The following is a 144,179-nucleotide window of genomic DNA, read 5'->3' on the forward strand; positions in this document are numbered from 1 at the left end:
AATCCTTCTTTTGGTAAATATTTATCTTAAATATATCCACCAGAGCTTGAGACAACAAAACAGTTTGTTCAGCATCTTTTTGGACCTACATCTCGAATTTGACAACAGTGGTTATCAGAGTACTAAGATTTATGATGAAAAAGACGGTTTTAGTTTTAAAATTGTAAATTTTCCTTTCCTGTGCAGCAATACACCTTCATCTGCATATCGTGTTTATTTTTCACAATTGATTCGCTACACTAAAGCAAGAACTCTGATTTCCTTTAACGCCATAAATATCTTTGTTACAGACTCATGGATCAGGGATATAAGAAAATGAGTCTCAAAAGGGTCTCTTACCAAATTTGTTTTCAAATATCTGCCCTTGGTTGAAAAATACTTTGTTCCTTCGAAAACAATGAGTAATGATTGCTTTTTGTAAATTATTCTTTGTATTGTATATGACCACTGATTTATCGATTATGACAATATATCATGGAAATACTATCTAATCACCACCTGCATATTCACATCGCAACGAAAAAGGGAAGTTTTGTGCGCAGTAAAATTTATATTTAACCCACAATGTCGTTTAAAATACCTTTACCGAGTCAGGATTCTTGTGGTACCAGCTATTCCGGTGATGTAATATCTATTTTGTCAGAATTATTTTGGATTTGACTTGATTAAGTGAGCGGATTGGTGTTTGGTAATTTTTTTGTTACCCTTATTTGATTAATTTTCATGCTTTTTTTTTTTTTTAAATAAGAGAATTATCTATAATTTTACCATTTATTTTGATTTTCAGGTTAAAAACGAAGGAATATTGGAACTTTAATTGCCAAGACAATTTATGACGTAACAATTGTACAGTATATGACTCTCATTTTTTTCTTTTTGTGTATGAAAGTCTCTGACACTTCTAAAATGATACTGTAGAACCTCATCTAACTACAAAAATTAAATTTTGACAATTTTTCTCTTTAATGTTGAGGAGTATTTCATTTTTAAAGTACGATTTTACATAGAAAGTTACAGGAAATTTAGGAGTGACCAAACACATTTGGGACGTCTCTGTGTGTTGAATGATAAGAGACTAATCCCAAACATACAGTGCAATACATTCGAACCAGTTCAACCCACTGCAATGTATAGTGATATAATATGTCCTACAACTTCCGACCTTGGACATTACCTTCAACAGATAAGAATCTAAAGCAGACCTGTCAGAATATTTCCTAACATGGTGGTATTAATATTCTTTATTGCTATTTTACATATAGCTGTTGGTGAGTTGATTTTCAATATTTCAGTTTAATAATCAGCTTTATATTCCATGTTGCGAAAGGTCAAAATGAGTTGAACTTTATAAGAGAACACAAATGTCTCGTTGTTCATTATTCCATGTTGATGTTATCATCTGTATTTAAACTTTGATTTTAGTTGTTACACTGTAGATATAAAGAGCTGTTTTAATAGATACTTAGCTCCATCAACAGTTAGGAGAAAATAGCCTGACATGGCGATAACCGTAAAACTTTTGAACTTTGGATTTTGGGCTACATAATTTTCCTTGCTCCAATAGTTCCACCAAGCTCATACAAGAAATTCAGCATAGTGGCAAAAAAAATCGTATATGCTGTAAAATTAATACTCCGTAAGCTTGGGCAGGTGGAATATTACTGCATAGAAATGGATAGTGGAGTGAAGTCAGTCGTAATGTTTGTTGCAGTCTTCATGTAAACATTTCTTCGTTGTTTATTTCGAGATGAAGGTCAACATTAAACGAAGATTAAGTGTGTCTATAGTATCTTTAATTAAAGCTTTTTAATGAATATTAGATAAAGATAATAATCAAACCGATTACTTTTCGGTGAAAGAACATCATCTCTGTAGCAAAATAAAAAGAGTGGGCTAACTTGTCTTCCTTTTGTTGCAGTGAACCCTTGAATTCATGAAGTCGGCTTCTTATGAATGTGCAAACAGATCGGCTATAAAAGTGCGCATTCTGTACCCATCGCTATTTAGAATTTCTTTTAAAAAATTCACCCATCATATTAACCAAATTATTTGTTACAGCGATAATTTCATCATTGGTGTGTGTGTTTTTTTTTATTTGGACTAAGTGTTTTTCAACAAATTATGGCTTTTCAAAAATAAGTTTTTTGATACCTGCGTTTACCAATTTCATCGAATAAACATCGTCAAATGCATGTTTTAATACTATTACATTCAGGAAGAGGTCTAAGATTATGAACACTTTCTGTCGAGTTTTTTTCAAAATCCACATTTTATTATTTCCGAGTATCACACTAACTTTTCAAAATTATTATTGTCAGAATCGAAGTGAACAGCTTAGAAACGAGTTTGTGGGCAGTAAGCTATTGTCATCAACTGAGCCTACTGTAAAAAATCTTTTCTTTTGAAACCGCGTAAAATTGGTGGATTAGTAACAATTTGGTAACCATCCTTGGGATATCTGATTAAAAGCTTGGAACTTAAAACATGGCCGCCATTGTTATTTTTAGACAATCATTTGTAGAGTCACCAATTTGTACACAATTTCCAATCAAAGTGCTGAGGCACTGAGTCAAGAAAGACCTAATAAATATTTAAATAACCAAATTGCAAGATAAAAAAAAACGATAAAAAAAACCTTAGTCATTTTAAAGAGAACCATCTGTTTTAATGAAATGCATATTCAATACTGCTTGTTTTAATGCATTTATGGATCTTCTTTTCTTCTTTTGTTTTTGGTATTTCTGGCTGTGTACGTTGATGTCCTCAAATTTCTTGACATTTTACACCTAAAGCAGCATTTCTTCAAAAATATGATCTCCACTGTGAATCACTGACTATCAATTTTATATGGATTTTCAAAGTAAGAAAAAATCCACACTTTGAAATTTCGGGTTGGAGATGCATGAAGTAGAAATGAATCCTGTGGACTAGGGGAGCTAGGTTGACCAAAGACCTAATCTAAAAGGAGAAATGAGCAAAAAACTTATCGTTGTTTGTGCTCTCCTTGACAGTGATTTGTAATAGATTAAATGAACAAATATGTCAATATTGTTAGTCTTCAAACAGAATTTACTAAAGCTTTCCTTTGTCATTGTTGTCTAGATTAGGCCCTGAGTTGAAAATGTCAAAATATACATTTTTTTTTTACAATAAATAATTACCTTTCTCTAGGAATTTTTCAATTCAAACAAGGATACAAACTCTTGTTATCAAAACTACTATGCAGTTTAAAAATCTTTAAACTAAAAAAATCTTTGGTTGTACCTCATATATTTTAGCAATTTAAAATTCCAATCAAGATGGAAAGTCAAGGATAAAGAGATGTAGTGAATACAGGAAATAATTTGTTTTTCTTTATAATAAATGCACTTTGAATATAAATCCATCTTTCTTTTCTACTTTTCAAAATAAAAAGGTTACTAGTGAACCCATACCCCATGAGTACCACTTTTTATGATGAATCATTATTGCGCTTAAGCAGATTTTTTTATACCTGACTGCCTTCAATAATGTATGTGCATTTCATTCATTTTTTCTGCATGATTGTTTCACCAATATGTATTATATTAAAATACAAGTAACTCATATGTTTTGCCAACAAATAAGTGCTACGAAATCAGACTTCATATTTGTAGTTTTTTATTAAGAGATGTTGACATGTACCAGCACTTGAGAATCATGAACTTTGTTTCATGCCTAAATAGTGTCACAGCACCAAAAATAGTTCATTTTGCTTTTGCTTTCTTCTTGCTACATGTAGTGAAACTTTAAAAGGGATTACCACTGAAAAGAAATCAAGGAAAAGATGATAACAGTACCTTTGATAATTGCAATATGTTACAATATGTAAATGCATGAAAATATACATGTATTTCAGCTACATCATATGAAAGTACAAAAATATCCTTTTGATGAGAAATATTCGTACATGTACATATAATTGTGTGCAAAATCAGGCAAAAATAGAGGTTGGGTGGTTATTATTGTCCCAGGTTTTTACTGGTTTTAAGCCACCTAGTCGGTACTAGTTGATTGAAATTTTGCAAACAGTATTTCTGTAGCATTATAATTTCTGTCCTTCATTATAAAAAGTTAATGCAATAAATATATATTATATTTTAGTGTCCTGAAATGTTATTCTTAAAATATCTCTATCAGCTGTCTTAATTAAGAAAACATAAACACTTCTTTCTCTAAAATAATTCAAATTTATCTTAAATAAAACCTAACAAACTTTATAAAAATGTAGCACAGTGTACTTCATGAGCACATCTTTGCTTCAATAACTGTCAATAACAGGTAACATAAGTAAGAGTAGAATAGGTTACTTTTCACTTGACTGACAGTTGGTCATTGTAAAAACAACATCCCATCATAACCAGGAAGATCATTAAAGTGGTTTGAAGTGGCGAGTTTAGAACAATAAATTAAAGCCATTTCATGTACTAAACAAAACATCTAACTAAAAAAACTGGAAAGTTTACTAATGATATTGCTTCAGGCTTTCTCCCATGTATGGTTTCTAGTTACCTGATGTTTATAATGATGTCTGGACCCCCCATTTCAAAATATCTGGATCCATCCCTGTATGTTGATTTATTTATGAGCAATTAATGTCACACTGTAGAGTAAATAACAAATTTGATACATGTATTATTATATTACAAATATCATAATCTTATGTGTATGAAATCTTCAATTAATACTGTACTGCATATGCCAGTAACCATAGTTAGAGTACATGCACATGTATTTTTGAAGTTTTCAGTATAAATTTCTTGTTCACAGACATACAAATGTAAACTGCAAATTTTGCTAAGACACATGACAACACTTCTACACTAGCAATGTTTACAGTAGACCTATCACCAGTTCTGAAAATTTTAAATCATTGTGTACATTGGAAGTATATGAACAAACTTCTGTATATCTTCACTTACCTAATACATTGTACATGCATGAATGTCCCTGAAAATCAGCTCTTAGGAAAGGTCTATTTTTGGGTGCCTTGATATCCATCCTTCGTGGACATAAAATTTCTAACCCAATTGACTGTGTCCTTCATGTGTCATGAAAATCCTGTATCTAAATTTAAGATCTGGATTCTAAATGTATATCTTGACAATGCACTAAAACGAACCATATTGATAATCAATTATGACGTACATGTATATGGATATAATACACATGTACATTCCATACTGAATATTACATGCCAAAGTCTGTATCACATGCGGTATCAACACAAGACTCCTGTCAACCCACTTAGGGCTATTCGTCGCGGGGTGATATAGGTCGAGGATTGATACCCAATCAGGTACAGATTTTGGCATGTCATGTTCATCAAAACATATATTTTAATTATACTTCAAGTGTGTTCTGTGTAGGGTGTGATATAAGGTGTGCAATATAGGTCTAGGGGTGTGATATAGGGTATACAATGTAGGTCTAGAGATGTGATATAGGGTATGCAATATAGGTCTAGGGGTGTGTATATGATATGCCATATAGGTCTAGGGGTGTGATATATGGTATGCCATATACCCGGTAGGTCTAAGGGTGTGGTATATGGTATGCCATATAGGTCTAGGGGTGCGATATAGTCCAGCGGTGTGATATAGGGTGTGCGATATGCATGTAGGTCTAGGTGTGTGATATACAGTATGCCATATAGGTCTAGGGGTGTGATATACATTTGCTCAATATGCAATATAGGTCTAGAGGTACGCGAAATAGGTCTAGGCTTGTGATTTAGGGTTTGCAATAAAAGTCTAGGGATGCGAAATAGGGTATTTAAATCACAGGCCAGCCACAATGATAATGATTCAAAATTTGAGAATGGGGTCATATCTAATACAATAAAAATGTAATCAAATCGTTTTTAGCGTATTTAGGAAAATTTTCAGCAGTAATGTCATAAGCCGGGACTCTTTATGCTTTAAAAGTTTGCTTGGCTACATATAAATACCTAATTTTTACTAGACATCCCTCTTTTTGATAGATCAAGATCAACTACTGAATGTGTTAAATATGCCACATGGCTTCATTTCATCCCAATCTAATTCAGATTAGATTTTAATTGCTCCCCCTTTTTCCTTTGTCGCATGACTTCATGTGACATAGAAAAAAGGGGGAGCAATTAAGATCTAATTTTAATTACATTGCCTTTCATTCTTACCTTTGAAACAGACATTGTTTATGTTTCTTCTTTCGAAATCATATTAATTTAACAATTCCATGATTCAAATATTTATTTTCTAGTTTAAATACTTCATATTGTTTGCTACATGTACATTTGTATGTTTATTCATGTACAACTACACATTGCTTGCATTTTAAATTCCTGGGATCAAATCAAACACACGTGATATATATAGGAATTATATTTATTTAACAGTACAATGTGTATAAAATATAGAACAACTTGAAAACCCTTAGCATATGTAAAATATTCTTTATCAAAATTGTTCACAAAAATACCTGTAATTTACAAAAACTAAAACACTTTCTCAAACCTTCAGGATCCATCTGGCAGAGGCGGATGCACACATTTTGAAAATGAGGGGTGGCAGCTTGGGTTCCTCAGAAAAAGGGGTACTAGGACATTATTTACCATTTTTGTCTATTTTACACATGAAAATTATAATTTTCCCATAAAAAGGAGGGATGCAAACTCCCCAACCCCCCCCCCCCGCACCCTCACTGTAATCACAAACATTAAAACTAAAGTTACGCAAAAAGACGTACATTGCCGCTCCGAAAATCCGTTATTAGAACCAATATTCGCAATAGGTTTTTACAGTCATGATAGTAGTCTTTATTTAACTCCTTGGTAAGATTGACAAACAATTAACACTTTCAAACCTACAGGACCCACCTTGTAATGGTAGACATTAACAGTATACTAACTACTCAAAGAGTGTACATTGCAGGTAAAAAAAAATCCGTCATTAAAAATTAACGTTTTTGAGTGGTATAATTACTCACTGTGTTATTTAAATACACTTGCAAATAAGTATTTTTATTAGTATTCCAGCACTTTCTAGATACCTAACGAAAGTCTAATAATCAATATGGCGTCAGTACTTTGAAATTAGTCCTGCTCGCTAAGACAAAATTCCGATAGTTTATGATAAGCACATAATCATAGAAATATTGCGATTCAACAAATATTACAAAAGCTTTGATGTCACAATACTTCCATCTCTTACGAAAAATAAAGCATCACATATTGATCGGCGGCGGAGCGATATATTAATGTAAATTTGCAAGGTGGAAAAGGGGGAGGGTAAAAAGAGAACAGACCGCGGAATATTTAGGCACTTCCATGTGACAATGTCCACTTCCGGTTGAATCGCACTTGCCGGCGATCTCCAAGTCAAGTTCAGGCTATAAATGGCCTTCCTTGACAAAATCCAAAAATGGTACTTGAAAATAAATGAAAATAACTGTGACTTTTTTCTATTACTTGATTGGCTCTACAAAAGTCTTTCTTAGTTCGATGGTGTATGACAATTCTTATTGGAGTTATTGCCCTTAAAAAGTCAAAAATGACAAATTTTGTGTTCTTTACTTTATAACTTGAAACCCGTAATAGATAGTCATAAACTTTCAATCGATAAAATGGTCCTTATAGCAAGGTTTACTAAATAAAGTCTTTGAGATTTCAAGTTAAATGACAATTCCTTAATAAGAATTATTGTCCTTGTAAGTTAAAGAAAAAGATACCAGGTGAGCAAATCAGGCTTTATAGATCTTCTAGTTTATTAAAGAATACACATGTAACTTATTTAAAGGGTTTGTCGGAAGGTTAGTGTTACATAGCTATTTTGATATTTTGCCCTCAGAAAAACAGTTTTTTATCAATATTGGCAACAAAACACCCAAGCGTCAGAAATGGGATGATTAAAAAATACGTAAAAATCATAAAACATGGCTAACAGTGAAGGTATGAAACAAAACGATCTGCATATACAATGTAGTGAACCGAATTAAAAGATTATACATAAAAAACTGAAGATAAGGGAAAAATGACGTCATGCAAAAAACTAAAGCTCTAGCAATATGAAAATCCCACAAAAACCGGAAGTAAAATCAGGTACTCCGGAAGGGTAAGCATGTCCTGCTGGAGTGGTATCCGCCATATTGCAAGTGCATGAGGATGCGGCATAAATGGTCAGCCCATGGTAAAACAAAGATAAACGGGAGTTTCCGTGATTTATTTCGTTTCTAATAGGATAATTATGGTACTTTTTGGCATTTTCGTGACTTATTACGGTTACCTTAGAACCGCCATATTTGTCCATATTTGGCTTACACTTTACGCTATGCCTGTTGTAATGGTCGCTTATGAAACTCAGTGGTCTGTTTTATTTACAACGAAGGAAATGGCAAATTAAGTAGATCGATGTTAGATATAGCATTAGTTGTTGCATTATAAGGTCACAGTGTTCACACATGAACATGTACAACGTTTCATTTATTGTCGATTGTTATTGTTTGTTTTCATACATGATGGCGCACGTGGCGAGTGTTACCGTGTACGTGTGTTAGTGATTTTTGGAAATTTGAAAAAAATTATCTTGAACTTGATATCATAAACTCAAGCAATAAATCATGCGATAAAAATAACATGGGGTCAAAAATTTCATGCATTTTAGACCAATAATCTCTTTGTGATTCTTTTAATAAAGTTGCATGGTAATCTAATTAATTATGCACAATGATTTTCATAACTTCAGTAGAAAGTCTGAACCAGAATCATAACGTGGCATTCACGAAAGGATTGGACACGCACGTGCTGTATACAGCTGGAGAAGTAGTCAAATATAATAAAGACATAACAAGCATAAATAGCCAATTTAATGCCGGAAAATTTGTGGCACCTGTGGATGGAATTTATTCTTTCCACTACTACGCTCTCAGTCGAAGTGATTCTGACATTTGGTTGAACTTCTACAAAAATGAGGAATATCTGACGTCTATTTTTGCTTATACCGAAAGCAGCTATGGAGATGCAGGCAATACCATGATCCTGGAACTGAGCGTAGGTGACACAGTGTACGTCAAAGCTCATACAGATTATGACAGCTCATTGTATGGGCAAGTGCGGGAAATTTTTAACACATTTACTGGCGTGTTGATAGTTCCTGGAAAGTCTGGTAAGTCAAATACCAAGTATTTGTTTCCCAAGATTTTTGTTTTTATTTGTAGACGAGTAATTCTCTAAGTACATGTCCATTTCAGACCTGTGGTAATACAACAAAAACATCCCGTGTAACTCTTTATTTCTGGAATGCTACCTATCCCCCCCCCAAAAAAAACAAAAAAAAACAAAAAAAAAAAAAACACTCTTGATACCAGCTTTGAGGTAATAACCAAAGTAAAATGCTTACGTTCTTCTTGAAAGATAAAAAAATGTTTTCTGTATTCACTCTACTTATGCTTCTGGGCTACAATGTGTACCCAGTTTTTTTAAAGCAAAGGCGAAATGGGTACAAGTCAGGATTTTAGTTTTCAATTTCTACACATTTTAGTGATATAAAAATGGATATGATGAAATGAAAATAAATAGAAATGTGCTATTTTTCAATAAAATAAAGGATATAGATTGTTCAAGTATGTTAATTCTTGTTTATATCGCAAGTAATACAAAGCTAATGTTCAATTTAATAATGAATGGTGCAGGATGCCGTTGAAAGGATACCTCCTTTGTTTCATTTTAGTTACATCAAATCCAATAGCATTTACAGCCGGTCTCACGAAAAATATAACAATGCAGGGTGGAACGAATGTCATTTTTGATAAAATTATAACCAACGTTGGAAATGGCTACGATAAGAGATCAGGGAACTTCGTTGCTCCACAGACCGGCACATATTTGGTCCATTACTATTCAATGTCAGAAACGAATAAAGTAAGGTATTTCATTTATTATACAGCTATATTCATTACCAATGACAACCGTCGAGTTACTACATAGGTTATGAAAGGGGTTTTCCGTACAATACAGATAATATTGTACTCGTCCATATTGTACAGACGTCGCCTACAATAAGGACTACATTTGTTTTGAGAATTGTATTTTTAACTTTATCATTGTCTAATAAAAGGGACAGAGTGTCAGCGACGTCCTTGATGCTCTGAAACTTGAATGGCTCTAAATCGGAAGTCACGTATTGCGGAAATGACGTATGCAGTTAGGAAAGGATTGTTTGAACTTTTAAAGCAGACCCACAGAGTTTTTATAGGAGGTGTCCTTTTTTTATTGTCAACAACTGTGTTTTATTGTGTTGTTTTATCAATAGTGTACAAAAACCAACTAAGTTGAGGTACTGTTTTGAGATGTTCCCCGTGTATGAAATGTGAACTCTGTTTGACGTGCTGGTCAATACAAGGTGATTGAGTAATACATACACAGGCAAAATTATTTCATATGATTTTCACACAAATTTCACATGGTTTCCACCTGAACTGAGCAAATAAATTTTGTGTCAGAGTTCACTTGAAATTCGTGTGAATCGAGCCTTCACGTGAAATTCACGTGAGTTGTCCACATGCAATTCATGTTGAGTGAATTTCATGTGATAATCATGTCAATTTCATGTGAAGTTCATGTGAATTTCATGTGAAGCTCAATTAACATGAATTTCATATAAAAATATCTGCCTGTGTATTAGGTGAATATCAATTGTTTGAAACATGTTTATTCAGTCATCCTTTGCAGAATTGATGAAAAAAAACACAATTAGTTTATTTTTTATTTCACATTTCTCATTGGGAGAGGATGCGCTTAGGTTGATACAACTTTTGTCCGGCCCTTTTGCTGTTAAATTATGCAATAAAATATGTTCAAATAAAAACACATAAGAATGTCAACAAAAATTGAAACGTGGACAATATGCATAATTTGCAAACTTCATGATGTATTTCTTAAAAAAAAATACACGTATTTCATCCCAAAATATTTGTTTACTGCTTGGGGAGCTCTCAATACTGGTTTCATGGGGGAATACATCTGAAGTAAAATATATGATTTTTGTGCAGAGATTGAATACCGTCGACCACGAAATAGATAGAAAAATCCAAGTAGACTACGTTCTTTATATACAATATTTTTATCAATCTCATACTGTGAGGACCTGGATACAATGTCAAGGGAGAAGTCTACAATATGTTTACATGAAATATGCAGTTACCTTGTCTGAGTATTTTTGTAACCTAAAATAGTTCACCCCGAATACTATCTTTTCAGATGTTGTGAGTAGAAAGCAAAATATTGAGAAATGCGTGATGTATACAGGCGTTGAGACGTTTTCAGTCAATAATTCGTTTAAATGATATTGACCATTGTATGTGTTAATTTGTATACATTTTGACTTCTCAATTTGTGTATATTTTGAATTGGGAAGAACCTTAACGAAAATAGAAAAGTACATTTTGTGTTCATCTGTTTCAAGGAAATGTTTTTGGACCTCTATTTGAACGATCGATATATAAACTCAGTATATGGACAGGCAAGTAGCTATGTAGATGGTGGAAACAGTGCTATATTGGATTTAAATACCGGAGACAGATTGCGAGTTAAAAGCAGGCCTAACGAGCACAATATCGGCCTTTTCGGTCGGCCAGATGAAATTTATAGTACCTTTTCTGGTATACTGTTGACTTCTCAGGATGCTCTTCCGTCAGGTGATAATTTTTGCTAGCTTATTATGTATACTTATTGCTCAACAGAAATCTTATATTTTTATCATTTAAACAAAATAAACAACGCACTCTTCCATCGACCTGGGTCATGTCACCTTTCATTTGCTTAGGCCCTCAGCTATACTGAAAACTGTTCTCAAATATTCTAATAAAAGAATAACTGTAACATGAGTAACGTTGTATTTAATGCCCAGTAAATTCGGGCCTTTCGGTCGTTGATATCTAAACCTGTGGCACTGGCACATGCGATTAAAACAAGAATTAAAACTTTCTCTAATCAGTGTATCGATTTCAAACTTTTATATGTGCAAAGTTTATGCAAAGGACATGGGTCAAAATTCATTGATAAGTCAGTGCTAAAATATGTCACGAATCGATTATATATTAATAACACACCGATATAAAAAAATGTTATGGGATTGTCCAGTGACAAAATGAGGCTAATCGATTATTGAAACTGAGAAATGACATCATGATAATAACATTTAAGGATGTAGAATCTAGACCTTGGGTAAGGGACTTTTGCTTTTTTTTTCATAAAAAAGTTATGATTACCGACCATTTTGCGCTTATAGACGCTGCGTTTGATTCAAATCACAGAACGTAAAACCAAGAACACTGTAATGGATGCAAAGCTGTTTCTTTGACTCAAATTCCAGACTCAAGGTGTTCAGTTCGGAGCAAAAATGTTATATTAAATGCATTTTTGGCTACTTTTGTTGCTAACTTTTTTTATTGTTCTTCCATTTGATTTTTTCACAATTTTGCATTTTTTGGGAACTTTTTGTTTTTTTTTCTACAGATTTTAATTAAAATTTCGGACATTTGAACAATTTTTGAAATTGACCCTACTTGTGGTCAGAATCCTGATGAAAATGGCCCAGGTCCCAAGTTGAACCATATCTGATATGACATCATATATTAATTTTCATTCCAAATATGTGTACATCAAACTAAATTTTATCATCACTTTTAACATTTTTGTTGCCATTTTGTGTAAATAGCAAACACGAAGCTTAAATTTTGTCCTTTCACTTTGTCGTCATTTTTTTGGTATTTGTCTTTTAAGCCACATTTAAGATAACAGAAAATGAACAGGAAAAAACAATAGTAGATGCATTTTTCACCTATTAAACATGTTCACAATTTCTGTATTGGGGAATACTGCAGAAATTAAAAATATGCAATGTTGGCTTTTACTCTACTATGACGGCTAAAACATCATATGAATATGCTTGACGTATTCGCACATGAACTCCAAACGAACAAATATCAAATAGCAGATAATTATGGTGAAACGCCAAAAAATTGCACCATCGTCTACCCTTTATAAAAATAGTAAATATATCTTACAGAGATGACCAATAGGTCTTCAATCAATGTAAATGCACCTTCAGGCCCAGACAGCTAATGTAATACAATCCATGGTAACATAAAAACGACACATGTATTTTTACCAAAATGCATTATGCTTTCTAATTAAAATTTTGTTTCCTTGTAGGAAACCTTCAAGCGTTTTCAACCGCTTTGACGAGAGACGTTTATAGTCATGGGCCACAAACAACTGTTATTTGGAATAAAGTTTATACCAATCATGGAGGTGGATTCAACTCGAGGACAGGAGTTTTTACCGCAAAAATAGCCGGAGTTTACGTGTTTAGTTATCATGCTCTCGCTGAAAACACAAGGGAGGTTTGGCTCGGACTGTACCATAACTCAAAATATATCAATGCTCTTTACGGGTATGATACTGTAGACTATGCAGGAGGGAGCAACACAGCTGCTCTTATGCTCAGTGTTGGTGACATAGTGTGTGTTAAAATGGAAAACAAAGAATCGGTGATTTATGGAAGAAGTGATGAAACTTATTCGATGTTTTCAGGATATTTGCTATCCTCTTCACAAGGTGGTATGCCAATTATTGGATAAAGGAATAGATACAGAATTGATTTAGATTCTTGATTTAAGTAAATGGTAGTTGTTTTAATATTTTTGGAATTTTTGCATAATAAACCGTGTTATTTGATTGATTGATTGATTGCTGGGGTTGAACACCCGAGCAGCAATATTTCAGCTATATCCAGGCGATGAACATGAAATGGGATGATAAAATGAAAATGAAATGATGACTAAATGAAAAAAAGGATGGGACACAAGGATAATAGGGTCAAAAAATTTTGATTGCCACAAAAAAGGGCAATTTAGTCTCTTGTGGCGGAGCGCAAAGGTTCCTACTCCAATCGAATACCACATCAGGGTTCTTTAACGTGCGAGGAACGTGGCAACTTTCCCAACACGGTGCACCACTATGGTTTGCGGTCAGGCTTTCCGTATTATAGCCTGCCAACCCCAGCATGTAACACGCCAGGGGAACCCCATTCCACCACCTGGGGCACACAACCCAGTTGCTCTGTGGGCAGAGCGCCCAGCCCCCGGCTAGGTTCCTGAGCACTATTTAGTCGCCTTTTACGACAAGCTTAGCGCTGCTGCAGGCCTATTCTTTTGACACCCGTGTTATTTGATTTTTATAATGACAAATTGATAAGTTTAATTAGTAACTTTAGTGTATGTCACTGAAGAATCATGCATTCGGTGAAACATGCATGGTATGAAGTAACCCACTACATTGACAGAGTAATTTGACTTTTTGTCAAAGAAATAAAGAAATGTCCAGTTTTCATTTATATACTTTTCTAACGTTAAAAAACATGGCCGCCGTTACTAAAAATAGAACAGAGGAGTTAGAAGGCAGTTTTTGCAAATAACTTAAAATTTGTTGGGGTTATATTGCTCAGCATCATTAGACTAATTCCGAAATTTTCGAAACGATTCATATACTAATGTAGGAGTTATGGTTCCTGAAACAATTCTTTTTTTTCTTTGAAAATCTTCTTCTCTAAAACCACTTAAGATCATTTAATGGAAATAAAATATATTGTTCTTTAGGGTATTTGTGATCGAAATGACTTGTGATTTTTAATCCCTGAATATATATGGCTGCCTATACTAAAAATGGAACATGCGGGTCGGAAGACAGTTTTTTTTTAAAGTAATTCAAAAAATGTTGCCTTCAGCAAAATGCTGGTTCAGGTCATTAAATAATATCAAAAGCATTTCCTGCATTCGACTATTCAGTTAATTTTAACATCACCGGTCTCGTTGTAAAGTTTTTTTTTCTAATAAGCAAATGGTAAACCAGGTGATCGCGTCAGGCTCTCTTGGGCCTCTAGTTATCCATTTATAATATTTCTATAATATATTTATAAATGTTGATTTTCCAATTGTTCTTATCTAAATTTCTGCCACCGAATTCCATGTTGAGTAAGTCACAGTATTGTGACATTATGTTTGAACTACAAAATTATAAAACATTTTGAAATTTTCTATAAAAAAGAATCTACATGTTAATGTTTATAAGAGTAATCAAGGGAACCAAGATTCTAGTGGAAATCAAAATAATGTAATCCTGGGACATTTTGATAAGGATATGTGCATTCCAGTTAAACATGGGATATCATGTCAAGAGAAGATTTGACAAAAACAAGAAATATAATTCTGGGTCTATTTGTTTTATCTCAATATACAGAAATTAATAATAATAAAAAAAAAATATCAGTCATACAATATCCGTCAAGGTCAAAGGTCATCCTATCTGAATATTACACTCTACCTTAATGTGATTTACTTACATGTGATTTACTTACATGCCAAATATCAGATATCTGACCGAGACAAAGTTTTGTACGGTATTTTGTCAATATTTTTGGGTCAGAGGTCAAGGTCAAAAGGTCATCTACATAAAACATTACTCTCTACCTCATACTAAATGCCTAAGATCAGATATCATAGTAAAAAGACCAAAAAGTAATGGCACAGACAACATTATGTATCATATTAAGCCAAAATGGGTGGTAATTTCGGATCCAGATGAGCGAAAAAGAAAGACAGGTTACACTCCTCGAGACGTTCATGCATCGTTTATCGTGCGTTTACACATCGTTTTGTGTTCATTTAAACGCACGATAAACGCACGATAGAAGCAAGGAGTGTACATATTTTTATTTTTGATATGTTTCAGTGAAGAAGTCTTGCTGCACATCAATGCATACATTTAGATAATATTTCCTTTCTAGTGCTGGCAAAACGGGTCTGAATATAGCCTATTTTCGTATATTTCAAAATGTCAAAAAACGAGAATTTTGGTTGCTATGGTAACCAGATCTAAACCAATCAGCTTGCTTTGTACTTTATTGTAAATTGTGTTCCTTAAGACACCCTTCATTGATATAATTATGTAGTTTAATGAATTTCAACCATTAAATATATAAATTTATATTCAAATTGTGATGTTTTTTGTGATAATTAGGCAATAAATTGGTTGTTGCTAAGGAGTGGTCGTTGCTATGGTAACGATAAAAATATTTTTTTTTCATTTTATTGTTTTTCCAATATATCCGACTGATTTAAAGTCAATTTGGATGGAGTATCTGACATCTATAAATCACCCACTGCATGATTCTTAGGCAGACTGCTTCTTAAATCTCGAAACATGCACAAAATGATTAAACGATATTTTTAGATGCAAAACAAAATCCTGGATCCAAAGGCCTGTGGCATGAAGTATACAAGTCATGTAGAATACATACTTGATTGCAAAGGTATAGAAACACAAATGAGCTCAAACAACTTCATTTTGATGCAGCTCAAACTTAAATCCAAATACTGAGCTCATAGTTCTTCACTAAAACGTAGATGGTATACACTTAAGTTGGTTGGGAATTGTCGAGTCTTGAGAAGAAAGTTACCAGTTTATAGAACGTGAAAAAGCGCACTAGGGTCTCACTAACCACTTCCGGGTCAAATGGCCACCCCCTATGTAGTACCAAAAACACACTGAACCTAGACATATGCATTGTAAGTGCATTATTTGTGTGTATTATGATTAAAAGTAGTCAAAATAAAGCTAAGAATGTGTACTTGAAAATCATATATGTAATTAATTACAAAAGTGTATGAATATTTTGCCTCCATGCTGTCAGTTAGCAGAACAGGTAAAAATGTGGATTTTCAGTATTATTTATTCAAGTAAATTTTGTGAAGAATTTCTACTATCATCGTACCATTAGCATAATGATTTTGGAAGCCTTACTTTCCAAGCTTTGCAACGGTATGCAACTTTAAGATATCATTTGTCCTGGGAATTCACAGTGAGACTTTGAAAATTACTTTTTTAACATGTAAAGTAATGGAAACGTTAGAAGTGGTTATTGAGACCTAGACTTTTCATACAATTTTGGTCACAGCAATTCATAGCATAGCTTTAACACTTCCCTTTGGAATATCATGATTCAATTTTTGCAGACTAGAATTTTACACGCACCATTTACCCCCCCCCCCCTTTTCCACCCAAAAAAAAAAAAAAAAGATTTTGATTAGAGCCCCATTCTCGTAATGTAAATTTATATATGTGAGCAAAACCTTCACATCAATTGATGAAATATTAGGTATTTGGGGTGTGGTTATTTTGGCAATATTTATGAGATGGGACTCTCAATTATATATCATTTGGCTTGATCCTTTAATCTCCGTTTCCGCTATATAGATGATGTATTATCTTTAAACAATCCTAATTTCGGGGATTTGATAAATCGCATCTACCCCAAAGAACTTGAGATAAAGGATACTACAGACACTGTAAAGTCAGCCTCATATCTTGACCTACACTTAGAAATCGATGGTAAAGGAAAACTATTAACCAAACTTTATGACAAACGTGATGACTTTTCATTCAGAATCGTCAACTTTCCTTTCATCTGTGGCAACATCCCTTCAGCACCTGCGTATGGAGTGTTCATATCACAACTCATACTTTACGTCAGAGCTTGCCAAAACTACGCAGATTTTTTGTATCGCACTAGAACGCTAACAAATAGGCTTCTGGAACAGGGTTATGTTGCTACAAGATTGAAGTCATCACTACAGAAGTTTTATGGTCGTCATCATGAACTCGTGGATCGTTATGGTGTATCCATCTGCACAATGAAAATTGATTTGTTCAACGTGTCATACTTTTTCTTTCGTCTACCCCGGACTTGACTTTTTGTGAGCAACTCGGCGCGTGTCTTAAGAAAATCAGAGGACGCTTACCCTACCGGTGCACCATGTCCAAGCTCCCAGTTTTTAGTGGAGTCCGAGTTGCTCATTTGCTTTTGTTACTTTGTATTTATGATTTTAGTTACTTTATGTTCTTTGTTGTGTATGTCTATTTTCCATGTCTGGTCTTTGTCCCTGGATTACATTCTTTTGATTACTGCTAAAACCTTGGTTCCCTTGATTACTCTTATACTGTAGAATTATCTTTTATTATGTTTACTGTTATAATTTAGGTAACCGTGGATTGTAACCTCGAATTTCGAATATGGATTATAATCGACTGTTGATTACACTCCTCCTCTAGAAACAACACCATTACGTCGACTTCGAGAGTTGCGCGATTGTATGCCTGGGCGAAAAATTATCATTTTCTTTCATACAATTTTCTTAAATAAAGAAATTTTTACGTTTTACGGCTAATACAAGTAACCATAGCTACAGCTATAAATACATTGTTCAAATATACGTTGTTACATGTACATGTAAGGCGTATCCAGGTAGGGGTTCATGTGTGTGGGCCCTCCATTTTGTTGCAAATTTTTCATAATTTAGTGCAATAATGTGGAAAAGATGAGCAAATGATAGCAAGGACCACCTTTTTTAGGACGCTTACCCTACCGGTACACCTGGTCCATGCTCCAAGTTTTTGGTGGAGTTGCTCATTGCTTTTGTTACTTTGTATGTATGATTTTAGTTACTTCATGTTCTTTGTTGTGTATGTCTGTTTTCCATGTCCTGTCTTTGTCCCTGGATTGCATTCTTTTGATTACCCCTGTGGCCTTGGTTCCCTTGATTAGTATTTCAAAATCTTAGGATGAGATCCCCTCTCTAAATTCGCCCGAGTCTCTACAATTGGAAGTCATTATCATTGTGAACGTTCTGCTAATGAGTTATTCGTAAGAATGATAACAGCATATACTTGTACATATACCAGTATTAATCGCAACATTAGTGCCTATCTAGAGAGGGCACATGGCAGCTATAACCTAAAATTGTTAACTAAAATTTGTATATTTTGATTTTAAATTATTTGTAACCAATAGCTCGGAATGTGATCGAGGAAGCCATTTTTAAATACTTTATAAATAAATGTATTAAAACTAAATATTTTCATTGCATGCACACTGTATAAACCGGCATATGTTTTGGTATCTTTGAAATCACAGGACAATGTCACATTGTCATATGGATACAAAAAAAAAAATCCCCCTCGGAAATGTTATGTGGCGGGACTAAGTTTAACTATCTACAGATACGCGCTCTTCAATGCGCTAGCCCTGGCACTGATCAAAAAGGTTCCCCGGTCTTGTCCACGACTCGGCTCGATCGGGGAAGTTCCAATATCTTGTCCCTATCATGGCGTGGACACTGAACATCTAAAGGAATTTGAAAATCGGTTTTAGATTAAAAACTAGAGCACATCTAGTAAAAAATGCATCATAAAAACCTTTAAAAGGAGAAGATAGGCTATATCATTTAATTATTAACACATAATCTTTTTTTCACCATGCACGGTTTCCTTTCCAGTGGCCATTAATGTTATAATAATAAATTAAGACTTTTAATAGGGCCAAATGGTGTCTTTTGTTGAATTTTATCCGCGCAGCATTCGCGTATGTATATATTGTCGAAAAACAGGGGTTTCTAAAATTTGCTTTCGATTCACATTTATATCAAGTAAGAAAGATTGATCAAGGGAACCAATTTTCTAGCGGAAATCAAAAGAATAAATTGTAAGGATAAAGACTAGACAGGGAAAACAGACAAATAAAACAATGAACATGAAATGACCAAATTAACACAAAGAAACAAAAAAAGGCGCAATCCGGATTCCACTAAAAATTGGGAGCATGGACCAGGTGCACCTGTAAGGCTTTTCTAGTAGCTCGCCAATTAACAGTCACCAAAAAACATTTGCCCATATTTCAAATACACGCGAGTACAGGTTACAGACCACCAATTCAACCAATGAGCATTTGGAACGTACGCAAAAATAGTCCTACGCAAAAATTACCCCTGTTCCTCATAGTGCTGTGAAAAAAGTTCTCATCTTATTTAAAAAATTTAAACAGTTTCTGAAAGGAAAAACATTTCTGTACATTTTATAGGTGCATTTTGCTTCTTGTGATGTGAAGCCTAATCTCCATAATGATTTTTAAATATACCCCTATCTTGTGAAAACACTGGGATTTCCCATGCTATTTATAGACCCTTCACATCCGGTGACCAGTACTGCACTGCAAGTCTTCTAACCCCACATGCCATTCTGAGGATTGTGAGCTGACATATGTAGAATCATGCTGATATATAGTCCTCTGCAGGTTAAAGTTAAGGTAAAGTCCAGAGAAGCCATTGAATATTGTGAAATCAGAATAGAAGCCTATGGGAAGTGGAATTAGTGGTTTTTAGCCTTAATACATGTATTCATATGAACGAATTTGCGGCAGTATAAATTTACACATACCAGTCTGCAAATAAATTGTATTTATACAAACGGTGGACTTGGCCATTCTCCCCAGGAATCTGACCACTAACTGGCCAATATAAAAACCTATTCAAATAACCAAAATGTTCATTGGAATCTGTCGAAAAACAAAGTGTTACCAAACAAAAAAAATTAAATTAAATAAAAATGCAAATTTGTGAAAAAATTGAACGGCTTAAAGTACAAATGTTAGTCACAAAAATCGTTGAAAATGCATTTTTGACATTATTGCTCTATATTCGACACTCTCAAAGTAGCACCTTTTCGACCATTTATTTAAGCATAAGGTTTTTCGCTGTCTTTGATGAAGAAGAACACATCTTTTGATAGTGTAAAATGGTTGATGATGTGCTTTTGTTAAACTTCGAAAACATTAAACATAAAAATATCTTATAGAGCTTAACATGATAATTGTGCCAGTATCATATAATTTTAATAAGATTTTAGTTTCATTAGTTTGAATAGATGAGACAAGAATGTTCGATCATGATTTTATAGTAGATCATTGTGCATGGTCGGTTTATACAGGTTCAAAATGCAACATTTACTTCAGGAAAGGGGCTTCAAGAGATGCCTAGCTGATTTATTCACGTTATCACACAATATTCAACAAGATTTCTAGAATTGATTTCTTCTTAATTACCACTACCCCATAAAATTAGGAGTGTACAGTTTCGCTGAAACTACAGAACGGACTTTGATGAAACTATCATAATTTGTTTATACATGTTCACATTGTGACCTTTAAATCTTAAGTATGTTCACCCTAAATAGAAGACGGACACCGTGATTGGACATATTGTGGTAATCTTAAAATCTTATATATTGGTTACAGATTTAAACATTGTTCTAATTTTGAAAATTCAATGGCGGATACAGGGGAATGGTGGAGGGGGTTTGCACTCGATCTTTTTATATGAAAATTTGTCATTTCCTTGTGTAATACTGACAAAAATGGCAAATAATGTCCTAGTACCCCCTTTCCCGAGGAACCTTGGCTAACAACCCTCCTTTTCAAAGTGTCTTAATCCGCCCCTGAAATTTTTGTATTTATTTTTCAAGAGCATTAGTTATACATAACGAAAGTTCTAGATTTTATCACTTGTTCGCCATAACTAAAAAGGGGGCATATACATAAAATAATCCCCCCCCCAAAAAAAAAGAAAAAAAAACACGCATAATAGAATCGCAATGGTTTTTATGGTTAAGGTCATTTAAACCCAGTCAAGGTTAAAAAAATAAGGTTTTAAAAGCTTTGGCCATTATTATTGCATCCGGGGAAATTGAACCTTCACTCAGGGGACAATTTGCCATAAATAAATACGTTGTAAAATATACTTGTAAACGAATTATGTCAACATAATAGTTGAGCTTAATTTTCTTGCAAACTGCTAGAAATGAACTAGCCCCTTAAATTTTCATTACAATAACCAATTTTAATACAAATCCGTCAAAATATTGCGTAATCAGACAAAATATGCAGCTGTTGAAACAATGAGGCGAGGCCCTGTGCTATGAATGAAGAAGAATTAGTTCATGTGTAGCATATTTTCATTAGTTAGTTTCCTCCTAGAGGCGTGGCTGACTTGCGCTGTTACGATATTACGTCATTGAGAAATAAAGGGCTGATCGCTGCAAAATTTTACATGCAAATTAAGAAATTGAGTGCGTTTTACAAAAGATCAATTTAAAGTTAAAGTTTGCATTAAATATTTTTAATGTGCCATCATCAGTGCTGCATCAATTTGCATTTCTGCTGTTAGGAGAATTCATCAATCGATCTAAGCCTCGCTTGCCATTAAACCAATGAAATTGCAGAATTTCATAAACGTCATGGGTAATATAATTTAGTCCAATCAAATTACTCGTACTTTCGGGCACGTTCTCATTCACCTTTTATAGAAGTGGCAGAATGAACGCTAACAATGAAAATTTACGATAAAGATTGATATTCGTCAGATAATGGCAATGACCTTTTTCGTCACATTAAAATAAAATAATGTAAAAAAATATTGTTTAAATCGAACTTAAAATCTGGTAATATTTTCGTAATGTCCAGAAATAGGTCATCCTCGTAAACATGGCCCTGTCACCTGCATTCCGAGTGTAAATGCTGCGTACACACTGTTGTTAGCAGAATACTACACAAAATGAACGGACCACGACTACACCACACTTTATGTCGCCTTGTGGGTCTTTGTCGGGATAAATAGACACGAACTAACTGTTATAAAACGACAGGTAATTGTTTCAGTAATCTTGACTAGTATGTTTTTCAATTTGACAAAAATAACTTTGGTAAACGAAGGAAAATAACTGAGGAATTTCTTGTCGACCATTGACGCGAATTGTGAATACCTGAGGAATTTTTCTAGGAAGTCGAGAAATTTGTAAACATAAGCTGTTTCTGCAGATTATAGAATTTAAGCATTCTAATATGGATATTTTTCTTGATGATTTTTACAAATGATTTTATATTTTTGTCGTAAAGTAGCGTGTAGAGATCGAAGTACATTTTGTAAATATTACTTTTGTTGGAGAGGCAGAGAAATGGGTCAGGACTCAGTATGTAACAAAAGAATATTAATAAGGATGATTTCTGTGTAAAGCCTGATATAAGCCATGTTTGATGTAGGCTGCACTAGCTAACAGAATGTCAGTACATGACTGAAATGCTACAGTATGTGTAATATTAAGAACTATAGTTTACAGTTGTATGTGTCCCCCCAAACTCTTTTCTTCAATTGCAATTCTAACCAACATCACCAAACTATTGGAATTGATATTAGGGACATTATGAGTGATGAAATGTTTTATGCTGGTTTCCACCATATTTTTATGCTATTCATTTTAATTGTGGCATACTGAATAGTCCTGTCTGTCTTCACCATGCATGTCCAGTACATACTTCGGTAAGGAAAATGATCTTGTTTTATCCATAGCCCTTCCTTGTAGAAATAAAATGTAACACATGCCCATCAACAACCTGGAGTTCAGACATACAAGGTCTATTGACTTTTATACTGATGTGGTCATACTACTAGGATGTGCAAGATAGGAATTCTGTTAGACAAAATGGAAAAATGTGTGGTTCTATGAATAAAATAGCCCTTAGACAATCATTATAAACAGGAATGAAACTTTAACAGGCTGTAAATTTATGGCTTTCAGTCATCTTGTGGCCACAGCTGCAAGCTAGTGAGCAGCCATTGTTGTTTACTATTATACAAACTGAATCAGGTCCTGAGAAATAACCCAAAAAATTTGGGTTACAGGAAGTGTGTAGTGTTGGTTATTTTTTTTGCAATATGTATTTTTCCGTGTGTACATGTGTCACAGTCATCCCTTGGGCCAGTCCTGATAATGCCAAATGACTTTAAATTTTGATATGGTTGATGTTGAATGTTGTGAATTCACAGGGTTTGAAATTTCTGAGAATTTCAATTTGAATATCAATCCCAAAGAATTTTATTTAACAAGGAAAAGACCAATAATTACTAACAATATGTAAGTATATGCTTATAAGTTAAATGCTTTTGACATATTTTTTTAGTCTCATTCATTGCGTGCCAATATTTTAAAATATTTTCCATATGTTTTTACAGGTATTTGTAAAGGGTGGTTTAATTAGTATGAGCAGAAGAGAGACTAGAGTCAAACGTGGACGCAGCCCTTCTCAGTCAGGATTAAGGTCTGCAAGCACAGGTACATACATACAAATTTCAGTATATTGTAGTAATGCACTAATTATGTTGACAGTCTATGGTATTTTATTGCTTAATGTACAGATTAAGAACATATACATCTGTATTACAGATATGAAGCATTTTTTTTTTCTAGAAGCACATTAAAGTCTTGGACAGTCTTGCCTAATCGAAGGTACACTACTGTCAACACAAATTTAAATTTCTCCACTCTCCACAGTGGAGTCACTATTTCAAAAACTGTCGGTAATTAACTTCTGTCTATTCCAAGATATATTTTATGGTTCTAGTAGTTTAATAACATTTCCGTAAAGAGTAGAAAAAATATTGAAAACTATTGAAATTGGGCAATTTTATCCTGGTTTTTACTTTGGTGGAGTCAAAGTCAAAGTCCACTGTGAAGAGTGGAGAAATTGAAATTTTGGTTGTTAGTAGTGAACATGTAATGTGTCACAACACTGCTAGATCTTCCTATTTATATAATGTATCCATGTTTAATCAAGAGGAAGAATGGAGCAAAAACTTCTCCATGTTTGTACTCACTTCTCCCTTTGATCTTTGACAGGGAGATGTTTTTGCAGTAGAATGTCAATATTGTTTTTTCAAACAGATTTTTTTTTTCTTTTAAAATTGTTGATTTCCAGATTAAGCTCTGAGGATCCTGATTTCTTTTATTATAACCATTCATAAACATGTTGTCAACTTACCTTAATCTTACTCTACTTTTTAATATGTTTCTTTTAAATTTGACATGTAAATATTTTAGTTGCACAGAAAAATATCGAAACAGGTCATGTATTATGGACTATTTAGAATAATGAAGGAGAAACTAATTAAACTGACATAAATAGAATCTGATTTTGAAGTGGGTCTTTCTAGCAGGAAGAGGAAAACGGAGAGTTGGACAGAATCAGAGTGAGACAACACCCAAAACAGATGAAGAAGTAAATGATAAAGCCCCATCTGGAGAAGATAAGGGGACAAACAAAGGCATGTATTGTTTAGTCCCATAATAAGTCAGACCTTTGGAGAAGATAAAGTTAGTGCTGGTCTGAGGTCCAAGACCCTCAATTTCAAAAACTTGTACGCTTTCTGACATCCTTACTCCACAAAAATAAATGTACACTTACATGCAAGGTGTGAAATAAAACTGCTTGAAACAAAAAGCAAAATTATATTTTTAAGGAAGTCTCAGAAATTTGACAAAGTTAAACATGTACTTGCACCAGTACTTAAACAGAAATTTATTAAAATTGTGAAAGTTGTTTTGGCATATAGATTGCTTCAATAAAGGTAATACTTTTCTTATGAGCTCTTTTCTCACTAAACCTATACATATAGAGAACAGGTATAATGTACATTGTGTTATGTGATCTAGTTTGATGTAGATTAGTCTAGTTTTTGTTTGTGCTCTACAGAAACAGTTTAAAAACATTACTTAAAGGAAATCTTTAGAATGATTGATCAGATGGTACATAAAATTACATGTATACTCTCTTTGCAACATAACCACATTTGGTAATTGATCTGCAGTTTGTTACATTCATGTAGGTACAATGTACATTGAACATTTGTATTGAATAATGAGAAAAAAAGAAATTACGTTATGCTTGTTGTTTTCATAGTTCTTTTGGGTCTGTTTCTGTCTGCCTTTACTGTTTTCTACTAAAATCATTGGTCAGTCCCATAAAATAATATAGCCTATGAACAGAAGGTATAAATTTTCGTTGTTCTTTAAAGCTTTATTTCATCATGTTGTATATATTTAGAGTTTGTGATTATAAAAAAAAAATTATGGTTTGCTTTCAGGAAAACCTAGTGAGATTAAAAAGCCAGAACAAAAAGAGGAAAAAGTACCAGACCAAGACAAGGAGGGGGCATTTCAACAGCCTTTCCCCCCTCCCTGTCTTCCACCTCCACCAAGCCCAAAGACAGACCCTCCCCCTAAGTCAGAAACAGCCACAACCAAGTTAGACATGGAAGTTGGAGTAAGAACACCAACCGAAGAAAAGTCCATCGCCATTCCACCGAAAAAACGCAAGAGTAATGATATGGACAGAGAGTCCTTGCTGCCATCCAAACGTCTATTGATAGATTTTAGCGAATGGATAAATCAAAGAGTTTTGGCAAAACGTGATGGGATTTACCAGTCTGGATTGATCAAAGACATAAAAAACAATCGTCACATAGGGGTTTACTTTGATAATGATAGGAATATTCTGTACTATAATGATGTTCCTGATCAAAGAAGTTTCAATGATATTATCAGTGACCATAGTCCCATGGCTATTATGCTTGGAGTTGGGTCCAAAGTTTGCATTCGAACAAGCCCAGAAGAAAATGTGTATCATGAAGGCCAAATTGTGTCAAAGCGTTCACATCAGATAGGCTTCCGTGTGAAAACCAAGGACAATAAATTTGAAGATTGGGTGTCTCGCGCAGTTCTAAGACTTTTACAACCACCTTGGTATGAGGATATGGAAGAGGGTATACCAGAGCAAGAAACACCCCCGCCTCCTCAATTCATATCAACCCCTATATCAGTTCAGGTACCCCATCAGCCTCAGCCTTTACAAATGGCACATCATGCAGAAATTAGTCCGTCCATTGTGCAACGCTTTGAGAGATCACCATCATTACCACAGAGTACTAGTAATGAAAGAGGAGACTCTTCAGAAGATGAAATGAAAAGTGAGGAGTTTTTTGACTCATCAGGATTAAGTACACCTAGATCTGGAAGTGCTACTCCTGGGTCTGGGTCAAGGTCACAGGGAAACAGACAACCTCCAAAGAAGAGAGAATCAGCGAGGAGTCGAAGTGCTCAGTCATGTGAGAGTAGCCGATCGAGTACACCAAGATCACCTTCAACTTCACAGAAATATAAAAAGGGGGATGTTGTCTCTACTCCAAATGGCATACGAAAAAAGTTTAATGGTAAGCAGTGGAGAAGACTGTGTTCTAAAGAAGGATGTACAAAAGAATCTCAAAGGAGGGGCTATTGTTCAAGACATCTTTCTATGAAAGGTCAAAAGGGTAGGGGTTACCCAGGGTCAGGGAAAGGTGATATGAATGATGGACAGATTGACTGGGAAACTCAGTCCAACCGTGATAGTGAATATGATGCATCAGTTACACCTGTCCGTTGTGATGAAGCTGAGGCAGCTAACATGTTGTTATCTCTGGGAAACTCGCGTTCAACGACACCAGCCTTTTCTCCTACTCCTATGCAGAATCCTATGTCCCCAATGGGCAGTGGTCCGTCTCCTTCAACTGGAGGTAGAAACTCTGTATCATTCACTCCTATTTCTCCTCTTCCTAGATCCCATGCACAAGTATATATGAATTCCCCAACGAGAAGTTGGAGCTCGAAATCTGGAAGCTCTTCATCTGAACATGTGTCCCCAATAACTCCAAGATTCCCTGGTGGGGGAATGATACAGCCACATCCATTGGAACATTTGTATCAGAAAAGTGCTAACATTCCAAAACAAGATTCATTACGGAGCGAAGACTCTGGTATTGACATTCACTCTCCTTCTGGTCCTGTTGCTCAGAGGAGTTTACCTTTCAGTGCTTACCCGGCACACTTGCAACAGAGAATGGGAAGTTTGTCAACACTTCAGGCGCAGGAGCTGAGAATTAAGACGACACAGAGCCATTCATTAAGTTCAATGCCATCTCCTAAATCTGTGCAGGAGAGACAGGTTGAGAAATCATATCAGCAATTGCGTACGGTTCCTTTTGGGATGAACAACAATGTTCAAATGGAAAAGTCAATAGCAGCCAATCATCCCCTAGCTTCTGTTGCTGTGACAACAATGGCTACTTTAAAAAGCCTAATAAATGCTAGTCCTATGAGAAGTCAGGCTGCTATTAGTCCAAAGACTGTTTACATGAATAGCCATGGTAACAATGCTGATGGTAAGATGCAACGAGTTTCCATTATTCAGCAGCAGTTACAGCAGGCAACGCCAATATCATCTGGTATGATGATTTCGGCGCCAGTGCAGTCTCTACTTCCTGTAATGCCCGTCACAGAAACTCATCAGAAAGTACAGCAGCTGACTGAGATAACTCAAGGTAGGTTCAAACATTGTATAACATTGCATGGTGCCAAAATGCTTCAGGTTATGGGTCTTATAAATAGAAGTAAAGAAAAATGTTGGGCTTGAATATGTGAAAATCAAAGGTTTCATGCAAAAATTATTTCTCGATTTTTGGAGGGGTGTATGCTTGGCACACATTTTCTTGCATCCAAGCCTTCAGTTACATTTCATGGGATTATTTCTTGAAAAATATTTAAATTGCCAAATGGTTATTCTCAAAATCAATGTAAGTTAAGGATTTTGTTTTAGTGAAATATGTGTACATTGTGTACATGAGTATACATTTATATAGATTTGTATTTATATGTAACTTCATACATGTAAGACATGTTTTACTTCCAATAAGGGAAGGAAAAATTTAACTTTAAAAATAGAAATGTACATGTTCATGTAGATTGTCAGGCAGGACTGATCTTGACCTACATGTACAGTGTAACTCTTGTGACTGGCTGATTTTGATGAAAATGAGAAGAGATCTTCACATGTGTAATTTTATGATATTCAGTTTGATTCTCCATATCTTGAGTATTAGAAAATGGATCTTAAGAAATTCTAACATACATGTAAGGTTCCAAACTACTAAAGGACAGTTGAGACTGGTATTGTAGTCTGTATGAATGGATTTAAGAAACCATGGTTTGATATGGGTAAAAAGGAGTACTGGTACTTTTATAAAATGTGACACATCCGTAATCGACATATTAAATTACAATCCAAATATTTAAATGTAATTGTAATATACATTGTACATTGTACATGTACATTGTACATATTACTGTATGCTGTTTAGGGTTCAGATATGTGACTGAATCATGCTGCAATCTGTAAAAGTAATTTTATTCAACTCTTGGTTACAAAAACTACAGAAAATGAGATTGTACACATTAGTACAGGTACATTTTGTACATTTGTACTCACATTGTAAATAGCACAGCTGTTGATTTCATATTGTAGGTAATGTTTCTGAATTCATTTTTTTCCTTTTCCTAAAATAGTACTGTGTGATCACAATTACAACTTGTATTATACAATTAAAAACTTCAAACTTCCTTATGTCAAAGTTAACTAAAATATTTATACTATGTATTTAAATACATTTTACATTGTACATGTACAGTGTATGCACAGTTTTTACATACATGTACATGTTTGTATTTACATGTATAACTAAATATGTTTCCAAAGACATGTAATCAGGTGTAGAAATTCACCTTAAATTTCAACTAGCCAGACCGACCACTGGACTAAAAAATCTACTGGTCCTACAGATTGATGTTATATATTTACGTATGTACATGTCCATGCAAGGGGCTGAAAACCTGTTCATTTTTTTTAATAAGGCCAAAAAAATAATAAGTCTGTTTCCTGCTACCTCACTTACATGTACATGTACCATTCTTTTTTGTGCCTACCCTAGGTACAATGCATTTTATGGCCATTTTGGCTCGAGCACTGTTTAAATCAAGATTGTTTCTCCATTAAGTCACTGTAAAACATTTTTGAAAAATATAATAATTTTCCTACCTACCCTATTTTTTCTTGTTGGTAGCAGGAAACAGGAGTAATGTATTACTTATTTTGGCCTGAGAAACCTCATTACAAAGATTTTCTGTCCGCCTTTGGATGTAACATGTACATGTACATGTACATTGTGTACTTGTACAATGTACTGTGCGCACTCGTTGCTTGTATATCACTAATCTTTCATCTTTAATCGTGGTCCCTCACTTACATCTATCACCACACTTTTCCAAGGACACTCTCTTCAAAATTACTATAGTTTTTATGATATTCATTGATCTGCCACCCTCGCATTTTGCCAGAATTTGGTCTGGTCCCAAAGGTGGTAATATATGAGGTTGCACTGTACATGTATATACATGTACATGCTAAATAAGGAATCTTGAGAATAAAAATGTACCAATTAAGTTATTGTATTTGTTAATACCCCCTTCCCAAAAAATTGCCTCTCCAGAAACATATTAGCTGTGTAACTGATAGTCAATTTGGCATAGTAATAATTCATATTGCAATGTTTTTTAGTGTTTTTTATTATGATTTACATGTGTATTTACATAAATTGGTTGACTTGTTTTTCTGTTACAAAAATGTTTAAGCAAACATCACTCAAAAATAAGGCATGATAGTGTTTAATTTGCATTTACATTTTGTATATAAACATGTTGAATTAATGCTGCAAATGTACAATGCTACTTGTACATGTACATACATTGTATTTATGTTCATACACATCTTTACACATGTTGCATGTACATGTAAGTACATACTTTTGTACATGTATCATGCATGTACATGTACTCTTAGTCAAATCTGGGATGACAACTTCTAATAATGTTGATACTGTTCATGTTATGTTCTGATCAAACAGAAAATACATGTACATGTATGTTTAGTTTTAGTTAGCTTGTTAAATTGATTGATCACTCAGAAATTGTATAAGGCTATAGACATAGTTTGTAAAGTACAGTTTACAAATGTGTACATTTATGTGTACAAAATGGACTATATACTTTTGTATAAACAATAGTGCATTTGTGCAATACTTGCACAAATTATTCCTGTTTTAGACCACATATTCCTGTGATGTTTTACATAAATTGCTCTATTTATTATTGAATATGTCTTCAGAACATATGTGACCAAATAGATAAAAAATATATAGCTGATCACTTTGACCTACATGTATAATGTACATGTACTACAGGCTAAATTTTACTAGGATTAAATCTGTTGTTCGTACATGAATGTACTTCGTACCCTCGTAAATATTTTTCTGGTTCAGTCGTCACTTCAGAAATTTAAATCTTTTATATTGGGCAAGCTAAAAATCATGCTGGGGTTCAAAGTATTAAAAAGGACACGTTTTTTTAACCTACAAATGTACATACCTCACTAGATAATATTTAATTCATAAAAACGTAATGAACATACTTTTTAGATTTTTTATACCCCAGGGTCTTTATATATGTAACTGCTGATCATTCCTATGGTATGAACATGTACAATGATTGTACACATACACATATTCACATGCCCTTCAAACTTACTGTAATGAGATAAGGTTCTTGGAATACACAGGTCAGGGTGGAAACTACTATTATAGATCCATTTTTTGGATTGAGCTTAACAATCAGATTAGAAAGAGCTCAGGAATTCTCATTTGTTAGATTAAAGGGAGGGATGGAAATCTACATACATGTTGAATTAGACTACATGTAGGTGCAGAAATTTTTAAGTATTGGCAGAGACTGGGTTAGACATATAAGTATTTCATAATTTACCGGTATTCAATATTTATATTGTTCAACAGCAGTATACATGTACATATACATGTACATGTGTATTATTTGGAAGATACATGTAGTTTGGTATTCATGAGGGTAAAATCATATTTCCAATGTTTCCACACATAAAATACCTTTTCCACCTAAATGCCTAGTTGGCATTCTACTAAGCATTCTGGATAAGATTCAGATACAATGTAGGTGTTTAGTTTACACATAGTATTTTACCATTGCCTGACTATTAGTTGAATTGTACTGACAAATTTGAGTAGGTGTCTTAGAAGTATAAACATCAACAACTTCAATAGTTTGGTGTTAAATGCTTTGCTAATAAACTTGACTTAGGCGTATAGTTCAGATATAAAATCTACATGTACTGTACCTCAAGCTACTGACATGCATTCAGCATTTATACATGTGGTTTAAATAAGTTATGACATAATGAAAGGAAGATTTAATCAGACGTACTTGTATGCTGCATGTGTACTCCATACTACCAATGAATGTCATAAAATATGATTGTCCCGATGTTTTATACTTGTATTAATTGACAAGTATTTTGTATGTGGTGGACATTTTGTACATTTACATGTACATGTAATTGTTTTTATTAATGGGTCATCTAGAAAAAAAAATATTTTAAATTCCTGGCACCAACATTTACTGCCTGAAATTCTGTACCTATTTCCCCAAAGCTACAGTATTTATTTAAATGAGGCTTGTGAAAGTATAACCTCACTAATTAAAGTAGAAGCTGTACCAATCAACTTGTCTGACCGGCTGTCTGTCTGTAACACTTTTCTTTAACAGATTTCTCAGCTTCTACATTTTGTATTAAAAAGAAAACTAAAATATTTAGAATTTTGCTTGATAGGTTTAACAGAAATTGTTGAGTGAGGTATTCTTAGGATGTGGTTTGCAGAGTTTTAGACTTTTGTTTGCTAATGATAAAAACAAGTTGAACAGAATGTTAAAATTCAAAGGTATATGTACATGTATGATTTATAAGAGGAGGAAAGCAGTAAAACTTGTAAATTCTTATGACATAATTTAAACACACAAATTCACTTCTACTTAGCGTTAAAGAAGAAATTAATGTAAAAAAGGCATTTGGTATTGAGTGCAAAAATGCCCCAAACTGCAAAGTACACAAACATGTACATAGAGCTTGGGAAATACATTGTTAAGAGATCGTTCTGGCTGAAATTTAGGGCCAACCAAATTTTGGCAAATAAAAGTACTGAAGCATCAGCAGTGGGATGCTTCAAATATGTCATTGTCCAAAAACATAGCCGAAATGTGAACACATGAAACAGTTGATGTACATACACAATGTAGTGGACTGAATAAAAAAAAAATACACATGAAAACTGAAGATAAGGAAAACAAGACATCACACACAGAACTAAAGTACTAGATGTCCAAATTTCTCATTCATTTAGATAAGACAGTGGTAATTATACAACTTGATAAGCTACAAATATATTTATTCGGCTAGTTACATACAAATTGGCCTTTTCCTCATTGGAACCATATATTAGAAAAGTTATTAGTCTAGGATTCCAAATCCCTTTGAAAGGGATCCCTGTACAGAGCAAGAAAGAGTAATCAAGGGAACCAAGGTTATAGCGGTAATCAAAAGAATGTAATCCAGGGACAAAGACCAGACATGGAAAACAGACATACACAACAAAGAACATAAAGTAACTAAAATCATACATACAAAGTAACAAAAGTAAATGAGCAACTCGGACTCCACTAAAAACTGGGAGCATGGACCATGTGCACTGGTACATCCTCTGCTTTTCTAGAAACACACGCCGAGTTGCTCATAAAAAGTCAAGTCCGGGGTAGACACTGACCGGTACATAGTTCAATTTTCTGATTGCTTGTAACCACTAATTTAATATTTAATTCAACTGACTTTTCCCAAATTTGTTTTCCTTTCTGTGTTAACTCGACCACAAAAAGAAGTAAGTTAGTGTAGACATTTAAACTTCTATCTTCCTTTTCATTCAGCAGTACATACATTTTTATGTATTTCATTGAAGTTATATATTTATAAACAGAGAAAAGTGTTTCTAAAAATAGAACTGGAGCAGCTGATGTCAGAACAACTTAAGTTTATATGATACCAGTGAATATTTTATTCTCTGGAAATGGAATTCCCTTTTATCATAATAATAAGTGGACATAAATGGGTTTTTGTAACAAATACATGTATTATCACACTGAATAAAACAGCCAATGGAGTGAGAAGTAAATGTACACATGTACAATTGTACCTACATTGGACATAGAAACTTGTCTAAACCAAACTCTTAATAATCCATAAACCTGTCTAAACCAGACACTTTCAAGTCCCTTTACATCAGTTTGTATTTTAAACCTGGGTTAACCTAACACCTGTCTAAACCAAACCAATTTTCATGTTCAAAAGAAGTTTGTTTTGTTAGGTTTTACTATACAAGTACATTGTATATACATACAGTTGTATGGTACATGTATTCAGCCATTTTAAGTTGTCTTTTCATGAATGGGGGTGGCTTTCTTATCTTGCATTTGTTTTATTTAATATATTAAGTTCAATATGCTCACATAAAATAAAAAAAATAAATTGTGAAAATTGAAAAATATCTGTCTGAATCAAACCCTTGATAACATAAATTGCCTGTCCTAACCAAACCCCTGTGAAAAACAGCTACTGTCCTAACCAAACCCCTGTGAAAAACAGCTACTGTCCTAACCAAACCCCTGTGAAAAACAGCTACTGTCCTAACGAATGACGGAGAAAATAAATACTGTCAAATCTAATCCTGGTGAAACCAAAGCAGAACTGGATAAAGCAACTACATGTACATGTACCTGCCCTTACCAAACCTGAGGAAAAACCAATACCTGTCTTAAATAGACACTGATAAAACAAAGAGGTTGTTAAGCTTGTAATTAATGCACTTATATTCGCCTATTTGAAAATTGTATGTTTTAGAAAAAGATCTTTCTTTCATAATATATCTAAAACCAATAAGACATCAAAAGTTGTATTTTTAAAATTGGAAAACTGAGGTTCAACACTATTTTGTTCACTTGTAGCATTTTTGTTTCAAAAAAGATAAAGCAATCTTGTGTAAAATGTAATTAAATTTTGTTATGGGCCCATGTTGGATCAATAACAGTATTGATTAGTTCTCTTTGATGTTTACAACATAATTCTAATTATAGAACCATTTGTGCTTGTAAGTATTTGGATCAGCATTAAATTTCAGAGAAAAAGTGTTGTTAATGTTGGTAAAAACAAATCACACTCAGTTTAGAAGTACAGATACATGTACATGTACTAATAATAAGTGAGTTCTTTTGTTGTTGGAACAATTGACTTCTTTTGAAGTATCATTTTTGTAATTTTTTTTATATACATAATACTGTACAAGTACATATGCATGCTATAGATAAGCTTGCTTTGAATAGATTTAAAAAAGAAAACTCAGTTGAAATTTTCTCAAGCTCAAGTATTGATTTTTTGTTTTTCAGAGGGCTTTTTAGTAGTGTGTGCAATGTCTATTTCTCTTTCTTGTCACCCTATTGCATATAAAAAAGCTTTAAAAATTGAGTAAATTCGTCCTTGCTTCACAATGGTACAGTGGTATCATAGTGACTGTGAAAATAAACCTTCTCATTGGTCTTAGGATACCATGCTGGCAGTAAGTGCAGGAATTTAGTCCCTACCAGATAAACACAAAACTTTTTAAACTACAGTACACCCGAAGAGTATAGATTCTCAAACTCCCATTTTGGAGTGTCACTTTTTGGAGTGACTCCATGAAGTTACCAAAAGTGCCTTAAAAATCCTGGAGTGAGATTTTGGCATACTTTATCCAAAACTGTCTGGTGAACATAATTACGGTACAATACTCAAGGTATTAAAATACTTGGAGTGACTCCGAAATACTCTCAAAAGGGCAATAAAATACTTCCAGATGGGAGAAATCACTTGAAGGATTGTAGGAGTAGGCTCTGTAAAACTCTGTGAGCAACTGGACACCAAAATAAATGTAGGACAATCTTCCCTTTCTTGGCTGGACATCAGAATAATGTGTCTAAAAACTTGAAAACTGGTAGCCACTGCTTTTATGTCAAGCACATGGCTTATTAAAGATGGACTAGATGACTAAGAGTCAGAATAATTTGTATCATTGGGATGACATGCCTACCTGCAGGTTATTGCTTCTGTGAGCTCTCACAATTGAAAAATGGCTTAATTTGTTGGACTATAATAGAGCAGATTATTGTTGAGATTTTGAAGGAAAAAGGTGTAGGAAAATTTTTTCTGTAATTAATTTTGCTGGATGATTAATGATAGCCTAAGTACTTTAACCCAGAGCATTGAAGACAGACTGCCAAAATTGGCACCCTGATGAAAATTACCTGCTAAATGGTAGTACATGTACAATTGATCAATCACTTTTGTCCTAAAATGCATGAATTATCTGCCATAGGATGTACATTGTAAAACATCACTTTAACAGGTCAGAATAATGTTTGTATTTGAGTTAACTTTACTTCTAGCAAGCTGTTGCTTCTATGAGCTATAAACAGTAAACCAGACATTTGTTTAAGTTCTTCATATCAATTTAAATATATTGTTAAACTTGGTTTCCTGGGTAACCTTGGTAAACTGAAAACCTGTCTAAACAGAACTTCTTTTAAAGTCAAATATGGATTTGGTTTAGACATTTTTCACAATTGTATTATGGGAGAACTTGTTTATGGAATACCAGTTTTCAGGTCTTGAATGGTTTGGTTAAAACCATAAATTCAAATCCCAATGAAATGTAAAATTACTTTTGAAAATTTTCATGATAAAAAAAAAACAAATTGTGAATTCTAAGAGACCATTGAAATTTTGAAAAATGCAGAAACTGATACCTGCGATTGAAAATTATTGTACCTTCACAGTATACATGTATCAAAAATAAAGACTAAGTCCGCATCCAAGCTGGACCCACTCTTTAGATTATTGATTGAAATATTCTCATTCCTTATCAGTATATAAAAGATAAACAGAAATAACACTGCAACCACTTGTAGACATCATATTTGTTCGGTAAGAGTGCATGCATGCTAATGGCTTAAATGAATATTTTCGATTTTTTATTTAAAGGTGGAAATTCGAACAAACCTGTCCCTGTGTTTCCTTGGCATTCACTGGTTCCTTTCCTTACTAACACTGAGCCGAGTAGGGGGAAAACAGCCCCAGTCACAGAACCAGTTCATCAACCTGTAGAAGCCCAGTTGAAGAGAGTGTCGCCTGCACCACAACCCCAACAAGGAGGTCAAGGTGAAGGTCATCATAGTATTTCTGAAACAGGTAGGTCATCTGTGGAGGAAATGCTGTCAGAAGTTGTCAACAATCCATTATGGTGCAATTATTTTTTTCCTGTAGCAAGTATTGTGGTTAGAGAAAACATCTCAAAGAGTTTCCTCTCCAACTTAAATGCTGGACAAAAGAACCCTTAATTGTGAAATTACATGTACATACAGGGGCTGCTTTGACTTCCAAAATTCTGTTGTTAGGAAAAACCCCAGCTGCCAATTTTGTCGCCAATTTTCAGAAATTGGAATCATCAAGGGTGCCAAAAAATTATTATTTTGTTGCTGACTAGCTTCCTTTCGGCTTTGATATACAAACCTAGGCACCTAAAAAATCGCCAATTGGTTATTTTTCTTCCCAGATCAAATTGCAAATTGTAACATTGGCAAAGCCCATCATGATCCCTGTATATATATTTTTGCCAAAAATGAAGCACTTTTTCATGTCAGATCACAATGAATGATTAATAATTAAAAAAAAAATTAGATTATTTTCATAGTAAAATTAAATTCCTGAATAGCCTTTAGTGAAACATGTGTCTAGCTATTGATTTTTAAAAGAGTTTCTATTGGGGGCTTTGGAATCTTTAGGATAATGTGAATATGCTACCTATTAAGATAATTTAGAAGTTAGTGTTAGTCTGGCTTCATTGGGGTGAATGAAATTTGTTAGTTGAAAAATAATATATTATGCCAATGAAGTCATACTGCAGATGAAATTGTAAATTTAAGTAAGTCAAATTTGTCTTTGAAACCGCCTGCAATAACCTGTTTATAAACTATGATTAAAATTTTGGTATAAAGTGCATTTTATTTAGAATCAACCTGCATATAAAAATCACCTGCTGAGAGTGACGGGTATTTGATCTGCTTTGGAATGTCATTTTACATAACTGTTCTTCAAGATATCCTATTATTAGTTTGATTATTTTAGAATTGGCAATAATAAAAATTTTGTCAATTGAAAAATAACATCAATTTTCCATATGCACATGGAAAATTTGTTATTTTTCAGTAGATAAACTTTTTATCATAGCCAATTCTTATAAATTAATTTTAAAACATATTTTTATCTTAAAACATGAGAAAAGTAGCTCAGAATTTAACTGTATAGGGCAGGGGTTGAAAATTTTTTGGGGAAGACCCGACCCCAGGACTTTTTCATCTTTTGTATACTAAGCCCAAACAATGTTGTGTCAAGTCCTAATTGTAAGATATATAAATACAATTTTGTTATCTGATATTGTTATGTATATTTCTATGTTTGCAAGGATGAAGACACAGTGTCTATTGATTCTGTCTCCCGGTCTGATGCCTTGTCATCAGCTTTCTGTTTCTGCGTTTTTTAAACCGTGATATTGTAATTGAGCAACGATATTTTCCTAAAAAGTTTATCAACACAAGTTGATCTCTATCATTCCAGCATGTCAAAAAATGTGTCTGATCAAGTGCAGGTGTAATTCAGACTTGAGAATGACTAATCAATGGATCGATCTAGTGAATACCCATTCTAAAAATAAAGTTATAAGTATTTTTAGGTCAGGGAATAGATCGTGAAACATGGTCCAAATAATGACAACAAAATATTTCAAAAAAGAGTTTTTATTTTTTCAGATTTGCCATGCCAGACAGACTTATTTCATTGAAAAATGGCAAGTCCGAGGTTAAATTTTTTTAGTCCTGGGCGTCAGGCTTTAGGAATTTTCAACCCCTGTAGGGGCCTGTCAATATTTTTTTTATCCATTGAGATATAACAGAATTATTTTAACCGATCAGATTACAGTATTTATCTCAAATTATTTTACATCTGAAGAACAAAACATGCATGACTTTTCTGCAATTTTACACTGGTGCATGCTGACAATTTAGCTCTGGTATTGATGTCAATGCTGAAGTATGCAGAAACATTAGAAAGGCAAGAAAAGAAAAAATGTGAAAATGAAGCTTCTAAAAATCATCAAAATTTCCAGCCTCCATAATTATCCATATTATATAGTGATGATAGTAATTTATAGTTTTTTATAGTAATTTCAATAAAATAAGACCTGTCTAATTAAGACAAAATTTATTTAAAAAAAAACCTGTCTAGACCTGACACTGACTGAAGTCCCTTTACATCAGTTAAAATATATATTTTGAATCTTGGTAAACTGAAAATCTGTCTAAACTGAATAAGATTCTTGTGAAATGTGTCTTATCCTTTTATTCCTGTTAAAACCATAAAATAAATTTTAAAATTCTACAGTCCTAAAAGAGTTCCTTTTGGGCAGATATTTACTGTAGGTAACAGATCCCACCGAATAACGGACTAAATCTTCTAAATTCTACAATGTTGAATATGCTGTTTTTTTTAGGCCCTGTTTTAGATGAAGATGACAATGAAGATTATGATGATGATGTCTTTGATGATAAACCATCAACACAGACTGATGGACAAGCTACAGAGTCACAAGAAAAGCCAAAGAAAGAGGCTAAGGCTGTTGGAAAGAGGAGGTCCCAGTCACTTAGTGCCCTGAAAGATAAAGATGAGCCTAAAAGTCCTAGAAAAGTAAGTGTAGTTGTACAGCGGATGAGTAATATGTCTTTGAAGTTCAGTTACTTAATGACACCTGAAAAACACTCCACACTGTTCATTAGAAAAATGTGATAAGATTCACAAAGATGTTAATAGTACATGTACATAAAAAGTGATCTGTAAAATAAGCAAGTCGGATGACCATATTTTTTAATACTGTATGATAATTTTTTTTCCATCTCTTTCAGACCAAAGACAAAGATCATATCAGGAGACCAATGAATGCCTTTATGATATTCAGTAAACGACATCGACACCTTGTTCATCAACGACATCCAAACCAAGACAACCGCACAGTCAGTAAAATCCTGGGTGAATGGTGGTATGCCCTAGGACCAAAAGAAAAACAGAAATACCATGATCTGGCTTATCAGGCAAGTATTGGAAGTAGTCATACTACTTATTAGTCTGTCAGTCTGTGCATTAGAAAATATAAAATACTGCAGATTGGATCTTAAAAAAAATAGAAGTGCTGGTGCAATTTACTGACAAAAATTGTGCATGATCTTGTAAGCTTCATAAGATGTTCTGTATCTTCTTTACCTCCTTATAGCATGATTTCTTAGCTTTAGCAATTATGTAACCAGTTCCCATTTTGTTGTGGTTTGTTTTAAGTTTAAAGTGTCTGAAAAATGTCTTGTCATTGAATTTTTTAGGTAAAAGAAGCTCATTTTAAGGCTCACCCAGACTGGAAATGGTGCTCCAGAGAAAGGAAGAAATCTAGTACAATAGCAGAGAAACTGAAACAGAGGAGTAGTACCAGTAGAGTGGAGGATGACTATGAAGAAGGTTGGTGGTGCATCTTAAATTAGGAGGAAAATACAGATACTGTGAAAGTACTATCGTTCATGGGTTACGAATCTTCTTGGTTTTCATGGGTAGACTAAAACCATGAAATTTGTTTCCTTACGAAAAGGAAATTTCCATAGACGTGTATACTGAAAGCCTCAAAACCACTAATTTGTGTTTTATCCTTAATCCTCAAAAGTTAGTATCCGCTGATTAAATAACTTTCACAGTTAAATGGGACAGTTTCAGAAGATTCTAATTTTAGCTTTATTTGTGAGGATGAGAGAAACACTTTAAATACTAGCCTAATTTTATTCCATATATCTGTCTACTTTTAAGTCTCGGACAAGGACGATTGATAAGCAGTTCAGAAAAAAATGGTCAGATATACAGCATAAAATTAATTATATAGGAAAAGGGAAGATATGTAGAAAATTCATTATATAAATCTAAATCCTTTTGAATGATTTTTAAAAATTACAATTTTACTGGGTAAAATGATACATCATTTACACTGGTGCACTCAATCACTTCCCATCATTTACAGTGATGATCAGTCAGTACTATTTGAAAAGATTAAAAAAATTTTTTAAAGTGACTCTTTTTTTTCATTTTAGAAGAAACGGTAGAAGGTTTGCCAGACATGGATATTGCTGATGATGAAGATCTCAATAAGGAATTGTCATTGTTTGAGATGAAGAGGGGAAGATCCCAGAGTCTGTCAGCTGTTCCACAAGATGGAGAAACTAGGTCTGCTTTCTTCCCACCTGGGCAGAGTGGTGACGATCGACATAAATTTGCCGAGGTAAATAATAAAGTAAATATGGGGGAAATTTACATGAGAAAATTAAGGCTGCACTATCTAGTTTTCAAGATGGAATAGAGTCCTTGCTATAGATGCTTTTTTTGGCTGTTGTCTGAATAATTACAGTATAGTACTGAAGTTTTCTTGTCTTGAAAGTTTTTGTTACCAAGAATTCATTCTCTTCAGGTATCTTGGTATAGTTTACATATAAAATAATTTTTTTAGACTGTCTAAAACCTTGTGTATACATTCTAAATACTAACTGAAAAGATAAGTGTGTCAAAATCTTATTTCTCAACTGTTGGATTTTCTAACTATATCAATTGGAAAAAAAAACATGATTCAAAATGGCATTTTTAACAGCTTGGCTGAAAAATCTGTTTTCCAAATTGATAGATAGACCTCTAGAATTGAGACTCTTGAGCCTTGACATTGTAAACCCTTTATAAACTACACTGAATATTGCAATATATTTTTAAACTTCACCAGATATTGTAAAATTCCTTTAACTTCATCAAATATTGTTATCCCTTATAACTACACCAAATATTGCAATTTCTTTTAACTTCACCAAATTTAGCACTCTCTTTTAACTTCACCAAATATTGCACTTTCTTTTAACTGCACCAAATTGTTGCAATCTGTTTTAACAACACCAAATGTTGCAGTCTCTTTTAACTTCACCAACATTGCAATCTCTTTTAACTGCACCAAATATAGCACTCTTTTAACTGCACCAAATGTTGCAATCACTTTTAACTGCACCAAATATTGCACTCTCTTTTAACTGCACCAAATGTTGCACTCTCTTTTAACTGCACCAAATGTTGCACTCTCTTTTAACTGCACCAAATGTTGCACTCACTTTTAACTGCACCAAATATTGTAATCTCTTTTATTTCTCAAAATATTGCAACACCTGTTACCTTCAATAATATATTTTAGTAATAACTTTTTGTAAATACTTGAAATAGGAGTTAAAACGGCAATTGTCTCAAACACTTGGTGATCAAGAATATCAATCTGACGAACAGATCCGACATCAGCCAGTGATGCAGCCACAACATTTACCCCGGCCTCGTCCTCGTTACCAGTCTGTTACTAGGCAACCAGATATTGCCGAAGTACCCAATGAACCTAGACCAAGGTACCAGTCTGTGACTAGACAGGAGGTAGAAGGAGCAGTGGTGGATCCACGACCTCGGTTCCAGTCAGTTACGAGACAACAGGAGTCTGAAGAACAAGCAAGTGATGAGGAGCGTATGGTCATTGATGAATCACAGAAAGATGGTAATCATTCTTTTATAGACAGTTTAGAGGTGGATTAAGCATGTTTAAGGGTTAAGTTTAATAAGACAGGACATTGGTGATATTTATTATTAAGGTATTGAAGGTTAAAATGTTTTTTACTTGTCTTGTTCATTCTGTCCATTGATCCATTAGTACTCCTTTGTCTTCTCAAACAATTGAACCGAATTTCATAAAACCTGGTATATAGTAAAGACACAATTTGCAGCTAAACGTCAAATTAAAAGTAATTTATGGTATTTATATGTTTAAATATACTGCAAGTTTATAAATTATTGAGTGCATTAATTTTTGCTATTTTGGAAGTTTAGCCACGAATGTAATTTTTTTATTTGTGACTTTGACAAAAGTCTTGTCTCTGTAATACTAAAAAAATTTGTTCATGTGAGTTGCAGTGCTAGCAAATTTAGGTTAGTGGCATTTTTTTTTGCAATAATAAAAATTGTAGAATATATAAATAGTCTATGTATTGCTTCATGACCATTTAGTTTTAACAGATGTTTTTGGTAATATTGTAAGAAATTATCTTTTTCGTTACAGGAGATGACAATGAAAGTGATAATGAAGCTAGTGACCTAATTTGTAAAGAACATGTCTCAGACAGTGAAACAGATAGCCAAACAGAAGAAGACAATCTCATCGAAAACAAAGCGTTTCCACAGCAACGATTCTCTCCAGTTAAACATATCAATCCAGCAGAAATTACTTACCGTCCCACCCCAATACGTAAAGTTCCAGAATCTCCTAGCAAAACTCAGACAAATATTGTCATTAATACAGATGTTGACACACTCATTCCAAGGCCATCTAGTGTCGGGTCTAGTTTTCAGCCAACAGGAGCAGTATTTCGTGCTAAAAATAAACCCAATCGTAATATGTCTATTGGTTCTGCACATGAGTTGAAGCTACCAAACAATTCAAAAATTCAAATTACACAACATCCAACTGTGAAAGTGGGTCAAATGAAAATCCATAATATCACCATGACAACAAAGCCTAATGAACAAATCTTAATGTCATCCAATACAGAAACAATTCTTGGAGATCAGAATGGGCCTGGAGCTATCATGAGGAAAACTTCTCAGAAAATGAGAGGCAAACCAGCTCCAATTCAACAAAGTGTTGTTCAGGCATCTGGCAATTTAATTGGTGTTCCTGTAACGTCTAGTAACATCCAGGTTGTCAATTCAAATCATACTTATATCACTAATGCTAGTTATGGGATAAATACATTGGCATCAACCTTCACAACTGTTGGAAAGCCAATTACTACCCCTGTTCCTATTGCATCTAAACCTGTGGTTTCTGGAACTATGCTAAAACCAGGAACTGTACCTGGGATAAATATTCAACAGCCTCAGACAATAATACAAGGCTCTCAGAACAACACAATAGTGCTTCAGGCCTCAAATCAGCCTTATGCTATTGTAAACTCTCCTTCACCAAAAACTTCCTCAATACAGACAAGCATTGGTGGAGGGTATATTACTACACTGCGTAATATAGCTCAGCCACAGAATCATCAAGCTCAGCACATAGTGCAGCCACATACACCAACACAGAGTGTGGCTCCACCTACTGTGCTGACGAACCTTGTCCTTAAAACAACTCAGCCTATGTCAGCTCCTCTCAATGTGCAGACTACACAATATCAGCAAGCAAATCTACAGCCAGCTCAGCTACAGTATATCCTACCTTCTGTGAGGGTGGCTCCATCTAGTGGTGGCAAAGTTCAAAACATATTACAGATGGCACTGCCTGGGACACCAGTCCAACAAGGAAATATCCAGTTGACTTTTACAGGGAACCAGTCTCCTCTTCCACAACATTCACCTTCTCCACAGCCTGCACAGGCCGGTAAGTTTCAAATCCCATCTGCTTCTCCTGGAATCCGGTTGGTTGGACAACAAGGCAAAGTTTACCAGACCCAACCAACTACTCTTCTTTCACCAAATCCACAAAATTTGAATTCTCCAATTGTATTGAATACTGTAAACAATAAACAGCAGACAGTCCTTACTCAGTTTCCTGCCCTAAATCAGGGAGTAGCTAATGTTATGGCTACACCTTTGACCTCAGTGGCTCTAGCTCAGCCAGTAGTATCGATTGGTGCTCTACAACAGCAGACACTACACACACAGCCAGGTATACAGACACACATACAGCTACAGACTCAGCCTCAAGGATTCCAGCAACAGAAAATTCTACTGACATCCACATCAAAGTATGTAAAATATTTATGTAGATTTTAATTATACCATGTTTTTGCATTGTCTTTAACTGGGAAAATGGTATTGAGGATATGACTGGTATTTCCTATACTCGGCGTCACATAAATAACGTGCTGTTAAAATTTGAATAAAAATATTTTCTACGACTTTATTGACACCTACAATCGTTTAAATTGTCTTAAATGACTTGCTCATTCGTTTAGCCAAACGCCTTCTCCCTAAACAAGTCGCTTATTAGCTTAAATCATGCGTAACAAATCCTTACGGGAAAATAAGGGAGTATAGTGAGCATAAATTTATTATTTTTTTAAATCTCTGTATCATTAAATTTAAGTTGTAATATGAACCATAACTGCCGATGCAAAATTCGGTTTTGGTATCATTTTAGACCATGTTCAGAATTGTACATATATTAAGATCTTATTTGTCCTATCTATTCAGTGTTCAACCTCCGCAGTTGTATCATGCTGCACCTGTGAAACTCATCATTTAATATTATTTTTCTTATTTTTCAGGTCACATGACAGTGTTCAGTCAATAAATGCTGTAACCATGGTAGCGGGATCACCATCACCTGTCTCAAAGGGCATTGCTTCTCCAGCATATGCTTATGTTGGCTCAATACAGCAAGGTATGTAGAGTTTTCAACTGTAAATTGGGGATGCACAACATATTTTGAATGGGTTGTGTTTGATTTATATCATTAAACATGTTAACATCAGCCCCCAAAACCAGTGTTATTAATAAATTAGAACATTTCATAATTCACTTGTTGAATATGTGTCTTCATTGAATACCAGATTTATTGCTAATCATGCGTGTGTATTGCTTTAACTGAAAACAAAAAAAAATAGTAAAATTAGAAAATTCAGACAAATTTTGATAAAAACCAAATAGTACATGTGTAGAACTCGTTACTATTTTTACAAAAAACAGCCTTTCATGTAATTACAACTTCAGACAAAATATTTTGTTGTTCAGAGCTTGAGCTCTGTATTATCAAATTGAAAAACTACCCTGTAACATCAAATGCATGCCAATTCTTTGATAACTACGTAAAAGCAGTATTTAGTGATATCATTATGAGTAATTAAACTTGGAACTTTTTTGTATTCTGCATTTGAACTTCCAAAATATGACAGTAGGGAATTAAAGAAAGTAATTTGAAATTTTCACAAAATGATAGGCCTGAAACAGGTGTTAGTAAAATTACCCCTTTATTGAAAATAATAGTCTGTACAGAAGTTTATTCTTAAACGAGCTTATTATTGTTACAAAGATCAGATCCAGAAAGTGACTATTAAATACATTGTATAAACAAAAGTTTTTTTCTTTTATTTAATACTAGCAATTAATTCTTTCATACCTTTTGAACAGCTCTTGTGGGAGATTCTCCCCCATTGGCACTCCTGTATGAGATTTTTTATGTGAAAGCAAATTTTTTGTGTAAATATTCAGTTGTGTAGTATCTTTCACAGAAAATATGGTTATTTTAACGGAAAGCGTTCCTCAATCAATGTGGGAGATTCTAAATTTTTAATTGATTTTGTGGGAATTCCCCCCTAATGTTGAAGGGTAAACTGGTATATAATTTTTTGAATGTGGTATATTTATCTCTTTTCAGAGTTAAATTATGCATATCATAATTTTTAGGTTCTCAAGGAGCACTGCAGCAGGTATTAATCCAGCCACAAGGGTCCAGGTCCCCGGCCCCTAGTCCCGGCGTCAGTCAACATAACATTGCTCCTAAGCCTCCTACAGTGGTAACAAGCCCTCAGCAGAATCAGTATCAAGGTAATTAATACTGGCTTTTATCATTGTTATAAGTTTAATCTTATAATAGGAAGGTGCTTAATTACAGCAGCTTGAAATGGAGTGATTCCAATTTCAGTAAAAATCTTGGTAAGCGAATGAATTTTTTAATTAGCCCTACATTACATCAACATGTCCTGTTATTCACCACTGAACACCTGTGTGATCTTTTTGACACTGTCTTTCAAAATTTGAAAAGTGATCAATAATGATGGCCATCCACCAGTGTGTTTCAGTATTGAAAATGGAATCACTTCATTTCAAGCTGCTGTAAATGCCAATAAAGTATTTAAGTAGCTGTCTTTGTAAGAATCATGCAAAATCTGAAAAATGTGATACACCCAAAAAAGGCTACATATTTATATTTTTATCTCCTATGAGCACGGGTTATATGAAAAACCAAATGTTAATTTCTGTTTAAACAGAATATCAAAAATAAAAATATGTAGGCTTTCCAACCATGTATCACATTTTGCATGATTCTTAGCTGGAGTGCTTCTTAAGTTTCATATTAGAATTGAATTATAGGCTACGTTTGTCTTTTGCTGAGTTAGAAGTTATGGTCTTTTGATTTTCTTTTCCAGCATTTAGTCACCTCACGGAGGAAATTTTTTTTTCAGCAGCATGATATGAAACATACCAAATTTGACTTATCAGCCATACATGTGTTTGCCCGCTTTGCTTACCTATCTAGATGACAAACCTATGATAACTGCTTTATAGATAAAATCCCCTATTTAAAACACTCTAGCTGCATTTTAAAAAATGGATGAAATTCTGACAGAACTTACTAAGCATCAAAGTTGTTTCAGAACTAAACATTAACTGCTGCAACAATAATTTTAAGTAGTACTCCAGCTAAGAATCATGCAAAATGTGATTCATGGGTAAAAAGCTTACATATTTTTATTTTTGATATTTTGTTTGAAATGTCATAGTAAACAGAAATAAACATGTGGTTTTTCATATAACCCGTGCTCTTAGAGATAAAAATTATATAGAATGCACTGTAGATTTCAAAATCAAGGGAGATAACTGTGTAGATGGCGCTCAAATATAATAGAATCTACTGTATTTTCAATGTCGATTATCTCCTAAGAGCAGGCAGATTTGAGTGAATAATTACACATTTCATAGTATAGACCCATGGAACAACTTAATTACAAAAATAAAAATATGTAGCCTTTTTTGGGGTGTATCACATTTTTCAGATTTTGCATGTTTCTAACAAAGACAGCTACTTAAATATTAAAAAAAATTCTAAGCTTGCAACCATCATTCCAAATAAAAGGGCTGAAGTTCAAGTAGTATCATTTGTAATAGCCTTTCATACATTGACATCCTTTAAAAGATTTCAGTTGGTACATATTTCTGCCTTAAAAAATACAGAACACTGTCAGTTTTCAAGGTCTAAGGTATCAAAAGTGGTTTCAACAGTTTACTATTGACATGTTCAAGAAGTGAACAGTTATAGACTTTCAAATTATGATTAACAACAACACATTTTCTAAATCTTGATTCTAATGCAACTGTATGAAATAAAAATCTTTAAAAATGATGTCTCTCAAGACTTGTCACATGTTGAATCGATACCCAGAAATTATAGATTAGCCCATAAAATTTGATCTAACTACAAATTTTGCATTAAATTTTGTGTTTCAACCATTCAAGGAAATTTCAAGCCTACCAACATGAACAATCTGACTACAGAAGCGAAGGGGGAGATCGGCTATATCTCTGGTGGTAATCAGAAGTCACACAAGATAAAAGCAGCAATTGCTAACATACCAGTGGCTACAGAAAGTCTCCAAGTTCCGCCAACTACCCCCGGTTCGTAATGTAAAATAAATAATTATTGCAATATTATATATTATTGTGATAAGTTTGATGGACGAAAAAAATGCAGTGTATTAACTTGTATGATTAGATATTAACAAACATGAGTCTTTTTCTCATATAAGAAAAAAAGAAGAGAGAGAACTGGATTTTCACTGCAATATTCAAGAACTTTTATTAGCTCCCTGGCCGAAGGCCATGTGAGCTATTGCCATCACTTGGCATCTGTCGTCGTCGTTATCAATTTTTCAAAACTCTTCTCGTCTAAAACTACTTGACCAATTGGAACCAAACTTGGTATGAATGGTCCTTGGGGTATCCTGCATAGAACTGGTATGGGGATTTTTGATCCGTCGAAAAACATGGCCGCCGTTACTAAATATAGAACATGGGGGATCAGACAATAGTTTTTCGCATATATCTCCAAAACGGTTAGGTTTAGCCAAATTCTGATGTGGTGAAAGTGTTCAGCATGATGAGATCTATCTGCGGTCAAATTTTCATTTTAATCTATGAAGCCATGTTGGAGTTACTGCCCTTTTTCAAAGATTTTTGCTATTTTTAATGTTATTTGTTTCAAAAATCTTCTCCTGTGACACTTCTTGACCAATTGGAACCAAACTTGGTATGAATGTTCCTTGGGTATCATGCGTAGAATAGAAGTGGGTTTTTTTGATCTGTCGAAAAACATGGCCACTGTAACTAAAATAGAACATAAGGGTCAGACAGTAGTTTTTTTTGCATATATCTCCAAAACCGTTAGGTTTAGCAAAATTCTTTCAATAGCTGAAATGATCCTTATTTTTAGGACTACAAAAGTCTTCAGGCATAAAATTGTCAGACACTTTCTTATAAGAAAAGTTATTGCCCTTGACAGGGGAAAATGACAGGTTTTTTAACCAGTTTTCAACCAATGTCTTGAAAACTATGTTAGATTTAGACTTTCATTTACTGAAATGATCCTTATGATAAGTCCTTTCAAGGTTTTCTCGATTCAAAATTGTTGGACAACTTCTTTAATTTATTGCCCTTGAAAGGCAAAAATTCAACCAGGTGAGTGATTCAGGCTTCTGGGAGCCTCTTGTTTTGGAATTTGTGACTGTCAAAAATTAGAAATTTTTCTGCTGTATCAGATAATTTATAATTGAGCTCAAAGTATCAAAATCATCAACAAGATTGCTTACAATAATTGCAAACATGGTGAAATAGACTTGAGTAAAGTAGTTACACAAATAGTTTCGTTAACTATATTTATAGAAATAATGACCCTAATACACCAAAGGTTTGTTTACCACTAGAACTTAATAGATGAATATAATTATTTTCATGCAAGGGGGATAACTCTTCTTGATTGGTATATTTCATTGTACATTTTGGAAAAATGAAGTTTCATTCTTTTTTTCAGTGAACAAAATGAATTCTCAGCTTCAGAGTCCTCGTCTTTCCCCGGTTCAACAATATAATAGGACTCAGCAATATGGATTAACACACAAGCCAAATCGACCTTCACCTTTGGTTTTGACCTCTGAACCTTCCCCAGAGGTCAGCAGTGATACAAGTCCTGAGAAGAAGGATGAACCAGGAAAGAGTGGTGATGCCAAACCACAGAGAGCTTGTAAAGGGAAGAAATATAAAGAGCTGGTGGAACAAGGAGGAATCAAGAAGGAAAGAAAGGTATTCAATTTCTTCTTGAAGTACTCAGGTCAATATCTAGGACATAGTCTTGATATTTAACAAGAATCAGTAATTGCAGAAATCTACAGTCAATTTCACACAAAAAAAGTTATGATAATGCTATTTTTTGTTGTGAGGTCAGTATTTTACGATTACTCCTTTTTTGTGAATTGTTTCCTGATATTAAATGTATGGCTGAATAAATGTAGTTTCTTATATTGTAACAAGTAGGGTATCAGATTTCTTCTATGGAAAATGCTAAACTTCTCACCAAATGGTATAATGTGTATGGCTGTGTGAATGTGTTCTTTTTCAAGTTGTAAGGTTTCCAACCATGTGATAGTTGGTTCAAAGATTGGGCAAACATCACATGACAATATTTAACTGATCAAATATGATATTTATATTATATTTCAAATTACAGCTCTTGTATCTTATAATAGTTATTCTTAAACTTGCTTATCATAACATTTTCAGTCATCAAAAGGAAGTACAGATTCTGGGGAAGAGAAGTCACCTAATCAGGTGCGTTCTCAGCAGGACGTAGAAATGGTGCCAGTGACTCATACCGAGTCTCCGCCACAGATGACACCAACGACAGTCACTAAGACTGTAACATTTAGTACCAGTGATGATATCTCCATGCCTGCTCCTCTAAGTACTAATGTTCCAACAGCAGCTGATAGCAAGCCATTAGAAAGTCCAAGGGTAGGTAACTCTTAATTAATTTGAAATAAAGTTAGGGTGACCACTGTTGGGAAAGACCAAGGGTAGGTAATTCTTAATTAATGTTGAAATGAAGATAGGGTGACCACTGTAATGAGAAAGTCTGAGAATTGGTAACTCTTGATTAATGTTGAAGTGAAGTTAGGTTGACCACTGTTGAGAAAGTCTAAGGATAGGTAACTCTTAATGTTGAAATAAAGATAGGGTGACCACTGTTGAGAAAGTCTTAGGGTAGATAACTCTTAACTGATTATTGAAGTAAAGAGAGGGAGAATCCAAAAGTAGGTTATTCTTCATTGATCTTGGTGTGAAGTGGGGAAGGCCACTGTTGGGAAAATAATTTTAACTCCTGTTCAGAGACTAAGCAGAATTCAATGCTTGTAGTATAAAATATTTTTCCAAGCTTCGATATGGTTTATCATAACGTCTTATATTATGTTTAACTCATATTTTTGTATTTTTAAAATATTGTAAATTTAAGGACTGCAGCTATGAAAATGATTGCTGACTTAACAGTTTTAGATAGAAACCTATTTTCTAGGCTTTTTTTTACTATTTCAAACACACACACAAAAACCATTTAAAACAAGCTACTTATGACCTTTACACAAACAGGTTCCGGAACTAACGATAAGTTCATTGAAATTTATTTTACACTAATGTTTTGGCCATATGTATATATTTATATACTGTAATTATATTTCAGAAACCTAAGATCAAGCCACCACCATTACCAGCCAATGTTTTACAGCAGACCTCTAGTATTCAGTCACCTAGCAGTATCAATAGTCCAAGGAGAGTCACATTCAAAAAGACAGTACAAGATGGAATGGACAAGTAGGAATGGATCATCATTTTTTCAGATGGTTTTTTTTCTTCTGAAATTTGGCTTATATTTTAAGGGTTCCACAAGTAAAACCATTGTCTATTGAAAAGAATAATTTTGTGGCGAAATTGACCTTTTACCTTTGGGAGTAAGATTGGGGTAGTATCAAATTTCAATGAACACTAGTAAAAATACTTCATACCTCATGTTGTATGTGATTTTATTTTTCATTTCTAGTTCTTTACTTGCTAATTCTGAGATATTATCATTGTTTTTACAGAGTACTTGACAAGGTTGACTTTGACAGGAGATTTGAACAGTTGCCACAGTTTGTTCCAGAGAGTGCAGATATGTCATCACCATTGCCACAAAGTCCAAGAGCTATAATTAGTAACTATAGAAAACGTGGTAGTCGTAAAGTCTCCTCACTGGGTAAGTAATTCTATTGCGTAAATAGGATAGGAAGCTCAATAAGAATAATACCTGTCTTAAGTGACCTTCCAAAGGAGAGTAAAGTCATGGTCACGTGACAGGTGGGCTTAATATGCAGGTTAATTTTATATAGAATCCACTATAAAAGAAAATTATAATCCTGATACCCATTGTCTGTTAAGGCAGTTTATTGATGAAGAAAAGTGGTTGATAAATGGGTTTGACTGTTACAATTTTGCTTTTGTACCCTATAGTTATTTTGAGGTCAGATATTCTAAGCATTATCTGGCAAGTCATTAGGTTAGTTTGGACATGATTTTTGTCCAATATAAATTTTACATGATTGATAAGATTTATTACAGATGTTACCGTTACATTTCTTTTTATGATATATTTATATCTGTTTTTTATACCCTGGCACACAAAGTGGCGAGGTTTTATGTGATTCACTTCAAAAAGTTGTGTGTCCGTCCATCTGTTCCTTGTCAGTTTCCAGTATGATTACTTGAGAACAGATGAATGAATTTTTTTTAAACTTTGCATAAGTGTTTAGTATCATAAAATATAGGTAAAAGATAATTTTCAGCAAAATCCAAAATGTAGTTTTTGAGCTATTTTTAACATTTTGTCATCCTCCTTTTTTCACGAATGCATGGCTGTGTATCACTTGAGGTTTCATTAATGCACTATTTTTGCAGCATAAAATTGTGTCACAAGTAAACATTTTTTGTTGACAGCCTCTGGAGAGCTTACCCCAAAAGATATAGAGATGTATGAAGGACAGTCACCCTCATATAAGAAAATCTCCAGCGAGTCAGAAGGAACTCCTATGGGAACACCTCATGGAACACCTATGGGAACCCCACTTGGTACCCCACATGGAACACCCATTGGTACACCAATGGGTACACCCAGGACACCAATGACTGGAACACCTAGAGATCGGCAAAGGTTTAATGATGACAATATGTTCTTTGGCAAAAGTTTCAACTTGGACACTTTGGCAGATACTGCAGTTCTTACAAAATCGGGTAAGATTATGCATTTTTTTTACTAGAATTATTGTCTTAAAAAGCCAGATTTAATTTGTTAAAAATATCTTGGTTCAGAATTATGTAACTTAAAGTGTTAGATGGCAATGAAAATCAACATTTTCTTATTACTGATTCTAATGCTGCTGATGAGAGGTTACTTCTTAAAACACATGGATATCATATAAAAAAGTTATACATATATATGAATGATATTTTTGTATTCAGTATTTGGAATCAACAGTACTACCTTTGAAACTCTTGATGTGGATGTTACTGGCTGAAAACTTGACTCTAATGCCTTCTAATTATCATAGAAGATTCAACATGAATCCAGACATATTTTAACACAACAACAGTATGGCTAAACACAAGTATTCAAATAAAAGGTACACTATTTCTTTTTTACTTTTACAGATGAGTTTGGAGATGGGAGCTTAAGTTCACCTAGAACACCAAAGACACCAAGTTCTCCTGGTCAGTTTTCATCACTACGTAGAATTTTAGATCAGAGGAGACAGTTAGTCATGCAGTTGTTCGAGGAATGTGGATTATTTCCTTCAGGTAAATTAAAATATATTTATGCACATGGAATTCTAACACAAATGTCTGTTGAAGATCTGGGATTTTCTACATGAGTGTTTAGAAATTTTGTCATAAGCACAAGTGAAGCATATTAAATGTGTGTAAAGGTAATGGATTTCTTCCACAAGAATTAGGAAATTTCAATTATTTTTAGGGACGGATGTAAGCACATAATTCCTAATCCTCTATGACATGGCCAATGCACTCATTCTGATCGAATCATACCTCAGGTAGAGGTGAGAGCATGTGATCATGTCTTTCATGGATCTTCGTAGTATGAAAATGTTTATAAACGGAAGAATCTTCTTATGTCTTTACATTGGTTGAATAATTCTTTGCTTTTATGTGTGATTCTCAATTTTTTTTCATACAGTTCTAGAACTTTTGCAGTTTTGATACTGTCATCATGAGAGTCTTACTTAGAATTCTATTTTTATTTTAGCCCAAGCAACGGCTACATTTCAAACAGAACATGCCAATATATTCCCTTCAAAAACATGTCTACAGTTAAAAATAAGAGAAGTGAGACAGAAAATGATGGCACAATCTGCTGCAGTGGAAAGGGCAGCCACAGGGGAAGAGTCCAATCAAGATTCTACAGGAAGTGCCAATAGCAATCAAGGAGGAGATAACTCTGGGCAGGCCCAGTCAGAATGAGGCAGCTAAAGGGAGATAACTCTGTAAAGGCAGGTCCTTGAGGAGTGCTATTATTTTTTTTGTTAATGTTTTTATTGTTGTGGAGTTATTATGGAAGATTGTAAATATATTTTTGTAATTTAAATGTATATGATGTAATCGTAATTTTCAAATTTTTCTTGTGATCATGTATTGGTATTTTTAGTTTAATTGTTTTAATGTGTGAATTTTATTGAAATATCACAGTTGTTTTTACCATATATGGCCATTCAACAAATTATATACAGTTTGGGTTAAAGTGTAGATATCTTTTTGAGTTTTTCTGCCACACTTACATTCAGCTTATTATGATATTTTTTTTCATTTTGAACTTTTTGAAGTATAGTTCCTTCAAAGAATCATGCAAAAGTTGACTGAAAGGCCAAATTAAAAGAAAACAACATGTGTTTTCTATTACTCTACCCACCCTTTCTTTTATTAAAAATAATGTACCCTATCTTTTTAAATAAATTTTTAAATAAGCAATGTTAAAGTTGGTATGTTTTTCCCGGTATTTTAAAAAAATGAAAAGTGAAAAAAAAGCTCCTTCCTGCCTTCCCTGTTTTTTCAAAGGTGAAATAGGAAACACACATTTTCGTTCTTTTTTTTTTGGCTTAATTGATTTGATGCTTGTCTTGCATACAATTCTATTAAATTTAAATCCTTTATGCATACTAGACCATGCTTTCAACAGAAAAAAAAACTGTCAGTGCAATTTGGTTTTTGTAGATATTAAGAGTTAAATTTTAAATTTTAAATGAATTCTACTTAGGAAAGAATGGGAATTTGTTTTGCCAAAATTGGTAATTATAGCATTCACATAGAAAGAAACCTTGTAGGATTATTTAAAGGGTTTATTGAAGTTATCTAGGCTACTTAAATCCAAATATCAAGTAAGTGATGAAACATCCTCTGCATGATTTTTAGAAAGAACTGTACTTACGTTTTTTTTTTAACTTGATTTTTTTTCCAAATTGTTGTACATAGTTTTAATCTAAAATTGATTTATTTTACTCGGTTTTGTTGTTGTGTATTTTGCTATAAATCATTGAGGTAGGAGATAACATGAACATTGTAATAATTAAGAACTGACTATATCTGAATCCATAATTATTTTCTTTTGGTGGAAACTTGTACAAGTTACGGCTCAAACAAAATTAATTCTTCAGGTAATACAAGATAATTAATTGTGTAATGAAAAATATTACAGTAAAACCTGTCCAAACTGAACCTCTTAAAGTCTTTTGGACTTGAAAACTTTAAAGTCTTGTTTAGACAGGTTTTCAGATTTTCCAGTGTTTGGTTTAGATAGATTGTACTGTTTTATTCTATTAGATTTTCATGACAGTGTTATGGAACTAAAATCCTGTTAGTTTTCTACTAAATTTAAAATGCATTTATCTGAAAAAAAATGATTGTTGTCCAGTGCTATGAAATGAAAAGTGCTTTCCACATTGTGTAAATCTTTGTTGTTAGGGAGAATCCATTATATTATAAGGGGGACAGGGTTGTAGAGGAGAATCCATTATATTATAAGTGGGACTGGCTTGTCAGGATAAATTTGTAGAACAAAATTTCATTCCAAGAATTCTGAAGTTAGTAAGTGTCCAAAGTTGATGTAAAAACAAGATATCATTATGTATGGCAATTTTTGATAAACAAATTATGGGGTGGTTGTTTGTTCCCACAAATGTTTATAAAATGGATTCCCCCTAAGAATGTTAGCCAAAATGCCAGGCATCTCTTCAGATTCATTCATTCAACAATGATTCCACTTGTAAATATATTGTACATTATGTTGTATATGTTGTAAATTATCATAAAACAACTAAAGTTCTGAAATTATTGTGTACATTTATTTGTGCAATATCAGCTGATAGGAAGAAAATGTTACTTTTCAAATTTGTAAAGTCTTGTTTTGGTTTGAAAGTGAAAGTTGAAGTGTCAGTCTCTGTAAGAACCAGGCAGTGGGTGAAACATAGTACGAAAAAAAACCATCATTTTGATAGTGTAATTTGTAATTTGATTATTTGCACCCTCAGAATCAAGGAAAAAAGTCAATATATCATGTTGGTGCACGGAGTTATTATTTCATTGAAATGCACTGAAAATGAACATTTCAAGGGAATATAACTATGTCAAAACCCTCATTTTACTAACATTCTATAGAAACATTTCTGAGCAAATCTAGTGATACAGAGATCAAATAATGGTCTTCTCAAATAAAGAAAGCATCCTTAAGTGAAATGGTATTTTCAGATAGGTGGGTTTTTGACCTGCATGTCTGATTTTTCCCAATTGCCTGATTCTTACAAATACTTACACTTAAAGGTTTATTGGAGAATGAAAGTATTGCAGTAATTTCTGAATATTGATTTAGGCCATTTAAAGTTAATTTTTGGATCTCAGACCATTTTTCATGAGACAGATGATGGAGGCATTTTATCATGTGAATGCCCTCAAAAATGATGAAGATGCTTTTTATATTGATCATTGTCGAAAATATTTTATACATATTGTTATGGTAAAAAATGGATGATGGAGCACCCTCGAAAGAGGGAAAGGAGGACCAGAGAACCAAAATATTAGTTTTAGTTGGTCTCACTGTTGTATATATTCACTGGAACAATGGCACAATTTGCTTGAACAATTTATTGGAGAAGAGCATTCTGGGTAATTGGACCACTGTATGTTAAATTGATTGGTCTTGTAGTATTGGCAAAATCAAGTGTACAGATTTAAACATGAATTTATCTCTATAGTTAAATACTAGCAATTAAATATTTCAATCACTTGGTCTGTCAGTCTTTCCCTCTATCAATCCATTCAAATTCCAACTTCCAATGGATGGATTTGGTTTGTAGCATTATATAGATTGATTGGTTATGCTTTGTAAGCTATTTTAGTATTTTCAATATGACATGGGTGGAGGTATACCTAGCACAACAACATATGCAAATTATTTTTTTTTGCATTTTTGCTATAAAAGAATTTTAAATAAGTAATAAAAAGATTGTTTTTTTTAATTTTCAAAATGTTACTACACATGTATCAGTTTCATGGTTACAAATCCATTGCCTTGGGGAAAACGGGGGGATGATGATTCCCATATTTTATATAACTAGTTCTTTCCTTTTTCTGACACAGTTAATATAGTTTCAATTCTTTACCCCATTGACCTTAAAGATGCTCAAAGAAAGCACAAGTAATTCTGCTTCCTGATTGACCAGAAACTTAGTGTAGTGTTGTTCGACAAACTGAATCATAAATAGAAATTGCTACTCTTGAGATTATTTTTTTTAATGAAATGTAGATATTTATAAATGAATAAAATAAAAGAACAAAATTTTAATATGTCCTCTTAATTTTTTTTTAAACATAGTACTTTACTTGTGATATTGCCAATTTCTAAAATTTTTTGGTATGATACCGCTTTGTTTTAGTAATAGATCATATGACATGAATTTTCTTTTTATCTTGGTATTCTTATTGTCATTTGATTCAGTGGTCATTTTAAGTGAGTTTTAAACGAGGGAAAAACATGTTATCTGCACTTTCTCTAAAAAAAAAAGTCTTTGTATTTGTTAGTAAAGTATTGTACGTTTTTAGAGTTAAATAAATAATTTGTTTATTTGAATCAAATATATTTTAGATACTCTTATGACTTTTTAAGGTTTAACTTCCTTTATTTAGTTCTTTATTTTTTGCAAATGTTAAAGAAAAAGTAAATATTCTCGAATACAAATAATTTTTAAAATGTAAATTTGCCTAGCTGTATTGTTCATTGCACTTTGACTGGCTCCAATAATTTTAAAAAGCCACTTCAAGAATTATCACTCATCTGCTCACGTAAGAAATACTTTATAAAAGTACCTCTTTCTGCCAGAATCACTCCATCATAGCAAGTTTGAAACATATTTTTGAGAAAAACACCACCCAGACAGTGTTTACATCATATTTAAGGATTTGTCATTTGTTTTTGGTAAAAAAAAAATTAATAAAATTGGTATGCAATTGAATTACACTATTCAAGAACAGATAACTCTTGTATATTGCAATATTTTCCTACTACCTTTAGAGATATTGTAAAGTCAAATACTGGTAATTTTAAGGAGATAGACCTATGGTAAGGGACATATTTCTTGAAATCAGTGATATCGGTATCATATTCAATTTCACCAAAGCCTATCAAGCTTTCATTTGAAACAAAATGAAATCAATCAAAGTTAATTTGATGCTTACATGAGATTGATGTAAAATCTTGAAAACAAACATTCCATTGATTCATGAGAGTTGTGCCACTTACCTTAGGTTTACCTCCTTAAATATAGAAGATCTGTTTGAGTGAAAATATATTGTCAAACCATTGAGTTTTTGACATTCTAACAAGAGTTGCTGTTCAGACATGAACACAGTAATATCCAGTAATAGTTTTAATGTAATAATTGACAAAAAAGTAATTTAGAATGAAATATGTTTAAAATGTTATATTTTAACATTTTATACTGTTTAGTTGCTGTTGTGAGGCAGTCTTATCTTTTATGATATCTTTAATTTATTGTCAAATGATTGTTTTCCTTGAAAGCAAGATCATAGGTACGAATTTATTCTAGCCTTTAAACTTAAGTTTTTTGTTCTCTACTGATGTTATTTTATTTTATGTATTGATGTATAAGTGCAAATAGTAGATTGATCAGTGAATGAGATTTAAAGATGAAAGAGACATAGATGGATGAAATCTAGTACATTTAATTATACCCTCTGCAAACAGAGTTTGGAGGGGTGGGTTGTTAGGTTTAATTGTCATTGGCCAATATTTAAAACAAGGCCTTGGTTTGTGAATAAAGTCAATGTTAGTAACAGGTACAGTAAAACCTGCCTGAACTGGACCCATTATGGACTGAAGAATTTGTTCATTTAGAAAATATGCTTGGTTTATTCTGGTTCAAAATAAATTTTAATTGACACTAAGGGATCTAAAAAGTGCCTGCTTTAAACAGGTTTTGTAATGTATTTGTGGTTTGGTTTAGACAGGTTTCTCTGTATAACGAAGATGTGTATGAAATTATGTTACATCCCAGATTAATTTTACTGGCATTGTATTTAAAAGATGTGAACTATAAATTTATAAATTCTTAAAATCTGAAAGACTTATTTGGTTCAGATAAAATTGTATGATGCGAGCTTATGATACTTTTTGGTATGAATTAAATAACGTGAAATATTCCAATAGAATAACATGAAATATTCCAAAGGGTATTCTAGCTTAAATCCTGTGAAGTGATAAAGTTAGCATCTGTGATAGAACTCTTTAATAAAGAGGTTAAAATGTATGAAAAATCTCCATGTTGAAGGTTTGAATGCTGAATTTCTGTAGATAGCTGATATACTGTTAAGCTTACACATTTTATGTTAATATCTTTACTAGTTGGTAAAGAATAAATGTCTGAAACATAATTTGGTGGTGTTTAAAAACTTACACTGGTAAACAATGTATTGTATTGGATCCTTCTGGAGCATGCATGTGGATGATTTGTATGCATTCTTCCGGTCCCCTGTGAAAATACAATGTTTTTACGCCTCTACCCCTCAATATTAAACCCCCTCTTTATGTACATTATACTTCCAATTATTAGAGTTGATTTGAGGCTTTTCCGGTCGTCTGTCTTTCTGTCTGTCCATTACACTTTTATGTTTAGTTTTCTCTTCTTTTAATGAGAGGGAATGCTTAGATATTTGGTTTATTGCTCTGTATGATGACTTGTAATGTGTCTCCCCATTCCAGGTTCCTCGGTTCTCTAGATCCTGTTTACTATACGACCTAATCACCGAGTGGTTGGACGTAATCGGCAACTACTTGTTAATACAGTACAACAGAAACTCCTTGGTAAATCTGTCATGAGTAGTGCTAATGCCTTGTGGAAGTTTTCACATTCTGGATAGCAGATCTTATAAGCTAGTGTAGTAATAACTGCTAAAGCAAAAAGTACTTATTAAGCCTTAGAGGAAATTTTTATATGAAGTCAGATAAAAATTATGGTAACACCATATCTTCGTCATCTACCTCTTTGGAGTTCGTTAACTAAGGTTATTTATGGAAACATGACTAAAACCTTTTTTAGATCTTATTTGCTGAGTGTCCTATAATTTTTGCAGGTTTTTGCCCCACCCCTTTTGAAAAGAATGGACCAGAAGAGGTTAGATATCATTAGAACTGACAGAACAGGCTGTTCGTAAATCCTATTTGATTATTCTGTTGCAAGTATGCTCATTTTGAAATATTGTTTTAAGAGTTTAATATAGGATCGACTCATCTTTCAACCCCGACTAATTGGCCCTCCAGGCCATATGCCAAGTACTTGGTGTCCGTCGTCGACGTCAACATTTTTTTCAAACATCTCTTATGGAACTACTGGACATAATTCAATGGAACTTTGTATTTTTCTTCTTTTGGGGATCCTAAATAAAGTTAATGCTTTGATTTTGGATTCGTCGTAAACAATGACCACCATTTTCAGTAATAGTACATAGCAGTCAGCAGTTTTTTTCTCGCATAAATCAAAATCGTAAGGAAATTAAGCCAAATTCTGACGTGAAATCTAACTGTGATCAAATTTTCGTGAAAATGTTTGATCCATATTGAGTTATTTCCTTTTTTTGGAGATACTTTTTATGTTATTACCTTAAAAAAATCTTATCCGCAGAAACTACTAGGGCTCAGACAGCAGTTATTCGCATATATCGTCAATACTGTTAGGTTTATACAAATTCTGACAAAAAGTATTCAGCATGATGAGATTTATCTGTAGTCAAACTATTGTAAAAATCCGTATGACCATGTTCGAGTTCTTTCCCATTTTGGATGATGATGTTTTTTTTTTTGCTATTTTTTAGGTTATTTTTTTTCTTTTTACTACTGGACAGAATTCAATTGAATTTGATATGATTGTTCCTTAGGGTATCCTGTATAAAATGACCGTTGTGTTTATTAAGCCAAGTGAGCGATTCTACCTCTTTATAGCTTCTAGTTTATTTGAGGTCAGATTTTGATTTTTTATATACGTCTATCAATCAGATTTCAGATATCTCATACGGGTTTCCATTTGCAATGGACCCAAGTGGGTTACATCCAAAATACCGTTTTCTTAAATTTCTGTTTCGATTTTTAATTTTAAAAAAATAATCACACACTGCGGACGTTTTCGAATTATATTTTAAATATCTCTTAGGGTTTTCAAGTTACAAAGGGCCAAAGGTGGTCACGCCCCCAGATATATCCACTTCATTTTTTGTCAAGGAAGTCTATTTATAGACTGAACTTGACTTGGAGACCAAATTACCTAACCAAGGCAGACATTTCAACATATAACTACCAAAATAACACTCCGCGGGCTATTGTCCTTGCAAAGTTTGCATTAAGATATCGCTCCGCCGCCGATCATACTCCATGTCAAATATGTGATGTTTACTTTACGTACGACATGTAACGATATTAAGGCTGTTTAATATGTGTAGAATTGCAAGATTTTAACAATTATATGATATTAATTATTTTGACGCAGAGAGCTGGACTATTACCTATATTGCATTCTATATCACACCCCTAGACCTTTGTTGCCGTCTATATATCACACCCCTAGACTTCTATTGTACACCCCTAGACCAATATCGCATACCGTATATCACACCCCTAAACCCATTTCAAGTACCCTATATATCACACCCACAGACATATATTGCATACCTTATATCACACGCCTAGACCTATATCGCATACTGTATAGGACCTATATCGCATTCTCTAAATCACCCATAAACATATATGGCATACCCTATTTCACACCCGAAACCCATATATGAATGAAAACAGGACCAATACGGCATCATAACTTCGGTCGTTTGACACCACCATTTTGAGTTAGAATTGGATTTCATGAATTTTGATCACCAGGACTAAGAACTGCAGAATTGAAAAAAAATCTTCCATTTTATACAAAATGGATATTTAAGACTTATAAATTCAAATAAACCTACATTTCCTTGGTAAAACACGAAAACAACTGTTCTATAAATCTTCTAATTGAATTGGTTAATAAATTTGTCAATATTGGCCCTGTTCTAGGTTTTGGTCAATCATATTGGCCATCGGCGATGCCTTGGAACCAATACGACCACCTCGACCAATATGACAGACCTCAGACAAAGCCCAAAACAACATTGTTTTTGTCTTCAAAACGTTTTATATCCAATGTTTATTATCAGAGGTAGACGTAGAAAATAATAGTAGTGATACGACCTACACTGCTACCACTCTCTCCAAAGAGATTGTGGAAAACCATAAATCTGTGCTATTCTCTTTCGGTCTCTCTACCAAGGACGATGATTGTGATTTACCGTCTATGTACTGGATTCCTAAACTCCACAAGAATCCATACAAACAACGTTTCATAGCTGGATCTGCAAAATGTACCACCAAACCTCTTTCAAAACTTTTTACTTCAATATTCACAACTGTCAAAGAGGGTCTGCAGTCCTACCACAACACTTGTTACTCCCGTAGTGGTATTAATTCAATGTGGATCCTGAAAAATTCGAAAGATCTTTTGGAGACAATCAGTTCAAGACTATTATCTGAATATAATAGCATTAATACCTATGATTTTTCAACACTATATTCTTCTATTCCCCATACTCAGTTAAAATCCCGACTTAAAAACTTTATACATCGTTGTTTTTCCAAAAAAAGATGGTACACCTCGATACAAATATATAGTTCTTGGTAGAGATTCCTCATACTTTGTAAGAAACAATTCCAAATCATCTCCCAAATATACAGAAGAAGATGTTTACAAAATGCTGGAATTTTTAATCGACAACATATTTGTCCAGTGTGATGGACGTGTTTTTTAACAAACGGTCGGCATTCCAGTGGGAATAAATTGTGCTCCTTTACTTGCTGACCTATTCCTTCACTCTTATGAGGCTGACTTTATAGCTGATCTGATCAGAAAGAAAGAATATCGTTTAGCTAGATCCTTCAATCTCAGTTTCCGCTATATAGATGACGTATTATATTTAAACAATCCTAATTTCGGGGATTTGATACATTGCATCTACCCAAAAGAACTTGAGATAAAGGATACTACAGACACTGTGAAGTCAGCCTCATATCTTGACCTACACTTAGAAATCGACGGTACAGGAAAACTATTGACCAAACTTTACGACAAACGTGATGACTTTTCATTTAGAATTGTCAACTTTCCTTTCATCTGCGGCAAAATCCCTTCGGCTCCTGCATGTGGAGTGTTCATATCACAACTCATACGTTATGCCAGAGCTTGCCGAAACAACGCAGACTTTTTGTATCGCGCTAGAACTTAAACAAATAGGCTTCTGGAACAGAGTTATGTTGCTACAAGATTGAAGTCATCACTACAGAAGTTTTATGGTCCTCATCATGAACTCGTGGATCGATATGGTGTATCCATCTGCACCATGAAAACTGATTTATTCAAGGGGTCATATTTTTCCTTTCCTCGTTTGTTTACCCCGGACTTGACTTTTTATGAGCAACTCGGCGGGTGTTTCTAGAGAAGCAGAGGACGCTTACCCTACCGGTGGACCTGGTCCATGCTCCCAGTTTTTAGTGGAGTCCGAAATGCTCATTTGCTTTTGTTACTTTATATGTATGATTTTAGTTACTTTATGTTCTTTGTTGTGTATGTCTGGTCTTTGTCCCTGGATTACACTCTTATGATTACCGCTATAACCTTGGTTCCCCTGATTACTCTTTAACAATGACAGGCGAAAAGTAACCTGTTCTACTCTTACATGTATGTTACCTGTTATTAGTAGGTATTGAAACAAAGATGACTGTGCTCAAGAAATACACTGTACATTTTTGTAAAGTTTGTTATGTTATTTCAGATAAATTTCAATTATTTTAGAGAAAGAAATGTTTATTTTTTCTTAATTAATACAGCTTATAGAGATAGTAAAGGAATACAACTTTAGAACACTGAAATATAGTAGATATAGACTATATTAACATTTTTAATGTAGGACATCAAAACTATGAATAATGACAGAAATATTGTTTGCAAATTTTCAATCGACCAGTATTGATCATTTTGGGAATATTGATCAGATGGTTTAAAACCAGTAAAAACCTGGTACTGTTATAACCACCCAACCGACCTTTATTTTTGCCTGATTTGCACGAAATTATATGTACGTGTAGCTATATTTCCAAACAAAAGGAGGTTTCTCCATATCATATGGTTAAAATACATGTCTATTTTCATGAATTTACATTGTAACATTTTGCATATATCAGACACTGTTATGATTTTTTCTCTTGATTTCTTTCCAGTGGTTATCACTAAGAAGTTTCACTAGATGAAGTGAGAAGAAAGCAAAAGTAAAACAGACCATTTCTGTGCTGGGACACTATTTAATCATGAAACAAAGTTCATGATTCTCAAGTCTCGTACATATATGTGTAGCATGAAGCAGCTGTAAATGTATATGTCAACATCTCTTAGTAAAAAAAAATTAGCACTTATATATTTGCAAAACATAAGAGTTACTTGAATTGTAATCTTATACATATTTGTGAAACAATCATGTAGAAAAAAGTGAAAGTAATGCACATACATCATTGAAGGCAGACAGGTATAAAACACCCAGCAAATAGTTATTCATAAATAAGTAGTACTCATGAGGTATGGGTTCACTAGTAACTTTTTTGTTTTTTTTTAGAGAAAAAAAGATGGATTTATACTCCAAGTGCATGAGTGATTAAGACATCATATTCCCTGTATTCACCATATACCATTGACTTTCCAATTTAGTTGGAATCTTAAATTGCTCAAATCTATGAGCTACAAAGTTGTTTTTAGTTTAATGATCTTTAAACTACATAGTAATTTTTACAACAAGAGTTCTTATCCTTGTTTAAACTGAAAAATTCCTAGAGAAAGGTCATCTTTTATTGTACATACCATAGCCTAATCTAGACAACACTGACAAGGACAAATTTTAATTTATTACAAAAAAATTTACATCAAAGTGAGCACATGCAAGAAAAAGTTTTTTGCTCATTTCTCTCTTGAGATTGGGCCTTTGTTCAACTTCCTCCAGTCTGCAGGATTCATTTCTACTTCATGCATCTCCAAACCGAAATTTCAAGGTGTGGGTCCAATCTTACTTTGAAAATTCATCGAATATTGATAGTGATTTTCAGTAGAGTTCATATTTTGTAAGAAATGCTGATTTAAGTATTAGGAAATTTGAGGACATCAACCTACGTGTACAGCCAGGAATACCGAAAGCAATAATACAAAAGAAAACCCAAAAATATATATTGATAAACGGACTGTATAAATATACACTGCGTTAAAACAAATGGTTATTTTTTAAAAGGACTAAGTTTTGATCGGTTTATTTAGCTTACAATTTGGTCACATGAATAGTTTTGATTACTTTGAGGTCTTCTTTGAATTAGTGCCTCAGCACTTTGAATTTTATCTAAATTTGAATTTTTTATTTTGGAATACTCATAAAAATCCCTTCCTGCAAAAGGTTTGGTAGTAATTGATGTCGTCGTCGGTGTCGTTGTCTTTTTCTCGTTTCCTTTTATACGCATTTGACATCATTATTAGAACACTTAACTAAATGCAATCTACCTCCTATATACATATATCACGAGAAGCTGTTAAGAATACGGGTCGTCTCCGCCCGGGGTTTCTAAAGTTTATTCTTATTATATAGTATTCATAACGTCCCACTAAAAAGTAGTTATTCTCGTAAACAATACAACCTAAAAAAATAAGGAAATGGCCTAGTATGATATAGACTTCAGGGAACAATAAATTCTCTCTTTTTTGCACTTTTAGTACATTCGAACAGGAGCGTAAGTGCCAGTGTAATGAATGAAATATGTTTTAGTTCAGCATAGGAAAAAACACCTATCAAAAAGCTAGCATATGCATATAAAGTCAAAAGGCGAGGGCAGCAATGAATTCTGTTGTTACAAATCAGCGTTTCCGATAATTTATGTACCGAGCAGGGTAGATTCTTTATGTTGTATTCCCGTGACATCATTAAACATGCGATGGCAGTGATTAAGCTACAAGTTCATCACTGACACTTTTTGTTTATGAAAGGGTGAAAAGTCAGTGTAGCCACTATATAACAATCAACACAGACCAGGCAGAAACAACTCAATATATTTATCCCAGAATAACCAACATTTTATTCAAAAATAGATATGAAATAAATTAAGGAATGATAACAAAAATAATGCATCGCTTTCACACGATCATTGTTGCTCCTAACAAAGTCCAAAATAACGAGTTTCTGGAGTCGCATAAACATTTAGTGAGCAAACAACGAGTCTGTCTTAACCTTGCACGTCTTCAATGAACGTTCATGGTATTAAAATAAGACCAAATTTTTTCTGGCAAGAACAAAGCAAGTAAATCGAAAATAGTCTTACAGATTACCAAATCAACTGCTTGTATAATGTTCTAATCGTGTGTGTATTATGCATCGTATAATTATGTATGTTTCAAGAGAAGCACCATCTGACATGATAAATTACTATTTGGTCCACCATAAAAGTGCTCGACTTCAAATTCTACAGAAATATCCGACATATAACTATTGACATGTAAGCTCCACAACTAGAGGTCCAAAACATAAAGAGAACAAACTGGTCCCTGTCAATGTTACAAATAACTTCTTATCTTTTGTCACGCCTTACACTTGCCAAGGTCAGTATCGTCTCTGAAAAAAAAGAACCAATAAAAACGAGTTGACCAATAGACCATTTTGTGCTAACTGTAGGATAGTATATGAGCATGCGTAGAGCATGCTCAATATACACTTCCTCGAGGAAAATTCTTTTGTTCTACCCAAGCCCTACCTCCCGGAAGTGTATATTGAGCATGCTCACCAACTTACCACAAAAGGATGTATCCAGAAACTGTACATAGCATTCTGGAATTACTATTGGTCATGGCGTCCCTGATTGGTAAAGACGTATTTTACTAGTATTCAGAATTGGTACATTTGACTCCAGTTTTTTAACATTGGTAAGCAATTCGGAATTATTTGACTTCTTTCAGTTTGAAAAAAAAATTGTTCATTTGCACGAATGAATCAAAAGTTCAGAACCTAATGCAGAAATCATAACGTTGAGAGCCTTTATTATCGTTCTATAAATGCAATGCTATGTTGAAAATGTTTCGAAGTCAACACTTTTTATTGTATAAAGTAAACTGGAAGCCATGTGTTCAAATTTACATTAAAATGTTGATTTCCGAATTTACCCAATAACATAAATATTAACATACCTTCAGGACTTAAAGCACTGTCTCCATTTAAATCACCACGTTCTATCATACTTTTACCCACGAATTCGGCTAATTCTACTGGAAATTGTATTTCATTTTTGTAAAATTCGGTTATTTCTGATTCGTCGAGTTTGTGGTTTCTGTTTGTGTCACCGAGTGAAAATAATGTTATTGTCAAGTCGTAGTCGCTGATTTTACTGCATAGCGTTGACTGTAACAAAAAAAAAGAGTTACATTTAACTTCAAAAATACACCATCGTAGTATGTTCATTCATCATTACCTTTCGAGTAATATGGACTAAACCTCATGAGCAATTTTCTTCTTACTCAGACAAACCTTATTCACTTGATATGGTTCACCAAATCACCGATTGTTTTTAGGTGGTCATCAGGGATATATCCAGTTTTTATGAAGCGGAATCAGTTTTACAGAAAACCAGGTTATGACATGTTTAATGAATATATGATAAATTGCCACATTCAGTACAGTTTTCAGCAGATTGCAATATATTTTGTTGAAAAGTGATGGTGTACGCCCATTACGCCATATCCTGGACAGACCCCTGGTCATTGTCCTTCTATTTACCAGCATGTTTATCTGAAAAGTGCTCACCTTTTCACGGGGAACATGTCAAAACTTTACCGCAAGTTAGTTTATTCGCACTTTCTGCATTATTGATAAAAACAGCACAGAAAAATCAATTAAGTTAAAATTTTTAAAAATGTTTCAAAACATAAAAGGAACTGGAATTGATATTATCGAGGTCAAGCTATGCTTAAAATTACCGAATGTTCCCAGCGTAAAACATTTCGATAGATCACACCGTTAATTTCACTATCTGGCCTTTTCCCGCCAAAACGTCACAAATTATGCAATTATGTTGAAAATAGCGACGAATAATGGAGGAAATCTAAAAAATAGATAGGGATATCCATTGGTTATCGCGAATAACCAAAATATGACCACTCCGCACGCTCGTTAAATTTGGGCGTTTTTTTTTTGGCACTCCTGCCCATAGTTTGCTTATTCTCTCTTTCAAAGTAATCACTCTATACATTTTTGGCATTCTTTGTCAAAACGACAGTGTATCACGTGATATCATAGTGTTGATTTTTTTTTGTAACCAGGGTTAAAAAGCATCCGTTTTTTGAATAGTTAAATCACATAATGAAAATGTGAGCAATTGAAATCCACATATACATGCAAACACAATCCGCATTACTAGATACATTTATTGAAATACTCCTTGACCACACTGTATTGGGAGTTACGACTTGTACAGGACATAAATAATGTGATATATCGAGAAACACAGACGAAAAACCGAAATATTTCATTACAGCTTTTATCTACATAATTGAATCTGATAATTTATTTCAACTCCTCTAGAGTTTAAATATTGAACTTACCTCGAAAAATATTGCAGTTATAAATATCAAAATACAATGTTGACAAATCTTCATTTCTGTATAAAAGACCTAAAGAATAATATATAACAATAAGTATTATCATTATAAAGTGAACGATGCTTGTGTATTATCTGCTGTTCATTTTTGATAGTTTGATACGATTTTCCTGGACACTGATAAATAGATGAACTTTCTTTTGTTTGTAATGAGACCATTGAGACAAGCAGGGTCATTAAAAATAGCAATATGTACAATGTTTAGTGTCTGGGTTTATATTTTATGTGGTTAAGGTTATATAAGAATCTGATTGACTTTAACGACCAAAGTAATGATGTGACTTATTACCAGGCCACTTCCTAGTACAAAAAAAACCAAACAAAAAACAAAAAAAAACAAAAAAACAAAAACAAAAATACAAAAAAATAAAAAAAAACAAGAAAACAAAAACAAAAATAAAACAATCACACACACACACACACACACACACACTACAAAAAATTAAAACAAAGAAAACAATCAAAAAACAAAATTAAACGAAACAAAGTAAGAGAGTTTGCTTCTAATTACTTTTTTTTCTTTTTTTCATATTGAAAATTATTCGTAATTTTTCAATTTTTTTTTCTTTTTCCATGTCTATCAACTTTCAGTTTGTCGGTAACATTTAAATTATGGTTACCAATGGTGTATTAACTCCCAAAAATTATGTGAGTTGTATTTACTGGTTAAACTAGAGTTTAGGTAATTATTCATTAAAATATGATAAAGCAAAACTTCAATACCACGCGCTGAAAATCCACACAGAAATTTAATATAAAAGTGCAAGTACATTTCTACGTTTATTGTTTTAAAAAGGGCTTTGGTATTTGAAGAGTTCTCAATAGATAAGGAATGCTAAAACTGATTAAAAATCTAAGGTAACAAAAACACTGGTGATGTATGATACATACACTTTTAATCAACAAGAGATATGGAAATATTTAATAAAATCTTCTGTTGCTCAGTTTTTCTGTTAAGCTGTTAGTATTTGTCACAAAAGTCACTGAGCTGTATTATCAGTACAAATGTGCAATAATACGACTTTAAACAAAAAAAGACCCAAATGTATTGGAACGCCTCGTTAATTGTTCAGGGCAAAGTTGAATATCTTTGCCATATCAAATTGAAATTTCTCAACCGCCGGTCTTTTAGTTTTAACAGCAGGTATTTATTTTGTCCGATACTGAGATTGAAAAATTCGATTTCCAAAACGAAATAGATGTTTATTCATACGCAATCGATAGAATCATTCTAATGCTAGAATTTGAAAAAAATATTTAAATCGGCCTGCTCTTTTCGCTCTCAGATGTTTCCATTCCTGCATTTTAAACAACATGAAACTTTTCTATCACTGTTAATTAATGATTTTATCTTAGATTTTTGTCAATTATTGTGTCTTCTGGTTTTAATTCCTGTTTTGATTATCAAATTAATCGTTATGCCATGTTAAAACCTATTGCGATGAGGAATCCCAAGACATCATAGTTGAGGAAATATTTCAAATCAATTCAAATGAATTTAAATGATACCATTAATATTTTATGCGTTTTAAGTGTCCTTTGGGTGTCAATATTTTCTGAAACATGACAGTTTTACAACAGTTGACTTTGAACAAAGGTTAACATCATACAAACGCATGTCAACAGAACCAATTAATGTGAAAGTGAACTCTGGAACGTCTGCGTTTAGTGCAGAATCTAATGCTTAACACATAAAGACAGAAATGGAGACGAGACAACTGAGACATAACTAGGAATACATAAACCTTATTATAACACACAGAAAAAAAAATAAAATAAAATAGCAGCACGGTCAAACAAAAACTCTGAGAGAGACCATTTTCTGTTTTTCTAGAAAAAAACACATTCCAGTTTCCCACGTCATGACCAGAGTAAAAAGAATGATAAATATAAAAACCAAAACCTATATTCTGATTAACGGATAACACAATTTTGTAGTCCACTCCATGACGAACATTACCTTATTTGAATATTTCGTCGAAAAAAAAAGACCCAAAAAAAAACTATAATTCATTGTAAGGGTGTTGAAGAAGTAAACATGTCATTTTCCTCCAATATTTGTCTTAGAATCAACAAATACTTTACCTTAAGGTGGTAGACCTGGGGTGAGGGACATAACTCTAGAAATCAGGTATATGTTTGTATCATATTCAATTTCACCAAAGCCTATTAAACTTTCACTTAAAACAGAATGGAATAAATCCAAGTTACTCTGATGCTTACATGAGATGGATGTAAAGTGCTGAATACAAACGTTTCAATGATTTTTAAGGGTTGCACCCTTACCTTAGGTCTACCACCGTAATTGTTGACGTTGCTTTGAAAGGTTTGAAAGGGAAATATATACTATAGATAAACACTGTCACCAGACTTTACGACGAAAAGGAATTAACGCTCGTTGTATTTAGCAGCTACTTTAATGTATATATATATACTTTCATTTATGATTTGAGTACATTTGAAATATACTGCATATGTTCGATAAAGTCAATGTTCTCCATGACACCCATTATGCTGCAAATGTCATTTCTTCATACTATACCATTAAGACTTCAGTCACTTACAAATTGAAGCCTCATAGTATAAAAAAGTTGACAGACTTTTAACTATGTCTTTATGAAATATGTTTTTACTTAATACCGACCTGTCAGTTTCAGGATATAAAATATGCTGGTAATTAAAATTAAAAACAAATGTATTTGTCAAAATGTCTTTTAAATATGTTGTCATTTCTTTTAGGCTATTCAAAATGAATAATGTTTCCATGACCGCTTTAAGGAAACCGAAATGTATGCCACGGCTATGTCAATTATATATATATATATATAAACCCTTTAGCGGCTTAGGAGAAGCTGTCCTTAAGAAGTTTCCTGGAAAACTGAAAATCGGATTAATTCCCCTTGGAGTCCTCCTATAATAATCACATTTCGTCATGAACATCTACATTTGAATCCTAAACTTCCTTTAATATTTCATCAAAATCTTTTAAGCGTTTTAGGAGCAGTTACACTTACCAGGATTTTAATTACACCTAAAATCCTTAAGTTGCATTATCCCTTCGGAGTCCCTCAACGGTAATTATTTCCTTCATACAAACATCTATATGTTATGGCCAACCTTTCTATAACAATCGTCCAGGTCCCTATATGCGGTTAAGAATGAGTATCGTTTACAATAAATTTGATCAGAAGAACGGACAGAGAGACGGAGTTATTACTTTGTTTGCGAGGGGTATAATGAAATTTATTATCACTGGGTATATTTCAAAGTGGAGAGTAATTACCAGATACATGAAACGGAATTTGCTTTTTAATTTAATTTTAATTAAAATTTTTATGGCGAAAGATGATCATTAGAATAAAACAATTTTTGTTTCTGTTTTGTTACGTCGAAATGCTCAACCACCGTACAGTTAAAAGCCTTATGTAGCCGTGCACCAAAGAATAATTAAGGGAACCAAGGTTATAGCGGTAATCAAAAGAATGTAATCGTAGGACAAAGACCAGACATGGAAAACAGACATACACAAAAATACATAAATACATAAAGTAACTAAAATCATACATACAAGGTAACAAAAGCAAATGAGCAACTTGGACTCCACTAAAAACTGAGAGAATGGACCGGGTGCACCGGTAGGGTAAGCATCCTCTGCTTTTCTAGAATCACCCGCCGAGTTGCTCATAAAAAGCCAAGTCCGGGGTAGACAAACGAGGAAAGGAAAACTATGACCCGTTCAATAAATCAGTTTTCATGGTGCCGATTGATACACCATAACGATCCACGAGTTCATGATGACGACCATAAAACTTGTGTAGTGATGACTTCAAACTTGTAGCAACATAACTTTGTCGTAAAGTTTGGTCAATAATTTTAAATAGAATTAAGTGATCCATTTCGAAAAAAAATCACGTATTGTTTTTAATGATAAGAAGCTTAAGATTTTAGTTTTATGGAATTGACAATGATTGACAATGACTTTGATATGAAGACTTTTGTAAAACATTTCTGGTGATGGTATTATATGAATATGCGAAAAAAGGAATTACTGCGCATTCTTGTTGTTTTGTTTCCGCTACAAGAAAGAAAGAAAAGAAATGAAATCTTGAAATGAAATGAATTCCAATATTATCAAGCATTTGAAATAACAAACAAATAACGTATTATAAACAAAAATATATGATATTTTGACCCATAAATGACTCCCCCTGTATGGTTCTTAGATGTGAAACTAAACCACCAGTTTGCATATTATTACATTATGCATAATAAAAAATACCTGCCTTCAATAACAGTTTGCAGTGAGACTCAAGGGGCCAACCAAAGCCAATAAAAACAAACCAGGATTATAATAAAGTATATTTTTGTAAACCACAACCCTAATAGGACATTAAAAAAGTAAAACATCACAACAACATATTTATCCAAAAACACACGAAATTATATCAACCTTAAAACTCATCTAACAAAATTGAATGAATAATCAAGGAAACCAAGGTTATAGCGGTAATCAAAAGAATGTAATCCAGGGACAAAGACCAGACATGAAAAACATACAAACACAACAAAATAACAAGTAAAAGACTTAATAGATAATAGTTTCGATCCTCTATAACTATGGGAAAACAATGTTCATCGCGCAAAGTTATCATCTCAGCATCATTTAAGGAGGTAGACCTAAGGTAAGGGACACAACTCTTACAAGTCATTATAACGTTTGTATTCAGCATTTTACATCAATCTCATATAAGCATCAAAGTAACTTGGATTGATTTCATTCTGTTTCAAATGAAAGCTTGATAGACTTTATTGAAATTGAATATGATACAAACATATCAATGATTTTAAGAATTATGTCCCTTAACAATCTTACATTATACAGCAATATACTATAAATAGCATGTGTAATGCTGTGATTTTACTAGAAACAACGACAAAATAAAACAAATTCAGGAAAAATTACAAATAACGAGAGAAAACAAAATCAAATTGGTGACTCGAACTTGAACAAGGTACTTAATATATCGTAAGGAGTAGTATCGATATCAATCTTAAACCTAAAAACACTCATTTGACCATGGCCCGCCCAATGCCGAACGAACAATGAAGAAAACGTATTGTGGATAACTTATCCAAAATTAGGTAAGCTAAATAAGTTGTCTGGAAACTACCATGGTATTAACATGGTCAAGCCCAAACAAGTCTTCAAGGTTACTGAAATAACCTTTTCTCCGCTTAAAATGTACTTAGGATATATTTTTTTATGATATTTCTAGATGATGGACAATAAGACGTATTAAAAGTCTGGACAGAAAACAAATCACCAAAATCCCTCATGAAATTGAAGTGACAGATTTGCCGGTTCTCTACTTCTAACTTGGGAAGACCCTCTCCTGAGGACAGAAACTACTGCAGTTTACTTCATCAATGCCTTATTATATTAGCTATTTTTGTGGACAGATTTATGTTATAGACGATCAATTATACCGCGGGGTTTCACTCATATTAACGATATGAAACGTGTTAAAGATTGAATCCGGAGAAAAATTCGTTGATTTGGTCCAACAAAACGTTTAAGTCAACAAGAATTTGTATTGTCGTTAAATTTAGAGATATAAAAATAGCATCAGCACCATGAAAACTGATGTATTCAACGGGTCATGGTATTCCTTTCCTCGTTTGTCTACCCCGGACTTGACTTTTTATGAGCAACTCGGCGGGTGTTTCTAGAAAAGCAGAGGACGCTTATCCTACCAGTGCACCTGGTCCATGATACCAGTTTTTAGTGGAGTCCGAGTTGCTCATTTGGTTTTGTTACTTTGTGTGTATGATTTTAGTTACTTTATGTTCTTTGTTGTGTATGTCTGTTTTTCATGTCTGGTCTTTGTCCCTGGATTACATTCTTTTGATTACCGCTATAACCTTGGTTCCCTTGATTACTCTTTGAGAACTTAACTTTACACAACTTCCAAATTTTGTGAATACCAGTAAAGAAGAGGATACAAAACAGAAGACATCGGAATCAAAAGACACAACAAAAAAAGTGAATGCTGGAAACAATTACGATCTACATGAATAATGCCAAAAAAAGAGAGTAAATTACAACTTTATGTAAAACTTATGATGAGACAAGAAGCTAGGTCGAAACAAACGAACAAACAAACAAACAAAACAAAACAAAACAAACCGCGAATGATGAAAATGTAAGAATATCCTGCTCCGCATGTAATAATTAAGTAACATTAGATAAGCGTCAGGTCCAGTAGGTTGTCAATCAGTAAGTCATGAAATCTAATTGAGGATGTCTTGATGAAGAATAATCAAGAGAACCAAAATTATAACGGCAATCAAAAGCATGCAATCCAAGGATAAAGTCTAGAGAGGGAGAACAGACACAAACAACAAAGAACATGAAATAGCCAAAATAATACACATAACAAGGTACATTAAAGACAGACACACACAACAAAGTACATGAAATAACCAAAAATAAAACGAACAAAGAAACAAAAGTAAATAAGCAGCACAGACTTGGAAGCATAGACCAGGTCCTCTGAATATCTAGAAACACCCCCGAGTTGCTCATAAAAAGACAATCCGGCGTAGAGAGGAAAGTAAAACTATGACACTGTGAACAAATCGGTTCTCAGATGCAGATAGATACATGGTAACGATCCACGACCATAATTCTCAAGTAATGACTTTAATCTTGTAGCAAAATAACTTATTCCAGAAGTCTATAAAATCTTGAACAGTGATACAAATGCATGACATTCTTTTCCTTTACCCATTTTACGCGATTTGAAATTGAAATTTGCTTTACTGACTAAGTTTGTTCACAGTACATGTTAAAAGGTCATGCAACAAAAAATGTACAAGCATATAAAAAAACAGTAGCATTCTTTTTGTTTCTTGATATTTTATAGGTGAACAATTTTTAGAGTCGCTCAAATACCGATACGATAACAGTGTCTTAGATTATCTTATTTGGGAAACCGAATCTAAATTGTAATTCAATTATTCAATGTCCTCCACTTTTAGCCTTTTATTCTATATAAACAGAAACAATCTTCTGTTTGCCTGGCTAAGCCGTGTTTTTTTACAACGCGGTAAAATAAAAACCAGGATAAAAAAAACTCAAAAAAACATATAAAACAAAACCAAAAAAAAAAACAACAACAACAAAAAACAACAACAACAACAACAACAACAACAACAACAACAACAAAAGCATGAAAAATAAAACAAAGCGTTTCAGAACAGATTTAAGTTAAAAACGCAACAAATAGATAAAGCTGGTGACATGCGTATTTTATTACATGAAACGATATTTCTATAAGAAGAACCCTGAATCGAATTTTAAATACATGTAATCGCAAACCTTTTTTTAACAATTTTATGAAATACGTTTTGTTTAAAGGAAAGAAGAAAAAGAAGAAAAGAAATAAACCCTTAAATATTAGACAGAAAACTAAAATTTGAGAAAAATCTTGTTTCAATTTAAACAACAAAAATATTTAAAGCAATAATATTAAAATATGAACTTATTCGAATTTTAACATAAAAGAGTGTTTAAGATAATTATACTTTAAATCTAATTGATGTGCAAAATGAATTGGAAAATCAAGTTAAAAATAATACTCACTATATAAAATAAAGACAAAATGAATTAAAATTCCTAGATATGTAAGTGTCCGATCGACGTGCAGTTCAAACAATGAAAGAAATTAATTCATATGATATATATGATGTATTCGGGGGATTGTTCGAGATGTTATCAATGGCTGTAAACTGTCTAAATCCATAACGATTTACCGTGTCTCGGGAGGACTCGACTGATTCATTGCAATCAGTCCTTCTTGCAACCTACATAGTGACATATCTACTGTCAGTTTAATTTAACCGTCGAAATGTGATGTTGAATAGTTTCAAAGGTCAATCGGATACTTTAAGGGATTAACTTCAATTTCTTTTTCATACAACGCAAAGTTAACAAATCATCCGCAGTTGGGGGAAGAGTTTAAAGAGAAAAACATTTACTACACTGTAAATTAAATGATCATTAATGACTACAAATTATGCAATGCATTGCAATAAATTACAATGTTTGAATGTGTTAGTTTACCATGTAATATGTTTATTAATCTTTTTTTCGAAATCACAAAGGATGAAGGGGAAGGAGATATCTCTCGAGTTTCACGAAAGAAAAATTGCTTTCAAAATGTCAATGCGTATTTAGTGAAGCCTAGTTTTTTTCAGATTTCTAATATCTCATTCACTTTTGGTTTTCTGTTTCTTAAATTTGTTTTGGTTTGTTTATGTAATTTATTCCTCAGTTTCGGACACCTTTTTCTATTTTTGTGTTTTGTGTGTATTGTGTTACATCGGATTTCTAGATTTGATTGACTCTTCATTCCACATTGAAACGAACACTGCGAAACATTTATATGCTGAGGTACCAAACATATGAATATTCTACATTTCGGGTATGCTGTATACAAGAAATACAAGGAATGAAGTTCAGGGTATTAAACAATCCTTCATTTGAATAAATGTAGACCACAATTGTGCATTTTTGACAGTTAACTGCAAACAAACACACATAGAAAAAAAGATTGTAATATCTGTTATTTTACTCGATTTTGAATGTAGGAGATAAAAATCAGCGAAACCAAGATTAGAACTTCGATATAAAAAATAAACCAGGGATAACAACAACATAAAAGAAAATTTACACACACAACAAAGAACATGAACTAAAATGACTGGAATAACACGCATAAATGACAGAAATAAATGAGCTCTTGGGACTCATCTTAAAACTGGGAGCATGCACCATGTCCACCGATAGGGTAATAGTTCTAGATTAGATAATATAAAGCGTGATACTTTCGGTCTCAATAATATACAAGTATACAAAACTATTTATACGTTTTAGTTGAGCTTCAAGTAAAGATCGATGGTCATTTAGGACAGGAAATTAGGTAATTAGATATGTTTAGCCTTTTGAATTTTGTTTTATTAACAAAATCAAAAGTGAGTCGGGCATGAAATAAGATTAGAGTTTTGTCTTTGGAAAAATAAAACTATGAATATCTCTGCTAAAAAGAAAATAAGAAGGAAATTAAAGATATAACGTTTCAACCTTCAATCTGTACATTTGGCAGTGAAAATGATAATTTGAAGTACGTAACGTGAGAGTAAAAAGAGGATTCATACGATACAATGAGAGGAATACACACAACACCACTTTATATTGCTGAATATGTAGTACACTTACATTTATACACCTAAGAAAAGTACAGAAACAAATAACAATAATAATAATAATAATAATAATAATAATAAAAGAAAACAAATAAAAGGATATCAATAGCAATTACGCGTACTATTTTCATGACATCAACTTCCCAATTAAACTCATACAATGATTTGCAAATTACAAAAAAATGGCTATTTCTAAATGAAGCCCAGTTACATACTCAATACTTTAAAAGTAATAGGAAACGTTCATTCCAGACAAATAACATGAACACATCTAAATCTGACCACTCTAGACTGTAAACGTTGTTCGATGAAGCAGGTTCTCAATTCAACGAGGTTTAAAATGCATATAATGACAGATTCGACAGATTTTTGGATTATTCAGTGTTTGGTTTTGACTGGTTTCAGTATACATATATAACTTCTTCCATATGCTTGAAAAACTAAAATTTCGAACACATTAGCAGCAAATATGTAGAGAAATTGTGCACATATTTCAGTTACACGAATTATAACAGCATGTATTTTTATGTAATTTTGCATTTAATTTTTATTAACAACCAGATGATTTGTCGACTGCTTTTGTTTTCATTAGCCTTTGCATACATTGTTTCATTTTTTTTCTTGATATTCAAAATAAAGTCTAATTGCGTTTAATGGCGATTGAATAACAATTAAGAAAGCTATATCAATACGGAAAACGGAACCATCAGGTATGAAAAATAAAAAAATAAGTAATCAGCGTGCAAAAAAGAAAAACCTTAGGAATCCCCGAATAAACATAATTCTTTCATATGTAGCATTACATTGGAAACTGATCTACTATGACAACAGTAACCAGGTGAACTAAATTCAGTCGAACGTGAACTCCAATAGAGACAATCTTATGTTGACTAGTTAATAAATAGCAGCATCATTCTATAAATGTACCACAATAAACTGTGTATAAATCTATATGAAGATGACTGTCAATCAAAGTACATTTTATGAATATTTGTAGAATAATTAACATGCGTCACGGGTTAAAGAGGTGTGGGTGATTTGACGATTATAAATATTGACAGAACTCGCTCTCTTAAATGAGATAAGAAGTTAAGATGCGGTCAGTTTTTGATGATATATCAAATTGTACACTGTATCGTGTTTCAGTAGCCGTTCCTTCCTTGAAGAATGACTAATCGACTTTAGTCGTAGAACCAGTTCATTCACTACTTACCAGTTCAGGAACGTCACTCGTTTCAGTGCTGGTCAAAATGTTGAATTTGAATGATCATGTTCAAACAATTTTTTTAGTTGATCTTTTTGGTCACATATAGTCTAAGTTATGATAAGTTTACCGTATAATGATTCAAGACCAGTTTAATTTGAAGTTTAACGCGTGGTCTATAATTTCAATTGCTATATGAATGTTATTAAAAACCGGTACTTTACTTTTCTTACATTTGAATATTAATTCACTTTTCAGCCACTACGTTACAGCTACAGCAGATTAATAGTTCGTAGTTTACAGTGTATATACTTATACTTTACATTATATTTGAGCATTGAATATTAAATGAAAGAAATCTCTAGCAAGTTTAAACTGGTATTTTCGACTATCTCAATAAATTTTCCCCAAACTATTAACAGACAACAGCGGAAACAACAATTAATTCTGTCTGTTACAATAACTAGTTTGTTTAACACGCATCCTAATGACGTGTTAATTCGATAAAACTGTTGTTTATTTCTTATCATAAGCCTATCATGAAAATATCGCAAATTGACGTTTATTGCCGTCTGTTAGAGCCAGATGTCATGTGGCGTGATACGAACTAGATGAACTGACGTAAGTTTGACGGCCCGCTTCTTCAAAAGTTAAAATCATGCTATTGAAGTAACCTCTACATTTGGCCGAATGTATATTTTGATTTGCTTTACTTGCACCCTTCTTGTTTTGAATAAATCAATATCAATAGATTATCATTTTCTTATTTTCTTTAAATATGCAAACTAATTAAGTAGAAGTATTTGTAAGAACCATGCAAATTCTGTAAAATGTGATACACCCCAAAAAAAGGCAACACACTTTTTATTTTTGTAATTAAGTTATTTTATGGGTCTATATTACAAAATGTGTAATCATTCATTCCAACCAGTATGGTCTCGGGATATAATCAACATTAAAGATCCAATAGATTCTATTGTATTTGAGCGTCATTTACAGAGTTATCTCCATTAATTTTGAAATTTACAGTGCATTCTATATAATTTTTATATCCTAAGAATACGGGTTATTTGAAAAATCGAATGTTAATTTCTGTTTACTATGCCAATTCAAACAAAATATCAAAAATAAAAATATGTAGGCTTTTCATCCATGAATCACATTACGCATGATTCTTAGCTGGAGTGCTACGTAATACAAGAACCAACTTGTTTTGACATATTTTGACCACATGCAAGTAAACAATTTGAATATAAATTTTGATTAACCAGGAAACAATTATTTGTTACTTTAAATATGAATTTTTAAAAATCTAATAAGCCAAACGATTGGAAAACATTAAAACTTGAATTTTACTATGATAACGTTTATTGATTATTCATTATTGACCAATTGACCAATCGTCTTTGTGAAGTAATTAGCCGTGGTCAATACAATAACTGAGGAAATAACGCATGTTGTAGTCGTCCTCATACTATATAGAGATTATCAATAATTAACGAGTTCATTACACCTATTGAAGAATGAGTAAGCATATATGCTTGCACAATTATGAAAAAAAAAAGAATTTACTGACCTTTCTACAGTACCCACTTAATAGTATGACGAGACCGTCTCTAAACCGAACCTTTTCGGAGTCGGTTAAAACAGGTGCCCGGTTTTCCCAGGTTTAAAATACATTTAAATTGATATCAACGAACTTCAAAATATTCAATGTTAATTAGACAGGTGTTCGGTTTGCCAAGGTTCAAAGTACATTTCAATTGATATAAATGGACTTTTAAAGAAATCACTGTTTGGTTTTGACAGGTTTCACAGTAGTAAGGAAACAACATAATCAATAACAGATACCAGTTGTTTCTATTTCTATATGGAGCTTAAAATTATGAATATTCAAAATTGTTTTGTTAAAACTAATGTTTTAGCCGGGAATACAATCTGAACAAGGCATAGCTTCATTGACCACATTTTGCAGCGGTAATATGATACGAATGAAATTTAGTAATGCAGACCACGGTTTCTTTTATACCCCAACAATTAAGAAGAATTCTTTATAAGCATGGGAGGGGTTCTCTCAAATTATACCATAATATATATTTGATAATTCTGAATCGGTGTGGCTAGACACTGGACTCAATCTTTAGTTGAGCTCGGGCTGCTTGACTTCTATATTTATCAGTGCATTGATTTTTTTTAATAAATATCACTTTTGTGATTCCTTTCTTGTGTCAAAATTATAAGAATACATTTCCTGGCATTTTGATAACTATAATTTTCCATATTAGGTTAACGCTGTAGCATACTCAAAACGTTTCACTGTTATATCGTTCTGACCATTGGATCGTTATTTACTGTGATTGTCATGTAACATCTTTTATATATTGCTTGCAATATTTGGCTTTTATTCATGTAAAGTCAACTCGTGTGTACCATTTCTTATCCTAACGAGGTATATTCGTTGAAAAGTAAAAGTATAGTGTAACTTCAAGACAAACTATACTTAGAGAAAACCCTAGCCTTCTATTTGCGTCGGTTTAAATGTTTTATGACAGCGTGTCATTTGTATAGCTTTGCGTTACAGCAATACCTGACATTTATTTATTATATATTTTTTTAAATGTTAGTCAACATTTTCCCAGATACACTTTGCTGTCATTTGTTTAAGCATACAAGTTAGACAATGAATTATGCAATAAATCAGACTATTATTTATAGCGTCTGAAAACTGCCATTTTCATATTTACTTCAGATCTTTCATTGAAAACAAAATGTAGAGGTGTTTCAAGGAAATTAAATCGTAGGATTGTTCCTTATTACCACAGGGTTGTTGAACGTGTCACCAAATGCATAGACACAAATATGTATTTACTAAGGATTGTTAATGTGGTTGATTTTGCAACATGGTTTTAATTATTTTCACTAAACTGTTTAAATTGATAAAGGCGTGTTTTCTAAATTTAATTTGGACAAATACACAACGATATATCATTTTTTCCTTTATTTCCGGAAGTGAAGACAATGCAATAGAAAACGTCAGATTTTGATTTATTTTCATTTGAAGATTAATTAGATAGAATATTTTATTTTTTCCACTTGATTGCTCCACTCTAGTGGCATAATAATTTAAATCGTGTTACTGAATGATTAAAAAAATTGTGTAAACCTTTAGAAATCTTTTGTTATTAAACTATCTATCAAAGTAAAACCTTGTTTTGGCACTGTGTCGTCATTAACGTCAACTAGTCCAAATTCCTTGAATAATAATAAAAAAAACCCAAATAACAAAACAAACAAAAACAAAAATCAAAAACGAAAAGAGCAAACAAACAAACAAACAAACACAAACAAAAGAAAAAAAAAACAAATAAAAGAAAAAAAACGAAAACAAAAACAAAAAACAAATACAAAAAACAAAAAAAAACCAAAAAAATTAAAACGAAAAAAGCAAACAAACAAAAACAACAGAAAAAATTTAAAAAAACAAAAACAAAAATAAAAGAAAAACAAAATAAAACCAACAAAAAGAAAAAAAGAAAAAGAAACAAAAGAAACAGAACTATAGTTATTGTCCATGGTGAAGGTTTCACAGCTTGACTTTCTCAACAACTTAATTTAATTTTAAGTTATTTTTGATGGTTAGTGCTCTTAGGACAACATATATAATTAGCACTCCTTAACATATGAAAGTGACCTGTTTCTAGCTCTGACTAAATCACCTAATTTCATTACTCGAATGATTAAATAAAATTAAAAAAAACAAAAAACAAAAACAAACAAAAAACAAAACAAAACAAAACAAAACAAAACAAAACAAACAAACAAACAAAAAACAAAAACAGAAACAAAAATGCATTTACATACATTAACTAAAAAGACAAAACCAAAAACAAGAAAGTAAAAAACATACACACGGAAACAAACATCACGCACAAAAACAAAGTGAAATAAACGAATGCTCCGGAAGGGCGAGCAGATCCTGCTGCCTGAGGAACAAAGTCGTTTAATTATTTGTATTTTTTGTATTATTTTGATATTAACATACTTTTTAAATCGATCAAATATCATAGTCAAAGGTATTTTCATAATTGATGACATTTTATGCAAAAAATGTAATCGTCTTCGATGTACATAATACTTACATTCAAATCTATACATCATAATTGTCATTTTTGTTGTAATACTGATTGCAAATGTTCCTATTATTTCAAAATTATGTGTACAAATTTGTGTATTTAATAACTTTTTTCTATAAGTAGCCAGATATGGAATTTTGAAGGTGGCCGACTTGAAGTTGAAATGTAAGTGTAATTATAAAACACGGTGAAGGTACGTTTTTTTCGTGGGTGCAAATTTTCGTGTTTTGGGGATAAATTATCTTGAGTTCGTGGATTTGAAACTATATCAGACATACGAATAGAAAATTCTCTTTTTTGTTGGGGAACAGATTTAGTGGTTTACCACGAATATTGGTATCCCAAGAATAATAATACTTTCACGGTAGATAAAATGTAAAAAAAAAATCTCTGAAGTGAATTTTTAAGTAGCAAATACCACAATATACAATGTAATACTGTAAACCTACTAATTTTCGCAGTGAAATAACTTTCGCAAATTTGGCAGTGGACAGAAAACCCCCAAAAAAATGTACCCTGCCAAATTAATTTTTAACACGATATAGCGCTTACACTTTTTTGAAACCGCGAAAATTCATACCTGCGAACATGTTCACTTGACATAATCTACGAAAATGAATACGTTTACAGTAGAAAATATATATGTAGTTTAATTTGTAGACAGAATACACTTGTTAGTTCCGTATTCGGCATTAAAGTGTATCTATGTATGCATTCATGTTATTAGATTCGTTGTCGTATAATCCATCCTGGTAGCTAAGGTACACCCTATCCTTAAATCCATTTAAAACGTAAGGGGTAACAAGGAAACACATATATATTTTCATTTTAATTGAAAACATATGTTCTTTATATGTTTTTATGGTGATCCTAATTATATGAACAACACATGAAAACATACGCGTTTCATATATTTCGGAAACATATAAAATCATATGCTACAATTTTTCCTGTGTGTATGGCTTAGGGATACATACCTTCCATTTCATATACCATCCCAATACTTCCATATGTTATACCGCCACATTCCTCATTCTATATATTTATCAATTCTTCAGCATGTAAAGATTATTGTCAGCAATAGAGCAATTTCTTTTATATGAGTAAGTACATTACTACTGATTTTCATTATAATACTCTCCTTGTACAAATTTAAATCTTATTCTAAAATATTGCCGTTCCCCATTTTTCCCCGTAATTCATAGAGCACTAGGTTTACAACTTTCAATGATGAGAGAAAATATCTAAAACTGATTCTGTTTAATATGTTGTCCATTCCTTGAGTTGTCTTTTCTATTTTTTGTTATCATTTTACCTATTGTAACCCTCGTACCTATATGTCAATACATATAAACATTCACCTTAGAATTCAAGATGATATTCTTTAATTTCGAATAATAATCGAAAATTACGTATGTTTTATGGTAATTAATCTCATTTTGTAGATTTTGGTTATTTGTCCACTATTTCCAAGTTATCTACTTCGCGCTTACAACATGATACTTAGTAAAACATGAACGATTACGCCCTTATGTCAATAGTTTTTGACGCGTGTCGAGGAATAATTGTTACTAGATTATTGCCGGATTATACTCATTTGCGATATGGCGGATTGATTCCACTGGCGTAGCAGGACATGCTCATCTTTACGGAGCACCTGATGACACTCCCGGTTTTTTTGTGGGAGTTGATATTGCTTGTGCTTCAGTTTCTTTGTGTGACGTCTTGTTTTCCATTTCCGTAGTTTTATGTGTAATCTTTTTTTCTGTTCCGCTCGCTATATTGAAGTATATCGTCTCTGTTTCATGTGCTCACGTTTAGGCTATATTTTGGGATTTTGAAGTATTTGAATTATACTATTGCTTACATTTCGGTATGTTTTTGTCGATATTAAGACAAGCACTATGATAATTTTAATTAAAAAATAATGATAAGGGACCGGTCAATACCTATTGGGTTGGGATCAGTGCAAGAGTAATCAAGGGAACCAGGTTATAGCGTTAATCAAAAGAATGTAATCCAGGGACAAAGACCAGACATGGAAAACAGACATACATAACAAAGAATATAGAGTAACTAAAATCATACATACAAAGTAACAAAAGCAAATGAGCAACTCGGATTCCACTAAAAACTGGGAGCATGGACCAGGTGCACTGGTCTGGTAAGCGTCCTCTGCTTTTCTAGAAACATCCACCGAGTTCCTCATAAAAAGTCAAGTCCGGGGTAGACAAACGATGAAAGGAAAACTATGACCCGTTGAATAAATAAGTTTTCATGGTGCAGATGGATACACCATAACGATCCACGAGTTCATGATGACGACCATAAGAGTTCTGTAGTGATGACTTCAATCTTGAACACACGTTTTGCTATTGCAGAATGGAAATAATTTTGTTGTAGCCTTAGATGATAGATAGGAGACAGAGTTTTTAAAAGGACAATATGAAATGCACCGGTTTAATCCCTCAAATAAATATTGACCAGTCCATGATAATACTTATGATAATAATAATGATATCAATAACAATAAAGAAAAAAAAAAGAAACAAACAAATATGAAAGAAAAGCATAGGTTCCAAGTACGCTATACGTTGATATGATAAGAACTTGAAGGTATTTTGTTGCGATGGCGATATAGAGACGGAAAAATAATGAACAATATACTCATGGCGTGAATGTGGGACTCACTTGAAAATGAATAATATTTTTGTACATCTTGTTAAGTATAATAAATAAAATGACATTTCTGTTCTGCTATAGGTTTATTTTTATTTAATTTCAATTGTACACGAATTGTACGCACAATCTTCGTAGCTCAGTAGTTTTTAAATTCCTGTGTTTGTACAGTCGAATACGATAAGTGCTCTAAGCCAGATTTTATTTAATTCATATGACATTACCAGGTAGTTGTAAAACTAATTAGTTTGTATTGACACATTAGTTAATATGTGATATATTTATTGAAGTGTTTGTATATACTATTATTCATATATCTATACTCTGGTATACTGCAGTATATGAGGTAGTTCATACATCTATCTGGTCCTCTTTGGTCAAAGTGATAAGAAGAACTCATCCAGCTGTTGATTTAGTAATTGAAATTATCGACACTTTACTTTTTGACAGCATTTCTATATGGAATAATTGATATTACAGTGTTTTGTTCAACAACTTTGATTCAACAGTCTTTAATTACTTTGATGCTCGGAGAAAATGGTAAATATTCTCCATTGCAAGATAATAACTTCCTATGATACGCTGCACTTTTAAGAAAATTTTATTGTCACCTTGTTTTATATTCAAGCTACAATATTGTGGCGAAAATGGTGTCAGTTTAGACGGCTATTGTTACAGTACTAAACGTCCATCTCAAAGTAGGACAAATTAAATATCAACATTTCTGCAGATATACATTTATATTTATATAAACTGCATTATCTCTCCTTCATCAAACCTATCTCAGAAGAATGTAGTAAACTGTATATAGAAATTATGATCTATATAATTGTCAACGATGATAGGGTGTAATGCAGTGATTCTGAATGTCAGATTCATTCGACTTATTTTCTTTTATTCACTTGGTACAACCATTAAATATCAAAGTCAGAGAAAGTAACTATCATATCACTGTTAATACTTGATTAATGGATGAATCTAAGCATGACATTTCTTTCGTTCACTGAAGCATATCAAAATTCTGCATAATCCGTTAACATGTCTAGATCAGACTTTTTTTAAAAGTCTTTTATATGAATTAAAATATATTTTGAGGCTTGGTGACCACACAACCTGTCCCAAACGAACCATTTTAGAATCCAAAAGAGGTTCAGCTTCGACATGTTTAACTGTATTGTAATGCATTCACATAAGTAACTATTTGGCTTGATTTTTTTCATGCAACTTTACAACATTAATATTGTTTTGAGGTTCATGTAATGAGTAATAATTGTGTTATGTATAGATTATTTAAAAAGAAGTTATTTCTATAGTACCAGTAATACAGGGTCTGATCATTCATATTTAATATTGGTTGATATTGTCTTGAGTATTTGATATTATATGTTAATAAATATGCAATTTCATATTGGCCCTGTTATAGGTTTGAGGTCTGTCATATTGGACGAGGCGGTCGAATTGGTCCCGAGGCATGTACCAGAAAATATGGAAAATGATTAAGCTTCGGTTATTTCACCAAAACCTGCAATACATAATCCTCTTAAAGTGCAACTAGTGTATTTCACTTTTTTCTCTTTCGGACGCAATGGATTGCACACATTTAAAACATGAACCATAATACATTCATAACTATCTAAATAATAGCAAAATATAACGGTAACATGAACGATATACAGTTTCAACCAATTATTATAACCAAGACCTTAGCAGTAATCGTTGATCTAATAAATTTACTTCTGAAAAGTGTAATCATAAATAGTGCACAAATGACCATTTCTGTAAACAAGATTTTCATTATGATAAATATAACAAATACATTATGTTGATGTGAACGAAAGGAATATCTATATGTTTCATATCTTATGATGTTTGGTATGATGTTGAAATTAAATAACTTCACTTTATATTGTGCAATATTCAAAATTCACGAGTTATAAAACCCTTTTCTCTAAAATACTCGACATTGGGCATCTGTCATAGCAGATATTTAAGCGATCCGTCCATGACATCACCAGTTGTAACGGACGAATATATCGCTTAGTCGCGTTAGACCAATCAGTCTTTATTTACAATGTGTCATAATCACACAATAACCAACAACAGCGAATTGTTTATATCACTAGTTCATATCACATCGTCCCGTCCAAGTAGTAGAAAACGAACAAATTATTAGGAATTAAACTCATAGCTGATAATAACGATATCGCCATCAAATATGTTGCCTTCATTTACTTCAATGCGGAATACATTTATAAAACTAACAGGAAGAGGAAATGAAATAAAATATCAAAAAGCATGAAACAGAATCAGTGATATATGGGAAAAAATTATGACGAAACACAACCCACTATGACATACAAATACAAATATCGATGATGTATTTGTCGTTTAAACTTATGATCTTTGGTTTTGAATATAAAAGAACCAAATACACGCTATTCTATTGAATGTTGTTTAATCGAAACCGGTTACACAAAATAAATGTTTAATTAAAATAATAAATAAATAAATAATAATAATAACAATAAAAACTCTTTTATCGTACTACATTGGCAGTTTTTTTTACATTTTCCAATGGTGACAAATTTCAAAATTATCTACATGTATTTGAAACGTTTTTTTTTTTGTCTTAATATGACTTTAAATAAGTATATGGTATATCATTTAGTTTTGTTTCAAAATGGCGAAATGTACTAAAAAACGCTATCTGAAATTATATTCCTTCTGTAATTGTTTGACTATTTTATTTCTATGTAAGCAGTTGATAGCCATTTTTATTGCTAAAGTACAATTTTAAATCTCTATCAACGGTTGTTATTAGCCCAAGAAAGTGCAGAAATATGTGAATGAATAATTCAGTTTTTTTTAGGTGAGGGAAAATATATACAATAGTTTTGAGCTTGAAATAAGGAATATTTTCATTGTAGGATAAAAAAACAAATTTATGGTACTGTCGAAAAATACAGCTAGCTTATGTGTAAGCCATTATTTTGATAATTATCATATCAAAATCTGTGGCGGAATCATATAAAAATTAGAATATTTGTACCGAGTTGAAGGCAATTGCGTTTTATAATACGTTTTTATTTATCTGAACTTTGAACATTTTGTCGACTTTTGTTTTGATGTATACAACAACTGAAAAGGTTTCATCTTCATTGGTCTGAAAGATTATGATTTCGATTCCACTTCTTATTGAGGAATACATCATAGCAAAATAAATATCATCTTTTTTTAAACGCCAAAATATTATTTTTTTGCAAAACACTTAGGGCATCCCCCAGAACTACAGATATCGGCTCTTTACTGAACTATGCACGTCATGTGGTTTCTGTAATAGTCACAGAAAGTCAAGAACTTGAATGTTAAATAGTTTCTTCATTAAACCCCAACAATCAATCAATCAATCAATCAATCAATCATTATAGATGAGTAATTGGGGAAAAGTAGTATATGTTATTTGAGAAAGGTGAAACCTTAACCGCTTCAGAAAAAAAATAAATCCAGAACATCTTTCATACTTTTTGTCAACCCTCATATAATACATTATTTTTGTTAATTTCCCAAATTTCAAAATTTGTTATTATATACTGTTTTAATTGTTCTATTGTTACCCTTCAATGTCTATGAACCGAAATGTCCGGTGTTCGTTAGTAACTATGGGTATTCATGGTCCGAAATGTCTTTTAGTCGAATTGTCCGGTATTGATTAGCTGATAAAGTCATTTTTGTTAACATTCGACTCCATATTTTGACCATCTATATCTCAGAAAAATTGCTCAGATTCGATTTGTATTTAATCATCGAAGGTAGTAAATGTTTTCTTAGACTGCTGTAGTTCTCAAATGAATTTACAAAGTATACGAGAATGAAGCTGCAATGATGCTTCTTTTAAGCTTCCGATTTTACATGCACACACAAGATGTTGATGTTTTTTTTTCGGTCATAAGTATATGGTACCCAGTTGATAATACAGCCATTAACGCTCCCTTTAGGAAACATTCAACCATAACAGAACATTTCTGTAAATAAAGTTAAAAGTTACAAAATAAAATCACCAATGGCCACGAAACATCATTTTAACAACTGCTCTTGCGAAAGCGTTGTAAATCTTTACTTTATAGATGACTTACTGTTGGATTTACCTTTAAAGATCACATATACATCTCCATTTATTAGTTCATGTAACGGCCTGAGTAAAAACAAAACTGTAGGATATGGAATATGGAAATCAGAATCAGACGTTTTTATCAGTCTTGTTATGCCTTTTTGGTCCCTTGATGTTATCTTAGAGTGATTATAAAATTTTGATTTATGATATTTATAAAATCATTACACGTATGATTTCTTTATGTTTTGCAGCATAGCCATTGTCATAGTCCATGGAAAACAAAGGTAGCATTGTGGTGTTTACTTTTCTTATATTGTTGCACCTGTCGAATGAGAGCGATGAGGGAAATGGTGACATCAGTGGAGAAGGTGATGATGACAAATCTCTACAGGTAAACGGTGAAATTATACTGTAAAAATATTATTGTTTGTGGGGTAACAATTTTCGAGGTTTTCGTGGGTTTGGCAAACCACGAAATTTGATTCCCAACAAAAAGGAAATTTCCCATTCGTTTGTACGATAGAGTTTCGAATCCACGAATTCAATAATCCACGAACTGATATTTTTTCCTTAAACCACGAAAATTTGTACCCACGAATAAAAGTACCTTCACAGTATTCAACAAAACAAGGATATAAAAGTCTTGTCACTTGACTCTGTGTTTTAAGGAGAATGGACCCCTTTTCACCATTCAAGGGCATTGATATTTGTCATTCACAAAGCGTTGAGTTCAGTTTTAAAAGTAAACATCTTTCTGTGTAAAATACCGATATAATGAAAATTTCTGTTTTTACACGATAAAAATCGTTACAAAAAAATTTAACAGACTTCACGATGAAATGCAGCATTTCAGGTTCCCAGAAGTAAACAATAACATGAAGATCAGTCTTTGGATTCCAATACATTCTACTTAGGAAATTCTGATAATGATATTGAAACTAGAACGAGACCTGTAAACCATATTCAGTATGCCACCGCTTTCAATTCTATACTTTTTCGTTAGACTTACACATTTTGTCATGAACAGGTTCGTGATATTTGAAAATAAAGTGAACGTTTTACATCGGCCATCTTGAACTTGAATCTTGAACGGTTTTTGCTTTACTACCATTGAAACAAGTCCATTTATAGTTGCTTGATTTCCTGAATTTGACTTTTCCCGCCACTTCAACTGATGATAAGATTATCCTTGTGTTATACGATGTATCAGCAATGATTGCTTCGCTCAAATATAGGATTATTGTATAATGTCATCTAACTTATACGATACGTACTCTAGAAAGAGCAATCAAGGGAACAAAGGTTCTAGCTGTAATCAAAAGAGGACAATCCGGTAATCCAGGGACAGACCAGAGACGGAAAACAGACACACAACAGAGAGCTGGGAGCATGGACCAAGTGCACCTGAAGGGAAAGCGATCTCTGCTTTTCTAGAAACACCCGCCGAGTTGCTCATAAAAAGTCAAGTCCGGGGTAGACAAAAGAGGAAAGGAAAACTATGACATGTTGAGCAAATCGGTTTTCATAGCGCAGATAGATACACCGTAATGATCCACGAGTTCATGATGACGACCATAAAACTTTTGTAGTGATGACTGCAATCTTGTAGCAACATAACCCTGTTCCATAAGCCTACTTGTTAGAAGTTAAGCGCGATAAAAAAGTCTGTGTAGTTTCAGCAAGCTTTGGCAAATGCTGAAGGGATGTTGCCAGAGATGAAAGGAAAGTTGACAATTCTGAATGAAAAGTCATCACGTTTGTCGTATAGTTTGGTCAATACTTTCCCCTTACCATCGATTTCTAAGTGTAGGTCAAGATGTGAGGCTTAATTCACAGTGACTGCAGTATCTTTTTTCTCAAGTTCTTTGATCTAGATGCGATGTATCAAATCCCCGAAATTATGATTGTTTAAATGTTTAAAAACAATACGTCATCTATATATCGGAGACTGAGATTAACGGGTCTAGCTAAACGATAGTCTTTCTTTCGGATCAGATCAGCTATTAGTCAGCCTCATAAGAGTGGAGGAATAGATCAGCAAGTAGTGGAGCACAATTTGTTCCCATTGGAATGCCAACCGTTTGTTGAAAAACGTATCCACTACACTGGACAAATATGTTGTCGATTAAAAATTCCAGCATTTTGTAAAGATCGTCTTCTGTATATTTGGAAGATGATTTGGAATCATTTCTTACAAAGTTTGAGGAATATCTACCAAGAACTATATATCTGTCCTTTTGTCTATACATCTTTAAAAAAAAAAAAAAAAACCAAAAAACCAAAAAAAAAAAAAAAAAAAAATGTATAATGTTTAAGTCGTGCTTTTAACTGAGTATGGGGAATAGAAGTATGGATGTATACAGTGTTGAAAATCATAGGTTTTAATGCTATTATATTCTCATTATATTCTTGAACTGATGGTCTCCAGAAGATCTTTCGAATTTTTCAGAAGCCACTAAATAAGAAATTACAAGACAATTCAAAGATTTATGAATTATATGATTTTAAGGTACAAATACAAAAAGAAATGCATTTTTTTAAAAACCTAATCAATATGGTCTCTTGGTCTTTATTTTAACCTACTATTTCTGCTAAGTAATCTGAAACTAGTTTTATTTTTTTAAATAAAAATCGATTTATTTGTTTGTATGAAGAAATATTTTTTCGCTGCAGCAAATAGACATTTTTTATGTTTGTAGAGAAAATAAATCAATTTAATCAATAATCAAAATGTGTAATATATATGTTGGTTTTTTGCAATAACTACTGTATCGATGCAACTGCTGAGGGATCAAAGGTCCTTGAGAGTATTCACACACCCAGTAATCTGACTTGTTTGACCCCAAATTATATCATACTTTTTTCATATTTATCAAAATTTGCAATGTTACAAATTTCGAAAAATCTAAAACCCGGAGGCTTCATTCCACGCATTGCACATGGTAGAACCTCTAGGTGATGGATTTTGCAATTTCGATTTTTTTTAGACATTACATATGATTAACATTACTATCAGGAAAACATAATCGAAATGTGTCATTTCTTGGCATGCACACAAGGGATCAGTGGTATTTTCTTTCAAATTAGTTGAACAATTCATTGAACTGAAAACGACAAAATATTTTACGTTTTTATTGGTTTAATTCAATAAATAAGTCCGATTCTTCTTTTGATCGAGAGCCGTTTTCATATCGATATATTTTAGTGAAAATGAAGAAAGTAATGTTTTGTCTTGTCACAACAAATTTTAACAGATCATAACCTGCTGACATTAATAGTTATGAATTTTTGATCTTCTTTGTAGGTTATTAGACATACCATATATATCAATCAAAACACCAGTATAATGACAACAAGAATCACTAATGATGAGAATGTCATTTTAGTTGATACATTAACAAACAACGGAAATCGACAAATGATGTACCTGAATAAAAAACAGGTAAAGTACTGGAATAAGGACAAATTCAAAAATAAACTTTCAGGAAAATCGTTCACCTTTATCGGAAAACTAGAGCAAAGTTAGAGACATAAAAAAAAAAAAAAAAAAAAAAAAAAAAACTTCAGCTGAATGAAACCAAGACATGCTTATGGCACTATTTCAAAAATTTCACCGGATCACCTATGATTACTCTGGGAACGAGAGGTTTGTCTATCCATTACGCGTGGTTTAATCATCTTATTCATTTTGAAATGTCTGTTTGGAAAGTCAAGAATATAGTAGCTAATTCCATTTTTCTGGATCCTGGATTGTTCCTGATTTTGCTAGTCAAAGTCTATTTCCTTTGCTTACTAAATAAGGGTTATCGATTCGGTAATTTTGTCTTACCTTTACTAGATAAAGCTTAGCATCTTAAAGTGAGGGTATATAGACACATCCACGAAACAACAACAAAATTAAGATATCACAAAGCATAACAAACACAAACAATAAGAAAAGGATAGACAATTTTATTCAAGCTTTCTCCATAATCAAGCAACTTCGAATTATTGATTAAACACATCAACTCTCCGACCTGTCTGACTACGTATCATTTCATATATTATTTATCGGAATTTGCAAAATTAAGAAATACACAAGTCTTCATTTATTGTATTAAACATGGTTTAACTTTTGGGTTTCTATTTCGGTACTTTCGATTTAAGAAATTCTTGTATACAATTATTTTGAATTAGATATTCCTTTGCATTTGATTTCAATGCTGCTAATGATATGTTACTCCTTGAAACACATGTAATCAAATCGAAATTTGCAATTTGCAATTTTATAAGATTTATATAAAATAATTCCACAGTTTATTTGTTATGGAGCTCTTTACAGCTTAATATGAAGCTGACAATTATATGTGCAGAAAGAGGACAAAATTAAGGAAGTAGACCTAAGGTAAGGGGCATAACTCTTGTAACTCTTGTAAATAATAAGAACGTTTGTATTTTGCATATTATAACAATCTCATGAAAGCATCAAAGTGACAAGGATTGATTTCATTATGTTTCAAATTAAAGCTTGATAGACTTTGGCGAAATTGAATATGATACAAACATATCACTGATTTCAAGAGTTATGTCCCTTACCCTAGGTCTACCTCCTTAAAAGGCCTATAGTATTTAAGATAAAGACATGCATTTCAAGGGTTACTACACTCAATTACTTATTGGGAGTTACAAGTTTAAGAACTCTCTTCTGTGCAACTGTTTGATATTATTTAGAAAGTCATTTACTGACTCTGTTGCTTACCTGGATAGGTTATGTTACCAGACAAATGGTAAGATATAACCAAATACCAATTAAAAAAATAAATAACGGACAAGTATGTAAATCTAATAGAAATAAGAAATTCATTCCCCTGATTTTTTTCAGAAAGAAGTTGTAGTGCTTCCATCTACAAACCCCAGAATGTGTTTGTTATATAGAACTGCTGATCTTTTTCAAGGGACTCATTATGACAAACCAAACACAGTACCTCATGTATGTTGCTTTTATAGTACCATAAAATAACAGAGCGCTTTTGATGAAAAAACGAAATGGAAGGAAGGAAAAAATAGCAATAAACCCTTTTACACTTTCAGAAGGAGGTTTTGTCTTTTATTTCCAATACATAGCTGAAAGCGAAGATTCCTTCTTAGTATTTAATGCCAATGACGCAATATAAGAAATGAAAAATGTTGAATTTGAAACATTTGGGGCAGTATGATAACCTTTAAACAGATATATTACATTTAGAAGCTAACAAATAGTTCCACCTCTGTTTCTGGTCTTTTACACCTTAAGCTTGAAAGAGAAATCGATGAAACCGGGATGAGGACGGTGATAAAAAAGAACTGTATTCTGAGATAACGACTCTATATTAGACACAACACATAACATGAAAGTACCAAATCAACACTCATGGAGAAACATAAGAAAATAAGCAATCCAGACTCCACTAAAAATTTGAGGCATGGGATACGTGCAATTTCTTCAACATCAAGTTACATAGTTGCTTCTTTGTAACGAAAAATTGTACTGGAAGAGCTGACAATTAATCACAACCACAGTCCTATCGAAATCTTAGATTTGTAATACGAATATGTCATAAAGTTAGATACAATAGTATCATAAAACTACACTTAAAATTCAAAGTTGATACTTCGTGGTATTTCTTCGTGGCTTAAGGAATATACAAAAATAAATATTTTTGCAGAAGTTGATAGCATCCAAAGTAAAGAAATGTCTGTATAAAGTTTCAAACGCTTGGAACATTGGAAATGAACATGTGAAACAGTTATGTGGAAATAGACAAATACAGAAACTTGCATTAATTACCTGTGGCAGTGTAACTACAAATGGTATGGTATTCAATAGGATAAAACGCCGTTTCAAAAGACTTCAATAGGAGTATATGCTACCTATTTCACTCACAAACCTAACAAATTTCTAAAACATTAAATAAACTATCATTTACTTTAGACTGACAACTGTTGATACAATGAATCCTGTTTACACTTAACCCTGAATAATTCTAATACCAGTCTGAACCAGACACTATTCAAAGTCATTTTATATAAATTTGAATCTAGTTTGAATCTTGATAATACAAACACCTGTCGAAAACGAACTAATTTTGAAGTCTACAAGGGGTTCGCTTTGAACAGATTTCACTGTAAGTATTTTTAGCAAATGAAAAGGAAGTTTCTAGAATTTTACTTTCATCACACATTAAATGACAATTGGAATCATCGTTGTCGGTTGCTACACCTTTATTTCAGCAATTTGTTTTCGTTTGTTTCGAATGTAGTAACGTCTTCGTCAAATATAAACAACTTCAATAACTGCCATCAGAAGCTTTCCCGATTAATAATAAAGTAAGAGAACCAAAAATCTAGCGGAAATAAAAAAAAATAATACAGGGACAAATACCAAACAGTAATGAGCAATTCGGAATCTACTAAAACCTTGGAGCTTGTACCAGGTGAACCGGTACTGTAAGCATCCTCTGCTTTTCTAGAAACACCCACCCAGTTGCTCATTAAAAGTCAAGTCCGGGGTAGACATAAGAGGAAATGAAAACTATGACACCTTGAAAAAATCAATAGGAATGTTTTTTTCCCTAAAAATGTTAATCATTTAAAAATAATGTGTAAACACATAAAAAGTGTACTTAATATTTCGGTCCAAATAGGTCTGAACAGTAATTATCATTTATATATAGCTGTCTCTGAATTTAAGCTTAAAAGTGCATTTTGCAGATATACTTGATTTATTGATTATTTGTGGTTTAATGTCCCATGGCAAATATGTATTTCAGGACGATTGTCCAATCAAACAGACCATACATTGTGCAAATCCGACAAACTGAGTCGGATCATTATTTTGCAAGTTTTAAAAAATCAACAGCTCTTAGTTGGGCATGTCACTACAACAGCCGGACACATTATTTTAACTGTAAGCCAACCAGGCGGCGTCATTTGTCTCCTTAAATACTACGTGCTTGGCAGAAAAGCAACGAATATTTTAAAATTATTGATAGGAATCGGTCCGAGATTGAACTAACAACCTCCCGCACTTGAATCGAGCACGCCAGTTTGAAACCATCAAGGGGTCAGATACAACCTACTTAAATATGTTATCTTTCATTTAAAAACGTCCTTTTACAAGTATAGGCATATTTACATACAATGTATATTTAAGATATATGCATTCATTTTCGTTTCAGATGTTACTCTATCGAAGAGGCAGGGGCGTACCAAACGAGCACCATGCTATAAAGTATGGGAGACCTACAGAGTAGAAACCACATGTCTAACAACACTTTTTTACAATATTATGCAGAAGACGTGCGTTACTCATAACGAATACTTCAGTAAATATTTATGTTTAGTAGAATCTGAATTGTCTACTCAGTCGATAAGATAGTATATTATTCATGGTTTACGGACGAAACTCTTAGTGTTAAATATAAGCGGATAGTATGGTTCAGTATAATACCATAGTGAGGTAACTTAGCATTCACATTGGATAATCTCTTGCCTTTTTTAATTCTAGTCATTACAAAGTTAAGTCATAAAAGCGTATTTATTTGTTATATTGTTATTGGCAAATACAGAACAGTCGTTTTTCTGATATTCACGCAAAGACAAATACTGTAATGTGACATTAAAATTTTCGTTTGAAAATATTCTAACTATTTTTTGTTAGAATAACTAAAAAAATCCTGGTCGGCTGTCCAAGACAAAATTTTAATACCATAGGTCAAGAGACAATGACGAAAGAAGCAGAAGCACGACTTAGATAACAAACTCCCAGGCAACCGATACAAAAAATCAAAAATGGGTTACAAAAGCATTTTGGTGGACAAAAAATTAAACTTTTAACTTTTATAAAGGGTTATTCGAAACATTAAATAAAAAACATTAAACGTATCTGGTGATATATATATACTCAGGATATACTTGTATACCTCACTTTATTATATAAAGATATTGACATCATTATTAAGTATCTGTTATGTAGTTTATCTCCCCCTTTCAGACATGTTAAGGAGGGCTTAGTTAATAAAAAAAAACTTCAAATACAGTTGATTGTTGTCATTAATGCCCGTCTGTTTTGATAACTGTTATCACACAAGGTCGCTTTCTTCTCGTTTTGTATCGATTTCATCATCGGAACCTATTATTTCTGTATTCTCTGTATCTGTCTGATACCCTGATTTCCCAGGAAACCATGTTGGTTCTATTATTACTGGATTTATAGAAACTGCCAACAGATTTTTTGGAAAGAAATATTTATTCCACAGGTCTCTACAAAAAGAATCACCCGCATGTATTTCTAATAACTGCTTATGTCTACTACCGTTTATATATGTTTTTTTTGTTAAAAGCAACGCCATAGTAAATAGTTTCCTGTTAATAAATCTTGATTGTCAATCAGACGAGTTGAAAATGTTCATAAGATAAACCACCGACACTGAATAAGGCAAAAAAATACCGACGGGTTAGCAGTGGGATGACATAAGATAAACCACCGACACTGAATAAGGCAAAAAAATACCGACGGGTTAGCAGTGGGATGATTCAAATACGGCAAAGTCTAAAAGAATGACCTAAACATGAGCACATGAAACAGAGATGACACAAAGTAGCGACCCGAATAAAAAAACATATAAATACTGAAGATAAGGGAAGCATGACTTCACATGCACAATAAATAAATAAATAAATAAATAAATAAATAAAAAAGCCAAAGCAGTCTTGAATGAACTAATACAAGGCCTTTTTGTTTTACTAACGCGGGAAACACAAAAAAATAAACTAGGCTATCTACTCTACAAACACAAGTCTAACAAACCATTTTTGTATTTGAATATGTGTAAAATATCGTCTCCTGTTTATCTTTTCCATAATGAGCAATACCGATGGTAAAAATAGGCAACTAGTTTTACGGTGCTTTCGTATATCTCCACGTTTAAGAGGAAAAATCAAATGAATTGATCGAAAGACTCGCGGTCTGATCTGATTCTAAACCTCGTACAATTAACTCGCTATTTCCTTACATTCTGTATATGAATTATAAATTTTGTGCTTAATATAATTTTATTTTTACTCCTGTAATTAATATCATTGATGTATTTCAAAACAAAACTGTGAATGAAGCGTTGGTGTAAATAATTTGATTTTAAGAGCGTAATTGTATTAATACATGTCCCAGTAGTACACTTTTTCACTCCAATTATTACACAAATTTTCTGATCAATTCTATACATTACATTAAAACACTTACTCGCCATTGGGATTCCTGTCAAACATTATTGATAATAACTCATCCGCTGGAACCATTTTCCTTAAGGGTTTTTGATCTATAAGTTTCTTTACTCCTTTATCAGTTATAGCATATGCAACAGTCCAATATGAGTAGTTCGGCCATATCAGGTAGCTTGATCCCTCAACGGGACGTTCAATGTTACCACGGAGAATCTTTCTGCCTAAATATCTAAAACATGTATACATATAATCAAACATGTGATCAGTGACTTTTCGGAGAAACCAATCTAATAGAAGACAAGTGGGTTTTATGTACAAGTAAATTGTACTCAACTTTTTCGTTTCAGAGTAATAATTTTCTAGGGCCTATAATGAATTAATATTTATAAAAACTGTGTTAAATAGCATGAAATACAAAGAATTAAAAAATATTATATTTATTATTTACTTTGTGCTTTTAAGTGTTTGATGGTACAACGACATAAGTCATTGAGCAAAATATCTAGTCTTGGATGATAAGGGTTCATTACGAAGGCCTGGTAGTACCATGACTTCTTTCAAATTTCACGATTGATGCGAGGAATTTCAAAGCTCCGACGTGACATTTATCACTTTCAAGTTAGAACTTAGAAATGTCTCACATCAATCGGCGGTATTGTCAAAGAAGTCATTGCAGTACCAATTATGTATTTGATTTAATTATTTAATTATGATATCATTGATATCTTAGCACATGATCAATTAATTTACATGAGTTCCCAATTTGGAACAAATTCGTCCACTTCGGCATACATCCTCGACCATTTTTGTGTAAATCCTGATTTGAATGTAGCATCATCTTCAAGTATTAAGGCTTTCTTGTGGCCTTTTTCCTGAATCTAACAAAAAACCCAATGTATTTGTCATGAGTGTACTTATGGCTCATCTTTACGCACTTTGCCTGAAGCTATTATATCATACAAACAAGAAATTGTGTAGGGGTGAGATAGCTCAATTAAATGTGACAAGTCAACTACAAAAAAGGAACAATAAAAGTATGAAAAAAAAAGAAATAATGTGTATAATAATAAGTTACCGGTTACATCTAGTCTGCCATAACTGATGTTTTCTTTTAAATTGACAGTCTTTAAGTATAACATAAAATTGTAGTAGGAAGGTAAATAATTTAATAAAAATACCATTTTTACAATAATATTCAAGGGATAAAAATATGTTGAAATACAAATAAAACAAAAATGATTTCTATAATCTATAGTTGGAGAAAGTAGTACTTTTGAAATTTTAAAATTTCTAGTATATGTAAAAAGTATCTACTCTATTAAACTTTACACAAAAACAAGAATCATATGATGATACAATTAAAAGGAATGTAAGGGACACCTTTTGCAAAATATAATTTAAAAAAAACAACACATAAATTGTCAATAAATATGCATCATGTCCCCACATTACTTTTTTTCTTAAAAAATAATTTGTTACATAAATGTTAGATAGTAGTTAACATATTATTTTTATCTTAATAACCTACAGGGTATAATTTAAAATGATGTTAACATAACAAACACATTTAAGCGAACGAAAAACAATCTGCATTAGTAACAAATTCTCAATAGGAGAATTTTTAGAGCTGAAAATTAAATAATTAAATTCATCTTTCAAACACTCGTAATTCACAACGCTGTAAAATGTGTAAGGGGACTAGAGTGCAGAATATAAACTTACGTCTTTCCAAATGTAATAATGGCTCAATAAGCATCCAACTTCACCAAACGTCATTGGTCTAATAGAGACAAAATATGACAACTTTGAAATAAATTTGAATTATACATTTGAATGACAGTTTAAAATAAATAAATGGAAGTCTGTTTATTTAAAATCGTTTTATGTGATTGATTGTGTTAAAGTTATTTTAATAACTAATACTTTTAAGAATAATTAGTTAAAAAAAACAGCAAAACAAAAAAAACAAAAACAAAAAACAAAAAAAACAAAAAAACAAAACAAAAATACAAAAAAATACAAAAAAATACAAAAAAGAAATTTATTTCTTACATGAAGACAAATTTATTTTATGTCTGTTGTTCAGCAAAATGATGGTTACTCAATATAAAATTCAAACAAAGAATATCAAGAAAGTATTGGATATATGTTAATACATAGTAAACAAGAACTGTTTAAGATGCTGATGAATATTTCTACTTAAACATTGTAAACAATTAAAATCCTCACTATTTTATATGACTTAATCGGGATCATTTGAAAATGTAAACAATGGCATTTCAGGCGTTGTATGAAATTTGAAAAAAATAATTTATTTCGTAAAGTTTCCGAATTTACTGACAGTCACTACTGGCTGAAGTAATGACTGTAGTGACCATGTACAGTCAAAATATAACTGATGAAAACAAATAATGGCTACTTAAACGCTCATTTCGTTTTACTTAGTCATATTTTGACCATATCAACACTTTCAATGTTCATTTAAAACTCAATTTGTCTATTTCAACTCAAAAATACGTTGTTCTAAAACATCAAAGTAAATTTAGTGTTGAGTAGGACATGAAATGTCTAACACAAAGTTTTTGTTCGTTGAGGTAGACACAATTTGTCTACCACAACGTAAAAAAGTATTGACGTGGATAAAAAGTTCAACTCAACTCAACTCAAAAAGCGTTGTCATCTACATTTTTTTTATTAATTCGACTTAAAAAGTGTTGACATAGCCAAAACATTTCCATATAATTTTTTTTGGGTTTAGATTGACACAAAATGACTGATGCAACATATTTTACCGTTGTGGAAGACAAAATGTATTTCTTATAGACAGATAATGCGTTGATTAAGACATTTTGTGTATGTATTAGTTACAAAACAACTGTGGATGGTCATGTCAGTCATTATTTTGTCTAGTAGTGAGTACCTGTTAAGATAAGGATCTCGGTATCCTGGGAGTACCCTTAGACCAGTATCATCCAGATGCGACTGAGATAATTTGCTGTAAGACATATTATACATGTACATTTAAGCATATACAAATATGGGTAACAACAGAATTACCGAACACTAATCCGATCCATAATCAAGCACAAAATGAATCTGGCAAAATAGATATTACACCACCGGAGCAGCTAGTACTAATGGTCCTGACCCCCTGGTACAGGCTTTCAAACGAAATGGTGGGTAAAATCTAGGTTTTACAGCACGATAAACCTCCCTCTTCCATTGCGACGTGAATATACCAGTGGTGATTATATAGCATTTGCATGCTATTGCGTCATAATCGGTAAAATAAGCGGTCACATCAGCACTATTTAAAAATAAAACAATCATTACTCATAATTGTAGAGGAAACTGAGTATTTTTCAACCAAGGACAGACTTTGGCAAGAGAGCTCTTAAGACGCATTTCCTCATACTCTTGATTCAGGAGTCTGTTACGCAGATATGTATAGCGTTCAAAGAAATCATTGTAGCAAGTACTTTTTTAGTGTAGCGAAACAATTGCAACAATGCTAGAATAACAATTTTGCAAAGAAAATCACGAAATAATCATAATTCACGCAAGTGGAAACAACAGTAAATGAGAGGCCCGGATTTTACTTAAAGCTGGGAGCAAAGACTATGTACAGCAGTAGGGTAAGCGTCTTCTGCCTTTTTGGAAACTACGGCAGTGTTGTTGATTCAGCGTCCAGTGTTGACGAATGAGGATTACATGACAATGACTCGGTTCTCATAATTCAGAATAATACATCACATCGATTCACGAGTACACAATGACGACCATTATACTTTTGTAGTGATGACTTAATCTTTTATCAACATAACCTTGTATCAAAAGCACCATTCTAGCTCAGTATAAAAAAGTCTGTGAAGTTTAGACAAGCTGTGACATAACGTATGACTGAGATCCGAAAATTTCTTACACAGATGCTGAACGGATGTTGCCAGATATGAACGGAACGGTGGGTATGGCTATACGAAACGCGAGAAGTCATTTTGTTTTTCTCATTCTATCGATCATTAAGAGTAACATGATAAAGAATAAGGAAATATTATGTTGACTAATATCGACTAAAATACCAAAATATTTAAACAAAAAGACAATAATAAGACAACATAATAAAATTTAAAATGACCAATACATGAAAACAGGAAACAGAAACGACAATTTAAACAACATAGCAAAAAAAAAAGTAATACCAAACAAATACAAAAGGAATATAAGGACAAAAAACTGTAAAGCACTCGTATTATGAACTTTAAGAGTCATTGAATCACCAGTTTGTGATCAATATTATAAGTATGCATATTATTGAATAAAAAAAAGACAAATCATATCTAAATATTGCAAATCTCTTGTGTTCTAAGAAGTAACCTCTATTTTGAAGCATTCAAGTGTAAGTGTTTTTAAGAATCAGGCAATATGGGAAAAATCAGAAACATGCACGTCAAAACTCCACCGATTTGACAATGTTATATCACTCAAGGATACTTCCTCTTTTTTTTTCATACCATGTTTCACTTACAGCCCTATCATTACAAATATTTACACTCAATTATAACAAAAATACATAGGAGGATCCAGATAGAATAGCAAAATAGAAAGCAAAATCGAGCGCAGAAAAGTTTTACCATGTGCAATACAAGGAATGAGGACTGAAATAATGGATTTTATCATTCGCCTTTCACGAAGCGTTAACTGCATCAAAGTTTGTTATTTTTGTATAACTCGGTCAACAATATAAACATATCCTTGAAAATCGTAATGTTTGAAACCAGTGTTGTTCCGATCTTCAGGTTCAGCTAAAAGTCTAGGACGTTCCTTAATGAAATGTTTTCTTACGTAGTTTTAATAATTTTTAATTTAGCGCTGTAACTGCATTTTATTATGTATTTAACATTCAAGCACAAATCAAACTTTAGAAAAAAAGAAAAATGTTTACAACTTATATATAACAGTAACAACAAAAGTGTAAACACATATTTTAGAATAAATCTACAGCTTTCAAAAACAAGTTTTGAAGTCTGAAATTTCTTTCCTAAATGTAATATGCAGTGCAAGCTACCATTTTAATTATTGAAAATATGTCATTTCTTCAAATTTAGGTGAATTAAGATATTTTATCCCGTGTTTTATCTAGTTAAATACCAACACTAATAAACAAAAAATATTAAAACTTTCATTCAAATCTGGCACTTTGTCACAAAATATTGCTAGCTTATACTAAACATTTACTACATCATATTCGAATTTACGAACAAAATCTCTTCTGGCAAATCTGTACATTTTTTTAAAATTAAAATTAACACTCCTGCTGTAGGCAAAATATGGCTGTAGTAACTTGTTTTGTGAAGGTAGGAAATATGCAACGAGAGTAGGTATGGTGAATATATCAAAGAGACAACAACTCCTTCGGGATGAAAATGTCAGCTATAGGCCTAACATGCATATATGTAGGTAATTGCATAAAGAAGCATTAAGCAAAGTTTTAAGAAATATAATAGCATTTTCAATATCTGGACTAAAATTAACTTGATGATTAATGTCCTAGATTTTGACTTTAGCAGAATCTTGGCAAGTAATAACTAAACACCGTTTCTTCATCATATATTTCCAACACAAATTTCAGCTTCAAAGTGAAACTTGAAAGTATGCAATCAAGGTCACACATTACCATTTTACGGTTGAAATCAATGTATATATCTATAGTAATAAACTACCTACATTTCACATGAAAAAGCATGACGTGTTATGATGATTTGACTATTATTAGTCAACGATTCCGGTGTCATTTTCACAAAAACTCGCAATAGTAAACTTTATGATATCGCAATAATAAGTAGCTTGTGACGTTATAACTTATGATAAATTGCAAATTCACGACTTTTTGTGAAAATGATTACAGATTACTTCATACAGTATAACAGGTATATTCAAACATTCATTTTATGAGCTTTATCAATTGCACCAGCATGCCCATTGTAAACAAAATATACATACGTCCCATCGGTAGCCTTCCAAAACGTCACATTTAACCTCATTTGTTTAAATATCTGGTTCAATCTCTCTTTTCTTTCCGGTCTTCTTTCTAAGTTAATTATGTAGATCTAGAAGAATATTTCAAGAAAGACCATAAGGTTAATCTTGAGAAAATGGCTTATAGTATATATTCTGAATTTTTATAACAAAGATATATATGAGTGCAAAGTTAATCTCTAGTTAATTTTATATTCAAGTATAAATACAGCGTATAAATTTTAATACATAACATTGTTTTTTTTAAGCCATTTTACTTCTGCACTAATTCGCATGTTTTTTTTAGGGTGAATTGTTTTGAACGGTCACCTTAAAGTGTCCAATTCGTGGTCAATGCAGAAAAGAATTATATTACATCTTAAATATTAGGTTTTAAAACGAATATCTACAAATGTTAAGGATAGATGTTTTAAAACAAACAAAAACTTTACACAAAGGATCTAATTAAAACTGAATTAAAATTGATATTAATTTTGTCTTCGAACACTTTTTACCCAAGTCATTCGAAAAATATGAATGTTTTCTTGGCGTATTATTTTAGTTTCTAACTAAATAATTTGTCAACATTGACTTAACTAGTATTTTTTTCTCTCAAAATCAAGACAGAAAATAAGAACAATTTCTTGGCATATCATTTAAGTTTTTAATTTAATATTTTGTCAACATTGAGTTTACTAGTATTTTTCTCTCTTAAAATCAAGACAGAAAATAGGAATGTTTTCTTGACATATCATATTAGATCTTTATTTTACATAGTCATCATTGACTTATTAGTATTTTTTTCTCTCTCAATGTCAAAACATTTTTCATACCTACGTTATAACAGCTAAATCAACTAAAATCATTTGTTCGAATGAATGCGTGTCGAATATAAGCTATGTTTTCACTTTATTGACAACCCTATCATTATTTGTACTGCCAGATATTTTAAACAATTAAAGATTCTAAACGTGTTGTGCAACTGTCAATGACAACTTCACGTCAAGTCGACTTAACGTCACTAATTAACAGAAAAAAAACATTTTTTTGGAACATCCCAAATCGCTCTATCAGGCTAAATTTGTTAAGTAGCACTAAAGCTAAGAATTATGTAAGAATTGTGCAAAATATGATTCATGGGAAAAAGCCTACATATTGTTATTCTTGATATTTTGTTTGAATTGCCAAAGTAAACAGAAATTTACATTCTTTTTTATATGACCCATGCTCTCAGGAGATAAAAATTATATAGAATTCACTGTAAATTTCAAAATTAAGGGAGACAACTCTGAAAATGATACTCAAGTACAATAGAATCTATTGAATTTTCAATGTTGATTATCTCCTAAGAGCAGGCAGATTTGAGTGAATAATTACACAATTTATGGTATAGATCAATAAAACAACTTAATTACAAAATACAAATACGTAGCCTTTTTTAGGTGTATCAAATTTTAAAGAATTTGCATGATTCTTACAAAGACTGCTACTTATTTTGTGTCTCGACTTCAAAAGTACCGTTATTCTGTGTATTTATCATGTGTTCAGTAAAAGTGTTAGTTATTGGTACATGCCTTGGATGATAAACTTTTTTTAACAAAAGGGATAACAACGTGCAGGTAACATCTAAATATCTGATAATATTATATATATATATGTCTGCTTCTTTGATTTGAAAAAAAGTTGGTTAAAATGAAACACTTCTATGTATACCTCGTCAAAACCCATTTTATCAGGAGGATAGGCATATATAGATTCTGGTGGAAATACTGAAAAAAAAAGACAAAGTAGAACACGGCGTAATAATTATCATGAATATTTTCTTTTCGTTTGCTGCTTATTTTTCAACTCGTAGACATGCTGCATGTTAAATACGACACATGCTTAGTGATATATCATTCAGTGTAAATTGTAGGAAGCAGACAGACTATTGAAACTTACTACAGACAACATGTATTACATACTCTCAATTTGAAATATATCTTTTATAATGACAATTTCATTATTGGCTGTTTTCTAGTCCGACTTTCGATGTTTTAAACTTTAGTCTGGATTTTTTTTTTTTATGTTGTGTCTTTGAATACATATTCATGAGAAATTTAATAGCGTACAAATCCATGTCTTCTCAAATATTAAAAACAGTTTTTTTCATATAATTACGCACATTCAGGTCTGTCATCACCACATTCTCCATAGGAACACACATCGTTTGGATCCGATCCGCCTGTATCTAGAACAAAAGTGAAATGTGTATTTGTTTCCAATATTTAGGAATACACATAATTCGTATTCTTGTTGCGTTAAGGTAGAAGACCTGGGGTATCCCCAAAATTTTCCCATAATTAAATTTTCTTCAAATTTGTACATCATATCACACTAACTGTGACGCATCATTTATCAAATTTTTAAGAAAATTCACCGTGCAAAACAATGAAGACTAAAATATTGCTATTTTTTTCAATCTGACCCATTGGCCAACTGAACCATATCTGGTATTTTACGGTCATTTGACAATATATTTAAATAAACAACTGAATATTAAGTCAAATACACTTTAAAAGGATTAATATATCAGATTTGATATCAAATTCTTTTCTTTCCATTTCGTAGAAGAGATACTAGGCTTTTAATTTAACAAAATAACAAAAAGGGGGGGTCATTTTCAGCGATTGGCTTATATAAAAACCTCTATTTTTCCAACAATTTATGATTCAATTTTCGTAAAACAATGATATTATATGGACTATTCATATGCGAATCAATAAACAAATTTTCAGAAAAAAATCACTGCGTCGTTTTCTTTAAATGTTTTAATGATAGTAGGGTAAGGCATTGAAATATTTTTTGATAATTAATCAATCTAAAATCTTGTTAATATTCAATAAGGTTACAAAGTATCAAATTATGATGACTTATATTGATGAAAGAGCATTGCCAGGCACAGCTTGAGTCAACTACTGTTGCAAATTAATGTCACACAAATATTTATACTACTGCAAGAAGGAACAAACTTATCTATGTTAAACGTAGTTCAATGCTGGATACAGTCATATGCTGAACAAACTTTAAAGCAATAAAATGAAAACAGAAAGTTTAAAGTCTTATAAGGAATTAAAGAAAATGTATATTTTTTTAACTCTAAAAGGTTAAGGAGTTATAAGAACTGGCAATGTTATTGATTAGCCGTACTACCTCATGACAGAGATCATTTCATATTTCAATTTTAATATTATATCAAAAGGTATCATTTCAAATGTTTTCCCACCTTATAAAATATATCTCTCAATGTACCCATTTGAAAAATTTAATCAATACTTCAAAAGAGTAGAGTTACTGAGACTGGCATCTTTGTTCTAGAAGTTGAACCCTTTCTTGGAGTTATTTGCCTTTAACATCAATATCAGTCTGCAGTTTGCATATTAGGAGTCATTCAAACGCTCTAGTGACTTAAATCCTTTCAATTTGGATTACCTCCCTTACCCCAGGTCTACTACCTTAAATGGGCAAAATTAAGTTGCTTTACCTTTGCACTTCATTTCGCAATAATTTAATTTCAGACGTAACTCGCTTTTTGATTGCAGAAAGAATTTTGTCCATCATCTCATAGACCAAATTATGAAATGTGACTGTGACGTCATCAATGTTTTTTGCTGATTTTCTCCATAAATTTTGTTACTAAAATTAAATCATAAGAAATGACTATTATATTTTTTTCGGTCTTTTTGAAATGACATCAAAGCCCGTGGTGCATACTTGACAATGACATAATACGCAGATTATATAGTGCGCACCATGTGATTGATGTTATTTCCTCATAGACAAAAAAAATATATAACAGTCGCTCCTTAACTGGTGAAAGGATCGGTGCATGAATATAAGACATTTAACATATAAACCATAATGAAAAAGTTAACCTCAAGTAAAAAAAAAACCACATTTACAGCTTTCTTATAAAATTACAAACTTATTTATTTGTGATTCAAATATTTATAACGTCGGAAATTAGGATTGTAGTAATTAGTAATTATAGGGAGTAAATTCGGGGTGATACATATTATTTATATCTATGATGTAATCAATTCATCATGATATTGAATCAGACGAGATTTTTTTTTATCTTATAATTGAAACTAAAATGGAATTCAAATAGAAAAGGGTTGATAATAAACGATTAAGATCAAAGAATTAACCCCTTCAAAGCATACTTACACGGAGTACTTAAAATAAATGAAAATCCTAACAAGTAAAGGAAACGAAAATACTTGGCCATGTCTCTAAGCACACATCAATATTTCATTAACGTAAATGACAATATGTTACAAACTTGTGAATAATGATATATGCAGATAACATTAAAGGTGATGCGCTGTTCTAAGGAAAATTGATAATTAAACATTGTTTGTAACCAGATGTACGTGATTAATTTCATTTATCGTTTATCTTAAGGTGTTCATTTTTTCATATTAGATCTCCTCCTTATTCCTTTACATGTAAGCCTTGAAATTTATAATACAACATATCACACTCTGTTGGCTTTGCGGTCATTCGTCGATATAGCCATGCTCAATTTTGAATAACGATCACAATTGGTAGAAAAGTAATGTTTAAAATAACGAAAAGTCATTTTTAAAAGAATAGAAAACAACATTTTTTTAATTAGGAACATATCTTTTTCTATAAGGTTCGAGTGATTGATCCCAGAAAAGGCAAAATCTCAGACACATATGCAGATCAAATAGTCGTCGTTAAACAAAGTATATAGAAATGCGAGTTATCGATCCTCGGGTGAATCCGATATATTCGCAAGACACGCAAGAGCTACTGAAATGTTAAATATTTCATCTGGTTAACAATGGTGAAAATTAGCAACAGTTCAGCCCAGTTTTATTTCAGACATAGTTAAAATACACAGTGCGAACTACAATCCTACACTTCTACTTTGATAGATGAAAATAAAAGTTGTTTTAATATATAGGTAAAGAATTGTGTAAGTTCAACAAATTTCTTGTTACTCAAAACCAATTTAATATCAGTCTACAAGAATTGAATCAGAGGAGAATATGAGAATACGAATATTCTTATACTTAACCTGTATGTAAAGAGGCATGGTTCCTGATAGCTTGTTTTGTTTCAATGGCAACAAAAAGGAGTTTATAGCGTAGAAGGTTTATTTTTAGATAAACAACGTGTGCATACAATAAAGTCACAAATGTGGGCGATAATTTCATGACTCGTGTCTAAAATTTATGTTTTATAACGGAGGAAAATAATAATTTTGAAATAAGCTAAATTAATCCCGAAAATCATTACAAATAAAAATTAAAATGTGAATGAAACACAAAACGATACCATGTGTTGATCATTGATGTTGTTTCGCTGTTCTACATTTTCGTATCTATGCATCTTTTACAAGAAGAACTTCGTTGAGTCAGAGTTTCTAATTTTCATTATATTTTTCGTTATTGAAATATATATATATATATATATATTAATTTTGTATATTTATTCCGTCTGTGTCACTTGTTAAAAAGAACCAAGATACTCCTTATATAATAGAGGTTTGACTATATTATATAAGGTATTATTTAAAAGAAAAGTATAAAAACGAGTAAGCCTTAAAAAATCACATCATTTTTATGAAAGATGTATCAAGAATATTTATTTGTCATTCAACCGTTCCACATCGATTTCTTACTTAGTTCTACGATGTGTTTGATATTACATGGGAAAAAGCCTGATGATATTCCTTAAAGCTTAAAGTTGCAACTACAGTATTTGATAAATCAAATTATAATCTTAATGATAACATCAGTCTGTTATTTCATTCAAATGTCAGTAGGATCAGAAACTGCAAATTCAAAACAATTACCCCCTCGCTTCAAAACATACGAAATCCTAAATATAAATACAATTCTAACACGTAACGAGACTGAAAATACTTGACAATGTTTTTAAGTCCACATCAATATTTCATTAACCTTACATGACAATATGTTACAAACTTGTGAATAATAATATATATTCAGAACATTAAAAAGCTGTAGCGCTTTTCTAGATAGAATTGATAATTAAACACATTCTGTATCCTGATTTACGTGATTAATTTCCTTCGTTGTTTATCGTTTTGTGTTATTTTTCTCCTTTTAAACCTCCTTGTTTCTCGAATTTCTTGATTTTTCACGTGGGCCTCCGAATTTTCTTGATTTTACACATGAGCCTTCGAATTCGTCGTACAACATATCATAAACTGTAACTTATTTTATTCGGTTCATTGGTTGATTCAACCATTCTCAAATCTAAATTAGGGTAAGAATTTTACAAGTTAGTTTTCCCTTAATAAGTGAAAAAGTAATCAAGGGAACCAAGGTTATAGCGGTAATCAAAAGAATGTAATCCAGGGACAAAGACCAGGCATGGAAAACAGACATACACAACAAAGAACATAAAGTAACTAAAATCATACATACAAAGGAACAAAAGTAAATGAGCAACTCGGACTCCACTAAAAACTGGGAGCATGGACCAGGTGCACCGGTAGGGTAAGCGTCCTCTGCTTTTCTAGAAACACACGCCGAGTTGCTCATAAAAAAGATCGTTTTTAATATTTGTTAAAGAGAGTACATAATAAACATGTCAATACTGCTTTTAATAAGGAATATATATATATATATATATATAGAAAGGTCTGAAAAATTCCCAACGATGTTAGAACTGTCAAATTTGCGAAGAAAATTTTTTTGTCGTTCCCTCCGTGGGACTCGAACTCGTACCGCTGTGACATCTATGGCAACACCGCCTGCACTAAGTCCAGCACCCTAGACCACTCGGCCAGCTAGGCTATATAAAATATAGCTTTCGCTGGCCGGGTGATTCCTCCTCGTAGGATTAATCTAGGGCTGTAACTTAGTACATGATGTATGGTAGTACGGGACAGTTCATCTAGGTGTTATTATGTAGGATAGAGGATCAAATTAATGATGCATGTCACAACAAATCAATCCGAGTCCCGCGGAGGGAACGACCAAAAATTTGCTTCGCAAATTTGACAGTTCTAACATCGTTGGGAATTTTTCAGACCCTTCTATAAGTTTACGTTATCTTTCCTGCATCAATTTGATCCGATGGAGCAGTGTAGAGAATAGAGTCGTCACATTCTGAGACGTTGTTTATATATATATATATATATATGTCTGAAAAATTCCCAACGGTGTTAGAACTGTCAAAATTACGATGCAAATTTTTGGTCGTTCCCTCCGCGGGACTCGAACTCGTACCGCTGTGATATCTATGGCAACACCGCCTGCACTAAGTCTAGCGCCCTAGACCACTCGGCCAGCTAGGCTATATAAAAATTTAGCTTTCGCTGGCCGGGTCATTCTTCCTCGTAGGATTAATCTAGGGTTGTAACTTAGTACACGATGTATGGTAGTACGGGACAGTTCATCTAGGTGTTATTATGTAGGATAGAGGATCAAATTAATGATGCATGTCACAACAAATTAATATTATACAACGTCTCAGAATGTGACGACTCTATTCGCTACACTGCACCATCGGATCAAATTGATAAGGGGAAGATATGTAAACGTATAGAAAGGTCTGAAAAATTCCCAACGATGTTAGAACTGTCAAATTTTTGGTCGTTCCCTCAGCGGGACTCGAACTCGTACCGCTGTGACATCTATGGCAACACCGCCTGCACGAAGTTCAGCGCCCTAGACCACTCTATATATATATATACGAGGTAGAAATGCATCAAACTTGAAAAGAAAGGGCAATATCTCAATGAAGCTGAAAAAAAATAAGTCGATTGACAATTTGGGTACAGATAAAAAATACTTTTAAGATTCTTGATAATTTACACTCTTGTTGAAAATATAAATACACACAAGAACATCCTATATTCGTCAGGATTGGTGCAGTTTTGAAACAAGAACTGATATAAGCTTCCTTCCAAAAAATAAAAAAAAGTAATGTTTTTTCCGACGCCAATTTTTATGCAGAGGCCGCAAAAGTGGCATATAGATTTGATGAATGTATATTTTTTTATTTTTTTACTATTCATATCCCCATCGTAGTGTGTGTCTTGTTTATCCGTTCGTCGACGACATAATTAGTTGCTGTTAATTTTGCGAGCTTTCAACTGATTTTATATCAATGAATTCTAAGGAAATATCATTCAATATCTACAGAACTTAAATAGAGACGCTTAATAAGGTTGTTAATTATCCGGAAACAAAACAGAAAGCGAGGCAGACCTCTTTCCTTGGAGGAAAAAAATATCAGTACGTTAGAATTGTAAAATGTTTTAGGACATATATTATTACAAAATTTACCATCTTTTAAGTTTATAAGACTACTATATCAATTCAAAGCTGACAAAAATTATCAAAGCTGTTTTTAATTATAATTTTTCTGGAGCGCTAAAAGGTTTCACATTGAAATGCAATGCGTATATTGCCTTTAGTTCTAGTTCTTTACACGAAAATGAGAGATTTAGTTCTTTGTTTGTGTAAAGAGTCGATTGAAAAATATAAATTGTGTTACCCTAGATCATTTCATAGTTTAAAGAGTTTAAATATTCTGTTGAATATGCTGGAATTTATAATCGACAACATATTTTTCCAGTGTGGTGAATGCGTTTTTCAACAAACGGTCGGCATTCCAATGGGAACAAATTGTGCTCCTCTACTTGCTGACATATTCCTTCACTCTTATGAAGCTGACTTAATAGCTGATCTGATCCGAAAGAAAGAATATCGTTTAGGTAGATCCTTTCATCTCAGTTTCCGCCATATAGATGACGTATTATCTTTAAACAATCCTTATCTCGGGGAATTGTTACATCGAATCTACCCCCAAAGAACTTGAGATAAAGGATACAACAGACACTATGAAGTCGGCCTCATATCATGACCTACACTTAGAAATCGATTGCAAGGGAAAAGTGTTGACACACTTTTACGACAAACGTGACGACTTTTCTTTCGTCTGTGGCAACATCCCTTCAGCACCTGCGTATGGAGTGTTTATATCACAACTCATACGTTATGCCAGAACTTGCCAAAACTACGCAGACTTTTTGTATCGCGCTAGAACTCTAACAGACTTCTGGAACAGGTTTATGTTGCTACAAGACTGAAGTCATCACTACAGAAGTTTAATGGTCGTCATCACGAACTCGTGGATTGTTATGGTGTATCCATTTGAGACATTAAACTGATTTATTAAATGTGTCAAAGTCTTCCTTTCCTCGTTTGTGTACTCCGGACTTGACGTTTTATGAGCAACTCGGCTGGTGTTTTTAGAAAAGCAGAGGACGCTTACCCTACCGGTGCACCTGGTCCAAGCTCCCAGTTTTTAGTGGAGTGCGAGTTATTTATTCTTGCTTTTGTTACTTTGTATGTATGATTTTAGTTACTTTTTGGTTTTTGTTGTGTATGTCTGTTTTCCATGTCTGGTCTTTGTCCCTGGATTACATTATGTTGATTACCGCTATAACCTTGGGTCCCTTGATTACTCTTCGATTACCGCTATAACCTTGGGTCCCTTGATTATTCTTTGATTACCGCTATAATCTTTGGTCCCTTCATTAATCTTTGATTACCGCTATAACCTTGGGTCCCTTGATTATTCTTATGAGAATCTGAGGAGAATATAAGTATATATAAAAATCTGGCTGTATAAAAAAGACTTGTTATGAATGACTGGTTTTCTCTCAATTGCAACAAAAAGGAGTTCATATCGCAGAAGGTTCACATTTTATATTTTCACATAGACGTCACAAATGTAGGCGTTACCATCATGTAACATGACTAAGTGTATTTCTTATAAAAAAAGACAATTCATAATAACAATTTAAAAATTGACTGGATTCAGCTGAATTATTATTACAAATGAAAACAGTAAAACATGTGAAAGGAAAACGAACACCATATATAAAGTTCTATATAAAAGATAGAGAATGGGTTTTAGCTTTGTTAAACAATATCCAATGCAAGTGAGCCAGCCGTCCATATGAACTTAGCTAAACAAGTAATGTTATACAAATAGTTGCATGATAGCATCAAAACATACCTGTCGATAAACACATAAATAGAAGGCATTTTAGTTTACCATACAGCGTTTTCATTGACTGATAAAAAATGGAACAAAGTTTACATTGTTCAGTGTATGTTTTTTTAAAACGATATACTCCAAATTATATTTGGTTTTTTTATTCAAATATTACTATTTTAGCGTTATATTTCGATTTCAATGACTTTTTAGTCATTATTTTCGATCCAAATATTCACCTGATGAAATCTTTAAAATTCGAAGACGATATATCTTTTGTTTGCTACTTTCAAGTACATCAATGTGAAGGGTATTTGTTTTCCATTTGTTTGTTATAACCGGCTTTCCTATAGTGTAAAAATAGTTATTGTATCTTATCACCGTTATTACGCATAATATATTTCTGTTGCTAGATTTGCACTCCTTCCCTTCTAACATTTTAAATGGAGGTTTAGGGATTCTCTTAAAATAACGTGGTGACGTAACGAGACTTACAAGGCCTTTAACCGTTTTGTCTTAGTATTCTTTAAAGAAGGTTTATATTTGTTTAAAATATCAGCAAATAGTAAATACTGTTTAAGGGTATGTCAATCGGCAAATAAATGATCGATTCGTGATGTATTTAAAAGGTTTTAAAAATATAATTATGGATTAAATATGCCATATTTATATTACTTTAACACAGTACGGGGAAAATCCTTATTACCAAGAACATCTTGTTTTTACAACTAGCACAGTAAAAGAAAAGTTTCAAAAAATAAAACGAAAATCCGTAGACATGTTTTGATTATACCTCACAATTAGAAAAAAAAATGTTACAGCAAAAACGAAACGTAAAAAACGAGTTAATCATTGTGTTTTATATATACATATTTGAACTACTTTGATGCAATTGAATGTACAAATATTGCGGGTAAACCGATGTAAAATGTAGCAAATGTATTTTTGTCTGTTATGATTAACATTTCAAAAGCCTGATTTTTTACCTTTAATCTTTTTTAGACATATATATTTGCTGTGTTCTCAATCACAGACGTTCTAATTAATGACTAAGAGATGAAACTGTCAAACTATATATGGGTAGGACACTAAGGTGTCAGAAACATATTAGTTCTAATTTCATACCATGATTTATAGAAATCTCTACCACATGAATCTACATAGCTCACTGGTAAAGGTATGTTATATAGTAATTTAAGGTTTTAGATTTTTACCAAGTACATGTAAATGAGTGTCCGATTAGCACGAAGAAAAGAATGGGTATTTTTTCGTCCTTAATCGTATTTTTCTCTGTTTTTTAAAACGAACCATTTCCTTATTATATTTGTACTCCATATAGGACCAAAAATGGTGAAATCAAATTGTAACCTGAAAGTGTATCTTTTTATTAGTTCGAAATTAACGGAATCGAATAATCGGTACATCACTATAACCGTTGAAAACAACTTTATTATTTCGTTATCTAAAAGGTTAAACAAAATTAAATGTTGAGTGGAAGAAAAATAATGTATAATCCAAATTATCATTATCCTTTTTTCTTGCTGACTTAGGCCCGATAGGTTGGTTGGTTGTTACTTTCACCAGTACTGCATCCAGTATGCTTCATACTGTACTCTCCACAGCTGAATTGTTTTTTTTGTTGTTTTTTTTTTAACAAAAGATAAAAACCTCTTTCCTATGATTCGGATGTCTTCTGCAATGCTTGACAAGAATATTAAACATTGTAAAAAGTGAGAAAATTGTTTGAATGTTATCAAATATAACCGATGTCGTAAATTGAAGGATTTGGAGGACTTAGATACAATACAATAGGTCACGTTATTTTTAATGTAAATAATTTAAATTGGGCAAATGAAATGAAGATAAATTTTTAGACAATGGTTTGCAAAATGAATAATTTTTGGGCAGTTCTTTATGAACATTGAAGTGGTCTATGGAAATGTGTGAATAGTCTAAGTTGGTTATGAAAACATCAGAACCTTAAATGACAAGACAAAATTGAAACAATGAGGTCAGACTTAAAAAAAAGTTGTACAAAACAACTTTAAAACAATGAAAGCAGACATTAAGATAGATATACAAAATGAGGGCAGACTTTAAGAACAGTGGGACAAAACATTGTCTTCCTCATTGTTCAATTTCAAATCGTACTGTAGTAGAAGCACGAATAACCCTTATTAAAAACATCATGTTGAAACTACCCGACATAATTATTGACACATTATCAAAGTAAACAATACAAAAAGATGTGGCTTTAAAAAAAACACATACACACACATGATAAATACAAATGAAAATAAATAATTTACCAAACAAAATCAAGGTAAAAATACGGTTATATTCGTTGAACCATTGCATTGAAACAATTGTTTATATATTTATATGGTGTATGTTAAATAAAAGGAAATGATACATGTATACAGATATAGACATATTCTCTTATTTGATCTTTGTCAGAGTATCTGTCCTTAGTTTTTATGTATCGGGAAGCAAAAAGCTGTCGAATATCTATTTTTTATGAGAACAAGGCTAAAAGAAATTTGTAAGGGCATTTTGTTAACCCATCAGATTTTGTAAGAAAGAATGTCTTTTATACATGTTATAGACTATACAAGAACCTGCGAGTACTATCATATGTATACTAGTCACTAGACGTCAACAGCCAACTTTTACTAAGTATTTGAAATGTTAAACATCTTTGAATAACATAATTTTATATGAACAATCCAAGTATATATGATTTATAGAACGGAAGGCCTTTGTCTATTTAGGATAAATTCTACACGACACTAATTTGTTGTCATATTGACCTTCAGCAATAAATGAATCAATGGTAACGCCGTTATAGTTATTTATTTGCCGAGTTATATTTATGACTGAAAACATCGTCGTGCTCAAATGTATTTTAATGTTTTGAACTGACATAAGTTCCTCAGGTAGTAAGAGCGCAAAACATTAGAGTTCGCAAATTTAGAATGTACATTTTTAGGTGAATTGCTTGGAGAAATATCTACAACAGCGTATTTAAATTCTAAAAAAGACAGTTCTGAATAAATAACTTTTGGTGTATGGTTATACCTTCAGCTAATCGGTCTAAAACAAGAACTCATCCGATAAAAAAAGAACAATTTATTGCTTCAACGTAGAAAACAAATGCTTATTTCTTCTAAGGTGCAGTACTTCTGAAAATATCGTTTATACACCGAAGTCATCATAATAAGCGAATTGTAAAACCGAATTAAACAATAAAGAAAATAAAATGATAGTTATAATGTAAAATGTAAAACAAGAATCATTGGACAAAGCTGAACAAATCATCTTCAAAAACGGCTTATCGAAGAACAATCGTGCCCACTGCGATAAAGAATAATTTGAATTACATTAAATCGTCTAAGAATTGTCTGTGATCTAATATTGAATAAATCATGTACAATTATAACCCGATCTTTAAATAACGATGTTGTATTGTTTATTTTCCAGGAACATGGAAAACACTCAATCAGCTGTCAATTCAAATCCTCTAATTGGAACATCTCTTTTGGTTATTGCGGCGTTATGCGTATTGGTCAATTTATCGTATATTCTTGTGTGTTTTCGTACTTTGTGGAAGAAATTGCAACATTGTCTAATTCTGGCTCTGTGTTTGAGTGACATTTTTACAAGTTTTTCTGTAGTACTCTTTGCATTGTCATTACTTATTCCCAGACTAAGTGTCAGCACTGAATTTTGTAAAATTATTTATTTTTTTACTGTGTTTGGATGGGAAAGCAGTTACTTCTTCCTATTTATTCTTTGTCTGCAGCGATATTTGGCCGTAAAGACATTAAATTTCGGCATAGGGAAGAAGTTAGAACACAGGAAGGGCACAGTTATCTCAGTAACGTTTTTTTCATTGTTTACTTACATGCTTACAGTAGTAATGTTGCTTCCAGGACAGAAATCAGTTCCTGAATGCAATGCAAGAAACCTTTTCGGAAATTACTACACAATGGCTATGTTTTTTGTGCTCATTCCACAAACCTTTTTGATAATTACGGTGGTTATAATTTATATTCTCATTTGCAAAATAATCAAAAATATGTTTTTCAAGGCGAAAATTCAGCCAACCAAAAATGCATGTCAACAACATAACAAAGGAGAAGAAATAGATGGGCAAATATTTTCAATTGATGAAATACTCCATGATTGTCGAAAAGAGTCTAACAAAAGTAATAACACTCCCAGTTCAACAACAGATAAAAGTGACATAGTCGTGGTCGACTTAATTGATGATACTGAAAAAGATACCCGTAGCACACTCGTCGAGAAAAGTTTCATTCAAACAGAAGAAAGTGACGAAAAAAGAACAGTTGCAATGATTACAATGTTAAGCGGGAGTAATTTGAATGAAACACGTGACACAGATATGACCAACGCAGGAAAGTTCTGTTTCAAACGGAACAACTATTCATTTCATGAGGAACTTTTTTACAAATCTAACAAATCTTTACACTTAGATGATGTCAATCTTTCTGTCAAAACTTGTGTCAGCGACAACAAATATCAACAAGCGACATCTAAATCTAGTGACGTAGATGGCTACAATGCATCAAAAATCTTACACAAAAACAATATGGTTCACAGTAACAGCCTCGAAGTAAAATCAAAATGGGAAAAACGAGCCCTTATTACTTGCCTTATAATAGTTTTACAGACCTTATTCCTCACAGGACCATCAACCATTCTATTGTGGATCGATTTATTTGTTCCTTTTGCGTCCTATAGTGAGCTCTTGTTGGTTGTTGGTTTTTCCTATATGTTAAATTCAATTTCTAACCCATTTTTGTACGCTTTGAGAATATCAGAAATAAGAGAGGAATTTAAAATTGTGGTGAACAAGTTACTTCGACGACAAAGCTCAAGAGTAATTCAGATTTAAACGTTGTTTACTTAACTCTAAATCAATGTTGTTATAATACATACGATATTTTATTTATAAAAATGATTCCATTCATTTGCTTTTGCTTTCCGCTCAAATTTTGATTCCATTGATCACTCTTTAATAGTTCAAGATTGGCATTAGTCGCTCCTTTTCCTAAATGGTAGTCCGTTGAAGGCATATTCAATTTCAATTTTGTTGTAATAGTACGTTAGGGTAGTAATTTCTCCTGCCCGTGCAAAAGTAGGTTTTTAGTTAGAGCTATATTAACACTGATTTCTAATTTTCACACTATTTCCTTCACTCACACACGGTTGGTATTTTTGGATCGATATAGCGCTTTCTGAAATTTAAAATTTATGGAGTAAGCAATCTTACATTGGAAATTTAGCAAAAGTATCATATTACGCCTGTATATTGTAACGTTTGTGAATTATATATGTTAATAAAAAGTATGAGTTTACAATACAAATCATGTTTTTCTGGACGAATGACATTATAATCATTTCCTGAATGTCCAAATAAAATTGTCATGTGAATAATGTCACCTTGAAAAAGATCAAACATTTGCTGAGTAAAGACAAAACTAAGTTATGCAATATAAGTAAAACAATGCCATAAATTATTTTTTGACCGACGGATATATCAACCATTGTAAGAGTAATCAAGGGAACCAAGGTTATGGCGGTAATCAACAGAATGTAATCCAGGGACAAAGACCAGACATGGAAAACAGACATACACAACAAAAACAGAAAGTAACTAAAATCATACATACAAAGTAACAAAAGCAAATGAGCAACTCGGACTCCACTAAAAACTGGGAGCATGGACCAGGTGCACCGGTAGGGTAAGCATCTTCTACTTCTCTAGAGACACCAGCCGAGATGGTCATAAAAAGTCAAGTCCGGGGTAGAGGAAAGAGTAAAGGAAAACTATGACACGTTGAACAAATCAGTTTCAATGGCGTAGATGGATACACCGTAACGATCCATGAGGTCATGATGACGGCCATAATACTTCTGTAGTGATGACTTGTAGCAACATAACTCTTCTCCAGAAGCCTATTTGTTTTAATTTTTGCGCGATAAAAAAAGTCTGTGTAGTTTGGCATAACGTATGAGTTGTAATATGAACACTCCATACGCAGGTGCTGAAGGGATGTTTCCACAGATGAAAGGAAAGTTGACAATTTTGAATGAAAAGTCATCACGTTTGTCGTAAAGTTTTGTCAGTAGTTTTCAAACGTTTGTCGCATATGAACATGTCGTTTTGCCTCGATGCTGGATTGCTTTAGAGTAAAGTAAATGTAAAATACAGCGGTTTCCAAAATCTGGCAAATTAGAGAATTTTTCTTGCCTGTCCAAATGTAAACGAATAATTTATTGCTGTTATTTTGCACAAAGAATTTCGGAAAATAGCGTTTTCTAAAAGTGATTATCTTCTTTCGAGAAAAACGACAGATTGAAGTTTGTCTTTGTATGATTAAGGCAGTCATTTAGTTTCAATTGAAAATTAAGAAGTGTGACATCAAACTATTCCGTTAGTACAGTTAGATCATTTGCCTGTCATAATTGTATTGGATTCTTATTTGTAAGACATGATGCTTCAATATCCAATTGTAATATCAGAGGCGTTTATAAAACCTCTAGGCTGTAAAACACAAATATACGGATGATTTAAGTACCATTCTGTGTAAGAATCAGGCAATGGGTGGCACATCTTGTTTCTCAATTTGGTCTTTTTGTGCCTCAAACATATTCCATACATCTAGAAAACAACCGAGAAGCTATTTAAATTTATTTTGAAGCATCTGTGACGTAAATATTTTGACTGCTTAAATAAGGAAAAAGTTTAGGAAATTTTCCCGCCTTTTTCAATAGTGCATTTCAACTAATTTTGAACTATCAATATCTTACAAAAGGCAAACGAATACTTGGACATATATTTCTTGAGGTTTTGAGGTATAAATACTTGGACTGGAAAGGAGTCATGGCCATTGCCACTATACGTCACCTAAGTTACATGTTACATGATGTCTCCACAGATGGTCTCTTTCATTTCATACGAAAACCTCTTCGACTACATCACATGAGAACCAAACTCTATTCTATACCTCTCACTCTACTACACTCCCTTTACAAAACAAGTCTTGACACTCCTGTTTCTGAACCTATCTCATCATTATACAGACCTGTTGCCATCATTTTGGGTATTGCTTTCCACAGACTCTTTAAACCAGTTTGCGTGAAAAGTCAAGCTGAAGAAAAACGATCTTTTCTTCCAGTATCGTTTGTCAACAAAGGTTGTAGATGCAATAAATTTGACTAACATCTTCCATCACAAAAATATTACCACCAAAATTCCTCCCTATTTCAAAGACGAATCCATACCAATTATTTCATATTCCTATACTTCACCCATTGCATCCAAAATTTTCAATTATAGAAGGCTATTGCAGACCTTCGAGATTGAGGATTTACAGGCTAAACCACCTGACTATCCTTGCAAAAACTCTCCATTCAAATATGGTCCTTCCGGTCACGTCGTTACTGGAGATTTAACCATCATCGAAAACGAATCTCTGCGTAATATCTTTTCTAAAGTTCCCAAGCACCGTGAACCGCGCTCCATAAATTTTAAAGTTCCTATGGATGCCGCGGAGGACTACGCAGGAAAATAGATAAAACGTGAACATAAAGACATTGATTCTATGTCACCGTGAGGTCTTTAATTTTAAAACGAATGAAAGTTTTAAGTAGGTTTAATGAATGCCAACCCTACATCAGTTTTCAAGGAGTCCGACGTAACAAAAATAGTGTCTACTATACATGACAAATATGTTGTCGTACCAGCAGACAAAGCCCACAACCTATATTGTTTTTGTCTGTAAAACGTTTTACATCCAATGTTTATTATCAGATGTAGACGTAGAAAGTAATAGCAGTGATAAGACCTACACTGCTACCACATTCTCCAAAGAAGAGTTTGAAAACCATAAATGTGTGTTATCCTCTTTTGGTCTCTCTACCGTCTATGTACTGGATTCCTAAACTCCACAAGAATCCATACAAGAAACATTACATAGCTGGATCGGCAAAATGTACCACCAAACCTCTTTCAAAACTTCTAACTTCTATACTCACAGCTCTCAAAGGGGGTCTGCAGTCCTACCATAACACTTGTTACTCCCGTAGTGGTATCAATTCAATGTGGATCCTGAAAGATCCTGAAGATATTTTGGAGACGATCAGTTCAAGACCATTATTAGAATATATTAGCATTAAAACCTATGATGTTTAATTACTGTATACTTCTATTTCCCATACTCATTTAAAATCCCTACTCAAAAACAATATACATCATTGTTTTTCCATAAAAGGTGGTACACCTAGATACAAATATATAGTTCTGGGTAGAGATTCCTCATACTTTTGTGTGAAATAATTCCAAATTATCTTCCAAATACACAGAAAAAATGTTTATAAAATGCTGGAATTTTTAGTCGACAACATATTTGTCCATTGTGGTTTTTCAACAAACGGTCGACATTCCAATGGGAACAAATTGTGCTCCTCCACATGCTGACATATCCCTTCACTTTTATGAGGTGACTTTATAGCTGATCTGATCCGAAAGAAAGAATATCGTTTTGTTAGATCCTTTAATTTCAGTTTCCACTATAAAGATGACGTATTATCTTGAGACAATCCTAATTTCGGGGAAATGATACATCGCATCTGACACTATCCTAAGTGCCACCATACTCCAAGTAACCGAATGCTGATTTAGTTTGGGCATAAAATTTTGGGGAGGATTCAGTAACATAGAGTGTTCAAATCAGAGAAGACGGGCGGGAGGGTGGGAAGACGTGGGGGGGGGGGTTAAAATCCACCTTGACAAACCAGGTGTGAAGAGTCAATTAACAAGGATGGAAATAAATACACTACTGTACGAATGTCCGTACTACAGTCAGTCAAATTTTAACTGATTCAGTCCATATAAACTGATAATGACTGTCAAAAGGACTGTGATAGGCTGATAAAGTTGGTACAGTCTTTTGTAGTAACTGTTTTAGTTAAAGTTTGACTGAATAAGTCACTTTTCAACTGTCTAAAATTATGTTGCGTTTATTCAGACACATCTTACCTGATTCAACGTGTTTTGCGTTTAATCAGACATTTTTTTTGGACTGACTAAACCCGATTTGCGTTTAATCAGACGTTGTTGGACTGGCTAAACTCATTTTACGTTTAATCAGTCACTCTTGGACTGATTAAACGTGTTTTGCGTTTCATCAGAAGTTTTTGGACTGACTAAACCCAATTTGCGTTTAATCAGACCTTTAAGGCTTAACCTACTTGCATTTAAATGAATAAATTCATATTGCGTTCATTCGTGAACTTTTTGTATGGTTTATTTCCTGTTCTATGTTTTGTTGATTACTTAACAATACATCTTCTATTTTCTTTCTAAATTAAGATTTTCCTTAATATCATTACCATTAATCATTCAACTCTCCCTTAAACTCTCTTTCGATATCATAATATAACCTTATTTTATGATCAATGTAAAACTGTATCCACGCCGTGTGGCATATCGCCTTAAGGCGGTACGGTTTAGCTAAATAGTAAACTTCCGGGAACCTCTCGCAAAACACATGCACATACATGTAGACCATAGTCAGATTCATTTGCAGGAAGTCCGTCAAATCCCATCCTAGAAAAGACTGAAATTTTCTTTAAATCCCTGACCGCTCCCCTCCACCCTCCGTATTTTAGATCCACCATTGTACACACGTTAATGGTAAACTTCGTTACAGTATCATTAATTTAATATTGCTTTATTATACCAGCGATCTCCGTGGGATGACACTTCTATTTAATACAAAACACTGTATACCTATATGCTGGCAGTAAGGACCTCAAATGTACCGTAATTCGAACATCTTTTAAAAATGGCAATATATGTATATTTAGAAAAATACAACCCAACCATAACCATTGTCAGTTTACATTGAATACCTCTGATCGATAACCATTTTAAATGAACTACTGGCGTTAGTCTTTTCTGGTTTCTACAGTTTCAAATCAAAATCCGTGCAAGCTAAGTCAAATAATGAACCAGATTATATAACTTAAGATATGTACAGTCTTTGATATACAAGTACTTCTCAACAAATCACATCTGTTTCTTAGAAAGACATATATAGCTTCAATGTTACGTATCGTCTCGTACACAATGAATCCTGTAAAAACACAGTTCTATCATCACAAGTATTATTTGTAATGCATGTATATGTTTTGCTTGTTTGTTTGTTTTGTTTGTTTGCTTGTTTTTTTTCCGTTTAGGGAGAAAATCTTTTCGTGCTACGAATAACAGTCTTACTCTACATTCACGTCAGTGTGATACGAAGAAATGTTTCATTTTCATAAAATCCGCCGTTCAGAAATGCACTTAAAGATAGCGGATCCCCAAAGGGCAGTTTCTGTTGGAAAAAACTTTGATATAATAGAAAAAATAGAGCAGAATTAAGCAACAATAGTCTGAATCCCCCCTTTTTTATTCAATAGCTTTTGATCAGAACCACCCATTTTCACATAAATATAGTTTGGTATCTGCTCTATACATGAAATATCGAATCACAACTAGAAATATTCATAATGTTCTGTATCATAAATCTGTTTTATATCGTACGATTTCTTTATTTTCTGCCTCAGTAAACACGCCGACATGTGGAAATATAATACATCTAAGTTTATGCCGATATATTTGTATAATACCACAGTGATGGATCCAGACCTTGGTCAGCTGGAGGAGCTGACCAAATGTCAGATTCTTTTAGGAACTTGTTTATATTTACAAGAATAACAAGGGGGTGAATAATGCAGGTTAGTTGCCCTTAATGCAAGGCGGATCAATGCAATATTTTTTTTTAAATTTTTTTTTTTTGGGGGGGGGGAAATTTGTTGATGAAGAGCTGCGCTTTAAGCACATGGGGGGTAAATTTGTTGTTGAAGAGCTGAACTTTAAGCGCATGATACGCCCGTTGCCCTTGTAACTTGTCCTTATGCTTTTAATGAATTTATATGATCAACTAGAAGTACTGTGAGCCCTGTCAAATATCCTACCCCCAAAAAAGTAAATAAAAATTGCTAAGGATAATTGGCACTATCAAGGCTACCTCAAGTTTAACTAAGTTTGCTGTCTTGATTTTCACCCATAAATTTCTATCTTGTTCACAACACACTTTTCTGATAAGGTTACCAAGTACCTTTTATATTTATTAGTCGATCATCATAACAAATAGTCCGTTTTCAACGATTTTTCAAGGAATATATTTCCTTGGCCATTTCTGCGTTTTTTTAAGTACAAAACATCTTTACACTTAAACGAAAAATCTGAAATTTATAAAAACCAAAGAGAGCTTATGTCAATAGATATGAACAACTCACCAAAATTTCATAAAAGTTAGTGAAATTGTTTTGGAGTTATTGTCCAAAAACTTGAAAATCCCCCTTTTTTTAAGTATTACTAACACGGAAACGAAAAGTCTGAAATTGATAAAAATCGAAAGGGAGCTTACGTCAATAGATATGAATACTTCATCAAAGTTTTATAAAAGTGCCTGTCGTCGACCTTTTTTGAAAACTCAAAATGTCAAGTAGAACCACAAGTCTTGGGTCTCGCAAGGCAAACCTTCAACAAATTACTGAAATCAAAAGGCTTTATTTTCCAACTTACATAATGTTCTAGGCAATTGTCATGTTCTTATACATTGTATCATTGAAGATAATGATTACTTATGAGTAGCATTATAATCCAGTTAGTTTGCAGTCTTTTATTCACCTACACTTGTATTAATAATCATTTACCTGAAAATCGGACATTTATCTGTTAATAAAGTACATGTACTCGTATCGGAAAACGTTCTGCAGTAGTCGTAAACATTTTAGGGGGTGGGGTGATATATATTTCACAAGAAATACACACACACTGGGTGTTAATTGGTTTCGCTTATAGTTGTACGAGATAATACGAATTAAGCTATATGACACTAGTAATTTTATCTTATGGTGATAATTATTATTTTTAAGATACGCTCGTTGGGGGGTATATAGCCCCTCTAGCTCCCCCGGTAATTCAGCCACTGTATCATATATATCAAGTTTTAGTTAAAAAATACTGGTACTGATTTCAACCCAGGGGCCCATCCAGACACATTTACATAAATTCATTAAAACAGGGCATACGTTAAACGCGATCTTAGCGTCTAGTTTTAACATCCGGTTTAATTGGACTCCCATTTTAACTTACGGAATGATACAGACTTTTTGTCACAAGAACCTCAGGTCCCACTTGATGGGTTAATTTAAAATCATAATATGCGGCATAATATTCGTGGGGCATATGTTAACAATTTTCGCTATCGTGCGAGTGTAGGTAGTTTCTCATAGCACGACAACGTGTGTAACTTCAAATTAGTGTATCTAGTCTCTTAACAGAGAAATCGAAGATTTAAACAAATATCTACTGAGTATATTATACCGCCATTAAACCTACTGGACAGACAATAGATTTTTATCAATGTTGTATATGCGTACTAGTAACACTCGGGTATACCTTATAAGAATAACCAACTGCGATGAGGTCTTAAGCGTAGTCCTGAAAACCCGGGAATTATATAAGAGCCACATTTTTTTCTTATACGGTAGCGTCCGTATGTATAGATGAAACGACAAAAAATTAAATTAAAAGTCATGATTGTAATGAGCTATTCATTCAATACAATGCAGGGTATCATATTGAACGAAAGGCAAGTTTTTCTACTTGTAGGTCGTGCAGGTAATAAATCAAGTTTACCGCCTCAGGTGTCAAGATTACGTAATCGGGTACTCCTTTGATCTTTATCTGTGCACCTGGACCCAAAGAACTGTAATGGATTCGACCGACCGTAGACTGTCCGGGTCTTAAATTGCAAATCTGAAACACGGATTAATCGAAAATGAAATAAAGATACCAACGCCCTGGTTAGATGAAAAACATTCTCCTATAGTGCGAATCTTTTATTTCATTCTGTCATTTAAAATATGTGACTGTTTTTGTAAATTACTGCTTGATTTAGTCTTCCAATGTACGATCTACGTGTATTACATTGAGGAGGTTCGATTTCGATATTTTTTGCGGAATATGTTCTGCAAATGAGTCTATGCCGAGATTCGCCATTATCTGCACAAACTTTTTAATTTATCATCGGCCAAACGTGATTACATTGTATTTGTTAGGTAGTACAAATGTTATAGTACGAGCGCTTACATAACTGTACGAGTTTGCAATCATTTTTACATATAAATCAGATCACATAGAGCAAAAAATACAGAGGGTATCAAGATTGAACATATTAAAGTTCAATAAGTTATTCACCGATGAAGACTGAGTATTTCCCCAATTTATATAAATGTCTAATAGTCGTGGAAATAATGTATACTTTACAGGGAAGACATTTCATCTTACGCTTTTAAAAGAGCATACATGTATTATGGAACCGTACATAAAAGACTAAAATTTAGTATAGAGTATAAGTCTTATATTATAATCTTATAAATTGTAAATACTGCATGCATTCACATACTCTCACTCCGGCGTCTCGTTCATTAACGGTGAAAAAATAATGAGTTACCAGTTACTTAATAATTAAGTGCGGCCTGTAATCATGTAATATGAAATAATGCTATTTAAAAGAGTAATCAAGGGAACCAAGGTTATAGCGGTAATCAAAAGAATGTAATCCAGGGACAAAGACCAGACATGGAAAACAGACATACACAACAAAGAACATAGAGTAACTACACTTGACAAATATGTCGTCGATTGAAAATTCCAGCATTTTGTAAACATCTTCTTATATATATAACTATATATGTGTATCTAGGTGTACTATCTTTTTTGGAAAAACAACGCTGTGTAATGTTTCTAAATAGGGATTTGAACTGCGTATGTGGAATAGAAGTATACAGTTTTGAAAAAGAATAGGTTTTAATGCTGTTATATTCTGATAATATCTCTTTTGGAGAAATAATAAAATATAATGTTTTTGAGTCGGGATTCTAACAGATTATTGGGAATAGAGGTAAAAAGTGTAACAAATCATAGGTTTTAATGCTATTTCATTCTAAAGATAATCTGATTTCCTCCAAAAGATCTTTCGAATTTTTCAGGTTCCACATTGAATTAATACCACTACGGGAGTAACAAGTGTTGTAGTAGAACTGCAAACGAGGTTTGGTGGTACATTTTGCAGATCCAGCTATGAAACGTTGTTTGTATGGATTCTTGTGGAGTTTAGGAATCCAGTACATAAACGGTAAATCATAGTCATCGTCCTTGGCATTTTGATTGTAAGTGCCGTCGATGGTTTACCGGTCAATGACATGGCAACTGCGTGATCGGTTGCATGACCGAAGACATCGTTTATATTGATTAGATTTGTTTTGCATTCATATAGGTTTATATCGTATCATACATTGTACATGTGCGTGTAGAAACACGTACATGTTTGTAGAGATCCGCTAATGGTGGATTGGACTGCTGTATATTATTCGTTTTGATCAATCTTTTTAGTGCAATTGTCTTTGGCAGAACCTTCAGTGAGCTTGGATCAACTTTTTTCTTAGATATACTTATCAGCTATGCATGGAAGGGTGGGGCGGTGGGTAACTTTAAGTCAATGGGTATGATTAGTGATATATGAAAAGGGTAGGCATTTTGGTTGCAGTGACTTGCAAAACCGAAAATACCATATACCTTCTCCAGTGCCGATGTGGTATGCAGTACGTTGGCGAAACAGAATAACCTTTCAACAGGCGTTGAATGGTCATCGCAGTGACTACAAATGCAAACCAGACCTCCCTCTGAGTCGCCATCTTAGATCCACCGGACACATCCAGGAGGATCTCCACAACATTGTTGTTACGATCATAGAACATAATACAAACTGGTCAAAATGTAAAAGAGTGTGTCGGGGAAAGCTTGTGGATGAAGAAATTACAAACAACTTCTCCAGATGGAATAAACGAGAAAAAATAATCCATTTTTAGGTCTTGGTCTAAGGCTGGTACAGCACTACATGCTATTCATCAATACGCCGTACTACTATATTTTGACTTTTTTAAATTGTTTCCGCAGTTAATTTTTATTTTTAATTTTGATAAAAAGAACCACTTTTTTATTTTCTTTCAGGCACCTTATCATTTGCTTATGTGTGCCTTTGATAAAGGTAAAATCACCCACAGCGTACGTGATTCAGCTTCTGAATCAGTTTTGATCTTGAACTTTATGAGTTTTATGCTGAAGAAGGATATCAGTTATATATATATATATAAATACATCTACATCAACTGCCCCGTACTACCATACATCGTGCACTAAGTTACAGCCCTAGATTAATCCTAAGAGGAGGAATGACCCGGCCAGCGAAAGCTATATTTTTATATAGCCTAGGTGGCCGATTGGTCTGGGGCGCTGGACATTGTGCAGGCGGTGTTTCCATAGATGTCACAGCAATACGACTTCGAGTAAAGCGGAGGGAATGACCAGAAGTTTGCATCGCAAATTTGACAGTTCTAACATCGTTTGGAATTTTTCAGAGCTTTATATATAAACATATAGGTTACATAAATGGGTGTCAGTTTTGCATTGTCAAAATATATGAATGGGGTGGGTAAACATTTTCGGGACCGCATACCCGTGCCCTTTTACCTGTTAAGTTACCCCTCCCCCACCACCACCATCACCGCATGCACCTATGGCACTCTTATCGAATCGACATTGTACTTACAAACCCTTGTGTGTCCTAACAACGACCTGCCGTTCTTGAAATGACGACTACTAGTAGTTCTACGATTAATAGTGTGGGTACATGTACATAGTTCTACATTTCGAATGTTAATTTACACACGGGTGCAAAATCATCCATTTTATTCACAGGAGTAAATGGTCACAGTGCAATTTCACATTTGCTAATATGTGAATGCCTTTGGGTTAGTATTTTCCTAAATTAATCTTTTGATCTATACGTGTACGGATAGTAAAAATTTACATACCCACGTTTTCGACAAGTAAAGTTAGAATTCTGCTCTAACTAAAACAAGCAAAATGATACCATTTGACCATACTGGTATTCACAACTTTCTAACTTAAGCAAGTTAGTTATTAAAAGTGCCACTATTGGTAATAAAATCTGATTTTAATGATGTTGAAAAACTGAATTACAGGACCAATCATTAATATTTTATTGTGCAACTATCTTCTTTTTATATTCTCGAGTTTATTACCTTTTTTTAAATCTAGAACCGATTTTTCAAATTGATTTATATTTTCTTTGTAATAACAGCTGGTCGTTAAAGTATGGTAGTTTACCGGGCTATCGCCGCGGATGGCAGTTCAAGCCGAGCAAAAGACAGAACCAGGAAACTTACCCGAGCCTTGCGAAGCTACAACTGCGTAGATGGAGTTACTTATGTTGGATCTATTACAAAACAAATCCCCCGTTTTTGCTTGAGACATTTTAGTGATTTTTGGATATCCATATAAATTAAAAAGAAATAACAATTTTCTGCTACACTTATAAAGATACCAAACAAATATTTGAAATATTTATTTCTAATTTAATATAATTATACATAAATATAATTCCAAAGTTGCTTATATTCATGATATTGGTAACATATTATTATAAATCAAATACACATTTTGGTTTAGTAGTAGTGGCAATGTTCCCTCTGTACACCAGACGTCTGAGAGAGTGCATTCATGCACTGGTGTGTGTTATGGTTGATACATGTAAATGCTGTTATTATTCTAACACAAACATCAAACTCACCAAGAATAAAGTCTTCTCATTGTGATCCGAGAGGGTTGGGGTCTGTTTCAGAAATGTTCTTGGCTATAATTGCTCATTTCTGACAATTTTTGAAGAAAAAAAAACAGGGAACTGAGCAAAACATAAAGTCAGATCAATGTCCCTCCTAAAATAAACAAAAATATCCACATGCACCCAAACCTACACTACTAATCACCAGTATACATCAAAGTGTCGTGGTCACGGTCAGTGATGTGACAGGACACCCTTCTGGATACAACCATGTTACAATAAACAGGATTTAGTAGAAACGCATGTTGCTTAATTGTATACATGTACCATTAATTATCGACTAAATGCATATAAAAGGTTCAGGTTCATAAGACGTTGTTCGTGATAGCGTCTATGAAAAGAAATTTAACATTTGATAATGGAAAAAGTGTTAAATATATAGTCTGTGCAATAAGTAATTTATAAACATATGCCTGCACTTGTACGTACATGTATAGCTTGCCGTGCTATTATAACCTTAAACCCACCGGGACGGACCTGTGTTTTTCATAGATATGATCGAACACAAACGTGATTGCAGGATGCAGCACCAAAAAAGTATGTTTGACACAAAATATAAGCTAAAACTTTCTATTGAGAGATTCGAAAATACGGTAAATATTTTTACTACTAAGAAATGTAAGCATGACATCGCTCTGCACCTACATTATAATATATCTGTCAAATACTTTAACTGGGCTACATGTAAATATTTGCACATGGCCGCTTAGAATTCGCATGTACATCCGTTTATTAAACGGAACGACAAAGTAATTCCTCTTTAGATTGATATAAGGACTGGCCCGTGTTCGCATTTTTAATCATTATTTTATTTACTAAACAGCATTCCTTACGTTTTTCTTTTTTTGTGGCCCCGTGCAGGTCCAGGTGTTAAAAGAATAGGCCTGCAGCAGCGCTAAGCTTGTCGTAAAAGGCGACTGAATAGTGCTCAGAACCCTAGCCAGGAGCTAGGGCGCTCTGCCCACAGAGCAACTGGGATGTGTGCACCAGGTGGTGGAATGGGATACCCCTAGTGTGTTACATGCTGGGGTTGTCAGGCTATAATACGGAAAACCTGACCGCAAACCATAGTGGTGCACCGTTCCTCGCACGTTAAAGAACCCTACTGTGGTATTCTCCCGGAGTAGGAACCATAGGGCTCCGCCACAGGAGGATAAATTTCCCGACCCTACCCACCTCCCCCTATTTCCAGTGGCAATCAAAATTTGTCGACCCTGTTGTCCTTGTGTCCCATCCTTTTTCATTTCATCATCATTTCATGTTCATTTTATCATCAATTTCATGTTCATCGTCTGAATATAGCTGAAATATGCTGCTCGGAAGTTAAACCCCAACAAACAAACAAAAAACATTTTTTGTGCATTCTTGTTTTCAAACTTTGCTTCTAAATTACAAACGGTATATGTCAAATTGAAAATCTACAATATATCCTACATATTTATTAAGTTTCTAACCTAAATAAATCATGCGTTCCTCCACTATTCCAGTCGGTAGAACTTGCATCGGAAAAACCTCTCTCATAGCGACGATGGTCACTATAATTGGTTTTAAGTAGTTGAGCACATGCAAGAAAGTCGATTGTGACATTTAACCAGACTCTTTCAAAATGATTTGTGGCGATGAGGTATCAAATTTTAGAATACAGACTACAAAATACACCGCCGTAGATGGCGAAATGAATAAAACAAGAGAGGGATCAACACTTTTATAGAGGGATAAGTTCTGACGATCCAAACATTAAAATCTGATTAAATGCGGAATAACTTTAGTCAGTCCAAAAAATGTCTGAATAAACGCAAAAGGAGTTTAAACAGTCCCCAAACGTCTGATTAAACCCAAAATACGTTTAATCAGTCCAAATATGTCTGAATAAGTACAAAATACGTTTATTCAGTCCAATTGTGTCTGTTTCAACATAAAATAAGTTTAGGCAGTCAAAAAGTGAATTATTCTGTCAAATTTTAACTTAGATAGTTGATACAAAAGATTTTATCAGTCAAAATCAGGCCTTTTTTTTCGGTCATTATCAGTCATATATAGCCTTTATCAGTTAAAATACGACTGACTATGGTACGGACAGTCGTTTTTTTGTACAGAAGTGATACCTTCCAATCGGAAGCGAGTTTGCAGCAAATGCCTAAACTGTGTCAAGAAACATTATAATCAGTTGAAATACGCCTCTCTTCATCCAAAGCAGTTCGACAAGTAAATATGATTAATCATTCTCGTTACTTCTCGCGTGATGTTGTTTAGGATATGACACGATCCTAAGTGCCACCACACTCCAAGTAACCGAATGCTGATTTAGTAGAGGCATAAAATTTCGGTTTCCGCTATGAATGAATTTAGGTGCATAGCTGGCGAAACCTAAAATCAACAAATCCCAAAACTCATCCATCCCCAAAACTTACCCTAAACTCAAGATTTCATGGCTGACTTGCTGATGGGATTTGCTTCCTTCTGTCAGAAAATCACATTTATTCCATAATTAAGCAAGGAAAATGGTCCTCGAAATAATAAGAATCGAAAACCTTTCTTGGATAAAAACAGTCAGAATCATAATACAGCTACAATTAAATGACTGATTTTGTGTAATTTCGCAATTATTTGTTCCTTTTGAAACACAGACAAAGAAATGGAAAGTTGAGATATTCATAAAATTGATGGAGGTCTGTAAACTTCCCCTATTGTGTCGTATATATATAGATCCCTGTTTCATTCAAAATGCACTTTATCAGACGAAAATGAAAATCTACCCTTTTTTTACGTATGTCTTTATTGAACACATTTTGCTGCATTTTCAAATAACAAAATACATTCATACATAAAATATAATTTTGTTACAAACAGAAAACCAAAACATTACAAAACATACAATATTGTATATGTTCACAAATTTTTCATTCATCTATATGCTTATGTATATTCCCTGCTTGAAAACAGCTTGGATTTTGAAACGGCAATATTTCAATCAAATTGATCCCCGGTGACTACCTCTTCAGCGAAAGCAATATGAAACGGAGGTTTGAGAACCCTTCCTCTGTAATTAATCCAATTTTCGTCAATTTTGTCATCAATAATCTCTAAAGGAACAAAATTCAAATCTACTTCCCAGTGAGGAACGACTAGATTAAATTTAACTGGGCCTTCCTACGAAAAACCCTTTTGGAATAAAAGTAAGAAAATATGCATTAATATGAAAGAAAACGGATTCGATCTGACGAAAAATTGAAACATAAAAACTCAGTATACACAATTTATAACATATACAAATAACCATCTATTCCCTTTTCATTTTCGGGCAGTCATTAAAAAAGTGTGTAGTTTCTTTACAGAAAACAATGCATCCATTGCACGCTGAAATCTAGGTCCGACGCTTAGTCTGTGGATTGCATAAACGGAGGAAAACTAGGACCTTGATAACCTTGAGCAAACGGCATCTGCGGATAAAAAGGAGGATCAAAATAGGTTAAATTTCGCTGATCCGGCAAAACGTTTGCCTCTGGATTACCTTTGGTCTCCTTATTGCCTACTTCGGACTTTGAATCATATTTCTTAGTTTTTGCCTATTCTGCCATAGTTGCTGAAATCTTTTTGTCATCGCTGGACCCCAGTAATTTAAGACATAGATTACAAGCATCTTCATACTGTCTACACGCCTGAAGTGCTTTACTAAAATACTCTGTCGCCATGACCCGCTTTAACCACACAAGCTGCCATCTAAAATAAAACAAATAATCAATAAGGATATCCACCTCAAGTTCAAAAGAAAAGGAAAATTCATCACATCAAGAAAACAAAATGCGTTAAAATACATTATAACAATGTAAAAGGATAAGATATTTGCATACCAATAACAATTGTATTTCGTCCGTGTGGAAACAGACATAAAATACTAGGATTACAATGTACGCTTCCTATATGCATTTGACCGAGGGCATATATCCTGATAAAACTACATATATATACACACCGAAAAATCAACCTGAAAAACCGAGATCAATAGTACTAACCGTTGCAAAAATAAACAAGAAATGACTAAAAAAATGAATATTAGTTACAACAATTGCCAAAAACAAGACCACACGTGTACCTATGATTACATCTATCGAGTGCACCCTGTCCCTTTCATGACGAAATTGAACTGATATTTGATTAAATCCAAACAATCAACAAGGCACTGTAAATCATTCAACAGAGCACAAAATAAAACTACAGAATAAAATATTAAATATAGTTATTACTGTATAAATTCTGAAAACTTTAATTGTGTATCTAAATAAAGCTTATCAGAGCTTATGTTTTTTACTTGTTTTACTATACCGAATCAAAATAAATTTTCTTATCTCCTCTTATTGCAAAATAAACCTCCTCAGGTTATACTCAAACCAAATAAACAAAAGAATTAAAATAACTTACTTTAATATTAAGCGACACGAATTAAAATTCATGAAACGAAGTCCGCGTGCAGCGCGAAAACTCTATAATGAAAAGAGGACAGATAAGACGATCTGTTTAAAGCAGTTCGAGAAGTAAATGTGATTAATCATTCTCGTTACTTCTCGCGTGATGTCGCTTATGATTTACCCCAAAGGACTAGAGATAAAGGATACTACAGACACTGTGAGGTCAGCCTCATATCTTAACCTATATTTAGAAATCGACGGTAAAAGAAAACTATTGACCAAACTTTACGACAAATGTGATGACTTTTCATTCAGAATTGTCAACTTCCTTTCATATGTTGCAACATCCCTTCAGCACCTGCGTATGGAGTGTTTATATCACAACTCATACATTAGGCCAGAGCTCGTCGAGACTACGCAGACTTTTTGTATCGCGATAAACTAAATGGTGACTAAATCATACTATCACAATGTGTGTCGTTTTCCATTCCATTTTAAATCCCTTCTTATCAGGTGTAGTATTTAATTGAATTGCGATGAATTTGATCATACATAAATCATGCAGTTTTATTACAAATGACACACTACAATAGTGTGACCTAAAGGTATAAAACTGATTGCATATTTATTATATATGAAGACTTTAACACCAAAAGAATAACATTCCAAGAGCAAAAGAAATATTGTTAAAATCAAAAGTATGCTATTTACATTTTTTTTGCTGCAAGGCGTAAGTGAATTCGATCAAATAAATAAAAATCTTCCTATTTGAGTTTCCGAATTTACCACTTGAATTCAAATGACCGAAGCTTGAATGGAAGGCGGCGACTGAATAAAGTCAAAGCAAATTATGTCTGTGAAAGACAAATTTGTAATAGGTTCTTCAGGCAATTTGTATATATGATTCTCTTCTTACCCCATTTATACTGACGTTTGATAATTTGTGTATCAGATAAATATTAACACTTATCAGTATCGGTATTTTCAATAAAAATATTCCGCATTTTTAAAATTTAATGACAAAAAGTTGGACATTTCAATTTCCCTTTAGTATACAGTCCATGAACAACCCAAGCAACTTTTTTATGAACAAGGGACCGGAAACTGATCAATCCTTTTTGACTGATAAAGATAGCAAGTGACTTGTGTTTTCCTACATAAAAAAATTAATGACCAATCATTTCGAGCAAAAATATATTGTTTGGTTGTGTTCTCTTGTCTTATAATTGAAATGTCACTTATATTTCTCCATCTTTTTTAAATAAAAAAAATAAAGAGTAAATAACACTACTAGACAACATAATGACTGATATTGCTATTCACAGTCGTTTTATGACTGTTACAGTCACGGAGTGTCTTTAGAATCGCTTTATCTGCCTATGAGAAATATATTCGTCAACCACAGCGATAAAAAAGTGTTGCGTTAGTGAATATTTTCGACCTGAAATAAAAATATGCTTAGTGACGCAAAAAATTATTATTTTAATATATTTATGAATGATTAGTCAAAAATATCTGTCAATGCTTTTTGGGTTCAGTACGACAAAAAATATTTAAATCAACACCTTTTGCGTTGAGGTAGACAAAATGTGGCCATTTTAAAGATTTCATGTAGTCATATTTTACCGACCTCAACCCATAAAATTTTGGATTACACATTCAAGTCAACACTGGATATTCTTTGATGTTCATATTACGAGAATAGGTATGGTAAATATGTCAAAGAGAATCCAACACCACCTGGATGAAAATGTCAGCCCAAGGCCATAAATTGGTCTTTCATGAATGACGAGAAAACCTACTCACCACAGGGCAGGCTGCATCAGGCCCTAAAAACATCATTATATACAGGTACAGCGAAAGAGTGGATTCTATTAGATCAAGCAACATAAAAAAAACTAAAGGGAAAACGAAACAGAGGCCAGACATTCCTGATTCATCAACGCATGTTAGTATTGATTATTGTTCTTGGACATGACACAGGTGAAATGATTCACACATGAATGGACAATTGGCATTCTTTATGAAAAAAAAATACATGTATTTCTTGTAGAGCTTAGGTATGGAGATTTTCTAGTGTTATTCAAGATGTGACATAGAGAAAACTATGGTGTGAATTTCAATATTTTTTTATTATAGAACTATGGATATCATTGTGAAACAGGGGTGATTGAAGCTTTCAAAAATATCTTGATTTCTTTTAAACAATGTCTGTTTATAAACCAGGAGGATGGAAAGGAGGCAGAGGCGAGTCATTGGTCACAATATGACTCTTGACCTTCGAACTATTGATATTGTTTTTGATACATTTTATACAAATTTGAATTTGATTTAACAATTATCATTGTCAGTTCAAGCTGAAATCAAGTGTGGTCAAGTAAGATGAACATGGACGAAAATGGAAAAAAAAAAAAGATGTTACAATAGTTCACATTTCTATAACTCAGTTGTCCATCCGACTGAAATATTTCTCACCATTTGTTTTTGTTCTCTTATTTAATATAGGTTGGTTTCATAAGGAAAAATAGAAATGTATATGTCTCCTAACCAACATTTCATCAAACTACGGTGATTCTATATTTTTTTTCTTTAATCACAAGTTCATTCCATCCAACCTTCGTTAACGTTTCATTGACAATAAAGATTTACTGTTAAATGTCAAATTATTTTTATTCGTTTTAATGTTTTTCCCTCTGTAGAAATTCCAGCCATTTTATTTGAGTGAAGAAAATATGCATATCAGTTGGACTACTTTTTCGAGGTAGATTCAGCTTTTTTTCTTCTGTCTTACTTTATGTGTCTGTCACAAACCAGGAGATTCTTGTCCACTGGTTGTTGTGGATTGTTATGTTCATTGTTATTCGTTTTACGTTTTTTCTATAGATTTGGTCGGTTTTCGTCTTATGAATAGTTTAACATCATTTTCGGGGTTCTTTTACAGCTGGCTTAATGGTGTGGGTTTTGTCAATCAATGTACAAATTTAATTGTTCATTGCTTGATGTTGGATGGACAACTGTCTCTTAAGCAATCATACACATCTCATAGTTTTATAAACATAGTAAGGTGAACAACTCAGAGTTTGTTTTAATCGTGGTTGCTAGCACGACGTCTGCCATTCTCTGAAACAGACATAAAGTTATCTACTATGTAAGGCGAACATCATACAAAGATAGGCGAAATAGCTACATTTCCTCTATTTCGTATATTGTTAGTCTATACTACCAAATGTTTTGATTAAACATGGATTAAACACCTCCTCGAAGCATTTGTGTTTAATGTACCAAATGTGGGCGAACGGACAGACGGACAGTGGTATACCATTAAACGCACATCAAAATATGGGAGTATTTATCGTATATGACAATTATTTTGTGTCTATATTTTAATCAAAATGTAATCGATAGTTTAATTTTTCACTGGGTTGATTTTATGTTGGTTTAAATCATGTACCTGATGTTGATTGTAAAACGATTAAGGAACAATGAGGCCTTTAAAAGTATTATACTTATTTTTGAAATCTAACACATAGAAATACGTATGCACTATTCTATTTTTGGCAAGTTTATACAGATTCTTTTTAAAATCAGTAAATTGAGACATAGAAGGAACGATAGCATGACAGTAAAAGCATTTAAGAATTTTAAAACTTTAGGGACGAGTAATTATTTAAGTAACATAGAGCCAGGTGACTGGTAAGTTCGTTTTGTTTCAGAGCTTATTTTTCCGTGATTGTTACTGACTTTTTCCTCATCTTCGATTTGTTTTCACACTAGAATTTGTATTTTTGTATTAATTTGTCATGACATAACGATGCATTTGAAGAATGTTTAGTTTCCTAAAATTTATATTTCTGACAAATAATTGATAGTATATATGCCTATAAAATGTTGTATAGAGTAGAAATAATTGATTAGAGTGTTTTTCTCCTACTAGAGTTAAAATACCTTTTGTAGCTGAAGTACAAAATTTCAACATTATCGATTCAGTTTACTAGCATTTTTACATTGATTCGTTTGACTAAAACTTATATGCAACGAAGTAAGACAAAAGGTCGTAACAATTTCAAGCTTTTTAATATCTTTTTTTTAATTTAGTAATAGTTTTTTAGGTGATGATGAGATCTGTACATTTTATTGCCCTGGTTTTTGTAACAACATTTGTTGGACATTTATGCAAACTTGATTGCGCAGGAGGCCAGAATAAAGAAGGTAGTTGTTAATTACCTTATACAATATATATATAAACGTCAAAATATGATCAACATCACCAAATAATGGTAAAATTTACATTGAATATTTCGAATAACCGATATCCTTCTTCTTAGGCATACAATTTACGAGGTTCAAGATCAAAACAAAGATTCCGAAGCTGAATGACGCAGTGAATATTGGTACCTTTATCAAAGGCACAAATAACCAAATGATAAGAAATAAGAACGAGAAAGACAGTGGTTCCATCAAAGACTTACCATCCAGCCTTTGGACAACTCCTCCTACTACTCCTTCCGTATTAGGAAGCCATTCAAAAACATCCTAAGCTCCGCAAAGTCTTAGGCACCTATTCCGGCATTCCGTATACTTTTGAGTCCAAGAGATGCCCTGATAAGAACAGAGATCATAGATCATAATGAATTAAAAAACCTCAAAGAGTAAAAGAAGTCACGGGAAAGCTTTGGATGTATAACTTACAAGCAATTTCTCCAGACTGAATTAACAAGAAAAAAATAATTTATTGTTAGGTCCTGGTCTAAAGCTGGTACAGCACTATGGTATACATCAATACACTGTGCTGCTTTAATTTAATTTGACTTTTGTTCATTGTTTTCCACATTTAATTCATTTCCAATTTTTGAAAGAAAATACCCTCGTTCTCTTTCCTAATCATTAAGTTGTATGTGCCTTTGATACAAGTACCATCATTCACTGTGTCATTTAGCTTCAGAATCTATATTTTGATCTTAAACTTCGTGATTTTTATGCTGAAAAATATATCGGTTATTAGAAATACTCAATCTAAATGTTACCTTTTATATACAACGTCTCAGAATGTGACGACTCTATTCGCTACACTGCTCCATCGGATCAAATTGGTACAGGGAAGATAAAGTAAGCACAGATTGGTCTGAAAAATTCCCAACGATTTCAGAACTGCCAAATTTTCGAAGCAAGTTTTTTTTGTCGTTCCCTCCGCGGGACTCGAACTCGTACCGGTGTGACATCAATGGCAACACCGCCTGTACAAATACAGCGCCCTTGACCATTTAGATAGGCTATATAAAAAAAGCTTTCGCTGGCCGGGTCTTTCCTCTTCGTATGATAAAATTTTTAATATAGCTTTATTTGGTCGGATCATTCCTCCTTGTAGAATTAATCTAGGTCTGTAACTAAGTACATGATGTATGCTTTAACGAATACATATATGTATAAGGCTACCTTGGGGTTGTTTTGTAGATGTTGTTAAGGATCAAATTAAGGATACATGTCACATCAAATCAATAAAATACAAACGTCTCAGAATGTGACGACTCTATTCGCTACACTGCCCCATCGGATCAAATTGATACAGGGAAAATAGCGTAAGGGTCTGAAAAAAATATCCAACAATGCTAGAACTGTCAAATTTGCGAAGCAATTTTTTTGCGTTCTCTCAACGGGACTCGAACTCGTACCGCTGTGACATCAATGGCAATACCGCCTGCACAGTCGCTACGCTGTTTGTATTCACATGTCAGCAAATATTTATGAACAAAAAAGAAAATTTAACGGAAAAAGGAAATAACATGTAGAAATCTGAGAGGAAAATATAATTAGCATATCATGCTAATCGAAGACGCATTACAAAAGGCAAAAGTGAAGTAAGCATCCTTAAGTAAATCAAAAGCAAAAACATGTACCGCATAGTGTTTGTAAATCACTTTCTAGTTTCAACTTCCTTTCCGGAATTTCCAATGTAGATCGTATTGAAATCCAAAGACCGATCTGCCATTTATTGTTTACTTCCGGGATCTGGAATCTCTATTTGTCTCAGTCTTGTATTCTTTGCCCCATAGGCTTCTATAGTAAACCTTATAATTTCATGATTTAAAAAGAAATAGACAAGGAGTTTTGATCTGACTTTTGACCATGTTGTTTTTCCAATTAGAAATGTCAAATATTATTTTTAGGTTCTTTTTAGAAAGAAAAAAGGCATGAACTTTGGTACACCAGAACATGTCGAACTGAAAATATACTTCTACTTTCACTTTTATTTTGACTTCATAAAATAGACCCCTTTTCTGAAGTTTGTACTTTTGATGAAAAATGATAATCATTTGCGAAAAAAAAAAACAGGGAAAGGCAAAAAGAAAGCGCGCTATATTTTTCATCCTTCGTGTTTTAACGTATACCCGTTCAGGAATATGCAATACAATATTGATATCTCATAATTAATGATTACGATAGTTTTTGGTAAAGATGATCATGATGTATTTAACCTTGATGTGACATTACAGAAGAAAAATGCCCGCAGAAGAATAAGTAATTCGTGTAGATAAACAGTATAATAATATACGATACAACATTTATGTGATGTTATATTAACTGATAGGAAAGGTTATATATGTCTAGGTGTTTTATAAAATATTTTACTTATATCGGTAAGTTAATCAATATCGATATTTGTGACGAGTTTTCGTGGTTTTGTTTTTGGACAGTCTTCTCACTTGATGTCTACCACCGCATACAAATGTGTATTTTGTTTCAAACTACCGATACAATAGTCTTCATATTTGTTTCAGGAACTTGTTTAGAATTTGAAAACAAGGCTTTTTTCTTCAGTGCAGAGTTTAAAAACTTTTCTGATGCTAAGGTATATACGACTCAGTAGACACATTTTATGATAAACCTTTAAATCATCGATACTTATAAAACAGTAAATATAATATAATAACAGTTTATAAAATTAAAGAAGCATTGAAAATCAATTTAAAAAGTACAGTCCATATACCTAGAAATGCAAGATTAATAGGATAATTAATTGGAAAGAGTGGATAACCAAAATATGATCACGAGTGCCGAAGAACACTTAGATTTAACGAGTGTGCGGAATTTGTTCCGTGCACGAGTTAAAACTTTATGCGTTCTTGGCACGAGTGATCATATTTTGGTTATTCATGACAACCAATTGATTATCCTATTAATTATATAGATTTAATCTATTTTTCATTGCTATTTTCGATATGAATTTTACTTTTTGTGACCAGCGGATTGATATTA

At 32.9% G+C, this 144,179-nt stretch overlaps 5 protein-coding genes and 1 long non-coding RNA gene across 13 annotated transcripts in view; 3 read left to right on the forward strand and 3 right to left on the reverse strand.

The window, feature by feature from the left end:
- The first annotated feature begins 825 nt into the window (after window positions 1-825).
- LOC148617811 (complement C1q tumor necrosis factor-related protein 4-like) lies at window positions 826-13,696 on the forward strand. Of its 2 annotated transcripts, none has more exons than XM_088585387.1 (5): window positions 826-1,268; window positions 8,745-9,161; window positions 9,726-9,916; window positions 11,460-11,691; window positions 13,211-13,696. In XM_088585387.1, the coding sequence occupies exons 1-5, from the start codon at window positions 1,223-1,225 to the stop codon at window positions 13,636-13,638; spliced, it is 1,314 nt and encodes a 437-aa protein (XP_088441513.1). In that variant the 5' UTR covers window positions 826-1,222; the 3' UTR covers window positions 13,639-13,696. The 2 variants fall into 2 exon arrangements, with proteins under 2 accessions (XP_088441513.1, XP_088441512.1); XM_088585386.1 differs by having other exon boundaries at window positions 845-1,268; window positions 8,742-9,161.
- LOC148617812 (uncharacterized) lies at window positions 3,617-5,288 on the reverse strand. The gene is made up of 2 exons (XR_015922537.1): window positions 4,941-5,288; window positions 3,617-3,783 (listed from the first exon to the last, which is right to left on the reverse strand). It is a non-coding gene; the product is annotated as an uncharacterized LOC148617812 (long non-coding RNA).
- An 8,742-nt stretch (window positions 13,697-22,438) lies between the features above and the next one.
- Window positions 22,439-56,936, forward strand: LOC148617813 (uncharacterized). 2 transcript variants are annotated; one of them, XM_088585388.1, is made up of 21 exons: window positions 22,439-22,588; window positions 23,953-24,052; window positions 24,931-25,041; window positions 25,861-28,131; window positions 36,624-36,830; window positions 39,187-39,380; window positions 39,596-39,781; window positions 40,064-40,196; window positions 40,814-41,001; window positions 41,976-42,291; window positions 42,850-44,533; window positions 45,056-45,171; window positions 46,194-46,334; window positions 48,024-48,182; window positions 49,594-49,862; window positions 50,340-50,570; window positions 51,295-51,425; window positions 51,695-51,846; window positions 52,584-52,877; window positions 53,295-53,441; window positions 53,905-56,936. In XM_088585388.1, exons 2-21 carry the CDS (start codon window positions 23,980-23,982, stop codon window positions 54,117-54,119), a joined length of 7,218 nt encoding a protein of 2,405 aa, XP_088441514.1. In that variant the 5' UTR covers window positions 22,439-22,588; window positions 23,953-23,979; the 3' UTR covers window positions 54,120-56,936. The 2 variants fall into 2 exon arrangements, with proteins under 2 accessions (XP_088441514.1, XP_088441515.1); XM_088585389.1 differs by having other exon boundaries at window positions 24,934-25,041.
- A 9,448-nt stretch (window positions 56,937-66,384) lies between these two features.
- LOC148617814 (uncharacterized) lies at window positions 66,385-76,679 on the reverse strand. The gene is made up of 4 exons (XM_088581648.1): window positions 76,610-76,679; window positions 68,909-68,977; window positions 67,499-67,709; window positions 66,385-66,929 (listed from the first exon to the last, which is right to left on the reverse strand). Exons 2-4 carry the CDS (start codon window positions 68,960-68,962, stop codon window positions 66,886-66,888), a joined length of 309 nt encoding a protein of 102 aa, XP_088437774.1. The 5' UTR covers window positions 68,963-68,977; window positions 76,610-76,679; the 3' UTR covers window positions 66,385-66,885.
- A 21,401-nt stretch (window positions 76,680-98,080) lies between these two features.
- On the reverse strand, window positions 98,081-109,924 carry LOC148617815 (glycosyltransferase 25 family member-like). Its single transcript, XM_088581649.1, has 9 exons — window positions 109,823-109,924; window positions 107,778-107,843; window positions 107,327-107,382; window positions 105,599-105,705; window positions 102,519-102,593; window positions 101,321-101,378; window positions 100,349-100,476; window positions 99,618-99,827; window positions 98,081-98,638 (listed from the first exon to the last, which is right to left on the reverse strand). Exons 1-9 carry the CDS (start codon window positions 109,881-109,883, stop codon window positions 98,458-98,460), a joined length of 942 nt encoding a protein of 313 aa, XP_088437775.1. The 5' UTR covers window positions 109,884-109,924; the 3' UTR covers window positions 98,081-98,457.
- A 30,568-nt stretch (window positions 109,925-140,492) lies between these two features.
- Window positions 140,493-144,179, forward strand: part of LOC148617816 (perlucin-like protein) — a 17,233-nt gene continuing 13,546 nt past the window's right edge. For 5 of the 6 annotated variants that reach the window (XM_088585395.1, XM_088585393.1, XM_088585396.1 and 2 more), the window contains exons 1-3: window positions 140,493-140,618; window positions 141,035-141,134; window positions 143,702-143,772. In XM_088585395.1, coding sequence (XP_088441521.1) covers window positions 141,038-141,134; window positions 143,702-143,772 — 168 coding nt within the window. In that variant the 5' untranslated portion in view covers window positions 140,493-140,618; window positions 141,035-141,037. Of the gene's footprint in view, window positions 140,619-141,020; window positions 141,135-143,701; window positions 143,773-144,179 lie in introns of all 6 variants that reach the window. The other variant, XM_088585392.1, reaches the window with a different exon arrangement.

The sequence above is a fragment of the Perna viridis genome, chromosome 5 (assembly GCF_037379345.1).
Source record: "Perna viridis isolate PV_CMFRI_1.1 ecotype Kerala chromosome 5, ASM3737934v1, whole genome shotgun sequence".
In the NCBI taxonomy this organism is placed as follows: Eukaryota; Metazoa; Mollusca; class Bivalvia; order Mytilida; family Mytilidae; genus Perna; species Perna viridis.

What these genes read in the sequence shown, in the direction of transcription:
- LOC148617814 (XM_088581648.1), bottom strand. Translation starts at nt 68,962, where the DNA reads ATGAAGATTTGTCAACATTGTATTTTGATATTTATAACTGCAATATTT. An exon ending in TAACTGCAATATTTTTCGAG is followed by an intron (nt 67,710 to 68,908) that starts GTAAGTTCAATA and finishes TTTTTGTTACAG; the next exon opens with TCAACGCTATGCAGTAAAAT. An exon ending in CAGTGCTTTAAGTCCTGAAG is followed by an intron (nt 66,930 to 67,498) that starts GTATGTTAATAT and finishes CTTTTTTTTCAG; the next exon opens with AGACGATACTGACCTTGGCA.
- LOC148617815 (XM_088581649.1), bottom strand. Translation starts at nt 109,883, where the DNA reads ATGGCCAAGTATTTTCGTTTCCTTTACTTGTTAGGATTTTCATTTATT. An exon ending in ATAAAATGGGTTTTGACGAG is followed by an intron (nt 105,706 to 107,326) that starts GTATACATAGAA and finishes ATATTCTTCTAG; the next exon opens with ATCTACATAATTAACTTAGA. An exon ending in ATTATTACATTTGGAAAGAC is followed by an intron (nt 100,477 to 101,320) that starts GTAAGTTTATAT and finishes GTTTTTTGTTAG; the next exon opens with ATTCAGGAAAAAGGCCACAA.
- LOC148617811 (XM_088585386.1), top strand. Translation starts at nt 1,223, where the DNA reads ATGGTGGTATTAATATTCTTTATTGCTATTTTACATATAGCTGTTG. An exon ending in GATAGTTCCTGGAAAGTCTG is followed by an intron (nt 9,162 to 9,725) that starts GTAAGTCAAATA and finishes GTTTCATTTTAG; the next exon opens with TTACATCAAATCCAATAGCA. An exon ending in TCAGGATGCTCTTCCGTCAG is followed by an intron (nt 11,692 to 13,210) that starts GTGATAATTTTT and finishes GTTTCCTTGTAG; the next exon opens with GAAACCTTCAAGCGTTTTCA.
- LOC148617813 (XM_088585388.1), top strand. Translation starts at nt 23,980, where the DNA reads ATGAGCAGAAGAGAGACTAGAGTCAAACGTGGACGCAGCCCTTCTCAG. An exon ending in TGTTGGCTCAATACAGCAAG is followed by an intron (nt 45,172 to 46,193) that starts GTATGTAGAGTT and finishes CATAATTTTTAG; the next exon opens with GTTCTCAAGGAGCACTGCAG. An exon ending in TGCAGTTCTTACAAAATCGG is followed by an intron (nt 52,878 to 53,294) that starts GTAAGATTATGC and finishes TTACTTTTACAG; the next exon opens with ATGAGTTTGGAGATGGGAGC.